The sequence below is a fragment of the Ascaphus truei genome, chromosome 17 (genome assembly GCF_040206685.1).
Source record: "Ascaphus truei isolate aAscTru1 chromosome 17, aAscTru1.hap1, whole genome shotgun sequence".
NCBI classification, from domain to species: domain Eukaryota; kingdom Metazoa; phylum Chordata; class Amphibia; order Anura; family Ascaphidae; genus Ascaphus; species Ascaphus truei.
This window is the reverse complement of record NC_134499.1, coordinates 27,428,449-27,572,627: the sequence shown is the minus strand read 5'-3', so window position 1 is coordinate 27,572,627 and position 144,179 is coordinate 27,428,449. Positions and strand designations below refer to the sequence as shown.

The window sequence follows — 144,179 nt, the reverse complement described above, 5'->3', positions numbered from 1 at the left end:
ACACATTGGATGCATCTCTGCCACTGACCAGGTCCGATAGCAGCACACAAACACAGTTATATGAAAGACGGACAGAAACAGGCACATCAGGAAATCTACGGGGGCTGTCCGTCTTCCCAATCACCACAAGCGTCAAAGAAGAATTTGTTTCATATAAAACAGAAAAAAAATGCTTTTAAAGAACAAAGTGGACTAAAGGAAAATATTTTAAAGTTACAGTAAGAGTTTTTTTTCTTCTTTAGAATGCAGTGAAAAATGAAAATCCCTCGTACTGGTTAATGTGAAATGAACATAAAAATGCTGACTGTTTATTGTATTTTACCATTATTGTTATTTGGAAAAAAAAAAAAAAAAACATGTAGGCACACTGCTGATACTACACAACCACAAAAAATACAAATATTGAAAAGCGACAAAAAAAAAGGAGTATTCTTACAAAACAAATTCTATTTCAAATCAAATGCGCAATAAAAAAAAATGTTTTAAATTGTACACTGAAAAGCAAGTGGATCCATTTCTACAGAAGTAAACAATATTGTTACAGAGGAAAATAGCTAATACTGCTGCTCTCTATAGTAGCAAATGAGGGAACAAAACTAGTCATTTGAATATTAGTCACAGTGTGTATTGAAATATCAGATGTACCGAATTGGTGGTCTTTAAATAAATAGTTAGAGGGGGATCTATTGTTCTTCTGAAAAACTATCAAGTGTGTACAAATTCAAGTTTAATGAAGCTCTTACAATTCTGTAAATTTGTCAGGGGGGCTGGGGGGGTAGAAATGGGGCAAAATTGAAAGGTAACCCCAGCAGATTAGTAGAGCATTTCGGTTGAGTTATTTTTTTTCTCTTCTTTAAATCTCCTTTAATTTAATCCCCAAAATTGCATACTACCGGCTTTCAAGCTTCTCCTCTGAGACCACCAGCCCCAGTAGTTAACAGGAAACACCAGAGCACTGCCACACGGGGTGCACACTAATAATAGCATGTAGAGTGGCTGCCTTGAAAACCTGGTCAGGCTCTTGGTCCGGAGGAGAGGTTTCTGAACCACAGAGAGCAATTACAAGAATTTATCATTTGTGAATGGTCAAGTCTTCAACAACGCCTAAAATAAGGCACCTTAAAAGTTCCTCCGCGAATCGCCTTCACTTACCCGAAGAGATTTACCATGCTAGCGGTACGTTTTTATGCTTGATATGTAGTTTGATCCATTATAAACATTGACTTTTGATAAACTTCTTCAGGAATCAAAACTTCAGTGCAAATTTAGAAATGTCACAAAATACCAACACACAGCAAACGCTCCATGTCTTTCTCAGCTCTGGTGTAACCGTCACTGAAGGCAAAGATGACAAGTGAACTCAGAACCAACAGTGAATTATTTGCACAATCGAATTGCCAATTAAACAGCTCAGCAGTGTCGTATAAAACATCTTACCCTGGAAATGTTATGCTGGAAATCAAGGTTATAATAAAAAATGATCATGTTTAGTTTAAATAAACAAAACATTTCTGGACTTCTTTGCATTTAGACGTTCGCTATAAGCTACTGTCAATTACGTACGCTGCTGTAAAGTCAGTCTTAATCAATGTATAAAATAAAAACAAATGTAAATTACTGCAATTCTGCCAAAGTTTAATTTTCCATCAAACACTCCACATTTTTGGGCTCCAGCATCATTATAACTTAAATAGAAAAAGTTTCATTTGAAATGCTATATTGTACAGCAGAGTGCGACAAAACTGCAAATGTAATTAAAAAAAGGGTAGGAATACACTTATTCAGTAATTTCCCAACGAGCACATTTTATTTTTAACTTAAAATATTTTTTGTTCTACTGAAATATGTAATCCTTCAAAAAAAACAAAAAAAAAAACACCAATGAGTGTGTGTAGAGAAGCCAGTTTTACATACATTTGTTAAAACTTTCATGCATCTAAAAATGCAACTTACTCAGAAATATTTGTAATACTTTTTACTTCCTGGGAAATGTATCAATACTTTTAGTGCATTATAACAAGGTTTACTAAAAGCTGAAATCCCACATAGTTAGCCAGTTGAATTTCTTAGGCGTCACTGAATGGGGAAGCATTTGTCAATCAAGTGTTTTCTTTCCCTTTATCCCACCCCGTCCTCATCAGAGATCCAATAAAGATAAGGGGAAGTTGGATTACATTTTTTTTTTATATATAATAATAGATGAGACCCCTTACACGTCACTGGAAACAGTTCACTTTGGTTCTAGGATGGATTGCACCTTTAAAAACAGTTACACAACTTTCATTTCTTCTCTATTCTCTGTCAATGCAAAATAATCTGTGTATCTACAACAACAAAAAACATGAATTGGACGATATACATAGGGAATGTACCAGGTGGTGCCTTGATTCCCAATCTTCTGTGATGCCCAAAAAGCCATTGCATTTTGGTTAAATGATCATTTTCTTTCTTTTTTTTTATCTTCGCCTCTACTACCAAAGTGAAGAATGTTTCTACATTTTTGGCATTAGGAAACAAGAACTTCAAGGCTGGTGGTATTTTGCATAAAACACAATACTCAAAAAGCTGACCATTTACACAAGATGAATGAATTCTCATGATCGGGGCAAAGCTCATCAATACATTAAAAAAAAAAATTGGGGGCACAGAAGGTGTCCACTTTAAGGAATGCCGGTTTCAGGTCTTCAAGGGATAGCATTATATATCCAGCAGTGATCATATGCTATTGCTGTCATATGTGACATCTTAGCAGCTTACACAAATAGAGAGAAACCAAGGCTGCGCTTATAGTGCCGGCGACAGCGACACGACGCTGACGGCACAGGCGCTGGAAAAATCAAATTGAAGTGACTTCCAGCGATCACGACCAAGCCGTCAAGCCCACTATAAGCGCACGCGACAGCGTCAATACATTGGTTTTGACGCGGCGTTGCTGTCGCTAGCACTATAAGTGCAGCCTTAGGCTAATTGAATATGCTCTGAAGACATCTTCCAAGTGCTGGAGAAGACTTTAGCCCCATCAAGTTGAATTAAACTGAACTTTTCTCTAACACAAGGACGATATCTTCCACCTATATGAATTTTCAAGCGAGTACATTTAAAAGTAGAGATTTTTTGAGGGCATCAAAATGGTGAAACAGTTTGCATGTGAAACTCATGGTGAATGTTTTTTTGGGGAGAAGGTGGGGGAAGGGGAATAGAAAAACTTAAATTATGGTAATGAAATATCTTAAAATACTTGGTAGCAAAAGAAGATAGAAAAAATGTAATACGTTCTATATTTACAGAAGGTAGCTTTTTTCATAAGAATGGCATTGAGGTGGCTCTACAAACTGCATTACTAGGAGAGAATGCTCTGCCTTTTTTCTCCACTGAAGAGACACAGAAGTAAAAATCACGACTGCAAAAAAGGAAATAAAGTGCCTATAACAGTTCTTAGGTCATGGACACATTGAATAAGACCCCCCCCCCCTCCCAAAAAAAAAAAAGATATGAGCAAATTTACAATTCAGAAGTAGGAGCAATATATCACAGTGCATATACCTTATGAAAGTGTTCTCAACTATTGCACAAAATATACATATTGCCATGTATCAAAGAGCACAATTTACGACTTCCAAAATATTCCGGTCACCAGTTGCCTACTTTCCTCAAACACATGGCTGTGCGTTCTTCAGGTTTATGTGCAGATACTGTTAAATAATGACACAGTGGCCACAGAATGAGCTCGCATTCCAAATATTGTTCGTCCAAGGTCATCACGTGTTACATCCAACCACTCTGCTGCGCTCCGAAACGTGAAAGAGTGCAGTAATTCATCCTCGGAATAAAGCAAACCACATTTAAGGAACGTTGTGTGGCAAGGGTCGGATCCTGATTACCGGCGATAGATTGACTTGAAGGATCTTTTGTGCTCTTCGCCTGACTTCGTCGTCGGAAGAGAAGTTGTCCACCTTGATGACGACAAATTTCAGCAGATTGTATTTATTTTTACTCGGGATTGACTTGTCCTGCTGCGGAACGAAACTTTTCATTTGTTTTTCCGGTGGAGTTTCCTTAACATCGTCCATTCTTTTTCGTTTCTTACTGGTGTCACCTTGTTGGCTTTTCCCATCTTTACTTTGGACTTTACCAACCACATCTTTCTTTATAGTCGAGTTGTTATGCTTTGTCTGGATTATGCCATTGCAGTTCTGGGAGGAGTTATCCAAAAAACGCCCATTCAAGATCCCGGAGGCTTTGCAAGCATTGTTCTCTTTTAAAATCCTGCCATTAGGCCCCTTAAGGACTATCCCATTTAGAGTTTTTATATGATTGCCAGGCGTCGAATGTGTCTTTTTAATTAAACACTTGTACGTGTTGGCCTCTACATGTCCCGATGAACATTTGGTGCTCTTTCCCTTTGAAGATTGTCTTTTTGATGCAACTACTACAGGACGTTTAAGTTTCGCTCGCAAAGATGATGCAGTTGCTTTAAATGGAACCAATGCTTCTAGAACAACAGACAGTCTCATGGCAGGGTAAACACCGGGATACATATTAGATGGGAAGCCTACTGCTGAAACCTTTGATTTTTGTGATCCAGTCTGTTTCAAAGAGCTCAACAACAGGTTTGTGGAACCTCTCGGCAAATGTTTGGATGGAACTCTAGTTGAATTTACAGAGATAGCCATTGATGGACTGGACACTTTGCTAGTTGCGTTTTTTGATTGTGTTTTAGAGGCTACCGATACAGTGGCAGTCATTTTTGGAGTACATTTTAAACCACATGGTGTTTGAGGAGGAGCATCTGCGGTTGTGGAATTGTAGCCATAGACATCTTTGCTGCTAAGGATGGTTGGCTGGTAGCCTTCCTCTCTAAGTCCCTGCAGAAAAGTCACCAGCTGTGTCTCTGTGTCTGTAAGGTCTTTAGACATTGGATTGAAGACCCTCAGGGCTTCCTCCAGGGCCCTCTGCCCTGCAGACGAGATTCTTGACCAAGAATGGACAGCCTTTTCTTCCATATGATCCACTTCAACATTCATGGCATTAAGTTGCAAGAAGCTTTTGCAAGTTTCAAAACAGTGAAAACCCTGCGTTGGAAACCTCAAAAGAAATGTGAAAACACAATTAGCAAATATCAAACTTCAGGCTAGCACACTTTACTAGGGTTAGAACATACAATGGCAGTCACAAGATTGTAAGTCAGTAGAGCCTGGTCCATATGCCAGGCTTAGTGTGACCTCTATCCTTTTCTGGGACTCAGATTCCAGTTTTGTATGCTCTTCTAAGAAAGGGGATTTGTTTAATATGATGTTTGGAAGTTGTAGTTTCATGTGTAGACACAAATTGAATTAAATATCAAAAAATGTGGGGATTATTTTTCTAACGACAAGTATATTAAACGTCACTCAGACTTTAGGCACTGCAAGGACAAAGTCAGACTGTTTTCTTTGTATATCATATTTTTATATCGTCTTTAAATTATTATAATTTAATATGGCTAAATGTTGTAAGGACCGAAATAGCATGTTCTGTTCAGGAGTACATAATGCATACATTAATACCTTTTTGTTCATGTTCCAGAAAAATGGTTATCTCAAACTTTATATTTATCAAATGTAATTACCTTAAAGCTGCAGTTCAGTCTTTTTTTTTTTTAAATTTATTTTTTTACTTCAATAGTTTCCTGTGTGCAATCTCTAATTACCTAAAGAACTGTATTGCTGCAGGTCAATTCGTTCTCCATGTATTGATAGGCGAAATTTGGTGACATAATTAGTGAAGGGATCTGTTTTTCTTCTGCTTCAATCTCTCAGTGGAAGCTCATGAATATTCACGAGCAATCCTGCATTGACATGTGCTAGAGGGAGGGCAGGGCTGACAAAGGGGTGTGCCAGAGCTTGTGACAGGACATGAAGGGGCAGTGCCTTAGCAAATGGCTGTTAAAATAGAATACAAGAAAATTGGTCTTTCAAAGTTGTTTTTTTAAAAACAGAAAATGCTAAAAGTATTTTTAAAAACAGAAAATGCTAAAAGTATTTTTAAAAACAGAAAATGCTAAAAGTATTTTTAAAAACAGAAAATGCTAAAAGTATTTTTTCTTACTACAGAACTGATTTATTAAAAAAAAACACACATGCAGGATATTGATTGAACTGCAGCTTTAAACAGCACTCACTTGAGTGATAAGTTAAACCTTTGAGGCGGCTGTGCACCAACTAACTCCGTGATTTCAAGGTAACAGTTGAGGAAAATACCTTTCATCACTGTTACAGTGCAATGAAAAAACTCAATACAAATAATTTATAGAAAGTTTACTTGTCAAACTTATGCAAATTATATTTTATCGTCAAAATTTTCCAGCAGCAAGTATCAGCTAAGGGATATCTGCAGTGCAGACTGCTCTGTTACATAAATTGTTCAATTAAAATCCCAAAAAGTAGCAAACATTTTTTTGGGCCATATCGGACAGTGACAATAAGAAAGTGCCACTCCCCATACTAAACTAATACAAATTGCATTGCCTATTTATTGTTCACAAAATACAGTTAACAAAATATTTGTTCTACAGGTAATTCACAAAAAAAGCATTCTGAATTGTCTGTGATTAAGTTTCTTTTCACTACAGCTTGCCAAACAAATGTAAACAAACCTAGGGATATCCACTAAACCAACACATGTAAAAAAAACTTCCTTCCCATTCATTAACAAGTGTGTTTTTCAGCAGGGATGGCATGAGCCAGACAAATTGCATAAAATTTCATCACACCACTTCCACTGCGGCCTAGGACCTGTCACTTCTGCCGTTTAGCAGCCTGGGACATTTAGGTGCCAGCCACCACAGATAACCTCAACTACTTACCCTATCCCCCCCTTCCCTCCCCCCCCCCCCCCCCCGATGCTAATCTTTACCCTAAAAACCTTAACCCCTTACCATAACACCACTAACCATACCCTAAAAAGGGTAACATTAATCGATTACCCTAACCCCCTACCCTAAAAAGCATAACCCCATACCCTAAAACACCTCCAGTTAACCCACTTACCTTAGGGGCCAAATGGCTGGCGGCTGACTGATTGGTGCTAAGAGGAACTACATCTTTATTGTGATCATGGTCATTTTTTTCTAGGATGCAGGAGCCCTAATAAAAGAAATGCATGGATTGGCTGGAATTGGGCAACATAGCACCTTTCTGGTAATAAGCCGATAAACTGTTCAAGAAAAACAAAAAACAGCTCAACGTGTTAAACTCTTTAGCTTGTTGTTTTTTTAACTGATATACAAAGCACAAGCATGACATTAATTTGGTTGGCTGCCTTGGGAGATTATTTGCATGTAAACACAGGACTCCGTCATACAGACCCCAATATAAAATGGAGATCCTGCGCAAGAATATTAGCATCTCCAATTAGATGGAAAAATACACCTATCCATGGATTTTTAGCATTATCCATGTGTAAAAAAACTCAACATTTTTATATATAAAAACACAGAAATACAAAATTGCAGGCTACCGTGTTTATTTTTTTAAATAGTGTCTATTTCAGTGTTTTTCCACAGGGGTTACACGGTCATCCCTAAAGGGTTGAAACAAATCTTCACAGACAAAGAAGAGAAAAAACTGGCGCACAGCCAAGAATGGGTCCCAAAGATAAAATAAAATCTTCTTCTTTATTGAACCAGCTAAAAAATGGAGGTGAACAGCCTCCTACGCGTTTCGTGTGAAAACACTATCAAGGAGCATGTACAGTGACAAACATTAATGGTTTATATACACAAATCTAAATACCCGTTTTCGTGCCAAAAGGTAATGACGTGGACACGCCCACAATTCGTGATGATGTCACTCGCCCACTAAAAACACGATGGCCAATGGGAGCACGCCTCAAGGGGCAAACACGCCCCGCGTCATCACCTGTTGCTGGGTAGAAAACCTTGTGGCGTGCTCCCATTGGCCATCGTGTTTTTAGTGGGAGTTTACTTTCCCCGTCCCTCACCGGGTCCCAGAGCTGGGGGGAGGTCTAGCCTAGGACCTGCCGGGGAGCCGCCTATGGCAATGACGCAGCGAACGGAATCCTCCGTTTCCGCGCTCGCCGTAGGTTCGACGGGCAGGACCTGGACAGTGTTATACTCCCGCCATGAGCTTTGCGTGCCGCGGAGGGGGCGGGGACTATTCTCCGGCTTCTAGACGCTGTGGGATAGGTGGGGGCCGTCCCGACGGGTGAGTGACGTCATCACGCATTGTGGGCGTGTCCACGTCATTACCTTTTGGCGCGAAAACGGGTATTTAGATTTGTGTATATAAACCATTAATGTTTGTCACTGTACATGCTCCTTGATAAAGTGTTTTCACACGAAACGCGTAGGAGGCTGTTCACCTCCCATTTTTTAGATGGTTCAATAAAGAAGAAGATTTTATTATATCTTTGGGACCCATTCTTGGCTGTGCGCCAGTTTTTTCTCTTGTTTGTCTGTGAAGATTTGTTTCATCTCATCCCACTTGGCTGCACGCTCATCAGGATTTGGGACTAAAGGGGCATCTGTGAGTATCATTCATTATTCTCTTCAGTTAGTTATTATTATTGTGAGTCCAGGATCTATCCCAATGAGGGTTTGACTGGGTTTCACAGCCCTTGTCTTGCCCTTCAGGGAGTATTGGTCTGTCTGGGGACTTTACTACAAACATCAATCAGAATATCCCCCTGTCCCATCCTGTTTATTTGTATATTACTTATACCACCATATTGAAAGGATCCAGCGTTGAGCGCCTTTGTCACTTTTATCTCTGGATCCCTAAAGGGTTCCCTGCTATTTCCAGGTCATTTGAAAATTGTACCAAATACAGATGAATTGACAATGCATCTGATCTCAGACGCGCTATTAGAGTGGGTTGGGGTTCCTACAATACATCTGATCTCAGACGCGCTTTTAGAGAGGGTTGGGGTTCCTTACAATGTATCTGATCTCAGACGCGCTATTAGAGAGGGTTGGGAGAGAGGGAGAAATTCACAACATAACTATAGGGCTCTATAACCAAAGAAAAAGGTTGAAAACCACTGGTCTATTTAACCGGCAGCCAGCTGTCCATGACCTCCTCCATTTTCGTTTTTTTATCCGTTAATGATTTTCTCCCAGATTATCATGGCATATACGGGTCAGGATAAGATTTAGGCTGAACAAGTCCGTTATTTATCCTGCTGCCTCTAAATCAATGCTGCAAAAGCGGCTTATTTACCCTGCCGGCCAGGTGAATAGCCTCTTTAATAATAGAAAACAGTTTGTCCAAATGTGTCATGTGTATGCTAATGTAAGTTACTTTTAATGGTTCTCCACAAGTAAAAAAAAAAAAAAAAAGCTGCTTCGGTACCTAAAACTCTCCAATTTCAGAAGCGGAAGGACTTAGAATTAGCAGCCCAAGATGCTCACTCGGTTTTTTAAAGCTTCCCTTAACACATATGTATATATGGTTTAAGGACCACGGAGTGTATGTATAAAGGGGGGTTACAATAAATAAATAAATGTTTTAGGAGCATTGTGTGTATGTATTAACTGTAGGTGGAAAGATATTTACACATACATATACATTTTTTTTTTTTTAGGTTATGGTGGGTGAAATGGTGACTAAAAACCCTCCACCGTATAGCATATAAAAATATTACTTATGAGCACATTCACGTCTTAGATCAGCAGTGTGCAAAGTGAGGGCACGCCCCCAGGATTTTTTAGGGGGGCGCGGGCAGTTGCAGTGGCCCCGCACTCTTCCCTAATGTATTTAAATTAAATGCCGGGGGATCGCATGACGCCTTTGCAACTCACTTACCGGGCGGGGTTCAGACGCGTTGCTCTGACGCGTCGCCATGCAACGCGGCGTCAAATGACGCCGTGGTGTAATGCGGAGTGACATCACATGTCCACCTCCATGGCAACGGGTTCACGTGATGCCGCAAAACCAGGTAGGGGGGCTCGAGAGCGAGCAGGCGGGGGCGCGGGTCAAAGTTTGCGCTCCCATCTTAGGCGGGTCTGCAACCCTGCTTTTCACTATTATCACCTAGCATGCAGTGCTTCCACTGCAGCAAGGGATTCTGGGAAATGACATGCAAATGGGCACTGTGCCCCTTTTGTCTTAAATCCATTATTACATGGAACCCCTAAGTCAATGCTAAGCTGTGTTTAAAACAGCGAGCATTGGCTTAAGGGTTTCATATAACATATAAATGTAGGAGGTATCTGTACCGTGTTAGCCGAGTTTAATACTCAAAAACGAATAGAGAATACCGTTCTGTGGCTAACAAAATGCTTTTATTTGCAGGAGCTTTTGAGATACTCTGATCAGTGTAACCCGAAAGCTCGCACAAATAAAAGCATTTTGTTAGCCACAGAACTGTATTGTCTATTCGTTTTGAGTGTGTGTGTTTCAAATGAAAATTTTCTGTATGCTCATTTGCATGTCTTAGACAGGTCTGCAACCCCGCCTTTCACCATTATCACCCAGCACTTCCACTGCAGCAAGGGATTCTGGGAAATGACATGCAAATGAGCACACAGTGTCACCTTTTGCTTCAAAACCATTTTTAACATGGTTCCCTATATGCTTAAGCTTGCTGCATGGTCACAGCTTTAAGCACAGCCAGGGTTAAGATGCATAGCCAGAAAACCCACCCACAGACAGCCGTTTCGACCTTATATATACATATACATACACACACACACACCGTACTGGCCTGAATAGAGTGCTATGTTTTTTCCTAAAAATGTCCTTCCAAAAACTGTACTCTTATTATAACACGCAGCCTAACACCTTTTATTTTTCATGTAGAACACCTTCAAAACTTTAGGGTCGTATTATGTGCGAGGCTATACTATATTCGGGCCAATACGGGGTGTATATATCATGCACAAATGTGTGTGCATATATACACACAAATAATATATTATGTGTACGAGATCTATATATCTCTCATACACAAATGTGTGCGCACATGCGCACATACACATATACATATATACATATATATACATATATACACACACACACACACACACACACACACACACACACACACACACACACACATATATATATAATATACATATAACACATTCATATAACACATACATATAACACATAAACAGTCTGTATATGTATCTATCAGCTATATCTATATATGTTACTGGCTCCCACGTGTCTGATTAAATGTTTCATTCAGGGGGCATATCCCAGGGCGGGGTAATTCCTAATATACATCCGCCCCTCCCCCCCCTCAGAGCCCCGGAGGGAGGAGGCGGAGAGACTGGTAAGGAAGGCGGGGATTCCCGGAGAGGTGGCAGGGTCTTCCTACCTGCACGGGAGCGCTTCCCAGGCTCTCACACACACCACCCGCTGCCTGGCACTGCCCCTCCTGTACCCGCCAGGGAGAGAGAGTTACCCGCCGGGCGTCCGCTGCTCCACGGGTCTCACTCCCCCCAAACTCGGCCTCCGCTGCTCTAAAAAATGGCCGCCCCGCCGAGCGCCGGAAGTGCCGCCCCGCTTCCGGCCGGGGATGCTCGCGCCGCTGCCGCCCCCTGTCGGACGTCACGGGTCACGACGCCCCAGCTGTTTGTTTGGTTTTTTTTTACAAACGTTTCACTGCCCCCTAGCGGGCGGCCAGAGTCTGCCACCTCACCCACATTTCCTTTGTTATGTAGGACCCCCCCCCCCCAAAAAAAGTGTGGGAGTTTAGGGGTACTGGTCCAAAACATACTTAACCCCCCCCCACACAAGAATAAGGCTGCGTCCCCGCTGGCGCTGACCGCGCTCATGCTTGAGAGCGGTGATGTCACCAACTGTCCAAGCATGAGCGCCGGGTGTCCTGCGAGTGGGGGGGGGGGGGGGGGGGGGGGCGTGATGAGTGTTTTTATGTCTCCCCAAATGCCAAGCTTGAGCTGGGACGGGACAGTTTAAATTGCAGGAACTAAACTCAGCATGCGCCGCGCGCTCAGCGCTAGCATGGACGCAGCCTAAGGCTAAATCGGATAACACCTTGTCCGTGTGTATGGTAGTAATGGTGCTCACATCACAGGGTTGCCACCACTCCGGTTTTCGGCCACGCATCTGCGGGGCTACAGGTTAACCAGTGAAATCTCCGGGCCGTCGGCATCGCATCTCCCCCCTGCACGGTCCTGTCAAGATGGCTCCGCGACGTCAAATGGCATTGCGTTGCCAGGGCGGCTTGGCATCACACGGCGTCATGTTGCCATAACAACGGGACATCACATGACGTTTCTGCGCCATAAGTTGTGCCGTTGTTATGGCAACTTGACCCCGTGACGTCATAGCAACGCGGCACCATTTGACATCACGGAGCCATGTTGACTGGACCTTGTAGGAGGAGATGCCGCAGCCGTTGAAGGTAAGAGTAGGGTGACCAGATATGTCCCGGCAAAAACCGTGACAAAAAATTCACGCATGCGCGATCGGCATGTTCTGACTGCGCATGCGCACGAGCAGCTGGGTAGTGCCGATCACGCATGCGCGGTCAGCAGGCGCTCTTCGCGCATGCGCAGTCGCCGATTGCCAGAAACCGGGACAGGGTCCGAAAAAGTCAGAACTGTTCCCGCTAAACCAGGACATCCGGTCACCCTAGGTAAGTGAAATAAATACCAATAAAATAAATACATTTCAAAAATGTTGTATTTAATTGCAAAAAGTCTCCGGTTTAGCCTTCAATAGAAGCTGGTAACCCTGTGTACATAGACTAAGTCTCAATGAATCGCTGCTCCAAAGAGATTACAATTTAATAGCGGAGGCACAGGGTGATAAAAGGTCTTATCTACTAAGCAGCGCTACACCATAACACACTTTCCATCACCGCTCAGTGACAATGGCACCCTTACAGTCAATTTAAATGGGGTGTCTTCCAGCACTGGAAGGTGTCATAGAGTAGCGCTGCTTAGTACATATGGGCCCAAATTATATCCTAAGGCAGGGGGGCGCAAACTTTTTTCCCTCGCCCCCCTGCCGGCAGTTCCCTCACCTCCGCACCCCCTCACCGGCGTCATGACGTCACGTTGCCATAGCAACGTGACATCACATGACCTCGCGGCGTCATTTGATGCCGCGTTGCCATGCCGACCCATGTGAGAAGCTGCCGGAGCCAAGGTAAGTTAGGTTTGCAGAGGCCCTGCAGCTCCCCCGAAGAAGCGCGGGGCTGGGCTCTAAACCCAGCGCCCCCATGCTCTCAGTCTCCCCCCCCCCCCTTGGGGTCACGCCCCCCAGTTTGCACACCGCTGTCCTAAGGTCACAAGCCAACACTGGGATTCTAACTGTTGTTGACTTTATCAAAGGCAGCATTTCAACACTTACACCTTCAGTCTGAGCCAAGGATGTGAGAAACTAGAGGAATTTCCCAATGACTGAGATTTGGGGAGTCTAGGTCAACCGAAATTATATTTGTTACGGTGTTTGTCAGGCGTGGCTGGCCACGGGAAACACAGGGGTTGGGATTTAATGACCAAAACAAGCGGTTTAGTGTTCTGGAGTTAGGACTATATCTCTGGTGGAGAACACTTTACAATGGGCACTGGTTGAGTTTCCTTTCCAGGCGAGTTTTGTAGTTGAGAGGTGTTGCCTGCTGGAATTGTTCCTCTCAAAATCATGGACTCTTAAGGCCCTTGTTAAAGGGGCTGCACTTTAGCACGATCAAACAATTGGGATGCGCTAAAGTTTAGCATTTTAATGAATATGGGGCTAGGGTGTTTGAATATTTCTTCTATCCTTCTTTAAGTAGTTACAGATGTGCTTGCATAGTTGCTGCAATTATTATGTAAAAACGGATATGGCTTCTTAACGAGGACCTAAAAAAATCGGCAGGTTTTGGCAAGTGGTCATTTTCGGCTCAACTCTAGTCCTCAAGCCCCCAAACAGGTCAGGTGTTCAGGATATCTCAGCTTCAGCACAGATGGCTCAATCAGTCCCTGCTTCAGCACAGGTGGCTGAATCAGTTCATGAGGACTGGAGTTGAGCACCCTATGCTAGTTCATAGGGCAACAAAACAACCCATTACCAGTCTTGCTGATTTGATGCGAGTCATTGGGTTGGACTGAGTCACACTGATTTTTAGCGTGAGTGGCCTTTTAGATTTTAAAGGTGAGCCTCACTATTAAGAATCAGCACTTTTGTGAAAAATGAGCATTTCCCCCTTTGGGCACCCTTTTTAAAAAAAAATCATTTTAAAAGATAGGAAACAGCGAGTCTCCAGAACTGAACTGCGTTGTGAAGGCCATTCCAGGAGTGAAGGGGTTAGCACACTACAATTGCTCCTTCCAACTCCGTGACTGACATCTTTTTGCCGTGACATATTAGAAACGCGTGCAGCGCTTTGCATCTCGTTTTATGAAACTGAAATGTTCGCAGGTGGGCAGATTTTTAAGAAATTAGTCACATAAAACACACAAAAGAGGTGAAAACTCAGAATGTAATTTTAAATGTCTTGTTTATGACAACCTGACCTTTTCACAAGGCGTTGTGGAGTACTTCTCCGTGGCGGTTTTATGTAACGCGGCACTGCCCTTTTTTTTTTTAAAAGCCCTTTGGGGGATTGTAGTAAGGGCCCCCACACCGTTACTGTACTTTATGGGGTTATGTGGGAATCCCTTTAAGTGCTTTGTGGGTAAAATGAGAAGCGTCTCCATTTTTTTTATCAGCTCCACAAGAAGAATCATTGCTGTCTGGCGGGTTCACCTTTCGCTCTGACTAACTTTAGAATATACAGTTTTCATGAATCGGTTTTAATTATTATATTTCCAAAAAGATGCACGATTTTTGTTTTTTTTAATAGCGATTGCTGCTCTCACAGATTACATATTTTAATTCTTGAATGGCATCCTTACTTTTATCAGTAATATGGTTCATTCCTTTTGTTAATAAAAAAAAAAAACATACAGTACATTCTTTTCACTGATTAACCAAACAATGCTGTTTCTCTGTGTGCACACGTCACACTTTTTGGACAAGAAATATTTTATTATGCCCATTTTATTAGGTGTTAATGTCTAAATGGTAACATATAATTTGTTTCCTTTATCACTTCTTAACACTGCTACACTTTGTTCTTTCCTTTAAACTGGTTTTACAATGGTGCTTAAGGATCCTAAACTCAGTATGTTAATGAATAAATATTGGATACGTTCCCAATACTGGGAACAATTGGGTCCTTTCAAAGGGCATGTATAGGTCTCCCACAGAATCTGCGGTTCCTATTTGGAAATTAGCCCAGGGCTCAGCACTGGATGTGTCACATTGTAGAAGAAAGGATACTAATTCATATTACATTATCACCCAGCCATTCACGTTTTCCTTCGATTTATGTAAACTTGTAACACCTCTTGGGTGTCATCTTAATTGTCTACGCTTGTGACAAATTTTCAATGCAAACTTGTACGGTATATTCTGAAAACAAACACCCATCACATACCAGTGGCAGGGTGTGTGAATCAACCCAAAGCAAGAAGTCTCATTTGCAAGTCTTCTCTGTCCAAAGGAATACAGCAGCATGTTGTATTGTCAGGAGAATGGGCTGTAAAAGGATGTTATTTTATCTTCTAGGGATATACAATTATAGTCTCGTTTCTGGCCTTGCAGAATTTGCACTGGAAAGGAACCAAAGTTATAAAGCAAATAGTTTAGAGCATAAGAACCTGGCATTTAAATACTGCTGATCCCATTATGCATGCCTAATAACCAGCTTGCTCCCAGCCCGATACTGCTGTCAAGGAGATGAACAGCGCTGTTGTAGGCAGCATGGTTTTTCTTTGATGCTTCTATTTCCAGGATATATATATACACAATAAATAAAAATACTCGTTGTGGTGCATTTGCATATCTCAGACAGATCTACAACCTGTCTTTCTCCATTATCGCATAGCACAGGGGTGCTCAACTCCAGCCCTCAAGCCCCCCCCCCCCCACCCCCCAACAGGTCAGGTTTTTAGGATATATCTGCTTCAGCACAGGTAGTCTTTGACCAGTGATGAAGCAGGGACTGATTGAGCAATATGTGCTGAAGCAGTGATATCCTGAAAAACTGACCTGTTGGGGGGCTAGCGGACTGGAGTTAAGCACCCCTGGCTTAGCATACAGCCAGGGATTCTGGGTAATGAATATATATATTCATATACAGTATATATATATATATATATATATATATATATATATATATATCATGTCTAAACAGCTGTCTGTGGGTACGTTTACTGGCTATGCATCTTAACCCAGGTTGTGCTCAAAAGCTGTGCAATGCAGCAAGCATAAGCTTATAAGGGACCATGCCATATGGTTTTGACGCAAAAGATGGCACTGTGTGCTCATTTGCATGTAATTTCCCAGAATCCCTTGCTGCAGTGGAAGCACTGTATGCTGGGTGATAATGGTGAAAGGCAGGGGTGCAGACCTGTCTAAGACATGCAAATGAGCACACAGTAATATTTCCATTTGATATACATACATACATACATACATATGTATGTCTCCACAAAAGTGCTCCGAGATAAATATAACTAGCAAAGCGACAGATCATTTCTATTTCAACTTCTTGCCAAATGGTTTAAATAATATTAGAGGATTCAGCCCAGTAAGTGCGAGGTGATCAATGTACGATTGATAATTTTCATTGTGAAATCAAAGGGAGGATAAAATATGGCCAAGCTTTTTGCACTGTACTTATCGCATGTGTGGTCCTATCCGTGGGTAGCTGGTTGGCATGTCTGAGCTCCTTCTTTGCCTACATAAATGAGAGTAATCTTGACTGCCTGCCAACCAGCCAATCTCTGCTAAATATGCCTTTCATTTTGGTTGCATTGCACAAAATGAGATTTCAAAGAAATATACAGGCATACCCCGGTTTAAGGACATTCACTTTAAGGACACTCGCGAGTAAGGACATATTTTTTATAGCCCCATACCCGTGTCCATATGCTCGCTTCGCGAGTACGGACACTTATTCTGCCCTACAGACCGCCATAGTAGTAACGTGCTAATTCCCCTCGCCCAATAGGCAAACGGCAGCTCGCGCATGCGCCTGTCAGTACGTCCTGAACAGCAATACCGACTCCCTACCTGTACTGAAGCATCGATAAGTGGGAAAAAGTTAGTTCTTCACTTTAAGTACATTTTCGCTTTACATAAATGCTCTGGACCCATTGCGTACGTTAATGCGGGATATGTATGTATATATGCGTACGTTAATGCGGGGTATGTATGTATATATGCGTACGTTAATGCGGGGTATGTATGTATATATGCGTACGTTAATGCGGGGTATGTATGTATATATGCGTACGTTAATGCGGGGTATGTATGTATATATGCGTACGTTAATGCGGGGTATGTATGTATATATGCGTACGTTAATGCGGGGTATGTATGTATATATGCGTACGTTAATGCGGGGTATGTATGTATATATGCGTACGTTAATGCGGGGTATGTATGTATATATGCGTACGTTAATGCGGGGTATGTATGTATATATGCGTACGTTAATGCGGGGTATGTATGTATATATGCGTGCGTTAATGCGGGATATGCCTGTACTGCATGCACTTCCCACCTTATCAACTGGTGATGCTCAGACTCATAGTAGCCATGTTTGCTAAGCAGTGTCAAGCTATAAAGCACCTTATGGCCCCTTATGGCCATGTCCCCAGTGGGCGCTGCAGCGCGCTACAGGGTGCGCGCCACAGCACATCCCTCTATTAGGGCAGGCCCCAGTGGCTGTGCGTGTGTGGGCGCGCAAAGCGCTGTGACGCGTACGCTGGCAGGGAAGACAAGAATTTTGCCTTCCCGTGCTGTGTTCACGTGGTCGGCGCGCATCAATGGCAGGGCAGATATGCCCCCTATCATGGCCCCTTTCCCCCAACCCCGCGCTCCCCTACAGACCGCCGATCGCGGCTTTAAATTGTGCACGAGCCAGGCGGGCGTGCTGCAGGCAAGACTGGGGCCGTAGCCTAAGGGTGAGGTTCACGGTTAGAATAAACTAGTTTGCTTTTTAGCCTGGCACACCAGTTGGCATTTTGGCCCTACAAGCACTGATGTGTTAATTCTGCGTCCTTTTTACATGACAGCACTAATCAATCTTGCCTTAGTAACCACAAGAAAACGTAGCGTTGCATTAGAGTTGCTAAGAGACGTTCAGCAAAGCAAAATCTTTTGGTCCATTCCAAACGTGTATTCAGATCTGAGCGGATTAATCACCGTTTATTAGTACAGTTGGGTCCCTTAGAAATTGCCATTGGGGTGTTGAAGCTTCCCCCTGTAATTGTATTAAAGCAGCAGTTTCGCCTAAATAGTAAAAACTCCCCCCCAAAAATGAAGTTTATGACTGATAAAAGTGAGGGTGACCCCCGCAAGAATCAAAGGATTTATTTTGTTATTAGGAGCTACAATCGCTATATAAAAGTTGCCCTTTTTTGGTAATGACTACAGATGAGCGAATCTGCCCAAATCCGTTTCCTCTGACTTTTTCACACTTTCGCCCCAAAATCCATTTTGCGGTGTAAAATCCGCGGGTGGATTTGGTCGGTTTTAATTTCCGCGGGTTCATCAAAATCCGCCACTGGATATAATCGGTTGACTCTGATTGGTAGAATCCAACCCGCGGACCCAGCCATCCGCTGACAGATCCTGAAGGATCCGCCAGCGGATCGCTAAATCCGCGGATTGGATTCTCTAAATCCATTTACGGGTTGTGGAATCCAGAGTGTATTGGTAATAATTAAAAAATCCGCATAGCATGAATCACCCCTTTTTGAGATTGATCCGCTGAAATACGCAGACCAAAAGAACCGGGCGATCCCCTGCAGATTCAAATCTGCCCATCTTTAGTTATAACTTATTTTATTAATAATAATAATAATAATAATAACAACTTTATTTAATATAATGCTAAAGGAATGTTACAGACACAGTTGCTGCCCAGGTGAGCTTACACTCTATGTTTTTGGCGCCTGAGGCACAGGGAGATAAAGTGACTTGCCCAAGGAGCCGACCCCGGGAATTGAACCAGGTTCCCCTGCTTCACACTCAGTGTCAGTGTTTTCCAGATTCAGTGTCTGTACTCACTGAGCCACTAATACTCCCTATTAGAAGGACATGAAAAACGAATACTAGAAAGCTGGTCACAGCAAAAACGCGCCCTCCAGAAATGATTCTACTTGTGAACCTGGAGGGTCCCCTGAAGCTCCTCCATACTCCCCCGGATTAGGACAAGCCGAACTGGCTGTCCACTGGCAAGGCTGGACCATTCAGAATGGCACGGGGGTCAGGGCGTGCGCCAGTGGCCAATAGAAAAGCAGTGACATCATCAGATGACAACATCCCTGCTTTCTTTTGGCGACCCTACAGGCGGTGTTTGTAGTCCAGCATTTGTAGGTTTTTTTGGTGTCAAAACCAGCATAAAAAAAAAGAACTGGAAATATCTTGCTCCTGGATGTTGGGGTTCACCAATAAGCTCTGGGGACCCGCTGCTCCAGATAAGCTTAACACACACACACCCTCCACCGCCCCCTCGCCCCCCCCCCCCCAATAGCAGGAGTATCTGCTGCTTTAATAGTGTAACATGATCTGATGTTTATGTGGCGTCTAAATCTTGGTGAAGACAAGGGAAGCAGGCACACGGACTTATGCAAAGAATAAGCCACAAAGAAATCCAACGTTTCGGCAGTATACAGCTGCCTTTATCAAGGAGAGGGCTCTCTGGACCCGCCTGTGCACCGGCAGATGAGTACCCCCCCTCCAGCACCATATTATTGTGTGCATGTACCCCTCTCTATTAGTGTCTGAATCTTAAACAGCTTCATTTCAAAGACATTCATGCAGCCACCACTAGAGTGGAATGTAGCGCACGTACAGAGCTCCAGTTACAGCGGCAGCGGCCGAAGGGGAGGAAGGAGCAATGATATTATTATTAATACCAAGTTACAGGGTGATCAGCAGAGATACGGAGAGAAAAGCGTCTTCTTTTCCATCAGTGCTATGCCATACGGCACCTTTCGGCAGCTGGAAGACATCTTCCGATCCATTCAAGTGAACCGATTGTGTAACTTGGCAGTGTAATAACTGAAACTGAAACTACTTGTGGATTACCAACCAATACCTTAACTCTACAACTATCAGGACAAACACGAAAAGATTGAAGGCCCATATTTAGTAAGCAATGCGAAGCAATAAAGTGCCTTATGGTTTAGCACCATATAGGTCCTAAATTCCACTTGATATTCCAACTCCATAGCCATGTGAATGATAGTAGTGACCCCCCCGTCCGTTGTGTTAAACAGAAGACACAACGTTGTCCTCTTTTGTTCAGACCCTGCCCGCAACTCCCTAAAAGCCGCGGTCGTAATCGGCTGAAAGAACGACCCAAAAATGTAATCTCGCGGAGGCACCAATGGTTCTGTTTCTGGTGCCGTTTTCAGTACGGCGCAAGGAGCAGCATTGTGAACCATCTACATCAGCCATGGTCTACAGACATCGGGTACATAACTGGATGGGACACCAGTGGTAAGCAGCTCTCGGCTGCAAACAGAGCTAAAAGATGCTCAGGGGCCACATTTCCTTTTTTTTTAGCCAGTCATGCACACGAGAATTGCTCACCAAGTGGGCTACACCAGGATCTTTAATTGTATTACCTATGGAACACAGAAACTGATGGCCGGTTAGGGCTGTTAGGCCCACACAGTGTGCCCAATTGCCCTGCAACACTTTAGATCTTTACCCAATTTGTTGTTTTTTTTCAGGGTTCTGTGGTGTCTACCCCAACCAATTTCAAATTTCCCTTCGTATTTGTCCTTACCACCTCAGCAGTGTAGCTGTGGCATGGACCTACTACCCATTCAGTAAAGAAGTACGTTCTTAACACTCCTCACCACCTACCAGCTTCAGAGCACAATCCACATTGTGTGACAAAGGCTCCCCTCCTGCCCCCTATTTATACATATGGGATATTTGAAAATCTCAATCATACCTCCTCTGCTTTCCAGCGGGGCGAAGGGTACCAGTGCTGAATGGTAATGTGCTGTCAGTTGGGGAATGTATCAAAGGCATAGCCACAGTTTCCGGTGTGCCTGGATAATACTCGCTCCCCTCCCCCACACATACTGCAGTCTTCCCTCCTCCTCCCCCACACACTAAGCTGTATCCACACTGCCTGGAGCAGATTTGCAGTGTGCTGTTGATTGGTCGCTGGGTTCTTCGGCTTAGCACACACTTTCATTTCTTAAGGAACACAGCAGGAGGGATAAAGGAACCGCAGTGACCAGCAGGACACTGACGATGAACCGTGGGTTGCCACACAGCTCTAAGAGCGCAGAATCCTGCAGCATTTTGTAATGCGCCAATTATACACAACATACCCATTGTAACCCTTTTCCGCGAGACTGGACCAGGTGGTCACTGGTGCAGCCATGGCCGCAACCCACCCCCCAACGGCAGAGAACGTTGCCCTGGTCCATTTCGATTGCGGTTCTGACACTCAGGTGGTTGCGGTCATGACCGCCCCTACACACGGGCGTTTGAGCACGAGGTTCACGGAGGGCCACTGGCCTGGCATTCCTCGTGACATCCAGTCAACCTCATAAGGCCGCTGAACAGGTTAAAAAGGTGAATTCCCTCTTGGCTAACGGTAACATTTCCCAACATGTTTACTAAAGACCTGTCCATTCATCGTAATGAATAAGTAGATTGCAGAACTGGGGAGAAAAGGCCAAGAAAATACACATACTGTGGCCTTTTTTGTGGTTGGGGAACCTTTAAGATGGCTGCCTCAATGATATTTGTATTCTCTCCATCATAAACTCCCACTGTTTCGGGTCATTAGTCTGGCTGCAGCTCATTAGAATAGAAGCTTCCGAACTTAGCACCAGAGGAGGACTAGATATTGGGAGAGCGATTTGCCCCCCCCCACCCCTTTTTATTTTACATAGGAAGAAGGCATGTGGTCTCCAGAACCCAACGTGTTTAGGTCCGGGGACCCCTACTTCCCGAGATATATATACTTATAAATGTAGCACCTGTACCTTCCCATCCAGGGGAAACAAAATGGCGGTTGAAATCCCCTGTGTCACATGGGCCAATAGGAAGCAGCAACGTCATGTGTGGCGTCTTCCTATTGGCGCGTGTGATGGGGATTTAAAACAACCAGGAAGCAGCGCCGCTGCCGGCATGTGTCTCGGGGACCAGGTGGTCACCGGAGCCGAAATTGACTCAGGTGACCCCCGCTTCCCACCTATTTAAAAAAAAAAAGGGGGCGGGGAGAAATGGTCCTTTGTTTTAAAGTAACTTTGGCCATTACCATGCAGTAAGGACACATTTTAGAAGAAAAATTCCTGCCTATGTCCCTCCTAATATGTTCTCGCCTAAAATGAATCATAAGCATAATATTGTCAGAATAGTTATCATCATGGTGTATTTAAAGAGTACCCTTCATTTCCAAAGTGGTTTAAGAACGTTTTGGTGACATCCATGCAGCCATCTCTGGGTTGGAATCCAACATATTCATGGTGCTCTGGTCTGCAGGGAAACCTCTCACCCCCCCCCCCCTTCACCCCCCAAAAAGGAGGTGAGAAATAAACAAGGCTGGTGTTATAATCACATATGTGAATGCCTTCGATATCCATTAACCTACACTGCACAATATCCATTAACCTACCCTGCACACATTTATGTATAGCAAATGTGTGTGCTTGGCCTAACTGAGTATATACCATGCACAGACTGACACCGGTTATATATTCCCATAAATATAGAAAAAATAAGTTATAAATACCTTCCACAAGGTCTTCCAGGATTACAGGGGATGCGTATGCAGGTATGTTTATGTTGTATAGGTCACCATATTGGCTTTTTTTCAGTATGGAGAAGGTTAAGCCTGGTCTGTAGAATGTGGTTTAAAAAAAAAAAATGATCTTCTTTGGTGTGGGTGATAGTGACAAAAATGTACAAGTTTTTAATATGTTTTTGGAGAAAAAAACTCCCCTGTATTAATAAGATGCAGTGCTGTTTAGGGAGAGGCCTTGCTAAATCCTGGTAGGGAAATGGTGGCCTCACACAGCTTGCTCAGTGGATCTAAAGGGGAGTATTCATGGTTTCTCTGGAGAGTGTAATCTGGAGTCTGCAGAGCAGCTGGTGAGAAAACCCACTGCATGTGTCAGGTCTTGATTGAAAGCTCAGCTGTCCATTGCCAGGGTGGCTTTGTTCTCCTGGCACCGTGTGATTGGCTCTCAGATCTGGGGGGGTGGTATTTTATAAATTTGCAGTTTGGTTGTTCAACATGCAGAAAGATCACGTTGGCCCAATCAGCATGCAAGGTATTCAGCCCAGCCAAAACCAGTGGCATTGGGAATGATTGGGCTTTAATGGATTGTAGGGCAATTACTGAAGTATTACTGTAGTTCTACACAACGACATAATCGCGGTGTCGTTTATCTGCAAAATTACGACCGTAATAATATAGCGAAAAGACACAAAACTGGAGCTGTTTGATCGGTGGACTTGATTACATATCCTCCTATGTGTCTAAGAAGTAAATTGACAGTATCAACTGATACTCGTCTAGAAGAAGAAATGTAAAGCAGCACATCCAACAGATGATAGGCTGGGTATTTCTGTAGACGATCACCCGAGTTCAATCCAACAGTAGGTCGAGTCGGAAATACAGTCTGGGGGGAAAAAAATGGCTACTTTGTCTGACTTTTCAATAGGGGGGTTACTTCGTGCCTGCCTTTTGGTACATTAGTCTGTCTGAGAAGAGATGGTGACCAATGGGGGCACAAAGGCATAGGCAAACTAAGCAATAACATAGGGCCTCAACAAGCTCAGGGAGCCCGTGTTCATTCTGAAGGCAGATTTAATATATTAACATTTAAGGCCAAACTTGTATTGGTCTATACTATAGTGTATGCCTTTCTGTCAGCAAAGAGGTTATGTTTGGCCAGAATTCTCAAATCTCACTCATTGGGATCCAGGGACAAAGACAGTTTTGAGGTATTCTGAGGGGCCGTGATGGTGGCTGGAGTTGGACAAACTAAAACAATGCAAGAAATAGCTCAGAATTACAGTGGGAATGGGCAAAAAATAAATTGTGTGTAAAATAGTGGGTAATATGAATGAATGATTGGTGGGGAGCCCTCAACATTCTCCTGCCTTGGTCCCCCAAAAACCAAAACACCAGCACTGTGGCAAACAAACATTGTAGCCTCGCCGGTACACCGGTTTTCATGTGCCACAATGTGAGTGTTCTTCTGAAGCTTTGCCTGGTTACCCAACTATCTAACCTTGCTGTGGTTCATTGTATGTTGCATTGTGGCCCTAAATTACATGAGCATATGAGAAACTGTCACGTAATATCAGGCAGCCGGCACACGGGTCACCCTGGCTACGGCAAAAGGTGCCCAACTTCTAAAGATTATAGCCTAAACCTAGGGTGGCCAACGTCACTCCTCAAGGGCCACCAACAGGTCAGATCTTCAGGTTACCCCTGTCGCAGTACAGGTGGCTGAATCAATCAATGGAGTTGGCCACCCCTGGCTCAACCCACTAGGATGGTAGCAGGCCACTAACTTGGAACCCTATGGTAGCACCCAAGAGCTCAACTCTTTTACACTGGGTACTGCTCCCAGTACATCCTGCCCTTCCCATGTGACACAGGCTCTCCGGGGAGCTAAAATGACTTTAACACTAACTGGTGGTTTCTAGGAGCGGTGGGGCCATGGCCAACTAAAAGGCCAAAGGGCTCCCATGGAAAGTACCCAAAACCTCACTAAAATAACCCGGGTGGGCAGAAGCCCAGAATCAACAGACCAAAAATAAAGGGGAACGTAGTCCCTCTCAGAACTGCCAGTGAAGTTACCCCAGAGCACCGCCCAGACCTCTGCTGTCTGCTGAAACGCCTGCTCTGTACATAGGGTACTCAGGAAATAAGGATCCAACGCTCTACGGATTTATATTAAAGCTAATTTATTTGTGCCACACAACGTTTCGACCTTGATAGGTCTTTATCAAGTGACTAGTCACTTGACGAAGATCTATCTAGGTCGAAATGTTGTGTGGCACAAATAAATTAGCTTTAATATAAATCCGTAGAGCGTTGGATCCTTTTTTCCTGAGTGTAGACGTGGAATAATCCCGACAGGTACTCCTTGAACCACCAGCACCGGAAAAACTGTATGTATCTATTTTTCTTTATTTTTGTGTGCCGCATATCCTTCTGTGTACTGTACATAGGGTACCCCACATAAATGGAAAAATGTGCACAAGTGAAGCTTGTAACAAGATCAGCTATTTCCCTGGGCAAAACTACTGGCAACTGGCCAAGCAGGGACCTTTAAACCTTCTCCAATTGAGAAGCATTGGTGTTTGATGGGCCCATCTGGGATGCTGGGAGGTTTCCCACTTTGGGCCGATCACAGGGCTTGCCCGACCAAGCCGGGCCAGGTTGTCTGCCACTCAAGAAGGGGGCTTGTAGGGTCAAAAGCCTGCTGCATCAGGGGGCACAGGACTCATGGCAGAAGCAATGCAGTGAATACTACACAGGGCATACAAAATACAACATGCACATAACCAGGGCCCACGCACGTCCCACGGAAAAGGAAGCTTCCTAATGGAAAATAAAAACGGAGACTGACAGCAGAGGGGGCAGGCTTGGGATTGACCCTTTTTTTGTCCCAAGCAGCTGCATTCCTTTTCTATAAATTAATTCGTTCATGCTGTATACAAATAGTTGCTGTTGTTTTAAAAAAAAAAAATAGAGTGCTGCTTATTACATAGGGCAAGTGATCAAGTAAGGTCTATCATTGTCTGAACCACAGCAAGGTTAAAGTTTGGGATTTACATGGAGCAGAGGTACAAATATTAGTTGCAACCACAAGCCATGGGATGGAAGCCTGCCGGAATCCCGCATTGTCAAGCAGGTTCTCCAAACCAGGGGCTTGTACTAGTCAATGTATACTCCAAGATTTGTCAGCACTGATCCCGGAGGTAAGCCAACCGGTTACACTGCAATCTGATGACAAATATGTTCCATTAATAGCTCTTCTCTGCTTCCTTGGTGTCAAGCTATTTTGTATCAATTTATAATAGTTCACATTAAAGCCAGTATATCTCTTCACATTGTATATCCAATTAGCATGAGAAAGAACGCCAGGCAGCAAATAAATAAGCAGCTAGACAGGGAAGTCTGCAGAGATCTGTTTTAGGAGTTAGTTCAACCAGGGGTGGGCAACTCCAGTTCTCAAGACCCCCTCCCCCAACAGGTCAGGTTTTAAGGATATCCCAGCTTCAGCACACATGGAACCACTGATTGAGCCACCTGTGCTGAAGCTGGGATATCCTTAAAACCTGTTGGGGGGGGGGGGGGTGTCTTGAGAACTGGAGTTGAGCACCAATTAAATCTTTCAGACAGTGTAACTCAGCAGCTACAATGTATTCTTATATTACGAAGGTAACATTATCCATTGTTATAGTTTACAGCTCAAACTGCTGGGAATATTGGTAACAAATTATCACAAACAAGAAAGTGTTACAAAGACCTTGCACTGCTGCGGAGTTAGGCTAAAGCCTGCTATAGAAATCAAAGGATGATCAGTATATTACAATTCATAAAAATGGCATTGAGTTGAATTTAAAAAAAAAAAGATAGTAAGTATTATCTAATACTACAGAATTGATTTTTTTTTAAATAATTTTTTTTAAACACACCTAGGATATTGCTTGGATTGCTCCATTAAATAAACATCCTACAAATAAAACACAAAAAGCACATCTATATGTGCACATTTTAAGCCTTTATAACCCAAGTAGCCAACTAGTCGTACGGTGATCATGAATAGCTGTCCACTTGGGTTTCTAAGGGGTTAACATGATGAATGAAACATTCATATTTTGGCTCTTTTTCAGCCATTCTAGGTTGGCTGGTTGATCTTGTCTATGTTTGTCGTGGCCATTACATACATAGGCAGGGTGGATCAAATTCCAGCCAGCGGAAAAATAAACCCGCAGTATCTTTTAGCGCTAGCCCAATATCGCCGGGGAGTTTCGTGAAGAGAAGGGAATAGGCAATTAGCTGTTAATTCTTCATGTACATACATATATAATTAGGTGATGCATACTCATTTGCATTCTTATTAGCAATCCGGGTGTGAAATTGTGCCCACACCTATCACTGCGTTATTTAAAGGAGCAGTTCCTCCCGGCTCACCCCTCCCCCCTTCTTTTTAACATGTACGGGAAAAAACAGGATCCCTTTTATTTCTAGTCATATCTTGCCGAAAAATCCCTAGATTTTACTGATAATTTGAGCAATTGTAGGTCTGTCACAGTAGATTATTATGAATGTCAGTATTATTTGATAATCTAATAAATATTCTTTGTAATTGGTGACGGCGTGATGACCTCACCAAGTGCGTAGTTACAACATGGCGTTTAGCGAAGAAGATAAGCGCGTTATAAAGAGCTTGAGCCAGAGCAAGAATTATGGTCCAAAACGCCGACACGAAATGTGTCCTCATAAAGGACGGTCGCTAGGAGGACTGAAAAAAATAATTAATAAAACGACGTATCGCTCAGGCGTGGGAGCCGCTGGATCAGCGCGTTATTGATTATGCAATCAGACGGCGGCGTTCTCGTCTTCGAGCGTGTATTTCAGCAGAAGGATTCTTTGCTTGCTATGTGTTTTTCGTCAGCCCCAACATATGGAATGTTTCCTTCCCTGAACAAAGCACTTTCAGAGCCCAGCTGAATTCATTCAGAAGCCCTTCAGCCTACATCTGCGTCGCCCCAAAGGAAGCAGCCAGCGGGTGTCAGCCGTTTGTTGCCGTTTGTTAATGTTACTGCTGCTCTGTTAGAATCCATAACACACCAACTGTCTCATCCCCTGTACTTCACCTTACCCTTCCTTATAGATTGTAAGATCCTTGGGATAGGGCCTCTTCTAACACAACACATTGCAGACATAGCCTACCTCTTCTAACACAATTTTAACCTTGTCTGTAACTGTTACATACGCCCCATAATCATACATTATCTCTAACTGTCCATGCAATGTCTGTAAATTGAATGTATAACCTCTGTTCATTTAATGTGACCATGTATTATCATAACTCTGTGCCCATGACATACTTGAAAACGTGAGGTATTATTTCCGGGTAAAACATTTTTTGTAAATAAATCATTTTGAGTACACACTTTGAACTCAAACTTTATACTAATCTTAGTGTTTCAAATTAGATTACAATAGTTTAACACATTAACGAGCTACGAAGGAAAAACTCCTGTAATCCCCCTTTGAATTACCATATGGGTGGGTATTACGAAGGGGTTGAAGGGTTTGAAGGAGCTCGATTTTGAACACCTGCCCCCTCAGATAGTATCCTGCAAAGTAACCAGGCAGGGGCCGGTTACAGGGCCGAAGACACATTTTTCCCTCATCACACAAAATACAACACCCCACCACAAAATGTAACACCCCCACCACACACACATAAAATACAACACACACCTACCTTTGGGGTAGTCTGATGCCTCTGGTGCCCCGCCTCTCCACAGCTGCCGCATGGCCTCCCTCCCTCCCTGCGAGACCGGGCCTCTCACCAGCCAGACGATTGGTCTCCCGGAAGTCACACTCAGCTTCTGGCATGAGACCGGTGGGAGAGTGTCCCTGCATGGCAGAGAGGAACCGAGCCAGGACAAGTGAGGGGCCCGGTGGCTGGACAAAGCAGTTGGGCCCGACCACTGTCCGGGCCTGGCTGCCGGTCCACCCGTTGACGACGGGCCCCGGCTCTCCACCACCTGCGGGCCACCAACCCCGAGCTTCTAACGCTTGTGTGCGCCGGGCCTCTCTGACGTCAGCGCGCGCCGGAAGCAAGCTGGGTTCAGCCTCCCGCACGCATTAGCATGAGAGAGAGGCCCGGTGCACCGGCGTCAGAGGCTCGGCATGAAACGGTCAGTGAGGGTGGCCCACAGCTAGGGGAGAGCAGGGGCCCGACGGCAACGAGAGGACCAGTAATGTTGGGATCACACAGCGCTGTTGCCTGGGGGGGGGGGGTGCATGGTGGGGGGGGTTAATGTTGGGATCACACAGCGCTGTTGCCTCGGTTAATACCCCCCTCCCCACATGCCCCCCTCTCCGCACATGCCCCTCCTCCCCGGCGGGGGAACAGGCAGTGGCCAGGCAGGCAGCCTCGCGGCGCTGAGTGGCCAAGATGGCGGCGGGCTGAAGGACCCCCTTCCTCCCTCGCGGCGTCAAGTGGCTAAGATGGCGGCGGCCGGAAGTAGAGGTAGGGGGGAAGGTGTCAGTGGCACGGAGTTGCGCTGTCCCCGGGGGGGGACGGATGATGTGTCCCCCTTGTGGCCGATCACGGTGGCTGCCTCCCTGCACCTCACAGACCTCAGCTGCGGCCACGTGCGGTGTCCGTTGGTGATGTGAGTATCACACAGCGCTGTTGCCGGGGGGATGTGTGTGGGGGGGGTTTTGGGGGTGTGGGGGTGGGGGGGATCAGACAGCGCTGCTGCCTCGGGGGGGGGGGGTGCGGTGTCCGTTGGAGAGGTGAGAATGAGACAGTGCGGTGAGGTGAAGGGGAGGTGTGTTGGCAGTGTAGGCCGTAAGAGGCGTGTGAGCGTGCGGTGTGTGTGGTGTTGTGTGAGCGTGCGGTGTGTGTGGTGTTGTGTGAGCGTGCGGTGTGTGTGGTGTTGTGTGAGGGTGTGGAATGTTGCAGTGCTGAAACCAATAAGACTGTGTACCTGATTGTGCAGTTCTGTCGTGGTAGCAGGAGGTCAGGGTTTTCTGGGTTGAGAGCAGTGAGGGTTAGGTGGAAATCTCTCAGAGCCGCGAGGGTTAGGTGCTGGCAAGTGTTCCCAAAGCTCAGTGAGTGAGTGGTGGGAGAGTGTGTCAGTGGTGTAGGTCAGTGAGGGGTGGGACAGTGTGGCAGTGGTGTTGGCCGCAGACCAATGAGAGGTGTGCGGGGGCGGACCGCAGACCAATGAGAGTTGTGCGGGGGCGGGCATGGCCTGAGGCGGAGTGACAGGCCAAAGGTGCAATCAGATTGTCCGTAGGGACACAGGAAGATGCAGACAGGCATACAGTGCTTTCACTAATATATATATATATTTTGTAAGGCTGGTTCCAGCACTTCAGGGACCAGGGGTTAATTCTGTGCCCAGGAGAAATGTTGCAAAGTTGCCTGTGCCCCTTTCCATGTTACAGTTTCCATGTAACTTTCTGAATGTTGCAGTTAAACCCAGCAATCAGGGGCCGGGTCACATTGAAGGCACCTGGCCTTATCCCTCCCCTAATGTTTCCATGCTGTTGCATGAGGTATAAAGGTGGGAAGGGAGACCCTGTTCTACTTTCCAGCCAGAGCCAGAGCCAGAGTTACAGGTCTCAGAGTTCTGGGCATCTGTGAGGCAGTTGGGGTCTCGGAAGCGGTGCTAACTATACAGGGAAAACGTCTTCTTCCCGGGGGTCCCCACACCTAGGTCTATAGGATGCTCCCAGTTACCCCAGTTAAGAGTGTATGTGTTTTATGTAGTGACAGTTGTGGATACTTTTTTTCCAATAAATTCATTTTATCAACTCTTGTTCTGTCTGGCTAATTGATCCCTGGTGTGTTAGTCCTGGTCTCCTGTGACAGGGGTTTAAGGCCTGGGACATAGTGCCTTTAAAACGTGCTGAGGCGCGCTGAGGCCCAAGCCTTACGCAGTGCGCCATCAGGGGGCGGGCCAGTGACGTCACGGAGCTGGTTCGCCCTCATTGGGCGAACCGCTCACGTGACCGGCCCTGCGCTCCGGCAAGAGGGGAAATGTCAAAACGCCGTCAGACGCACGCTTCCCCAAGCGTGCCGACGCGTGCGCGAGACCCTGCTAAAGCCGCTCTCTTTGCGGCTGCAGGCGCTCAGTGCTGAGCAGCAGCGCGGCTCAGCACGTGTCCCAGGCCTTATATGTATTTGGGGCTGAGTGGGTTTTTATATCTATGTGGGGTGGGGGGGATCTGTATATGTATTTGGGGCTGGGTGGGGTGTATATGTATGTGGGGTGGGGGGGATCTGTATATGTATTTGGGGCTGGGTGGGGTGTATATGTATGTGGGGTGGGGGGGATCTGTATATGTATTTGGGACTGGGTGGGGTGTATATATTTGCGGTGTTGGGATTTCTTTTGTATGTATTTGGGGATGGGAAGGGTTTTTTTTTTGTATTTTGTGGGGGGGGGGGGGATTGTGTGTGTAGGGGGAGGGGTGGAGGGAATTAGTGTGAGGAGTGGGTAATTGATGGGGGTGAGAGGGAGTAAGAGTGAGACGGAGGGGAGAGAAATATGTGCAAGGCCTGGGGAAAAGGAATTGAGTGAGAGGAGAGATGGGCAGTGAGACAGAGGGGAGAGAAATATATGGGAAGAGGGGGGGGGGGGAAGCTGGTGCTCGCAAGGTGTGAAATGGGGGGGCTTGCAAGGTGTGAAATGGGGGGGCTTGCAAGACTGCCGACACGGTGGTGGCCCCGGTCGTTACTAGGCTCGGGCCTGGGAAATCTGTCTGCGGCCCTGCCTGCAGCAGCTGGGGAGAGGTGAGGCCCGCTGGCAACCAGAGGCCTGGAAGCCGGACGCAGAAGTTGGGCCCAACTTCCAGCGATGGGTGGGGGGGGGTGAGGAGTTATTGGGGGGGGATGAGGAGGTGATGAATAGTATGGGCCGGGGGGAGGGGAGAAAGTATAGGCCTGAGTGGTGAGATGTTATGGGCAGGGAGCAGGAGGGGAGTAGGTATGGGCCGAGAAATATATAAGATATAATGAAAAATGAAAGGGGTCTCTTTTTTCTGAACATCGTGTTTAAGATGCAGGGAGTCTCCAGAGATGAACCACCGTAATTTTAGCTCCAGGGACCCATGCTTCCAGAGATACTTACCGCGGAAGAAGCTACCGGTATTTGAGGTTTAAATCCCCCGTGTAACGTGGTCCAATAGGAAGCAGCTTTTGGCTCGCGTGATGCATGAGATTTAAACCTCCATTTTATATTCCCTGGAGCACAAGGGGACCAACTCCAGTCCTCAAGGGCCACCGTCAGCTTCAGCACAGTCAATAACTGAGCCACCTGTGCTGAAGCAGGGATGTCCTTAAAACCTGACCTGTTGGCGGCCCTTGAGGACTGGAGTTGGCCACTCCTGATTTAGACCGAATCAGCCAGAAAGCCCTCCCCCCACCCTAGAGAGTAAGACAGTGTACAATCTCTGCGTTTCCTCCTTTGAATATCTGCCAAAGAGACCACAAATGCTCTTTAAATCACACTTCCTTGTCCTCTCACGATTTCCACAGGTCAAAATAACACCGCGGGTTAAATGTGCATTCTAAAGGTCTGGGTATTTGAAGCAGATACCTGTATCCATGTGGCTTGTGGTTGAGGCAGCTAATGTGCGGCTCACTAGCCTACAAGTGAAAGGGTTACCCCAATCTCGGAGATTTCCCAGTGGTGTGACAGAGGAAATGTGATTCAACAGTATCAACAACTATACTACATTTTAATGGCTTCCAGCACAGCTATGTTCCCACCCAGGGCTGCTCTTCTCATAGTTATTCCTCACGTGTAATTATCACCTTCTTCATTCCCTGTGAGCTGCCTCATTAGAGCAGAAATTCCATTTACCAGAGATTAAAGCCAGCCTAGAGTGGAGGCGTCATTACTCTCAATTCTGTCGTATCAATACATGGGAGGGCACATAAGGGTTGATTGACACTCCCAAAATCACAAGCTGATGAACATGCTGCAAAAACTGGAGGAAAGACCGTGTGTGTGTGTGTGTCTTTTTTTATGCAGAACTCACAGTGTACTCGACACTTTACAAGAGAGACAATACCGTACAGGGAATTATAATACAATAAGCGCAACAAGTAAATCAGACAGTAGGAAAGGAAATTCCTGCCCCGGAGAGCTTACAATCTAAGTGGTACGTTGGGAGACTTACAGAGACAGCAGGTGAGGGAATAAGTGCAGTTGTTGGTAGGAGTGACTGGGTGTGGGATAGAAGCCATGAGTCTAGGCCAGGGGGGGCGCAAACTTTTTTCCCTGCGCCCCCCTGCCCACGATCCCCTCACTCCTGCGCCCCCCACTCCCCCACCCCCACTTACCTCCGCTCCGGCGTCATGACGTCACGTTGCCATAGTAACGTGACATGACCTCGCGGCGTCATTTGATGCCGCGTTGCCATGGCGACGCGGGAAGGAAGCCGCCGGAGCCAAGGTAAGTAAAGGTTTACAGTGGCCCTGCAGCTCCCCCGGCACTTAATTTAAGTGCCTTCGGGAAGCACGCGGGACCTCTGCAAACCCTGCGCCCCCTGCAGGCAGTCTCGCGCCCCCCAGTTTGCGCACCGCTGGTCTAGGCTATTGGAGCGCTTTATTTTAGAGGTGAGTTTTAAGGTTAATCTTAAAGGTGGGGAGAGAAGGTGTGTGGGGTCTACTGAGTTTCACACACACACACACACACCATCCATGCATCGTGTATATATACATATACACCAGAGATAGTCCTGTCGGCGAACATTTCTCTGACTCGGACCACAAGATGAACGATCTGAGGGTGGCCATACTCAAAGGTAATCTCAGAACACCGAAAGAGAGACGGTTGCATGAATACAAATTTATGCAACTGTTCGGGACATTTAGCGGTGGCCTAAACCGAGAAGAAATTACTGACATGAGAACTCTCTTCCCATGAGGGCTAAGGCCATGTCCATACATACTGCGCTATATATATATATATATGCACACACAGCTGTTTCTTACACATACACTCCATGTAATTCCATCCCTATATATCAATAGGGACCACATAGTTTCCACACACTATTGTAGTTATGCCACAGCCTCTTACACTTCCACACCTACCCACAACATTGATACACCCCCCCCACTCCACACACACATTTTGTAAAGCGCTGTGTACACTGTGGGCTCTTTACCTATTTATATTCACATACACACACACACACACACACACACACACACACACACACACACACACACACACACACACACACACACACACACACACACACACACACACACACACACACACACTTTCACACTTTCACATCACTGACATTTTATCACCTCTAGCCATAAAACTGCACGGGGAGGGATTGTCTTCCATCACAGATCACATTCCAGTATGCACTGTTTTTAAGTTTTAACACCCTTTTTAGCTTCATTCATTGTAACATCGCCGGAAGAAGAGATCAGTGTATCTCGAAACCTCGCACAAATAAAAGCATTTCGGTAGCCACAGAACGGTATCGTCTATTCTTTTTTGATACATATACACATATATATATATATATATATATATATATATATATATATATATATATATACACACGCACGCACACACGCACACACGCACATGCACACCCATACCATCTATGCATCATATATATATATTTATATACACACACCCCATCTATGCATCATATATACACACACCATCCATGCAGTACCGGATTAAGAAGCGGGCTGGCCGGGCACTTGCCTGTGGCACCAACTGGAAAACTCTGACCCCGGCGCCATCTTTAAATGTCCGAATCCTGCGCAGCCTCGTCAATGACGAAGGACATTTAAAGATGGTGCATGGGAGCGGCGGGTGCGCAAGGGACTTGGAGCAACAGCAGCAATGGACATTGACAAGGGCGCTCGGCCACGCTGAGCGTTGAAGGAGCGGCACGGGACAGGGCGCGGCGCGCAGGACCTGTCTGACACCACTGCGCCCGTCAATGTCCCGCGTAGTCGAGCTCCCTTGTCAATGTCTCTTACTGCCGCCGCAGCTCCGGGTCCCGCGCCTGCTGCTCCGATGCGCCATCTTTAAGTGTCCCTCCATGCGTCATAATACACACCATCCATTTCACATATAGCAAGTGAAAATATCACTTGTGAGCACATTCACATCTCAGACAAGTCTGCAACCCTGCTTTTCACCATGATCTCCTAGCATACAGTGCTTCTCCTGCAGCAAAGGATTCTGGGAAATGACATGCAAATGAGCACACCTGATTTCACATATACACACTTACCATTGCCAGCAGCACACTGCAGAGAGGTGACAGCCAGGGGAAGAGGAAGTGCTGAGCTTTGCAGCGCCACCTGCTGGCCAGAATCTAAAGTAAGCCAGCCCACATTATTTAAATCTGACTGGCCAGGGGGTGCAATTCCCCCCCCGCCCCCCTTCTTCCCCCAGGCCAGCCCGCCCCTGACATCAGCCAAGATTGAACGCTCTCTACTGACAATCGAATCAGACATACTTCATAAAATCGAATTTGATTATGTTATTTGTGAAATAAAATAAAAAAAACAGCGTCACATATAAATAAAATGTTTGTTGGTAGTAATATTTACAGAATCTCTATAAAAGTTTTGAATGTTGCTCAATAATAACATACTGTATTTGTATTTAAATGTGATATTTGTGGGTGTGTTCCCCAATTTACATTTGGCCCGGGGCACCAACAAGTCTTCAGACGGCTCTGCATGGACTGTCTTTATCACAGGCTTTCTTCCAAGCACATTTATGGAAGTGCAGGAATGAAGTATTAATGGCTGTGTTAGTTCAGTTGCGATAGTGCAGAGTAAGGCCGCGTCCATGTTTAGTGCTTGCGGGCGGAGGCGCGCTTCCGCTCGGCACTGAGCCCCTACAGCCGCAATGAGAGCGGCTTTAGTAGGGGCTCGCCTACGCTTCCGCGCGCTTGCGGAAGCGTAGGTCGTAGGGAAATTTTACATTTTCCCGCTTGCCGGAGCGCAGGGCAAGTCACGTGAGCGGTTCGCCCAATGAGGGCGAACCAGCTCCGTGACGTCACTGGCCCGCCCGCCGACACGCCCCCGGACGGCGCGCTGTCTAAGGCCAGGGAAAGCACCCGCTTTCCCTGAGCCTTAGCGCGCCTCCGCCCGCCCGCCAGAACCATTGCCGAGGCCTAACTGAGGACTGCAGTATTAGGCGATACTTGGACTAACAATAGATATTATAAGACAGGCTTTGGAGAGTTCTGTCTCTTCCTCAGGTCAGCGATGCTGATTTACAGGGATTCCACGAGCTTAACACAGATGTAAAAAACAAGATCCAAGAAACGAGATGTGGGGAATTCGTGGTAAATAAACAGACAGGATAATACATGGATGAAAGGGATACTGAGAAATGGGGAGAGTATGTAGGACCATATATCCGTCAGCGTTGTGCAGGGGGGGAGGGGGAGGGTTTGAAATTAAAATGATGACCGTGTGTAAGAAACCCCATATCTGCATTAAGTCCTCTTGGATGCTACATTGGTGAAACCAGCCCAAAACTTCAAACCAGAATGAGCCTACACAGACACAATAGCACACCATGAAGAAGGAAGATACTGCTCCCCAGTGGGACACCGCTTCTCACAGCCAGATCATTCCATAAATGATTTAAAAATCAAAATCCTCAAAGGAATGTTTGAAGGCCTTCAAGAACGGAAAAACGTTTGAACTCAAAATGATAATGCGCTTTGACACTAAAACAAGAGGACTTAATGCAGAAATGGGGATTTCTTACACACTATCATCATTTTTGTAATGTTTCTCCCTACCTCTTTGTTAATTTTAATTTCAAACCCTTCTCCCCGCTGCACCCCCCCCCTCCCCCCCACACTGCTGACGGATATATGGTCCTACATACTCTCCCCATTTCCCAGGATCCCATTCATCCATTTATTGCCCCGTCGGTTTATTTACCACAAAGTCCCCACATCTCATTTCTTAGATCGTTATCTTGTTTTTTTTTTACATCTGTGTTAAGCTCGTGGAATCTCTGTAAATCAGCATCGCTGACCTGAGGAAGAGAGATAAGTCTCAAAATGTTGTCTTATAATATCTATTGTTATTCCAAAATAAGAAAAAAGGTACTCATTTACTAAAGGTCCAATGGTTGGTAAAAGGCCTCGTCTGATGGGCATCTCTGATTCATTGTTCAGATGAAAAGAGGACGCAAAGAGGAACCTATTTCTAAAATACATGGTGAGTAAGAGGTGCAGGGGATCAACATGCGAGATCTGTACAAGCAGTCACAAAATTACACTAGGTAAGGCAGAACTGTGGGTCCTGGTGTTCAAAAAATGTTTGGGACCCCATTTCCCTCCAGCCCCCTACCACCATAGCACCTTGCCTCATCGGTGGGGATTTTGGGGCACAATTTTTTGCTGTCCGTCTGTGATTGAGAGCCACCCGAGCTGTGTAAAGTCATGCCCCAGAATTCTTAGTGGCCGTGCTTGCACTGCAGCATGGAGACCAGCAGGGGAAATATATATATTTTTTAAAATTAATAAGAGGGGGGCTACGGCCATAGGACCCTTAAGACTGTGGGCACGGTGCCTTGCACAGGCTATAGTTATGGCCCCTGGCTCAGGGATGTATTGCCCTACATATAATGCACATATAAGATTGAATTATCCTTGTGCGGTTCTTCCCATGAACTCTTATCAAAGTGGTCTATATACTGTGTATACTGTATATGCTCATATGTATCTGGTATTCTCATATTACATTATGTCAACAGCAAATGAAAATACCACTTGTGAGCATATTCACACATATGAGACAGGTCTGCAACCTTACCTTTCCCCATGATCTCTTAGCATGCAATGCTTCCACTGCCGCCAAGGATTCTGGGTACTGAAAGATGTCCAGATGAGCCATGCCTTTTTTAATGATGTAGCTCTTACCCTCTTGTTGACATTGTATTTTATATGCAGCAGCGTACGTCGTATACTAACATGCTTGGTGACAGAGCGAATGAGTCGTGTTTGAAAATATCCCTCGGCTTCTTATATCGTCGCTTATGTTCATCTACTGAAAAGCGAGTGCTTGTATACAAATAGTACAAATGGAACTTCAGACACAATGAAAAATAAATCATCCCTTTTATTAATTAATGATGCTACAATGATTTTAAAGCATCAGTCCATCTTGTATTCATTTTTATCATTAAATAGTTTCCAGATGATTTTCTATTTTTTTTTTCCCACTAAATAAAAATATACTTATAATGGAAGATTCTCCTAGTGTTATTTTGGTAACAAACGTCCAACAGATTTGCTGTTCTTCATCAGATAAAAATATCACTTGTAAGCACAGACAGGTCTGCAACCCTGATTTTCACCATTATCTCCTAGAATACAATGCTTCCACTGCAGCGAAGGATTCTGGGAAATGACATGCAAATGAGCATATCTGATGCAGCCTTAAAACCCCAGTGTCACTTGAACAATGAGCAAGCTGGATGCTGCTGTACCAGAGCCCCTGCTTTTGGTAGTTGGGTTAAAGTGCAACCATGTTCATCCTGAGAATTGTAGATTAATTGGAGGTTGTGATGCATTTCAATGAAACAACATCAGTGTTCAAAGATATAGCAGTATATGAGCTTGTAATATACATGGTGCCTCTCGAGTGCAACCCCTTGCTACATACTAACTGGGTGAGTTACTCATATTGTAAATGTATTTATATTGACCCAAAGATCGGAAAACAAAACCTGCAGTGCCACATTTGTTCATTCTGTTCCGAACTCCAGAAAATAACAATCAGATTGTTTCCTGGTTCAATGTTCTGCCTACGTTTTAACTTATCTTATCGCTGTATACCTTTTCCTTTCCATTGCATCTCACTGTTTTTAAATGCTCATGTTGGCCCAGTAAAGGTTCTCATATGTAGCAGGGGATGGCCAACTCCAGCCCTCAAGGGCCAACCAACAGCTCAGGTTTTTAGGATATCCCTGCTTCAGCACAGTTGGCTCAGTCAAGGACTCAGTCACCTGTGCAGAGGCAGGGATATCCTTAAAACCTGGCCTGGTGGTTGGCCCATGAGGACTGGCGTTGGCCATCACTGACATATAGCAACACGTATGGAGGGGGTGAGGAAGCACAAGGTTATTGTACTTTCTGTTACAAGTTAAGCTCCATGTAAGTTTACGAACATGTATGGCAGGTAGATTTCTACGTCTCCACCGTCGTCATCAGGAAAATGTCAACTGACTTAGAATTTCCAGAGTCCAGGTTTCTTCAAAGCTTCCCGGTGTTCAGCGCCTTCCAAAGACTGGTGTGAATCGTGGTCCTCCCTTAAAAATGTTGGTTTATCCCACAGTTCTGTACCAAAGGAGCTTTGGTCTACACCATGGTGAGTCTCGGGGGAGTTGTTGTTGTTTGCATTCGAATTGCTCGGCTTAAACTTTCCTCTTCAGCAAACCCAGCTTCTGCAGGGCTTCTTGCCGGGGAGATTTCTGGTTATGGGAAATCGGAGGCAGCTGTTTGGAAGCCCCCGATAATTCCGATTCCTTGGAAGGATCTTCAAAGAATGAATGGTCTTGGTGGTGAATGAAACGAGCCCTTAGTTCTTGCACGTTGACACCCGATCTCATGATGGTGTCGAACTTCCTCAGGTGGCTTGGGTGAGTGCTCGCTGACCTGGGTGTTACCTCGGGAGTCACTGTGGAGGTGCGACCTGGGCAGTCTTCTGAGAAACACTTCGTTATTTTCATCTTTGACGATGACGACTCGTGTTCAGTTTTATCCACAACCTTGGCACCTTCACTCAAACCCTTTAGGTTTTTATCAAAACTCCCTTCTCTGTGTGCGTCCATTGAGTTGCTAAAATCTCCCCTGCTATCTGTAGGGAAAGAAGGGGTGGAAACCAGTGGTAGAATGGAAGCAGAGAATGGAACATGTCATTTTACTAGTTTAAGAAGTACTTACAATCCCTAGTAGTCTTGAGTTAGGGTGATGTATATATTGGAACCTGATTTTTTGTGCCTTTGTACTATTGTTCAAATTCTATATAACTGGTATATGAATCAATGGGGAAACCAGTATTCAATATTCTGATATAGTTTTAACAGTATGCAGTAGAGCAGGGGTGCGCAAACTTTTCAGTCTGTGCCCCCCCGCCTGCTCTCCCCCGCTGCTTGCGCCCCCCCCCCCCTTTACCTGGTGTCCGACATCTTCGGACATCACAATGTCATTTGACACTGCGTTAACATGGCGACTCATTGCTGGAAGCCGGCGGAGACCAGGCAAGCGAAATTACAGAGGCCTCGCACGTGCTCCCCGGCATTTAATTAGAATGCAGTGGGGAAGAACGCGGCACCTCTGTAACCGTCACGACCCCCCCAGAAAATATCACGCCCCCCCCCACACCCCCAGCTTGCGCATCCCAGAAGTAGAGTGCAGAGCAGAACTTACAAGCATAATGAATTCCTGCTCTATGGAGCTGACACTCTGCAATTTGAGTGTGGCTACACAAACATTTCCCATGTGACCTCATTTTGGGGATTGCATCATCCCTTAGCCCTTGCAAAAAACCTGTGTGCTGCTGTGCGTCCAACACCTGTTCCAAAGGAAGAAGGTGGTTGGGTTAATTATCATGAGCTCTAAAAACACTCCAAGTGAGTATTCAAATTGTCAAGCAATACCTCTACCATCTGCTGCCCTGTGAGGGTTGTCTCGTATTACCTGTGTAAAAGCCACAGCTCTTGCCGGTATAAAGGCTCGCATTAAACCTAGTATGTTTTACTGGCTTTCTTCAAGCGCCGGCACAATGAAGGATGCCACATTAGTCAAGTGATAATCTTGCTGCTTGGGACATTAGGTTAAAATCTTTTGCAATGCTCCAGTAACAGCCTTTTCTGTTGGCAACTCCATCTGTTCTGCAAACTCTCCTTGAGGCATTGGTTTCTATGGCATTTGGCAGAAGGTATATCAGAACAAAAGGCTTTGTGAAGGTCAGAAAGTGAGTGGAAAGGAAGATCAGATAGTTTAGCAGTAATCGTGATGTTGACCTTATAGTTAGACTACTTTTTTTGCTGTCTTACTTTAAACCCCTTCACAGCCAGAAGGACAAGTAATTGCAAAGGGCTTTATGAATATTATTGCTGATTACATGATAGCAAGAATGTAAAGAGAAGCCTAGTTGTAAAGGTACTGGTCTTTGAAACTAGTTTGTGACCCACTAGCAACTTTTTGTGACATTGGGACACCGCTTTTATCAACTTGTGCTGCCGGCTCTAAATAGATTATAAACTGTGTGACGCAGGGAGTCACTATGTGTCGCAGGGAGTCACTGTGTGACGCAGGGAGTCACTATGCCTGTAAACTCTGCACAACACCGTGTGCTGTGATCTCTGTACAAGAATACGTTATTACATTATTCATTGGTTGCATTTATTCATAATCCCCAGAGAACGCCTGAAAATTACATGTATACTAGAAGTAAAACACTAGGAGGGGAGGGGTTTGGTTCAACTCCAGTCCTCAAGACCCCCCCCAACAGGTCAGGGTTTCAGGATATCCCTGCTTCAGCACAGGTGGCTCCGTTGACTGAGCCACTGATTGAGATACCTATGCTGAAGCAGGCTCTCAGATTGAGGCGCCGATTGGGCCATCTCTGCGGAAACAGAGATATCCTTGAAACCTGACCTGTTGGGGGCTCTTGAAGACGGGAGTTGAGCACCCCTGGGTTACGACACATCAGGCTTTGTAGTTTCCATGTCTGATTAATAATATTTACGGGACATAAACAAGCACTTTTTATGTATGTTCTGCTTACGTGGAACACCCTCCGTCCAAAAGGAAATGAATCTGCACCTTCTCTGCTCTTCACAGCAGGTACCAGAGGTGGGGGGGGGGGGGAGGGGGAGAAAGCATGTGTTTAATTACCTTGTTCAGTATCGACATTATCATCATCATCTTGGTTCTCAGCATCCAGTGAATTAATGGTCTCTAGCAGATATTGCAGACATTCCTTCTCCTCTGCAGTCAGCCGGCAGAGCAGGTCTTCACCCTGCTGCGCAGGAAGTTAATAATATCAGAGCCAGGTACAAGGTCACCCTTCTTGACCCTATGGAATAAGGCCAACCTTTTCCTAAAAGTCCACATACTGCAAATTCATGTTGGAATTTCCCTACCCCAAGTCACCCACATAGCTCCAGTCTGTCCAGGTTTCAGCCGACTTGAACTCCCACTATCCATCTTTTTTTGTGGGTAAAGATTTAGGCCCATGTTTACTAAGCAGCATTCTGCCATAAGATGTTTTCCGAAGCTGGAAAACACCTTGACTTGAATGGACTGCAAGATGTCTTTCAGCACCAAAAGGTGCCTCACGGCAGAAGGCTTAGTAGAAACATTTGGCCCTTAATTAACCCACTGATGTTGCACTGTGTATTGATAGTTAGAGATGTGCGAAAGAGATGGAGAGATACTATAAACACACCTAAGACACCTGGGAAATAAGCCTATTTGCATATTTAAATTAGCTTATTTCCCAGGTATTTCAGGTGTGCTCACACATATCTCTCCGCGTGTTGCATAGATGATTGTTTCTCTCTCCAGCAATGCTAAATGTAGAGAGTTTGCAGAAAGTTACGGAAAAGGGTCAAACCTCTTTTTGACATATTTGCACATCTCTGTACATAGTAGGGGTGAGATTCACAAAGCGCCCGATATATTGAAGCTCGATCTACGTTAATTGCCATTCAAGTCAATGGCAGATAACGAGCTACCATATCCTTTAGTTGGGCTTCGTGAACCTCCCCCCTAAGTGTCCTTATACTCTTCAAGTCCCACACAACTTTTAAGAGACTATAGATTGGAGAGCAGGGCTAATCTGTGGGCTTCCGCCATGCAAGAATGGGTGACATTGTGCCTTGCCTGCTCTCGCAAGCAAATAATCCATATCAATAACAAACAGGAGAGTCCTTTTCTACGGTAAATGCTTGAGGTTTAAAGCCAATTAGGTATTGGCAGTCCAAAGTAAACTTGAGATCATTGGCATTGTTCCCCTGTATTCTTTATTGCACAGTGCACCTTACTCAACTATGTTGAAGGATGTTACATTTTTCAGGGAGCAATAGGGGTTTTTTCACCCACACAGGCAATTCACCTTTACCATGTTGGCTAAAGAAGAAGTACTCTACCTCTAGATCACTGCCCCCGCCCGAAGCTTCTTTCTTTTCTATAGCTCCGTCCATAGTAGTTTGTTTCGGGGGGGTGAGGAAGCCACGGGGAGCTTATATCACGCTGTGGGCTGTTCTTTCCCTTTTAACCGGTTGCTGCTACTGGCACCTGCAAAAGAGACGGTGCGTTATTTGGAAAGTATCAACATTTCTGTTGATGTGCATTGTTACTCAGCCCATTGTCATTTCTTCTTGTACAGACAGTATTATCTGGCACCAAAACAATAGCACTTTCAGCTGACCTGTTTATACGGCCAACAGTGTTTTAGTATGGGTGCTCAAGTTCACTGAGGAGGAAATAGGATTCACATTGGAAAAGCTAGTATGGTGGCCCCACTCTCTTGTAGTGGGTGAAATACACACTATATATATTCCTATATATATATTATAGGAATATTTTGGTCCCTTACTTTTTTCTTTATGGTGATCAGTGGGGTATAGCGGTGAGAACTCCTGCCAGATCCTCTGCCCTACAGCCTCAAGTACTGGTTCCAATATATATTTCTTCAGTAAGGCACCCTCCCACATGAAAAACATAATTTGGCTCACTTTTACATCTTCTTCCCCACCCACTGAGCGGGTATGCGGACTGCGTGATCAGCCGCCGGTAATGGAAATTACAAGGCCGCACACAGCGAAAAGGAGACGGGATCCTGATCAGCACAAAAATCTCTTTATTCTTCCATGGATACAAAGGAGGCACAGAAACTCTCCTGTGCATTTCGCACCACACGGGGCATTAGCAAGGTGATGATGCAAAACGCATAGGAGAGTTTCTGTGCCTCCTTTTTATCCATGGAGGAATAAAGAGATGTTTGTATTGATCAGTATCCTGTCTCCTCTGAACTGTGTGCTGCCTTGATGCTTCTAACATTTACCTTTTTATATGTGTTCTGTTCAGAGACATGGAAATGCCCCACCAGGGGTATTGTTATTTACTGTAAGGTGGCGGGGTTTGTCAGTATTTTTTTCCCACCATAACTCTTTTAATGTCTGGTTATAGCAGTAACAGTAATTGTATAGAGGCTGCCTGGCGCAGGTACAGTTCAGCGCGAGTTGCGACACAAAACGACGACTTAGCTCATACATTTTGCCTTTGATACATAGGCCGCGAGTCATCAGAGCCGACGCGCCGGAATCAGCGATATCTGATATTGGCTTTAATGGCAGGGATTGTCCTGTAATAACTCCTGGCCCTAGGACCCTTCGCCTGGAGGGAGGCGGCCTGAGGAAACTCTGCTGGACTGATTATAGACCTAGTGAGGGGTGATGTGTATCGTGAGTAAGAGATCTGACCGCATTAGGCGGGACGTGTAAGACGAGAACCAGCTGCATGGCTTTTATCTGAAGATTTTATGATTTCTATGTATATGTTTGTGCTGTAATAAAGGCTGCTGCATTGAAGTCTCTGCCTATGTAAGTATCTGCATTTACAACACAACCCTGAATACACCCTGTCACACCCTGTGTCCTTTTGACTGACCCTTATCAACATCTTAATGCCTTTCCTTTCTCAGGGAAGCCGTGACACTCATGGAATTATTCTTACAAATCCTACAGTACACCAAGGTTCTTTTATTCCCAACAGACTGTGAAGACAAGGAAGCAAAAGATAAATAATTGTACAAATGTGGTCTGGAAAACCAGACATAAGGAAGGTAGCGCTGGGTAAGGAGAACTTGCCAAGGGATTATTCACTGGCTGTATTATTATTATTATTTTTAATAACAATAATAATAATAATAACAACGTTATTTATATAGTGCTTTTCTCCCAATGGGACTCAAAGCGTTTCACAGTTACGAAAAGGAAATAGAAGAAAACATTTAAGGTTATTAAAGAGACCAAACACAAGGAAAGTTGCAATACAGGATGGGACGGTACTGTAGCTATTAAATGCCGGACAGCTTGTGGTACATTAATTAAATGCCTCGGTAGGCAGGTAGGTCATGAACCTGTTTTTATAGATTCCTCAAACTGTATTCAGACTGTTTCATAGCATAGGAGCAGCGCGGCTAAAAGCTCGGGCCCCAAAGGAAGTCACAGAGGTTCTGGGAACTGTTAGGAGCCCTTCACCTGCAGATCGCAGTGAGTGGGTGGGAGTGTAGGGAACTAGAAGCACTCTCAGATAGCTGGGTCATGTAGGGCTTTAAATGTCAGCAAGCCAATCTTAAAATAATTATTCCTGGTGATATGGGATTACATTTAGTGAGCCTACTGTTTGATGCTGCTGCGGCTCCGGTCCATTTTCCTACCTTCTGTAGAACCACAGATCCAGATTCAATCCTTATGATTTGTTCCAAATTTTTTTTTACATCCCATCTTTTTAATTTTTACTTTTCTTACATCAATCTCTCCCAGTATTTGTGCCGGGAGAAGGCGCGCACACTGTCCAGGAGTCGGTTCGCACTCTTTTTCTTTTGCAAAATTTGTGGAACTTCCACAATTTCGCAGGGGGTGGTTTTTTTTTCCCCAATGAGAGCCCAATACCTCCCCCTTTTTTTTTTTTTTTTTACCCATATTTACTGAAATGACAATTTTACAATTTTTTTTCTGAAAAAAAAAAAAAAAAAAACATTATTAATCTGACCTGCATTCAGTATAAGGGTTACTGATCACATGACCCTGCCAATTTTTTGTGGGACGAACGTAGCCTTTTTTGGGTAAAAAATGTTTTGATGGGGAAACGACAAACACATTTGCAAATGTCTTTCTATGGAAATGTTCCTTCTATCGTGACATTTTTGCAAAAGCTCTAAAAACAGGGGGAGATTTGTCATTGTAACAAAAATGTAACGAATTTCTGGTGAAATGGCAAATAAGTGACAATTCCGTAGAATGTTGATGGTTTTTGCCAGATTGTCCTGTTAATTTACCCAACGTGCGAGATCGTGTGACCTCTGACGAAGAAGGTATTTTCTAAAGTAGCTAATAGAAAATGTACATTGGTCAGCATCCATGTACTGTACACTTTGTTTTGTGCTGTACGTTTATTCATATAGTGCCAACAGTGCACACAGATAATAAACAGGACAGAATACAAGGAAACAATGATACAAACAGGGAAATGTTCATATCACATAAACACTGTGGGAAATTAATCCCTGCCCCGTACACATTACCATCTAACATAGTTTTTTTTGCCAAAGTACAAAATCACTGGATGGTTTCCCAATCGGTTGACCAGGGTCATGTGTGACCAGGGTCCCCAGTATTTGTGCAGCCCACGGGTACCTGGAATGCATGTACATAATCCCCCCCCCCCCTCCCCAAGTGTGTGACTTTTCAGAAACAAGTGGGCAGTGCGGATTTCTCCATTAAGGCTTTGGTTTGAGATGAAAAATCAAGTCATAGAGGTGACCCGCAGGGTAGAAAGAATGTGCTGTGGTCATAAGATTATGCTTATTTTGTCAACAAGGCTAAAAGATTAAAATACTATTGCCTAGGTTACAGCTTACAGGTTTTAACACAGACGTCAGGCTAAATCTTAAAGTTTTAAAGGTGTAGACGTGCTAGAGAAGAAAAAAGGAAATCATAGCACTATGATAAATATTCAGCACTCTCTTTAGAGCAGTGTTCATCAACAGGGGATCCGCGGACATCCCAAAAGGGGTCCCTGCACTTTTTATTTGAAAATTCTACCAAATACAGAGGAATTTACAATGCATTTGATCTCAGATGCGCTATTAGAGAGGGTTGGGGTTCCTTACAATACATCTGATCTCAGACGCGCTATTAGAGAGGGTTGGGGTTCCTTACAATGCATCTGATCTCAGACACGCTATTAGAGAGGGTTGGGGTTCCTTACAATGCATCTGATCTCAGACGCGCTATTAGAGAGGGTTGGGGTTCCTTACAATGCATCTGATCTCAGACGCGCTATTAGAGAGGGTTGGGGTTCCTTACAATGCATCTGATCTCAGACGCGCTATTAGGGAGGGTTGGGGCTCCTCATAATTATATTGGGAAATTCAAAGGTTCCTTAACCAAAAAAAGGTTGAAAACCACAACATACAAGCAGATATAAAAGGAGGAAGTAATTAGTATAAATCATAAAAACCTAAATAAAAGGGCCACATCAAGGGGAACCCTTTGCCCGTTAAAGTAAGGCATTGTGAATGACACTTTACCTTTAGTGTTCCTGTCCTTCCCAGCTGTTCTGTGTTTCACATACTTCCGTCTCTGAGCTTTTCTCCTCTGTTCTTCTTTTGACTCCAGCTCATATACCACACTTCTGTTGTCACAGGTCTCCAGAGGACATCCGCAGAGAGTTGAATGGTCCCTTTCATGTAGGTTCTGTATCGAAACACGTTACCTGTTCCTGCTTTTGGAAGGCAAATCGCTAAATGTCCTGGTGAGCCTGTCCCACGAAGGGCAGAGATTCCCCTCTAGCTCATGAAATTGGTGAACTCCCCTCGGGATCATGTATGTACTTCAACTTGCATGCAAAAAAAAAAAAAAAACTATTTTCATAGAGACGGCGTAAAACTGTGCAAACAAAGGCGCTCCTTTCACAAACACCGCTGCTCAGCAAGGAAGACTGTGGAACGGTCCGGGGAATACACTGGATGCTCTGTGATCAAGCAACCTGTTCCTGCAGTTATGAGAAAGGAGAGTTGGATGAGTCACAAAAATACCTGTTTTAGTGCACATATTGTCTTTGTCAGTAGTGACGTTACTTTGTAGTCAAACAGGCGGAATCTTGTTATAAACCAGATTTGTGTGTTAAAGTTCCTTAGAGCAAAGGTTCTCAACTCCGGACCTCAAAATACAGGTCAGGTTTAAGGGATATCCCAACTTCAGCACAGGTAGCTGAGCTACTGATTGAGTCACCTGTGCTGAAGCCGGGATATCCTTAAAACCTGGCCTGTTGAGTGGGGGCTGGGGGGAGGGTTTTGAGGACTGCAGTTGAGGACCACTTCCTTGGAGTATATTGGGCAATAAATGTAACCATTTGCTCCAGGATGGGTCCAAAGCACAAACTCTCCCCAGGATCATAAAATAGAAAAAAATAGACATGGTGCAAACTTGCTACCAGTGTTCCCAAAAAGGGTCTCACAAAGTACTTTAAATTGCCAGACAAATAAAGTGTGAAGGGATAACACATATGGAGTCTTTGGTCTTTTCTAGGGTGATATATTCATATTTAGTTGTTTGTCACATTTTCATTTTACTTTATGGATTTCACTCTCAAATACACACGAGTCTTATCACGCATTAAAATCACTATTTTATCCACTGGTCTAACAGTGACTATCAGGCTTATCCTTTTACTATATACTGTGTTAGCACTTGAATATCACTATTAGTGGTTCTGTTTGCGCTTGTTTTTCTGTTCTACATTTGCCCCAGGATGCAGGGCAAAACATTTCTTAGGCGAGTTTCTAATATTTGAGGCCAATCTCTTGAGCGCGGAGATTAATGCCATCCCAGATCTCAATGATTGAATTTACACAACGAGAAAGAAAAATAGTTAGATATTTACATTTTGGCACATCTCGCTGTAATATTTCAGCGAGCAGCTCCTCGCCTGAGCTGTTTTGATGCTGAGGATGCAAACGGAGCCAAGCTGATGCAAAACACCCTTTTACATTAATGCAAATGGATGCAACCTGAAATTGCTGCTCTTAATTTCAACCTGACATCATAGTGCTTGCATGCAGCATGGCAAACTGTGTGGTAGACTTGTGTTTGAAAGATCAAGAGCAATGGTCTCCTCCCATTTATATCTACTGCTCTCTGAAGTGGGAAACATCTTCACATTGAGATATGAGCGATTGTTCTTTGCAGATTTGGACCCGCCTCGGATCGTCTGGTTCCTTTGGTCCTCGGATCAGTCTCAAAAAGGCAAATTCGCACTTTCGGAGTTTCTATTTTATTTTAGAAAGCCATCCAAAATCCGTGGCCCAGGAGGTGGACGGGGATCTCTCTCCCTCTCCGTGGATAAATCCTTAAAAATCCGTCCAGATTGTATCCAATGGTGGACGTGGATTTCATCTGCACGGATTTTTTAGTGTCCAATCCGCTGGCGGATTTTGCTTATCTCTATTTACACTAACTCTTCTCTTCCTCTAGAGCGGTGGTTTCCAACCTTTTTTTTTTGGTTAAGGAACTCCAAGTGAAATTCTGAGGAACCCCCAACCTGCTCTAATAGCGCCTCTGAGAACATATGCAGTGTAAGGAGCCCCAACCCCCTCTAATAGCGCGTCTGAGATCAGATGCATTGTAAGGAACCCCAACCCTCTCTAATAGCGCCTCTGAGAACATATGCAGTGTAAGGAGCCCCAACCCTCTCTAATAGCGCGTCTGAGATCAGATGCATTGTAAGGAACCCCAACCCTCTCTAATAGCGCGTCTGAGATCAGATGCATTGTAAGGAACCCCAACCCTCTCTAATAGCGCGTCTGAGATCAGATGCATTGTAAGGAACCCCAACCCTCTCTAATAGCGCGTCTGAGATCAGCTGTAAGAGTGGGGCTCGGTGCGATGGCATCGCCATCAAGCCGGCCCGGAAAAGCACGGTATGCGGAGTGATTATGGGAAAGGCAGGTTTGTGGACCTGCCTGAGACATGTTAATATGCTCACAAGTGGTATTTTTATTTGCTGGTATCTCTCCACCAATTTATCACTGCTCTTCTGCTCACTTGTTACCTCGAAGTAACACAAACAGACCATTGTATGGCCACAGCAGTGTTATAACTTGGCAAAAGTAACCAGTAGATGGATATCCTATTCCATACCCAGCTTAACCCTAATGTAGTCCTTCTTGTCAACCTAGACCCAACACCAACTATCATAGATCCTGAGGGCTTTGGTTGCGTCTCCTATCACTGTCCAACTACTGGATATCAGCCTCTACTTTCCTAAATAAACGTTAGCTAATCTGCTACTGTAACAATTACCACAACATACTGTAGTATCTGCCTTCCTCACAAGAATACCATTTGTTACAGTATACCAAGTTTGTATTCTTCTGCTCTGTCAGCATCCGCACACTCATTTCCCCTGTAGAGTATATATATTTAGCATTTCCTTCCCTATTCAACTTCTCTCTAACGTCCTCATTTCCTCCACGCCTTAACCCTTCATCGTCTGACTCTACTGACAACACTGGTAAGAAGAAGACATATAAGAATGGGCATCCTGTCCCACAGCCGCTCTCTCAGTTTCTGCTTTCTTACCCGCGGTCCTACCCGCTGCATCCTCCTGACTCGTGTACATTTAATCTTACTATATCTGCTGCATGCTAACAAATATACCACACATTAAATCATGTTACAATAATAATTATTCGTTTACATCAAAGCCTTTCTTCATACCAATGACATTGATGACGACTATTGTTATAACAATATATTTATATTGATATACATTCCTGTATGAAAAAAAAATATATATATATATCTATCTATCTCCTGGTTTTCTATGAAATCCTTTATTACACTCTTCTGCCCCACCTTACATCTCAGCCCTAATTTCTCACTATACTCCTGCCCGACTTGCGTTCTGCCCAAATATATCTTCTGTCTACCCCTTTTGTATCTAAAGCCCATCTCCCCGCCTTAAACCTCTCTCACTCACTGTCCCACATGGCCTTCCCCTCAATATCCGACCAACACCCTCTCTATCCACCTTTAAGACCCACCTTAAAATACACCTCTTTAATGAAGCATATGGGTAGCATCGACCCTGGACCCCTACAGACGCACTTACCAGAACACCCTCCTATTGTCTCTATATGTTTTTCTTAATTATCATTTAGATTGTAAGGTCTTCGGGTCAAAAAACTTTAAGGGCTTCAATCGAAAGAGTTGCTAAATATAATTTTGTCGTAAAAGTAGAAAATTAAGGACATGAATTATGACATCATGTGCCGCTAATGGTTTAAGGTAACACATCGTTTTGTGATGCAATACGCCCTATCAATTAAAAAAACAAACAATTATTTATACAGCTAGTGCCTTCCCCTGTATGGTGTCGTTCGGTATGTGACCTGCACGAGGGTATGAGGGAGGACCCCCTGGGTGTGGCTATGATTCACTAGGAGAGGAGCGCAGCTGATGCAGCCCGGACTAGGTCTCCCCTCACAAGGTAGAACTGGGGTCACTGGTCAGTAGTATATATATATATATATGGCCAATAAAGAATATCACTTGTGAGCACATTCACATGTCTTAGACAGGTCTGCACCCCTGCCTTTCAACCATTATCACCTAGCATACAGTGCCCCCACTGCAGCAAGGGATTCTGGGAAATGACATGCAAATGAACACACAATGTGTCACCTTTTGCCTGGAATATCCATTCACATGGAGCCCATTTAAGCTGATGCACCCGACCTCCCTACCTGGGCGTATGTCTTCAGCCATTCCCTGACAGCCACTGTCCCTGTCAGGTGCGAACCTGGGCGCCCCTCTGTCAGGAGAAGTTATTGTAACTTGTCCCTATTACAACAATAAACAGCCCCTGTGCCCGCAGCTATCCCCCATGGTACTGCAAATCGGCTAGTGACCACATCCCAAGGTTGAAACATGTCTGTGAGGGGTTTGTACTTGCTTTGCTAGACCCATGCTGTGCTTAAAAGCTGTGTAAACGGCGATGCATCTGCTTAAATGGGCTCCATGTGAATGGATATTCCAGGCAAAAGGTGACACATTGTGTGTTCATTTGTATGTCATTTCCCAGAATCCCTTGCTGCAGTGGGAGCACTGTATGCTAGGTGATAATGGTTGAAAGGCAGGGGTGCAGACCTGTCTAAGACATGTGAATGTGCTCACAAGTGCTATTCTTTATTGGCTATATATATATATATATATATATATATATATATATATATGCTACGTATATTAATATATATGATTTTTGACGCTGAGCCATTTTAACCTCTACACGGTCAGGTCATTTCAATGAATCGCAGGTCCCTCTGGCAGTGAAGGAGTTAACAGCCCTAAGCACAAGCAAAAGATAAGTACAAGATATCACTGTACACCGAGCTAGTTTCAATAAAGTTTGTTGACAGAAAAAAAAAAAAAGAAGAAATGTTACTCCTACACTGCCTGTGATCTGCGGGATACCAGGAAGCAGGCGGGCGGAAGTGAGAAGAAGCCGGCAGATGTAACATAGTAACAAAGGCAGCAGCCGGATCACACGTCTCTGCACCGCGGGAAGAGGGACAAGCTGTAAGGGACAAGGTCAGAGAGGACTCGCCTTCCTGCGGGGCGGGGGAGACATTACGCCTAGGGCTGCGCTTATACGTCGCGGCAAAACAAATGCATTGCCGCCGTTCGCGTGCGCTTATAGTAAGTGCAACGGAGCGACAGCTTGGTCGCGATCGCTGGAAGTCATCCCTATTTGATTTTTCCAGCGACCGTAGCCTGGTGTCACCGTCGCCGGCACTATAAGCGCAGCCTATGGCTGCGGTCCCAGTCAGCACTGTAGCACGCGCGCCCGGCAGGGGGGGGTGGAGGGGGGCGGCGCATGCACAGCGCTGCACCGCGATCTGCGGTCCTGGGAGATAGGGAGCGTTTGTGGAGGAGGCGTAGCAGGGGGTTTGCAGGGGCGTGGCCATGACCTCACGCGGCTGGTTCGCCCTCATTGGCTGAACCGCCGGCGGGGGCGTTGCCACGCCTCCGTCGCAAACTCTGAGCTCAAATTTCCGTCTCGCTGAAAACCTGTCGCACACCGCTGGGGAAATGTGCGCGACAAGGTAGTAACTGGGACCAGACTGACTGGGGGGCCGGAGCTTCAACGCACAGCGCACGCCAAGGCGTGCGCTGTAGAAGGTAGTGGGGCCACGACCTATGGCTGCCAGAGGGGCAAGCAGAGTGAGCAGTCGAATGTTAAAAATAAAGTAGTGGTGCTGTTACAGATTTGAAGGATAATTGCACAGCACAGCACCCTGTAGAGTTTACAATCTAGGATATTGGTGCTGGGAGATAAAGCAACTTCTCCAAGGTCACAAGGAGCTGACACTGGCAGTGAACCAGGCCCCCCTGCTTCAAACTCCGTATAGAGCCAGTGTCTGTACTCGCTGAGCCGCTCCTTCTCACGTTAACCCTGCATAGGAACATTGCTTTAACCCCTTCCTTGGTTGCTAACATGGTTCCCCTCTCCACTGTCCTCTCTTGATACTTCACTGCGGACCAGAGCAGTAAGAATGTGCTTTCCCTAGGCTTGGGTTTTCAGGATTCCACCCCAGAGGTGGTTGCATAAATGTCCCAGTGCTATTGTTCTCAGTGTCACGAGGCACTCATTCTGCAGGGATATACAGTATTTAGGAGTGGCGCAGTAAGTAAAGACACTGACTCTGTCAACAAGGACAATGAGTTTGTGTCAGACGAGCCTGGTTTCATTCTTGGTTTTAGTTCCTTATGACCTTGGGCAAGTCACTTTATCTCCGCACCAAAAACATGGATTGTAAGCTCATCTGGGCAGGGACTGTGTGTGTAACAATCCTATGTGCTGCGTACCGCGCGCTATACTGTAATTGTGACGCGCTTTGTGTCCCATTGGGAGAAAAGCGCTATATGACAAAGTTGGGTTTTTAAATTTTTTTTTATTAAATCCCCTTTTCTTAAAGTGGGAGCGGTAAATAAAATTAAAAAAAAATAGTGGTGCTGGAGATTTATAAATCAAAAAGTAGCGGTACTCTGAACACACTAGTACCCTGAACACACTAGTACCCTCACATGCCCGCTCAATGGGCAGCCAGGTGTCTTACAGAATAACTGCTTACTAGTCATGGGCCTTACTGCTACCCATTAGGTTCTTATCTACCAAAAGGCAAGCAGGTCCAGTTAAATGTATATTTTGTTAGCAAATACATTTTGATTAATATTTCTATTCAAATGAAGCAGCAGCAGCCCGGGGATCTGATTGCTCTGTTATTAAAACACAATCTTAAAGAGCTTTTCTCACCTTCTATTTCAGATGCTGCAAAACAATCCAAGATTCAAATTTGGCATCCACTGCCTGGCGTTTCCCATTCTCGCTCGCTCCCTCTTGCCCTAATATTAAAAGCTCTGATCTGAAAAGCAGTGTCATCTGAAATTTGCAGCCCTGTGTATCTGTTCAGGGGGAACAGGTGCTGCCTCCAATTCAAAGAGCCTAAGGTCCACAAATAAGACCGCTAGCGGGGTGCAGAATATACAGTGCATCGAGCAAACATACTGTATCCATAGCACCAGTGGCTTTCTGCCAAGTCACCGACAATATTAACAAACTCTGGCCCAGATTGTCTGTCTCTAGGACACAAGATGTGTGTTTAGAAAGGATTTGTCATTTCTAAACATCGCAGTTCGCATTACCTAGATTCCCAACACAGACAGAAAATTAATATAGGGCTAGATACATCGGTATATTTTTATCACTAACACATCAGTTGCTTTTAAAAAAAAAATGTGTTAGTAACATATTACAAAACAGTCCAGATAGAGCATAGGGCCAAGTGGCTTAAGTAACCGTTTGATATATATTACACCAGTTAAAGGTCCGTGTTAATTATTGCAATTGTTTTTTTTTTAAAAAGAGTGCAGAGTAAACCAGTGTACCCTTTTTGTGTGTTCCATAGGAATTAATTCTCTTCTGAGAATATCCAATTTTGCTGTTTTTTGTTTTCTTTTGGTTTTACTGGATGACTAGTTTAATAAAAAAACGAAGTTTTAATGTATTAAACCATTAGCAGTTTCACTGTTCATTTCTAATGCCCCGTCAGTTTTCTTCTGCTTAAAAAAAACTAGTGTACCTGTATTAATCCATATAAAATAAATAGCAAAAGACCATATATTGTAGTGATCTAAGAGTATAGGCTGTTCAAGACACATCCATCAATTTCACCCTTTTGATTAATGGAACTGCCGTAGAGAACAAATTTGTAACGTAAAGACGTCTCAAATAAGCTACGTATCTGTTCTTTTGTCTCTATAACATCATAAAATCAAAACTTGTTACATTAGAAACCAATGGACAATAGCTTAAACTTGCCCCAGCCAGCTGTGAATTCCGAAGGTAAAAGGACAGCAGAATTGACAATGATATTTCTATACAAAGAGTGATCCACTGGCCTTGCAGAAGAATTGGATGCTTATAAAGTGATCTCAGTTTTCACACTGAACATTAAGAAGACAGAGGACGAAAGATATCGTTTGTCAACTATCCCATCATGAATATGTTCAATGGTCACTTGGCTGTGACGGCAGAAGAGGTTGACCAGGGGTCAGAGAGTATTCACCAGTCAAACCTTGCAGTGTTTCTACAGCCAAAGAAGCGGAAGCTGGTTCTACACCTGGATTTGAATAATACCATCTTGGTGTCGGATGCTGTCACTAATCAAGGACCCCGGGCAGCATTGAACTCCTATTTGAGCACCGTTACCTGGGGACAGTTAAGTGAAACAGGTAAGAAGGCGAGGAGTTAATTGTCATCTTACCATAGGAGTGTAGTCCTGTAAGAGACACGGTCTATGTATCAAAGAGAAAACATCGCTGTGACTTAAAGGGTTAGGTTACGGCCCCAGTGTCCGCTCAAGCACGCGCGCCTGGCTGCACGTGCATGGGTGGAAGCTGCGATCTGTGGTCAGTGCTTGAGCTGCAGGGGGAAAGACAAGATAGCGACGGGGGTGAGGAGGGGGATGGCGGGGGCCTGGTCATGATGTCACACGGCTGTTTTGCCCTCATTGGCTGAACCGCCGCCGTGACGTGGCCAATGCTCGGCCGCCCGCGCCAAAAGACACAAATCTTGTCTTTTGGCCAAAGCAGTCTCGCATTATGTCTTGTATGCGCGCGCACACGCCGACTGGGGCCTGCCCCATAGAGGGCTGTGCCTTGTGTGCGGTGCAAGCGCCACAGCGGCCACTGGGGACCTGACCTTAGTCTCTCCCATCAGTGTACTAATGACAGTGATGAGGGGTTTCATATGGGTGAATTATTCCTGAATCTGACTATTTTTAAAAGCTAGTTTGCAAATATGGTGGGCATAGACATGGGAGAGGGTTCTTCTGGTGACTAGCTATTTTGTGATGTCACTGCTGTGTTTTTCTTCCAGGTGAATGGCAGTGGTTAAGTGACCTCTCCGTCGCACCGCCATGCAAGGATGCTATCAACTACTATTCTAAGTTTGGTCGTAGCTTGGACTTCACCAACACCCCAATGGGGCAACGTTTCAAGGAGGTCCACTCTCATCATATGCAGCTCTTGGAGTGGCATGGAGAACCGGACAAGGTGTTCACTATAACTGGAGAGGATGGCAAGAGATACAACTGGATCCTTCCATCCTTCTTCCACCTGCTAGAGAGTCTCCACCAGCAAGAGAGGCAGTTCTCTGTGGTGCTGCGGACGTTTGGGACGGACCTCCCCCTTGTGCTCCATGCTGTCCGTTCTGCTTTGATGGGACAGCACCCGGATTTCCCTCAACTGCAGACAGTGCCGGTAAGTGTATGTTGTGTTCGTGTTGGAGAAGCTAAAAGGGAAGGTGCTTAACCTTACTCTTTGAGACTAATGTACTATAATTATATGGGACAATTCTGCATAGCAGGTAAAGAGTTTTTTGTTGTTTACACTTCTCAATGTTCTTGGGACATAAAAAGACAAACTTAGGGGTCACTAGAGATAAACAAAAACAAAATGGAGTAGGGGGGTTTCTGCTTTAAGCTGCTGGTCTTGATTACACTTAATAATAATAATAATAACTTTATTTCACATAGCACTTTTCTCCCAATGGGACACACAGCGCATCACAATTACAGGGTAGTGCCCATAAGGCTGCGGCCACGCTAGCGCTGGGCACACAGCGCTTGCCGAGTTTAGTTTGTGCAATTTAAATTGTCCCGCTCACGCGGTGCTCGGGCACGCACGCTCTCCCAGGCTTGGCGCTTGGGGAGACAAAAAAAAGTGATTTTTGAAGCACGCTCAACACGCCCCCACGTGCGCGCTTGCAAAATAGCCAGGAAACCCGGCGCTCATGCTTGGAGAGCTGGTGATGTCACCGCTCTCAAGCATGAGCGCGGTCTGCGCCAGCGGGGGACGCAGCCTAAGGTTGATAGACACAGTCCCTGTCCAGATTTTTGGGTCAATCAAACACATAAGATTTGTACCCTGTATATATGCATTTGTTCTGAGCGCTGTTGCGTGGACTTGTACCAGTTCTCTATCCTGCCCAGAAGAGCTTACATTCCATGTTTATGGTGCCTGAGGCACAGGGAGATAAAGTGACTTGCACAAGGTCACAAGGAGCTGACACTGGGAATTGAACCAGACTCCCCTGATTCAAACTGAGTGTCGTTTATATACTTGGCGACTCTACTCAATGAGCCGCTCCTTCTCCCTTTAACCCTTCCTTTGGTAATAATATTGTTCCACTCTCCACTCTCTTCTCTTGACACTTCACTGCCGACCGGAGCAGTAAGAACGTGCCTTTTCCTAGGCTTAGGTTTTCAGGATTCCATCCCAGAGGTAGTTGCATGAATTCTCCAGTCTGTTGTATCATTGTAAAGGAACTGTAGAGAAATACAAGTTGTTATAAAACCGTGTCATCACCCCGTCCAGTGCCACAATTGACTGCAACTTGTTGCAGATTCTCCTGGCACTGAAAGATGCGAGATTCTAAAGAACCATTGTTCTGAAAAGTTGACAAAACAGAAAACCGGACCAGAGAATCTGTTTGTGCGGTGACCTTCTTACTGCTTGCGACAGATAAGACAGATATATAGATATATATATATATATCTATATATCTGTAGCAGCTGCAATTTCTCAGATTCAGGCCTTTATCAAGCAGCATTGGTATATTTATTAATAAATACTTTAGCAGGAAAGATACATTGTTCTCAGGGATTTCCTGTAGTAAATGCTCTGTGTGTGTGTAAAGCCTTCTCTGATTGATGCTGTTTTCTGTAGAACATTGCTGAAAAGCTGATGCACAAAAGCTATGTAATCACAGTAGATACTGGGACAGGCTGTTTGCATTACAGATAGAATCATTGCTGCAACATCAGTCCCTATGATGCAGTATGTACAGTATGTATGTCTTTATATAGAGCCATTAATGTACATAGCTCTTCACAGAAGTAATACACACGATATTCATATAAATAACAAATAATACAAATAACAGATCATGGGAATAAGTGCTTCAGATATAAAAGTAACATTTAGGAAAAGGAGTCCCTGCTCCCAAGAGCTTACAATCTAATTGGTTGGTAGGAAGAACGTACAGAGACTGTAGGAGGGCGTTCTGGTAAGTGCGTCTGATAAGAGGGGTTCACAATTCACTCCTCACCATTAGTTAACCAAGCAATTTGACATCTGTCTTGCCCTAAATAGTCTAACACTGGAGGATTTCAAAACCATAGTATACGACCAAAAAGTTAGTGTCGCCATGTTAATTAATTCCAGAAAAAATATGTTCATTGGAATAGATGTCATTATAAACTAGAACATGGGTGTCCAACTCCAGTTCTCAAGGACCATCAACAGGTCAGGGTTTATGGATATCCCTGCTTCAGCACAGGTGGCTCAATCAGTGGCTCAGTTGTTGACTGGCCAATTCCAGTCTTCATGGACCACCAACAGGTCAGGGTTTACGGATATCTCTGCTTCAGCACAGGTGGCTCAATCAGTGGTGATTGAGCCACCTGTGCTGAAGCTGTGATATCCTTGAAACTTGACCTGTTGGTGGCCATTGAGAACTGAAGTTGGCTACCCCTGCTATAGAACATGATGATTTGTAGAAAAATATTTGAGTGAAAATAAATTGAAATAAGACAAGCTGTTGAAACGATATTTGTTTAACGAGATGTACAGAAAAGTGCTGTCTACGGGAAGCATTACAGTTCTAACTGTGTAGCATTAGCAGTATAAGGAGTATTCCAATATTTATTACAAATATGTAAATTAGATACAGATAAGATAAATAATGCCTCAGTAGAGTAAATGCTGGATTGCACCCACTATCAGTGTGACCTTATGATTTGGAAGAAGGAGAAGGCAATTCATATCCACGTCTGTAATTGCTGTATGATTTCTCGTTCACAGATCACAGTGGATCTTACTCCCGGTCAGATCCGTTGCAGTAAACGAGAGGCAGTGCTCACTCGTGGTTCTGAACGCATTTCCACCAAAGCAAAGGGGGGGAATATTTACGATTACTTCAGTACCATGGAGGGGATAGGGGGCTTTCAAGACAACTTTGACTGGTAAGAAACAGTAATATGTTCTTACCCTGTGAAAAGTGTTCAATGTAATGCACATCCTTCTATATGAACCAAGCTCAAGGATCAATCAAAACACTGATCTGCATAGATGTCCCGTTATCAGGACGTATGGCATCCGTGGAAACCGACATAAGAGAGGAGACAAAAATACGTAAAAAAAATGACGGGGTTTATTGTTACACTAAAGGAAAAAATACCTGGGAAAACAAAATGGAGAGTGCAAAGCATGCAACAGGCTATGGTAGCGAAGGGAACAAACAAGACGTACCAAGGTTAGCTGCAAGCATTGCAGTGCTACATGCAAAGAGCAAAAGTAGCAGGGGACAAATAATGTAGAGGGGGCAAATAATGAGCAGGGGGCAAATAATACAAACGGGAATACTACAACAAACAAGAAGGTTCCTGAAAATCAGTAGAACTGGGAGCCTGATAAATAGGAACAGGGAAAGTCGCAGCGCTAGGGAAAAGGAATAACCTGACCCCTGACCTGTAAACGGAAAGTTCGACAAGCAAAGAACTAACAGACTGGGTGGGGTTTTATACCCAAACTAAGATGGCAGTTGGCCTCATGGACTGTTCTAGTTCTAGGCCTTAACTTGACTCCTCGGTGCGCCCCTACAGGTCTATGAGGTGTACTGCAGGAGGGAATCATGACACCTGTGTTGAGTGTTTGAGATGTAAAAAGTCTCCTGTTCTTCTGACAAGGTTCAGACTTGTTATTGCTGTATTGGTCCTAGACACAGAATATCTGAACAAGAGACTGGTGAGAACTCAAGATCTCGTGTACGACTGAGGAAGAACTCTCATGTCGGCCTATGTAAAAGTTTTGCAGCCTGCAATGAGCTTAACCTTTCTTTAGTAAAGAGAGACTTGTACCATATTGCATTTTGTGGGAGCGCAAACTGGGGGGGGGGAGAAACATTTTCTGTTGGGGGGCGCTGAACCAAGACCCGCGCTTACAGAAGCCCCCACAACATTTAAACCGATTGCCGGGGGATACCGCGGGGCCTCTGTAACTGTCTGCCTCTTACCTTCTATCCGGGTTCTCCTGATAGCGACGGCGCCTCGCGATGATTACGCAACGTCGCAGGAGGAGGCGATGCCGGAAACCAGATAAGAGGATGGGGCGCGGCTTAAAAAGTGTGGCATAAAGCACCTTTCAGGCCTAGAAAACACACACAGCCTATTCAGTAAAGTGGGCCGTAAGGCCTCTTCCGGAGCCAGAAGGTGGCTCTACACAGTGGAACCTCGTAGTGACTCTGTCCCTTCATGTTGATCCACTTTAGTTTTGTGCATGGGAAAGACAAATGCTAAAACTCAGTCCATTATTAAATCCTAATCAAGGACTGACATGCATGCATGTACGTACGTACGTACGTACGTATGTATGTATGTATGTATGTATGTATGTATGTACGTACGTATGTACGTATGTACGTATGTATGTATTCACTAATTTAGACTGACCCCATTGTTGCTTCTGTTGTAATCCAATACAAAGCTATTCTGTTGTACCCTAGGTGGGCTAGAAACCATTTTTCCAGCAGGGGCGGGAAGCCATTTTGGATTGCGCCCAACGACTGCGACATTCAGCATATCTTCATAGATGACAACATTCGTTTAAATGAAGAGGATACCATCATCAACTGTCAGGTGGGCTTCTTGTGCCGGGGTCTGTGCATGGCAGAGCGATGCGTTAGTGACCTCTTCACATACCACCGCTATATGGCACCATTTATTATGCATTCCCAGTGCTTGTGGTTTATTTAGCTCCCTTGTTGGGTGAAGCAAATGGATAGTTTATACCAGGGATGGCCAACTCCAGTCCTCAAGAGCTACCAACAGGTCATGGTTTTCTGGATATACCTGCTTCAGCACAGGTGGCCTCAGTCTTTGACATGAAGATTGCAGAGATAACGGTCATAGTTTTCCTCGCAAACTCTCACGCAGTCCAGAAAATAATCCTTCTCTGCAATGGCCCGGAGCAAGTCTGTCTGCACCAAACAGACATCATACAGCTCGGACGTGGGAGCGCTGCGCTCACTCTTTGACTAAGCCACCTGTGCTGAAGCAGGGACTGATTGAGCCACCTGTGCTGAAGTAGGGATATCCTGAGCACCTGGTCTGTTGGTGACCCTTGAGGACTGGAGTTACCCCACCCCCCCCCCAGGTTTATACCTAGTGGTGTGTCCAGGGCCTGCGTAACTCATGGTATAATATGCCTCACTATAAAGGCTTAGCCCGGGGGCCTTATTTCAATTAATCTCATGTCTGTATAATTGAACCTACTTCCCACATTATCCCGTATGCATATTTATGAATTACGAATCAGTAGAGATGGGATTGCAACGGCAGCAAATTGTAACAATAACATTTAGGCTGAAATTGCATTTTAATGGTGTAAATGATGTTTACAATTCAAGCTCTAAAGAAACATTGATTTGCTGCCTAAGATAGGCTCTGCGTTTGCTTACAATAGTTTATCAGACGCGTGGCAGAAGCGAGGGCAGGAAGAGCTCTTCAGACATCCAAAGCTTTCTCTCTCTCATGCAGTATGTTGCATATATTACAAGGGTGGCCAGCTCCAATCCTCAAGGGCCCACCAAAAGGTCAGATTTGAAGTATGTCCCTGCTTCAGCGCAGGTGGCTCACTGAACGACTGCAGGCATTTCCTTAAAAGCTGACCGATCGGTGGCCCTTGAGGACTAGGGTTGGCCATCCCTGATATATTCTAAAATGTGGATCCTTGGCATGACATTACCCAGACTTCTTGGCTGCAGCTTAACCGCTAGTGACATGTGACACAATGAGGCTAAGGAAGCCAATTTTGGGGCCTGCGAAAGACATGCAGAAACACACATGGGTATTGTATCTTTGCTATCCAATCAATATAAAATAAAAAAACACTGGTTAAAATGCCATTGAAAAAGACCTATTTGAAAGTGTTTTACAACACTGGGGCAAGTATCCCAGGGCACATTTGAAAAACAGATTTATGTCTCAATGTATCTTTACTGGTAAAAACATGTTATTAATAAATTTTTTATATATCATTTTTTTTAATGGGGTATGGAAGGAAAGGTTATTTTTTAAAGCAAATGACATTTAGGTTTGTACGTAAGCCAGTATGTTATCGGTATCCCTTTCTACCAAATAATTTTTCATTATCTTTTATCTATTTCATCATCACACTGGATTGTCTTCTTCCAAGGAAAGAGAACCCATATTATCAACGGATATTTGAATAAAAATAACTTTATTTCATATAGCGCTTTTCTCCCAACGGGACACAAAGCGCGTCACAATTACAGTATAGCGCGCGGTACGCAGCACATAGGATTGTAACACACACAGTCCCTGCCCAGATGAGCTTACACTCTATGGTTTTGGTGCCTGCGGCACAGGGAGATAAAGTGACTCGCCCAAGGTCACAAGGAGTTGACACCGGGAAGTGAACCAGGCTCCCCTGCTTCTAACTCACAGTCATTGTTTACAGTCAGTGTCTGTACTCAGAGCCACTCCTTTTACATAAGCCATATGGCGCAGTTTGTGTTTGGTATGTAGGCATTGCACAGTTGGTATTAAGCCCCCTGTCTTGATGTTTCCCTGTTGTTTCATCTATTCTAGGTGCTTCTGGACCAGGAGAGTGGCGGGAGGTCCCGCAGCGCTCCCACGTCCGAGCTGTATGATGTCTGTTTGGTGCAGACAGACTTGCTCCGGGCCATTGCAGAGAAGGATTATTTTCTGGACTGCGTGAGAGTTTGCGAGGAAAACTATGACCGTTATCTCTGCAATCTTCATGTCGAATAGACAGAGTCGCTGTTACAAAAAGTTTTATTTTGCACTTCTATTAACAGTACTGTATTTGTTATTTATACTGCTGACAGTATATCACTGTACATTGCACAAGAGATTATCATCTATTTTTCAGTTTTTAAGGCTCAAGGAACCATTTCTGGGTTCTAATCTGTAATCCGAGGATATCTTTGCCACCTCCTCTCTTCCTCCGTGATATTTAGTTTTGTTTAATGAATGATGAATATTCTATTACAGAGATTCCAAACTCCAGTCCTCAAAGACCACGGACAGTGCAGGTTTTACGTACAGGGAGTCCTCGCTATCCAACGTTTCACTTTACGACGAATGGCATATCCAACGCTTTACAATGCAACCCTATGGGCCGTTTTCCGACACCGGAATGCGTTATCCAACGCTCACCGCTGCTGATTAACATGGAACTCGCTTTACAACGGTTTCACTGTCCAACGCTACTTCCAGAACGGGTTCCGTTGGATAACCGAGGACTGCCTGTATACCCCTGCTTGAGCACAGGTGGTTCAGTTAAAATGATTGGGCCACCTGTGCCAATGAGAGGTTATCCTTAAAACCTGCACGGCTAGTGACCCTTGGGGACTGGCGTTGGAAACCTGTCGATGCTGTAGCTGGACTTTCCAGCCTGCGACTTCTGCACTGGAGCTTAATGAATTTCATTAAAGCTTTTATTTATTTATTTTGAAAGTGCGTTGAATCGAACACAAGAGCCTGCAATTCTTTTAGATGTTTTGTCCTTCTGTGAATCTTCCCTGACATTCCCCCATTTCTGATTCTGCACGGTGAGGCGCGGTGTGATTTCTACACGCAGCATTATGCGCCAGAGTACATGTCAGTTAGAGCCACTCGCAGCGAGAACGGCAGATGAGCTGTGATTGCAATCAGCATTAAAACGGATATGTGACTATCGCCAAAGGGCTCTCTACCATTAGGAACCCAAATGTATTCATAGGGAGCAGCTGCTGCAGGCTGAAAGGCCTCAAAATAGGGCACAACCATAATATATTTTGTGGAAAAACCTGATTTTACAATGATGACTTTATTATAACGAATATGACATAATATAGCCTCTGCTTTATAAGGGATATCATTTGAGTCTGAATCATATTTACAGCAGCTTGAACCAAGGCAGTTTCTATGAACGTACAAAGCAGGGAAGGACAAGTGGCCCGAAAATGCAGAAACGGTTACATTTATTGTCATGTGTGCAAAATAACAGCTGCACTGATTACTGCTATTAATCTATAGAAGGTCCCCAAGTTGCTTATTGACGTATGGGGGACAAAAGTAGAACAAAGAGCGTTGATGTTTGGCTGCCAACAGTAGTGTGGTAACCAGTGCCAATATTAAAGCCAAAACCGACATTTGTGGAATATGATACACAGATTCTTAAGTGTTTAAAAGTGTTGGGTTCTTCATTTTCCCAATGCACGACGCACCCACGGCATTCACAAAGCCACAGAACGGCAAGCCCTGGATTGCATTAATCCCCATGTCATCAGAATGTTTTGGTATTGAACCAGATCATCCCACTTCAGAGGCCAATGACGGAACAGCACAGCTGCTCGTTGTCACTGTATCCAGTTGAGCAAAGATAAAAGGGGTGATCTTTTACCTCTCAAGAATGATTCAGACATCACGCGGCTTAGCTTTCAATTCTCTGGGTCTCTTGAGTTTGGCTCTGCAATACGCCGTCTTCTGAGCCGAAGGATCTGCTGCTGGGAAGATGAGATGTTTCTTTCTGTAGTTATCGTGGCTCACAGATTAATAGATATTAGGATAGCAGATGGTGTACAGGCCCCGGCGCGGAGCTTCCAAAAACTATTTTGACAGGGTTCAGAAAAATCACTGCTCCAGTAAAATTAGGCGCGAAGAGATGCACATTACATTCTAGTAGAGAAGGCGATAGAGATGCACGTTACATTCTAGTAGAGAGGGCGATAGAGATGCACGTTACATTCTAGTAGAGAAGGCGATAGAGATGCACGTTACATTCTAGTAGAGAAGGCGATAGAGATGCATGTTACATTCTAGTAGAGAGGGCGATAGAGATGCACGTTACATTCTAGTAGAGAAGGCGATAGAGATGCACGTTACATTCTAGTAGAGAAGGCGATAGAGATGCACAGTGTTCGACAAACCTATACATTTGCTCGCCCCGGGCGAGTGGATTTAACCCCCAGGCGAGTAAATATTGGCCCAAGCAGCACACATTTGGTACTAGGTGGCGAGTAGATTGTTTTGTGTGGCGAGTAGATTTTTTGGTGATTTGTCAACCACTGGAGATGCACGTTACATTCTAGTAGAGAAGGCGATAGAGATGCACGTTACATTCTAGTAGAGAAGGCGATAGAGATGCACGTTACATTCTAGTAGAGAAGGCGATAGAGACGCACGTTACATTCTAGTAGAGAAGGCGATAGAGATGCACGTTACATTCTAGTAGAGAAGGCGATAGAGATGCACGTTACATTCTAGTAGAGAAGGCGATAGAGATGCACGTTACATTCTAGTAGAGAAGGCGATAGAGATGCACGTTACATTCTAGTAGAGAAGGCGATAGAGATGCACGTTACATTCTAGTAGAGAAGGCGATAGAGATGCACGTTACATTCTAGCAGAGAAGGCGATAGAGATGCACGTTACATTCTAGTAAAGAAGGCGATAGAGATGCACGTTACATTCTAGTAGAGAAGGCGATAGAGATGCATAACTTTACCGAATAGAGATCCCACTAAAAGAGAGAAATTACTACTGTGAATGTTTTCTATTTTTTTTCTTCTGGCAGCAAAGGGTTACCGTCTTTAGAATCTCCTATAATTGCCGTGGGTATTTTATACGCCAGACTTAGGCTGGGCACATGGTGCCGCAGACCGTGCGGAGGTGTCGGCACGCCGAGTGATCAGACTGCTTAAGGCTGTGTTCGCGTCCTTGCGGCGGGAGGGGGTGCACGTTGCGCAAGAAATCAGTTGAAACTGATTTCTTAGCGCGATAGGCCGGTCACGTAGCTTCGTGACGCCACTAGGCACGCCCTCCACGGCGCATCTCCACTGGCCACAAAACGCACCCGCCCAGGGTGCCCAATACCCTTGCACCGGCCCTGGATAAGGGTATAACACCCTCTCCAAACCTGGCGTTGCAGTGTTTACAAACACAATAAACATTGACAAAGGATTTAAAGAACTTGTACTAAGCCAAAAACAACCTGGTTATCTCCAGCTAAACAAATAACCACTAAATACATTCTTGTTTGCCCCAGGTTATATGGGACGGCCCCTTAATCCTCCAGTCGGGGAACATGTCACAGGCGTTTAAACTGCAGAATTTCAGACTATGAAACGTTTGATTTCAGGGGCTCATTATCCCAAGTGCCAAATGGGTTAAAAAAGCAGCCGCAGAATAATTAGAAGGTACAAATCTAATTGAAGGAAATGGGGTCTGGTGCTATCATTTAGCACCAGTGACATGGACAAATAACTCCTGTGACTCAATTGTTCTATGTGCATTCCCCCAGTTTCCCCCCATCAGACCCCCCATTTTTACATGGGTGGGAAGCAAGACATCTCGAAACTGGAATGTGCTATTTCCTGCTCTGACGACCCCCGATTCCTGAGATAATTGCCGGTAAATGTATTTAGGTAGGTTTTTTAAAAATCGGTATAGGTACTTTATGTAGGTTTTTTTAAATCCCCCACACCATGCGAGCCAATTTGAAGCCACCACGTGGACCAATAGGAAGCCGATACGTGAGTTAATAGGAAGCCACCAAGTGAGCCAATAGGAAGTCGCCACACAAGCCAATAGGAAGCCACCACAGAAGCCAATAGGAAGCCGCCGCACGGGCCAGTAGGAAGCCACTACGCGGACCAATAGGAAGCGGTGACGTATGCATTTTATTTCCACCGGAGAAGACTGGAACGTGCTACTTTTACTGGTAAGTATCTTGGGATCCAGAAGTCCCCGGAGATGGACATAACATGTTTCATCCCTGAAGACCACCTGCTTCCTAACCTGGTAAAGAAAAGGGGGGAAGCTACAGGAGTCATTCTGTTTTAATTTATGAGGATAGAAGTGTCATAATAACATATGCCACTAGAGGACGTCACAGTGCTAAATGTATAACGGGGGGATCTTGCTTCCCTGGACTGTGAAAGATCTGTTGGGCGATGTTGTTTGATGCCTGAACGTCATGTGCTCACGTAACAGAGTCCTGGTAAAGCAGAGCCGCCAACATTTGGCCCATAACAATAGGTAGACTTTGTTTGCTATGCAAGGGCTTGACCCCGCTGCCTACTACAGCGTCCGCCGGACGAGAGCCCTCCCCTCAATGGCGCCGGGCCCGCTGCGAGGGGGGGCCGCAGCGCTGAGGCGAGAGCTGCTCCTGCTCTCCTTAGAATTGAGAGCAGGACTCGCGTCGAGCGATACGGCACGCCCCCCCGGCGGTTCAGCCAATGAGGGCGCACCTGCCGGGTGACGTCATGGCCGCGCCCCGTCACTCCCCCGCCACGCCCCCCCCCCCGGTCTCTCTTCCTGCAGACCAGGTAATCGGCTGCATGCGTCACCAATCTCGCGGGCGCGCGTTACAGCTGAGTTACCGGGGCCTTAGCCTAAGTGTGGGATATAGGAGCATCCAGACACGTGACCACACCAACAGAGGCAAAATAACGCGTAATATTCACTGTATGCAATGACCATATTGTCAACAAAAGAGTTGTATTCATGGATTTATTAGTATATATTAAATCCCCGCCCCTAACCAGATGATCATCATCAATCCGCCAGCAGCTTTAACTGGCAGCTGCTGTCATACGCAAGTACAACATGTACAGCTAGGGTTTCCAGGTGTCCAGTATTGAACCTGTCCTGTATTTGGACACTGTCCAGCAAAAATAAAGAGGTAATACTGGACATGTATGTGTCTGGTATTACCTCTCTGGACAGTGAGCTGACCGGCCTGGGGGGCCGGTGGATTTCCCTGAGCAGGGAGAGAGCAGGGCTTCTGCTAGGAGGCTGGTTAGCTTCCACCATCCTGATTGGCTGCATTACCAGCAGAAGCCAATCAGGAAGAGGTGTCAGGAGCCTGAGGTTGGGGTCAGGGAGAGGAGGAAACAGCATGGAGTGGAGAGAGGTGTGTGTCTGCGCATGCGCAGATGCCAAAAAACACCGGCGACTTTCACTTTACGACGGGACCATAGAATGGAACCCGCCGCATTACCGGGGCCCGCCTGTACAGAATAAGAATTATGCATATATATCATTGAAGGCATTCTGGATTTTACATCATTTATAATGCTAGGCTTACTTTTGAGTCTCTTGTGATCTGAGCACTATTCAACACTGGACTCTGTTATACAATCTGAAGAGGCAGCAGAAATGAAGGTTAAGTGTATTAGCAGTATCAGTTTAACACTGTAAATAAGTGTGTTAGGCAAGAACTATAATATTAAGTATAATGATAATACAATATATCAGTAGTGCAGGAAACAAGTGAAGGCCGGGTCCCAGTGTTAAACGTGTTCTGGGTCTCACGTGCCTCTCCAGATCCCTTAATGCGCCACTGCAGCGGTATAGATTCTGGAGATTCTGGGACACGATACAGATGTAGCAAGACTTACACTCCCTGTGACCGCGAGATGACGGCCACGTGAACACTTTGTAGTCCGTGGCTCGTCTGCGGCTTGTCTATGGTCAGCCGGAGTCATTATATGTTAATGCAGTTCAGTACGTGCGGCCGGCAGATGGCGCCCGGAATATCTTCGCCTATGATGCTCGGTAGCCGGAAGGGAACCGCAGATTGCAAATAAATGCCCGGAGATTTACACTTGTTTTGCGGCAACGAGGACAGTAAATCTGGCTACATCTGCGGTGATGGATAGGTAAATATGGGCGCATTTTGGGGGCGCATTTGGATCCGCGGCGGATCGGGCGGTTCCTTGGGTCCGCGGATTTATCTCAAAAAAGGGGCGATTGGTGTTTTGTGGATTTTTTATTATTACCAATACACTCCGCGGATTCCGCAGCTGTGGCCGGATTTGTAGGATCCAATCCGTGGATTCAGCACTCCGTTGGCGGATTCTTAAGAATGCACCGTCGGATTGCCGAATCCGCGGATTGGATCCAGTAAATCCGTCCACAGGTTCAAAACGATCAAATCCGTTGGCGGATTTTACACCGCGTGATGGATTTTGAAGGGAGGGGGAGGGGAAGAAATGCGAGAAAATCCAGGAAACGGATTTGGGCTGATTCGCCCATCACCATGGACAGCACCGCGAGGTGACATGGAACCGTGATGACCACCAGGGGTGGCTGGCTGAACCAGCTGTACTAGTGTTTTATAAAGAATGGATAAAACACAAGAAGCATCCTTTCTGATTAAGCGATTTGACAGTACCAATAGTTAGATCTGAGTTCTTTGGGATATGTTTTATTTCTACCGGCGCTATAACAGAATGCAGTATAATTGCATGAATGCCTGCGGTTCTTCCATGAAACCATTTGTTTACAATTAAAACTTGAAGGCGTGCAGGGAGGGTACCCTTGCGATAGGGATTACCCGGTGTATAGAATACTCTTTAAGGATGGGGCTCTCAACTCCAGTCCTCAAGATCCCCCAACAGGTCAGGTTTTAAGGATATCCCTGCATCAGCACAGGTGGCTCAATCAGAGGCACTGATTGATCCACCTGTGCTGAAGCAGAAATTGATTGAGTCACATGTGCGGAAGCAGGTATGCCCTGATACCTTAATCTTTGGGGGGGGGAGGACTGGAGTTGAGAACCCCTGCTTTAAGGTTTGAAGGTAAATTGGGTGATAACATAATGATAAACTCCAAAATCTGTTCTTGTGCGGTGTACGTAGATGGCTCGCCCAGAAGAAGAAGAAGAAAAAAAGAGAGAGAGTGACACACGTGGGAGTTTTATTTATTTATTTTCCCCCTCTAATTCTGAGCTACCAAAAAAAAGCAAAGCAGAGACTGGTGAGAGAGAGAGAGCGAGAGGAGGGGAAAAGAGGGGGGAGAAGTAGGAGGGACGGAGAGCTAGATGAAATGTTAAAGGCAAGAGAAAGCAGAGCATGCAGGAGTCTCCAATGCCTTTCATGGGGTCGGTTTACAGGGCTGGCACTTTCCTGACAAGCACCGGAGCATCTTCTCTGGGATTTAAACTGAAGCCATCAGGACATCGTGGTCCCTTCTGGTGTTAGAAGAAGTTCCCTTTCTCCAACTGAAGACACAAAGTCCTAGGAAGCAGAAGCTGGATACTCCTCAAGGTGATTATTTTATATATATATATATAAATTATTATATATATTATTTTTTTGTAATGGCGAAGCACACACAATCATTTATCTGCGTCTTGTCATTTGGATTACACCAGCAATGTACTCAGAGCTTTGCAGAAATAGCATGCAGGTAAGAGCGCCAGGCATAGAAAATAGACATGGGCAGCTCGAAATTCCTGTCCTAAAGAGCTTACAATCTAAGTTTATTCTTATAGTGTCTGCTATAACAGGGCTGCACAAACTTTTCTATTTGCGCCCCCCCCTGCCTGCTCTCCCCCCCCCCCCCCCGCTCTGTTTGCGCCCCACTCCCTTACCTTTTCTCTGGCATTGGCGGCGTCATTTGACGTCACAACGCCATGTGATATTGCGTTGCCATGGCAATGCGTTGCCCTTTGACCCCACAACATCATTTGACCACGCATTGTCATGGCGATGTGTCGCCAGAAGCAGCCGGAGAAAAAGTAAGAGACATACAGAGGCCTCGCGCACTCCCCCGGCATTTTTTTGAAATGTTGTGGGGAAGAGCGTGGGGCCTCTGTAATGGCTGCCCCCCAGAAAATGTTGCACCCCCCAGTTTGCGCACACCCTGTGCTAGAAGGCTGCACAGGCAGAAAGTATCCAGGTTCCAAAGAACTTACAATGTATTTGCTGTATTTGATACAAAGAGTTAACAGGACTTGCCCAAGGTCACATGAGGTTGGCACTGGGTTTTGGACTGAGTTCTTCCACTTCAGAGCTCAGTGTCCTAACCAAAAGGCCATTCCTTTACCCCCATCTTGGGGGAGAGGGGGGCAGTGTAAAGGCATGTGAGTGCACAGACAGTGTAACACCAAAGCAAAAGTCTGCTTTGGTTATATACAATAGGTGACCTTGAAAATCTATAACATAGAAGTACATAGCTAGGGAAACCCCCCGCAGTTAGTGCTGTAAGTGTACACACTAATGGCTGGGGAAGCTTAATGAATGCAGACAGGGTACATTGTATCAAAACTGCAGATAGATATATCAAAATGAATCCAGCTCCCCCATTTATGTAGGAGAATTCATTTTTAGACTTGCTGCCTGGAAGAAGTTCCCTTGCATGTCTGCGGAAGGTAACGAGATGCGTCCGATCTGTATGTGCTACTGTAACTCCGCTTTTGGACACCTTGTAAGGCCAGACCCGTCATACTTTTCTGTAAGATGAGTGTCACTTAACTCCTCCTAAATTTCTGCTAAAACCTCGCACCAACGCCAAAGCTGACGCAAACAGGTGGACAATCCCTAGGTATATTGGATTTAGAATGCACAGGTGGAAAATGCATCTTTAATTCTTTTGAGCTGTCCTGCAGTTTCCTCTGGCAACATAGGGGTTCAAGCGGCAATACAAGAGCATGATTGTTTTTATTAAACGTAGGATTGAAGCAGGGGGTCTCTGGAGCCTAAACCTATTCATTTCAGCTCTGGGGATCCCCTGCTTCTCGTGATACTTAACTCCGCAGTGGGTGTCTGTAGCTGCTCTGGCGGTGCTAACAGGGATCACACAATTGCCGCTGTTCAAAGCTACCGCGCTCTGCGGGCCAATAGGAAGCCGTGACATCATCAGGTTTCTATTCGCCCGTGTGACGCGCGAGCTTTAAACTTTGCAGAGATACCGGCATCCCCTTTGGAGGTTTGTATCTCTGGAAGCAGGGGGTCCCCGGAGCTGAAATTAACGGGGTTCAGCTCTAGAGACCCCCTGCTTCAACCCTATATTAAAAATGAAGAAAATAAAAAAAATGGCTTGGATTGCTCCTTTAAGAAAGCAATTCAATACAAACACACACACACACACACACACACACAACCACCCCCTCCCCCCCTAGTTTAGGCCCGGAAACTTCTAGTCCCAAATGTTGCGGCGTTATGGCAAGGCTGCTGTATCGAAAAACTCCTTCAGCCACATGTAAGCTAAGCTTATCTAAATGGTAAAAGTGAGGTGTTACATCAGGGGTTGGCCAACTCCAGTCCTTAAGAGCTAGCAACGGGTTAGATTTTCAGGATATCCCTGCTTCAGCACAGGTGGCTCAATCAATGGCTCAATCAATGGCTCAATCTGAGCCCCCTGTGCTGAAGCAGAGATATCCTGAAAAGCTGACCTGTTGCTAGCTCTTGAGGACTGAGTTGGCCTCCCCTGTGTTCTCTCACTTATAGCAGTATCATTTAGCACGAGTAGGTTTTAAGATGTATCCAGAGTGCGCAGAGAAGTTTGTTTACACGCATTGCTTTATTTTCTGCTTGCGTGTGCGTCCAATGTAAGAAAGGGTTTCTACATGTTACGCACATTGTTAGCCAGAAAGGTTAACACCGTTTGGGCGCAAATACACAGACACAATAAAAAAAGTGATGCACAAAGACGCAGAGTTTATTACAGCTCATTATAATCTGTGCGTCATGTAATGCCTCCTATTGCCACTCCCCAAATCACAACGTTAACCCCGTTAGCACTAAAGAAGGAGCACAGACCTAGGTACATTGACGCAATGCTTACACTTGCCTTGCTACATCCATTTTCTTTTATAGCATAGAGCGTTAACAGCTATATTTGCATAGTTTTTAAAAGAAAAGGAGACCCCTGAAGGAGTTAAAAATACATTTTCACACCACAGTAAAACAACGTTTGCACTATATCCAGACTATAAGGAGCTAAATTACATTTACGTTCTGTGTAGGCTTGTCTATCAAATGTCAAAAACTAAACTATTTTGTACTAAATTAACTCAATGTAAAAAGTAGTGTTGATTTTACCTTCCTTAATGCTTATTGTATGTATGTATGTCTTTATTCGTATAGCGCCATTAATGTACACAGCGCTTCACAGCAGTCATAGTTACAGTCATATAAATAATAAGATATAAATAGCACAAAGGGAAGAAGTGCTTCAGACTTAAAAGTAACATTTAGGAAAAGGAGTCCCTGCTCCGAAGAGCTTACAATCTAATTATTGCCTTGTGTCAAAAGACAAGGATTGTTATATTGAGAAATAGGGGAAATTACTTTATCATTACGGTATCATTCTTAGTGGTTCTTGCTATTACTTCTGTTCATATTTGATAACATCCCCACAATAACTCGTAAGGTGGTATCTATTCTGTCTATTGTTAATGGTGAAACTGAAACAATTTGAAACAAGTGGAATATTAGGTGACCCTTTTGCTGAGCGGCTTTGCACTGGGTTATAGGCACTTCTGGCAGTGAAGATGGTGGATCAATAGGCTTCATATTGTTAACGGAACTTGTCTAATACAGAGGTCCCCGTGTCTCCCTGGATAAAGAGCCCTGGCAAACACTGCTTGGAAAATGAGTCTTGTTCATAGTGGCATGTGCTGCTCATAATGAACATCAGGAGGCAAGTAGAGAGTCCTGGGCTGATGTATGAGACAAGGCAAGTGCAGAGGCAGGTGTGGCAGGAATGCTGAATGTGTCACTGGTGTATAGTGGCTCCTCAAAAATGATTGACAAGGGTCACCTGATGGTGTCTAGTGCATTAAGCCGCTGGCATCTCACAGCTGCCAATCAGCTCCCGCCAGGAAATTTAGCCACCGGATATTTATCCGCAAAAGTAATCCCCTAACCTTACCCCTTGCCCTAAAACCCTTACCGTAAAACCCCTAATCGGACCCCTTACCCTAAAAGCCGTAATCGTATCCCATACCCTAAAACCCCTAATCTTAACCCCTAACCCTAATCGGACCCCATACCCTAAAACCCCTAACCGGACACTTACCCTAGACCCCCTAATCTGACCCCTTACCCTAAACCCCCTAATCTGACCCCTTACCCTAAACCCCCTAATCTGACCCCTTACCCTAAACCCCCTAATCTGACCCCTTACCCTAAACCCCCTAATCTGACCCCTTACCCTAAACCCCTAATCTTAACCCTTTAGCCTAAAACCCCTAATCGGACCCCTTACCCTAAAAAGCTTAGGTTTGGTATACATTATTTTGGTGACATCTGTTATTTGTTCATATTGCCTTCTTTTTTCTTCAGCCACAGCACACTGCATGAGATATTTCTCCTCTCTCCGCAGCCACTCTCGCTCGGCACGTGGAAGTGTGGGGGGAATTTAGCTCCGCTCCTATGTGTCTTTATGATATTACATGTTCGCCAGTCGGGAGGGAAGAGTTATTATGAATCCAGGATTTAGTCATTGGAGTAAAATCAGGGCTGCATTTGCTGTTCCCATTTACTTGTGATATTGAAGAGATGAAGCTTTGTTAGTAGTTCGGATAAAAAGTAACATTCTTAAAAGAATAGAAAATGTGCATCTCTGATGATAACTTTATTGTGTCTGGTTTGCAGCCTGCAGCATTACAATACAGAGCAAGCAAGCAACCAAACTGAAAAGTGCTTGGGTGTGTGCCGGCCCTGTATTTCCTGGCTCGGGTTTAGCTGCATGATGTGCTGTACAGCAGTGGTGGTTAACTCTAGTCCTCAAGAACCCCCAACAGGTCAGATTTTAAGGATATCCCTGCTTCAGCACAGGTGGCTCAATCATTGGCTCAGTCAAAGACTGAGCCACCTGTGCTGAAGCAGGAACGGATTGAGCCACCTTTGCTGAAGCAGGGCTATTCTGGAAACCCGACCTGTTGGGGGGTCTCGAGGACTGGAGTTGAGCCCCCCCAGCTGCAGGTGTAGCCTTGAAGGCAATCTCTGAAATAGGAGAAACTGAAGGTGACACTTAGGGGGTTAGTCGCTATCACAAGGGAACGCCCATTTAACTCAACAGGAGTTTCTGCGCAGTAGCACCCCACTTCCAGTGCGCTAGTGACCCACTATTGCAATTTAAGGAGTAACCTCTCAAGAACGTTGCAGTTGCATGATGTCTAAGGCCACGTCCATGCTTAGCGCGACCGGTGCGAACAAATGGCCGTGCCTCAATCAGGACGGCCGTAGAGAGTGGGGGCGGGTGACAATTCGCGCAACAAAATAATTTGATTTTGTCGCGCGACGGCCGGGTCACGTGAGCGGTTCCGCCAATGAGGGCGAACCGGCTCCGTGATGTCACGGCCATGCCACCCCACTGGGTCTTCCCCCTAGGCAACAAATCGCCACTGCTGCAGGTGCGCGCCTAGCATGGCCTCGGCCTAAAAGGCTGGAGCAGCCTTAGGCCTGGGACATGGTGCAGGGAGCGGCGCTGGGCAGCGCTGACGCTCATGCTCTCCTGCTCAAGCAGGAGATTTTTCGTGTCCCTGCATGAGCGTCAGCGAGCGCGTGTGTGCCGGGTGGGAGCCGGGCGGGAGGCGGACCTGGAGGCGGGCCGGGGGATGCGGGGCTAGGGCGCCACCGACGTCACGGACTGCCATTGGCTTCTGGCAGTCACGTGACCGGCCCTGCGCTTCCCTCAGCGGCAAAATTTAAACTTGCCTGTCTCCTGCATTTCCACACGCCTCCGCACGCCTGCGGAAGCATGCGGAAGCGCCGTCTAAAGCCGCGCTGATAGGGATAATGTTTCCTCTCAGCGCGGCTCTGCACGGTCTTTTTGACCATGTCCGAGGTCTAAGGAACATGTGTGCAAAGTCACATCGAGAAAGAAGGTACAGTAAAGTAGAGACAGGTTATGTCACTTATGCTCATAAATTAATTGATATTAATAGTCAAACTATACAGATCCCTCACTATTAACCGATTGTATATGTTGACTAAGAGATTATCAAATGGAATTATGTGCTACTTGAAAAGTTATAACTTTAAATAGTGAGACACCGCTCGTTGTGGTCTCAGACCATTAAAAATTCATGCAGCTGACTTCAAATGAGTGAAACTGACTTCTAGTGAGTGAGAATGACTTCCAATGAGTGAGAATGACTTCCAGTGAGTGAGACTGACTTCCAGTGAGTGAGACTGACTTCCAGTGAGTGAGACTGTCTTCCAGTGAGTGAGACTGGAGTGAGAATGACTTCCAATGAGTGAGAATGACTTCAATTTAGTGAGACAGCCTTCCAATAAGCGTGATTGACTTTCAGTGAATGAGAATGACTTCCAATGTGTAAGAATGACTTCCAGTAAGTGAGGATGACTTTTAGTGAGTGAGGATGACTTCTAGTGAGTGTGAATGACTTCCAATGAGTGAGAATTACTTCCAATGAGTAACAATGACTTCCAATAAGTGAGAATGACTTCCAGTGAGTGAGAATGACTTCCAGTGAGTGCGACTGGCTTCCAGTGAGTGCGACTGGCTTCCAATGAGTGAGAATTACTTCAATTTAGTGAGACAGACTTCCAATAAGCGTGACTGACTTCTAGTGAGGGAAACGGCCTTCCAATAAACGTGACTGCCTTTCAATGAGTGAGACTGCCTTACAATGAGAAAGATGAGCCTTATACATAGTATTGGGGAAATCCTCACTTGTCACCCGTTTAGCCTCTTTAAAATAAGTAGGAAGCTTTACAGGTGCAGATACAAATGATGGAATCCAAGATATGGGTGTGGGAGACAATTTTAACCCGAAAACCTGAGGATACAACAATTCCAGATTCCTTGAACTCCGCAGCCTGAGAAAGATCTAGGAACCCCCAAACGGTTGATGGAAAAGACCAGAATTGGCGCCTAACTGCTGAAGGTTGGGGTTGATATCCGACCCTATGGGTTCAACAGAATTGTACCTATTCAACAACTTAGAGTGTGTGGCACTGCCTCGTCAATAGTGTGACTTCGGTGCTGCCTGCACCTTCTCTACCTACTTCCCAGTGAGGATGCTGTGCGGAGGTATTTCGGCAATAAAGAGGAATAGAACATTTGCTTAATACGATATTCAGCCAACTGGAAATGTGACAGGAAAGAGCTGTCAAAGAACGCTGTCCGGGACTCGCAAAATCACTTCACGCTCGCCGCGGCTGAATCTACAGCGGTATCATTTTGACAGCTTGCTTATCTCTGCACAGCGTTCCTGTAAGATTAAACCACACCAGCTTTTTTCGCTCCTTGCACACATTTAAAAAAAAAAAGAATAACATTTAAAAAAGCACATTGTTAGGTCTTCTAAATGACATTTGCAGAGCCCAGAAACACACTGCACAGGAGACATTGATGTCTTTGATTGAGCCAGTGATCAAGCCACATGTGCTGAAGCAGGGATATCCTGGAAAAAAAGGCAGTTGGTTACCCCTGAGATACACACATTCAGAATTGTTACCGCCATAACCTTACTGTATCTGGTTGGCAAACTGCCTCCGAATTCACAGTGTTCACACGCGAGCTCAGGAGGATTCCTGCCCTTCGCACTGTCAAGGTGTCACCATGAAGCACTGTGACAATGTGAGTGCTCATTTGCATGTCATTACCCAGAATCCCTGGCTGCAGTGGAAGCACTGTATGCTAAGCGATAATGGTGAAAAGCAAGGGTTGCAGACCTGTCTGAGACATACGAATGTGCTCACAAGTGAGATTTGTATTTGTATCACCCTGTACGGTGAAGGGTTTTTGTCCCTTTTTTTACCCACCATAACTTATATAATGTGCGGCTGGTCACTCTGGAACTGTGAGTGCTGAGGTGCAGGACCACTTGCTCCTGCCGGCTAAGCACCTTAAATATTATTTAGAAGGTGTTACATACCTGAGTGCTTTCACTTGATTTCACCTGAAACACACAGTTTTGAATGCATTAGGTTTGTGTTATTGTTAGCAGTGTTTGTTGTGCCATCTGAAACAATAGTAACCCCCCCCCCCCCCCCCAGTGAGGACATTGAGGCATCATTGGCATCAGACACTAAATAGCGGCTCTGGGTGATAAAGCTTTAATTACCTCACAGAAACTTGATACGGGACCCTCACCTCTCCCACACACACACGGCTCGCCGCTGTAAGCACGCTGCCATTTGAGAAGGCCAGTGCTCCGGTTTCAGCCTGGCCAGGAGCAGGTTCGTGACACATTCATGGGAACGTCCAGCGTTAGACAAAAACGAATGATTTTGTCTGCTGGAAACGCTGTCGCGACGTCACACTTCATTGCGCACGCTCGGGGGCCTGCCTCATAGGGGTGCGGCCTGTTGTTCGCGCACAGTATGGATGCGGCCTTATCTAGAACAGGGGTGCTCAACTTCCAGTTCTCAAGACCCCCCACCAGCCCCAACAAGTCAGGTTTTCAGGAGATCCCAGCTTCAGCACAGGTGGCTCAATCAGTTCACCTGTGCCGAAGCAGGGATCTCCTGAAAACCTGACCTGTTGGAGGGTCCTGAGAACTGGAGTTGAGCACTACGGAGCTAGAATACCAGTTTTTATCTGCTAGGAGCTTAGTGGAGATTTCACAGAGGAGCTAAAGCCTGTGGCATGGGGAGGGAGCACCAAAGTCTTCCTCTGAAACACACACACAAACACACATCACGAGCAGAAAGCCCTAAATACACCCTGAGGATCTATAATCCTCTTTGCAACTGAAAGCATCCTGTGCATTTTATTCTGTTTTAATTGATTACCTAAACTCCTCTCCTTTGATACACTGCCAGGAAACATCTGACAGAATGGCCCAGCTCTTAAACATTGCTATTGATATCAATACCGTTCCGGTCCAATGGGACTGAATTCTTTTTACTTTTTAATTTGCCTTTTAACTGAGCTGCTTTAAGATTCCTAATGGAGGTAAGAAGGAGATGGAAAGAAATCAACTCATCGTGTGCTGAAAACATGGTCCCACAGAGATAATTGGAAGCAATTTCCTCCCAGCCTAATGTCATTGTGCACAGCCTCAGCATGCTATGGTCTCCGTTCCCATTTCGCCTCTTTGCGCTGTGGGGTCTTCTGAAGGCTGTCAGCACTGACTTGCACCTCACAGACAGCTGGCCCTGGGGTCAGTGTTCCACTCAAGCAGCTATTCAAACGCTACGATTGAACTGTGATATAGAATCATAGCTGTAGCCACAGTGAGAGCCTCTGTGTCTTTACACATCACTACACTGGATTGTGCAGGACTTTGGGGTAAGGCTGTGTGTGTTACTTCTAGCTTTCACTCTTCCTGTGTCTTTCTTATCAGCCTGTGATTGCAGGCGGAGTTCCTATGTATTAAGGGTCACACACAGGCATTATAACTCTAAGCTGACACTGAAAGCCCACGTTTTATATGGTGTCTCTTTTGGTAAATATATGATATGTACCAGTGGTCTTGTGTAATTAAGCCAGCGGTTATAGGATCAGTTAGGGGAGGAGTTAGAGGAGCAGTTAGGGGAGGAGTAAGGCTGAGTCCCCAGTCTTCACTGTGGCACGCGCCCGGCAGGGGGGGGGGGGGGCGCGTGCACAGCGCTACACCGCGATCTGCGGTCTGGGGGGAGAGGGAAGGTTTGCGACGGGAGGAGGCGTGGCTGTGGGTTTGCAGGGGCGTGGCCATGACGTCCCGCGGCTGGTTCGCCCTTATTGGCTGAACCGCCGGCGGGGGCGTGGCCACGCCCCCGTCGCAGATGTCGAGGTCAAATTCTCCTGCCTCCCTGAAAACCTGTCGCGCACCGCTGGGGAAAGGTGCGCGACAAGGTAGGGACTGGGACCGGTCGGACTGGGGGGGGGGGCGGGGCTTGATAGCACAGCGCACGACGAGCCGTGCGCTGTGGCGGTGACTGGGACCGCAGCCTTATTGGGAGTAGTTATAAGATCAGTTAGGGGAGGAGTTATAGGAGCAGTTAGGGGAGGGGTTATTGGGAGTGGTTATAGGATCAGTTAGGGGAGGGGTTATAAGGTCAGTTAGGGGAGGAGTTATTGAGATTATCAGGATCAGTTAGGGGGAGAGTTATAGGGAGTAGTTATAGGATCAGTTAGGGGAGGGGTTATTGGGAGTGGTTATAGGAGGGGTTATTAGGAAGGGTTATTAGGAAAGGTTATAGGGTCAGATAGACGAGGGATTATAGGAGCAGTTAGGGGAGGCGTTATTGTGATTATTAGGATCAGTTAAGGGGACAGTTATTGGGAGTGGTTATAGGATCGGTTAGGGGGAGAGTTATAGGGAGTGGTTATCGGAGCAGTTAGGGGAGGGGTTATTAGGAGTAGTTACAGGATCATTTAGTGGGATTGTTGTAGGAGTGGTTATAAGGAGATTTTACTCCTGTTGCCGTTTTCCTTACCCCTTGTATCAGTTAAATTCACCAGGTCTTTGGTGTTGTAACCTCTGTCCTGAAGAGATCAGCGTCAGATGTAAGAAATGTAAGATTGGACATAGAGCCATAACCTTACACACGACACCTTGTTACACACTACACCTTGTTACACACTACACCTTGTTACATACTACACCTTGTTACACACTACACCTTGTTACACACTTCAGTACAAGCAACTAGGCAGCAGGCTCTTGTACTTATTACCAACATCGGAGCCAGCAGACTGGTGGGTATATCTGGCATAATATCGCCCTTGTATTTAGAATGGTTACATACCTTAATCAGAGACACCCACTACCGCTGCTATTTTTGCAATACTGAAGCCGCAGGGATCTGCAACCCAATTACGTATTGGACATTGAGTAATTACCCTGTTACACACTATAGGCAACCGGCTCTTGCACTTATTATTAGTATTACAGACCAAACCGGTCTAACTGGCTTAAGGGTTTATTACAGACCACTGAGCCACATTGAAGCAGGTCAGCCGATATCTCTGGTACAAATACTGCCTTCATACTAAGACCTTATAACAATATGTCCAAATTAGAGACCTCCATTTTCCTAATCTTAGGCAATTTTCTGCCAGTGCCAACCACTGCCGTCTGCTATGTCAGCGGTGCGCAAACTGGGGGGCGGGAGATTTTTCTGGAGGGGGGCACGGGCGGTTGCAGACGTCCCGCACTCTCCCCCGATGCATTTAAATGAAATAGCGTGGGACCGCGCAAGGCCTCTGCAACCTCTACTTACCGAGGTTCAGCCGGCCTCAGGAAGCGCGACCATGGCAACGCAGCGGGGTCATGTGATGCCGCAGAACGTGGCGTCAAATGACCCTCGCGGGTGACGTGACACGAACCCGCACGAGCTAAGGGGGGGGGGGGGTGTGGGGCGCACCATAGTGTCTTACCCTTCTCCTGGAGGATTGAGACATTTTTGCTTTTCAACTTCCTAGGTGAGAAGAGTACAGGAGAAGGAGGAGACCGTGGTGGTGTTACTTCAAGCACACAATTAAGCAATGTTAAGTTAATTAGAAGAGGTGACCATGGTGAAGGAAGATGAGTCACTGAGCCTGACCCTCAAATATCAAAAAATACAGAACAAAAACAATGCAACAAACAATAAAAGTCACCAACAAATACAAATTTTGCTCAGTTGAACGGGAGGGGATATGAAAGTGAACCTCATCAAGAAAGAAATAAGGGGACTGCAGGGTACAGTGTAGCTGAGCCTCTCAATTAACTCCAGGTTCCTAAATAACCTATAGGAGGGAAGCAATACAATGGGTTTGTAATGGGATTAAAATGATCCTTGGCAAATCTGTTCACCAATATGAACTCGTTTACTTTCAGCAGCTTGTTTTGCAGACTGATGTTGAACTCAAGTAGAGTTCCAGGAAGTTTTCTTCCCTTTTTTTGGCACAGCTTTCTCCAGCTGTTTACTGAAAGCATTTCACTGGGTAGGGGCCTTGTGATCTCTAATTCCTCATTTATATTTGATGGACTCCTCTTGTAAATAATATATCTCCGGGCTTTTAAGCTGTTATAGCTCCTAATTTGGAGTTCCTCAAGACAAATGAGATGGAAAAGCCTTACCACGTCCAATTATCCATGATTTGTATTGATGCTTTATCACATGCAAAGTGCTGGCTCCTTTCCTTAAAACGCTCTTATCCAAAGAGACTCCCAACTGCTTGTCGGTTCCTGAGATGAGTGTTGCTGGGGAACTTTAAAAGGTGGTCTTTTTCCAGCCCTGCCACTCCCCCCTCCCCCCTCTCCTACCCCCCTAACCCTCTACCCCCAGTGATGTCTCCCTCCCTGCTACATAATTTACCTGTATAAAATTGCAATGTACTAAGATGACTATTATACCTATTCCCTTTTTTTTCCTGCACCCCACGAAATATGCTGAAAAATAAACCGTTATATAAAAAAAAAAGGTGATCTTTTTAACCCATTTTAACCCAAAGAGGCCAACCGCAATGTGTTGAAGGTTCATCTGGCACCGAAGGGGTTACGAGCAGGAAAGAAAAGAAATGCTCCCAGTGACAAACGTGATGTGATAAAGTGACTTTTGTGAACTAAAGAAAAAGATGGATTTTGCAGCTCCAACCTTCACATAGCCTCTGTGCTTAGTCTCTTCAAAAGAAACGACGAGTGAAGGGGTCAAGAACGTTATTTGTACATGTATGCGGTTGCTGACGTGTGATAATATTGGGAGGTACAGAATGCCACCCCCCTTTCTTTTTATTCACTAACTCAGAGTATTGTTCCTTTTCTTATTTGCAGAGCTGCCGCTCGTTTATTGTAAATAGAGGGGCATTTATTTTCAATAAGACTTCCTAACGTTCTGCTGTTCGAGCAAACAGAACGTAGAACTTTCTAAAATGGTCAAAGCATTTATTTAAATTATTTTTTTCGATTTTCACAAAAAAATTTTTTTTTTAACATAGGATTGAACCATTAATTACAGCTCCGAGGACCCCCCCGCTCCCGGAGATACTTATCTCCATAGGGGATACCGGTAGCTGCTCTACTTGGCAACCAGGTTTCACGTAATGGCGGAGTTTAGAGCACTGGGAACATGCAAGGGAATGAGACACCGTAGCAGCATTCCATATTCAGATGACCAGTTCACTGCAAAATGGTATCTGCTTGTACAAGGGAACATGTGTACCTGGTACCGAAGCTTAATATTCACACCAGCAGACAGAAGGTGGTGTGCAGGAAGAGAGCGAGCCCCCCAGGGTGCAAGAGCAACGCGTGACAAAAAGGTGTGTACAGAAAAGCCAGGAGTCATCAAAAAACGATGTAGGCGGGGGTAGCCAACTGCAGTCCTCAAGAGCCACCAACAGGTCAGGTTTTAAGGATATCCCTGCTTCAGCACAGGTGGCTCAATCTTCGACTGAGCCACTGATTGATCCACCTGTGCTGAAGCTGGGCTAGCCTTAATACCTGACCTGTTGGTGGCTTTGGAGGACTGGAGTTGGCCGCTCCTGACAGACTATTGAACATATTATTGTCTTCCACCAATAATTACAGATGCCAATGCTCTCTGACCTAGCCAAACATTAACAGAGGAATCAATACTGAGCGAAACAGCACCTTTGTTGATGATTGCTGTGGTTAAGGGTTACAGTGTTACAGACAGGCACTAGAAATCAATATGGTAGGCATGGAGTAGTATAAAAGTGCTCATCATACCTGTAGCATTATCAATTATTGATGCGGTGGTAGGATATTCTGTATAACAATATGAAATGACAGTAGAATGCATAATTATAACTATGGATCAGTAAAAGTATCCTATCACATACAGATACACTAGATAAGGAGCTACCTGCTTACAGAAACTTGCAATGTACTCTACACGGGGAGAGGAGTAAGCTAAAGCACAAGGAATGGGTTGCATTATGTTGAATAAGTGGTACAGTAGTTCACTGATAGCATTGTCTTTTTTGTGTATAGAGGGTGTAGGGCAACACGTGTGGTGGGACAAGGTGAAATGGACAGTGTATAGATGGAGAAGTCTAAATGTATGTCAAGTGTATATGTCTAAACTACAGACTAGCATGAAAGAACTACTTTAAGTTGTCTGTTGTTTTTTAGGAGAATGTGCTTTGAGGATTAGCGATGTATAAACATACTCAGAATTCCACTGCATTATCAGCTTCACCAAGCTCTCCCAATTCCATCTCCACTTACCCTGCACTTTTGGATTTTCTTGTGTCGTTCTCAAAGCAGCCAGATGGTTGGGTTCAGTTCACGCGCTTTGGAACACATCAATATCTCTGTCTGTCTCAGTCCCAAGTTAGTCACAGTCACTCTGAAACCAGGTAGATCATAGGCTGAGAGTCAGCAAGGAGCATGGCAGGTATTTAATAATTCATCAAGAAACCAGGGCTAGAGAAGCAGAGACATTTGTGTCATTTGAATTATGCACCATGAAAACAATTTAGGCTAAACGCTCCAGTAAAACCCAGCAACAAATTTGAACGGCATCAGCTCACATGTGCAAGTTCTACATGAAACCAAATAAAGCACTTAAACCTCATGACAGGAAGGAACCACCTTGAAGGCCACCGACTGATGGCTCAAAGAGATCAGAGTATAATGTTTACAGCTTGATCGTTTTGTAGTGGTGTATTTCACATCGAGAGTAAATGGGGCATCTGGTCCCTGTCTCTCCACGGCTGGTAGAGAATATAGACACTGTACTTCTGTTAGTAATCCTCAGATGGCCGCCATAGAGAGTGCAAATGAGGAGGACGGACTAAAACAAGTGCAAAACAAAAGTTATTTACTGGCCTTTATTTGCATGAATTATCATATGTAGATATCCATAGTCTTTGTGTGAGCTCTTTACCGGACAGAAAGCCCACAAAGAAGTTTAAAAAGCCAGGACAAAGAATTCACAAAACCTTTCAATCACACTGCAAACTAGGCAAAAGAATTTGACATTTTTGGTAAATTTTCCTGTATGTAAATGTATTAAATCTTTTAAATGTATCGTGTTATTATCATTTAATCTCTTTTATTATGAGGAACCCAAAACTATACACTCAATATGCTTTTTTACCATCTAAGTGTGTCTATTTAATCACCCTTCTATGGTGCTCATGATTTGATGTTATTCTGAAGATCCTTACTTGTCAACCTGTTCCTTTCTTTGTATCTCCAGGGAAAACGTGGACTGACTAGAGCAGGTATTGCCACCTATACAGCACAACAGCCCAGCCAAGCTGAATGGAAATGATACTCTATGACCTGCAAAATGCTTCTGTCCCTGCTTTGTCCATGTACAGTTCTTTGTGAATGATGCTTTCTACAGCCGAAGGATTCAAATGGAGACAGAAAACGAAGCAGATGCTAAAAACAGGTCTATTTGTTACCTTGAGGTTTTGTTGAATGAAACAGATGTTGAGAACCATTCTTAGCTCCCTGGGAACTACAGCTGGTCATAGCTGGGAGCTTTGCCTCTGCTCGGATCATCCAAGTCATTTGTCTCTCCAGATATACCATGCCTATTTCTATAATGGCCTCCAGTGGCATCATGTCCCTCTACTGGGAGGTCTTTCCTTCAATGCCCACCTGTCGGGTTTACTGCACCCCAGCCTACCAGGAAGGGCACCTGTTTGTTATGGGAGGGTGTAGCAAGACAGGCCATCCCTTGGACACAGTAGAAATGCTAGATGTGGTCTCACAGACGTGGGCAGTGTTACCCACTTTGCCGACTGCCAGGGCAGGAGCCGCCGCAGTTACTCTTGGAAAACAGATCCTGGTGATTGGCGGTATGAATTCGGAGCAGTGCCCCTTGGCATCGGTTGAAATATACAATACTGATGAGGGAAAGTGGGAGAAGAAAACACCACTGTGCCAGTCATCAATGGGCATCAGTGCCATTGAGAAAGGTAAGACTTTGCCACCACTAGTGGTTTTCCTGGTTACATGATCTGTCATGTCATTTGGTGAAAATCTCATGCATTGGGAATCAGCCTCACTTATTTTTAATATTAATAATCCCATTAGGATGTAATTTTGGCTCCAGAATCCTTTAAATAACTCATTAAGTCCTTAAACCTTGACACCCATGCAGAGAACGCATTACAACAGCCATAGGTGGCTAGGGCCCAGATTGACTAAACAATGAGAAATCAGAAGGCACCCTATAACCCATTAAAATTAATCATATATAAGGTGTCTGAAGGCTCAGCACTAGAGATGGGCGAATCCGCCGAAATCCATTCCCGGATTTTCACTGATGTTACCCGCAAAATCCGCTTCGCTGTGCAACATAAATTTGGGCGGTTTCAATCCGCGGGGATTCATCAAAATCCACCATTGGATACAACCCACGGACGGATTTGTAACATCCAATTCGCCAACTGGTTGCTGAATCCGCGGATTGGGTTCTGCAAATCCGTCCACGGGTTGCGGATTCCACGGAGTGTATTGGTAGTAATAATAAAAAAAATCTGTGAAACGCGAATCTCCCTTTTTGACACTGACCCGCTGAAATCCGTGGACCAAAGGAACCAGACAACCCAATGCGGATCCGAATCCATCCCCAAAAAATTGTCCATCTCTACTGAGCGCCATTAATGGTCCTGAATTGTAACCGTCACTGTCGCTTCCGGCGGATAATTTTTCAAAAGAATAACAACAAGAGAATACAATAAATACTGGTAGGAGTTGTTTTTCATGGGGGGGGGGGACTGCTTCTTTCAACTTCTCACAATTAATTATTAAGTTATCAAGTTGCCAGTAACAAGAGAATCAAATGATAACATAAGCAAAGTGAAGGGTACCAAATTAATATGGAAGATAAACAGGATCGCATTGTCTCCGTGGCAACAGAATGGATAGTTGCTATGGAGGCTCCCAAGACATACATTAGGCTGACCCCGACTCTTTCACTGGCAGAATAATTCGGCTGGAAGCCATGTGTCTTATTAACCTTCCAAGAGGATGAGACTGGGTCAACTACGCAGACTCTAACCTCTTCGCTGTTGGGTGGAATGAAACACAATGCTCATTAATTCATTGCAACATTGCGACACATTTAGCCAAACAGAATGAGTTGAGCTCAGATGTACCCCTATACTGTAGCACAATGTATCAGTAACACTACGTCTTACAATCCCCTATGGAGTGCTGCGAGGGAAAGGGAATTGGCCACGCGTTTATGGCAAACCCATACAGAATCCCTGCGCCACTTTCCAAACTGGTTTGCCATTTATTAGTGAAAGGTTACAGTTTTGTTCCTAGATCTTTGAACAAAGGTGTCATTTAGTTGTATCTTTTGATTAAAAAATGATTTGAGCCGACTAACCCTTTTCCAAGAGAAGGTAACGGGCTGGGACTGAGCAACAAGGGAACGTGGAATATGTAATAGTAACTTTTGAGTAGAGACGGGTGAATCTGCCCCAAAACTGTTTCCTGGATTTTCGCTGATATTACCCCCAAAAATCCGTTTTGTGGTGTAAAATCCGCAAATGGATTTGGGCGGTTTCAATCCACGCGGATTAATCAAATTAATCTGCCATTGGATGGATTTGTAGAATCCAGTCCACCAATGGATTGCTGAATCTGTGGATTGAATTCCACAAATCCGTCCTCGGGCTGCGGAATCCGTGGAGTGTATTGGTAATATAATAATGTAAAAACCCGCAAACCGCGAATCGCCCTTTTTGACATTGATCCGCTGAAATCCGTGGACCAAAAGTACCGGCCGATCTGCTGCGGGTCCAAATTCGTCCCAAAAATTCACCCCCCATCTCTACTTTTGGGTTAAATGAATTAGGCATTTCTGGCATTCTCTCACAAATATAAAGGAAGAAATTGTGTGTGCACAAGTTCCTTAGTGATAAGTAATATTTATAAACACGTCTTCTGTTTATGTCACGTACAGACACCCCCTATAGAGAAGGAACTTCAGACTACCACATTGTAGAAGTGTTTTTATACATATTCGCTAATTGGAGAATTATGAATGAGCACAGAACCTGAAAGGAGGGATCAAACACCGCCCCCCAAAAAAAACATTTGACCACTTCCAGTGAGGATGTCACCAGTAATTTGGAACAGCCCCACTAAATCCGGGACAGTTGTCAACCCTAATTTGCAAATATCAGTATGTTTAACTAATCCTCCTTTTGCAGACAATAAGCATTGAGATTAAGACACTTCTGTACATATTTCTATACTTGAGTCTTCCCAGTCACTAAGTCAATTGGTCGTTTTCATGTCGAAGAAGATATGGGACACAACCTCAAGATTGAATTTCTCCAAGCAAATGTCAGAATGAATTAGAACACGCTGGGTGGGCAGGCCAGTGGGAATGAGTAATCAGTGTCGTGCCCTGATATACACGCACTCCTGCCTTGGTGTCTAGCGCTGTCCTTTGTGATATCTGTCGGCAATTTTACATAGATGAGGGACTCGGGACTGCACACTCACACTGAAATGCCAGCGCCTGCCACAGTAAAATCAACATACTGTACGTTGAAAATGTTATCAAAACAAATGCCTTGAGAAGGATCAAATAACCCAAAGATATGGTGAGAGGCAGATGGCATACGCTAATGACTGTGCTAATGAAATTGTTCTGCATTCTTATTATTGATAGCATAAATATCCCTTATAGTACCACAGTGACAGGAGAAGAGAGATAATGAAGCTTAACCACTTTTGTCCTGTTTTTTTTTTAAGCAGAAATTAGGGGGGGGGGGGGGGGAGGAAGTCACAATTTATGAAGACTCCAAAAATGATCACCTGTAGATGTCTCTAAACGCGTGATCTGTGTCAGTGCTGAATTAGGTCTAACACTAAATTCTCTGAAACCCTCCATTTTCTAAGTATAGGCTTTCGGTTTGCTGAATTATGTGTGTGAACGCTAAGGCTGAGTCCCCGCTGGCACTGAGCGCGCTAAGCGCTCTGCGCTTGGCACGCTTACCTTAGTCAAAGTGGATCGTCACATCCACGCTCACGCTGTGCGCGCGCGCTCATGCGCGGACACACGCTCACCCACGCCTGGAGCTTGGGTAAACAATTTTTTTTAAACTTTAGAGCGTGCTCAATTTGCCCGCAATGCACCCCTCCGCGCGCGCTTCCTAAATAGCGAGGACACCCGGCGCTCATGTTTGGAGAGCTGACGACGTCACCGCTCTCAAAAATGAGCGCGGTCAGCGCCAGCGGATACACAGCCTAATAGTATTTGTTATTTAACTCAGTCCGCTTCAGTAAAATGTGTGCAGGGTCACGTGTTGCTTTCCTTATCTCTGCATCACATCTATCGCGAGGCCATATGGCCAGGTGCTTTTCAATAGGGGGCTAAGTGCAATGAAGCTCTTTCGGTCTCAGCTGGAATCCCCAAATCAGGTTCTTTATGATCGCTTCATTACCTGGAGCAGGAAAGCAAATCATCCCAGGGCTGGCTAATTATCATAGAGTTCGACGCTGCTCCAGCAGGCGCTTTCACTGTTTTATCTGCGCGAGACTTTTTTTTTTATTTAGCAGTGACTGCAGAATGAAATAGATGTTGTAAACCCTGGCTGGACCGATCTGGACCCCAGCGGGAAAGATTCATGATCCACGAATAGGCATGAACCTTTTCCAAACGCTCCGCATTCCAGGTAGCAAGAGTTGCCAGATGCAATCCTTACACCGTTTGTACAAATTGAAATTAAGGCAGATAAATCAAACATGCAAAGCCGTCTTTTACATTTTTTTTTAAACACGTTTTTAATAAATTTAATAGACACTTGTGGCCCACCAGGACCAGGGGACATAGGTGATGAAGGTCACTCTAAAGGGGTTTCTAGCAGATAGGCTTCTTATAGTGAGGAGTTTTCTCAGGGAAGGTGGTAAAGTTGCTACAGGGTCACTCAATTATCCTCCTCACTTTTAAAGCTTTACACTCTTCTGCCCCTCCTTACATCTCAGCCCTAATTTCTCGTTATGCAACATCCCGACTCTTGCGTTCCGCACAAGGATGTCTTCTCTCTACCCCCTTTGTATCTAAAGCCCTCTCCCGCCTTAAACCTCTCTCACTGACTGCCCCGCACCTCTGGAATGCCCTTCCCCTCAATACCCGACTAGCACCCTCTCTATCCACCTTTTAAGACCAACCTTAAAACACACTTGCTTAACGAAGCATATGAGTAGCTCCGCAGCGAATACTAAACAACTGATACATAAAGCTTAGCCCCCTGCAGACACACTTACCAGAACGCCCTCCTACTGTCTCTGTACGTTCTTCCTACCTACCAATTAGATTGTAAGCTCTTCAGAGCAGGGACTCCGCTTCCTAAATGTAAATTTTTATGTCTGAAGCACTTATTCCCATGTGTTATTTGTATTATTTGTTATTTATATGATTGTCACGTGTATTACTGCTGTGAAGCGCTATGCACATTAATGGTGCTATATAAATAAAGACATACTTACATACATACAGGGTCTGGAGCAGCGAGTGGATGAGGATGAAGAATGGACACCGCAAAAGTGTTCATTGGAGAATCTTCAACAGGAACAAAGATTTCTTACTGCAATAATAACTTCGTCCAATAGGTGATTCCTGGGCGTGAATCTGAAGGAGGCACTGGCTTCAGGAGTTTAGGAAGGCTATCCCAGAGGAGATGCCTACTAGGCTAGAACCAGGGCGGACATTATTCAAGTGAGATAATGGTGACCTCTCTAAGGACCCACAAATACTCACAGTACCACTGCAGTCTGAGCCTCCGGATACTCTAGTACTATTCTTCCCACTTGCCCTGAGCGAACCCACTGGGGCAATTCTCTAGCTATTCCGGTTTTTCTGATTTACCTCCTAAATCTTTAAGAATCCCCAGAAATTCTTAAAGTACTGTACCTTGGATAACGAGGAGATGAGAAGAGAGAACATAGGACTGAAATCAATCAGAGCAGCACCACTTTTTTTCAATTTTACTCCGACATTTGAGGGACGTAACATCGGTGGTCAACAAAATGTGATTCATCCTGTTGGCATAACATGTTTTAGATGCTCACCAAATGCTTCTTATCAAATCAGGACAACACCTATCTCTGAGACAGAGATACACGGTAGTTTTCATTTGGATCCTAATTAGGGTTACCATATATGTCCCGGGAAAAAACGGGCCAAATTTCGCACATGTGTTAATGGCTAGCACCGATCACGCATGCGCACGAGCGACCGTCAAGTGCTGGTCGCGCATGTGTGGCCAACGTCAATAAAAACAGTGACAGTGGCCAAAGAAGTCAGGACAATGGCCTAAATACTGGGACTGTCCTGGCTAAACCGGGACGTCTGGTCACTAATCATAGGGAGTGTTACTGTATAGAATATCAGCTACTGTATAACTGCTACAAGGATGCAAGAACACGAGCAGTATTCATGGGAATACCATGTGAATGCATGGTCATGTTGCTATAGCGTCTCCCGGGAGACCAGGGAGGGAAATGATTAAAATTAGATCCAATCTTCTTCCGTTTGTAGTATTTACATGGGGGGGCGAGAGGGAGAAGAGGTTAGGAAGAAGAACCATAAGCTCGGAAGGGTTTAATGAAAACAGCTCTGTCTGTAATTAGACAAATTTCTAATATATATATGTATTAGGATTAAGTGTGCTTTGTATTTTTAAATACAGGTTTTCTTTGCATTATCTATTGAGTGCTGTTTCTTGTTTGCTCTTTGGGGGAAACAGTTTTGTTCTAATAGATATGTAACCAAATATATTGTAAAGAATGAAAAATGAAATGTAAAACAAATATTACTTACTGTAGCATAGTAATTTGGGTAAAAAATTAAAATAAAAAAGACGTACAGTATATCCTTTTGGTTTATCCAAACTCTAAATTCACGCTGAGCTTCCAGCTAATGTAAAATTGGAGTGTTGGGGTTTAAAAATGGCCGTTCATAGATATAGAGTACACCGAAAAACCAATCGTTTTTTTTTTTTCAGTATCAGAAACATCTTTCCATACACATTAGATGGCATAGAATGGGTTAACATGAACTGATCGCATCCAGCACACGCCCGAGCGGCACTCCTTGTTTTGACGCTCCCTTCTATGCCTTTCGCGTGTGCACGAAACCGTCAGCGCTCACTGATTTGGACTCAATCTCACCGATTTTTTTTTTTAGCATCAGCAGATCCCAAACACTTCAACAGAGTCTCACTGTTTGCTGGCAGAACTTTGTCTTTCAAGTGCTGTTTTCTTCGTCCAGTACCCTCAAACCTCCCTGATTCGGGACCTGCGAGGTTAGCATCTCTCTGTGTACATGGAGGATAAAAACTGTGAGTCTACAGAGCAGGGGTGGTCAATTCCAGTCCTCAAGGGCCACCGACAGATCAGGTTTTACAGATGTCCCTGCTTCAGCACAGATGACTCAATCAGTGGCTCAGTCTTTGACTGAGCCACTGATTGAGCCACCTGAGCTGAAGCAAGGATATCCTGAAAACCAGACCTGTAGGTAGGTGGCCCTTGAGGACTGGAGTTGGACCTCCCTGCAATAGATTAAGAGACTGAAAACATCTATGAATTTCACGTGAGTTTATCTGTGTACTAAAACAATGACATACTTACGGTGATACTTTTCTTTTACAAAATATCACAATGGACCAAGGAGTCTTAGGCTTGGTCCCTACTGGCTGCTGCGGGGACAAGAGCTGCCTCTCAATGGGGCCGGGCGTGCTGCAAGGGGTGGCCGCCGGCGAGTTTTTCTTGCAGACCCGAAAATTGAGATTAACACGGGGCGGCGGAGCGCTAGGCCACGCCCCCCCGGCGGTTCAGCCAATGAGGGTGAACCTGCCGGGTGACGTCATGGCCGTGCTCCCGTCACTCCCTCCCCCGTCTTTCCCCCTGCAGCTCACTGCAGACTGGGGAACTCGGCTGCACGCGCCGCCTGCCTGGTAGGCGCGCTTGCAGCGCAGACAGCGGGGCCGTAGCCATACGCTGCACAGCGTGTTTCACCGCAGAGCAGGGCGAAAAAAACAAACATTTGGAAGTTCTTCCATTACAGCGTAGTCAATTATATTGGCAAAATCAACATCATGCTGCCTGATTCGAGCTCCCGCTGGGAAAAAATATATAACGTCTGCTGCGAATAGGTTGCTTACAATCTATTATTAATTCTCTCGGAATTTGCCTGTTTGCTAATTTCTTCATCTATAATAACTTTATTTATATAGAACTTTTCTCCCAAAACTCAAAGCGTTTCACAGTTACAAAAACGAAAAAAGAAGAAAACATTTTAAGGTTATAAAAGAGACCAAACACAAGGAAAGGTACAATACAGGATGGGACGGTGCTGTAGCTATTAAATGCCGGACAGGCTGTGGTTCATTATTTAAATGCCTGTGTAACAGGTACTGTAGGTGTTGGGTCTGTTTTTCTAGATTCCCTGAGAGGGGGCCTCTCGAGGCTCGGGCCCGTAAGAAAGTCATGGAGGTTCTAAGAACTGTTAGGAGTCCTTCATCTGCAGATCGCAGTGGGGAGTGTAGGGAACTAGAAGCTCTCTCGGATAGCTGGGGCCTTGGCCATGTAGTGCTTTGAATTTTACAGGTAACCAGTGCAGAGAGCAGAGAACAGGTGTCTTGTAGCAAGAACAGATCTGGTTAGTTAACAACTGGGCTGCAGCATTCTGCGCCAGATCTTTTTTCCGGAAGACCCAGGTAGAGTGCATTGCAGTAGTCCAGGCGTGAGGACACAAAGGCATGGACAAGCGTAGTAAGACCCTCTGGGGGATCAAGTGCTTAATCCTGGCTATGTTCCTTAGGTGGAAGAATGAAGATTTGATCACGGCTGACACCTGATGTTTAAAGGGCCAAGTCACAATGAAGGACAACAGTAAGATTCCGCACACAGACAGAGTTTAGCAACTGGGAATCCCCAAACATAAGGCCAGTGTGTTGACCTAGCTGCAGTCTTGTTTTCTTCCGATGGTGAGCATCAACCAGGAGCACTTCTGTCTTATCAGGATTCAACCACAACCGACTGGCACTCATCCACACTAGGACCTCAGACAAATATCTATAATGATAATGGGTCCTTGGTACGTGGTGCAAAAACTCAGGCCACACAGTCTAATTATGTCACCTAGTGGCAACATGCACACTGTGAACAACTTAGGTCTTAGGAGATAGGATAGAACCCTGTGGCACTTCACATGACGGGTATGGGTGCAGAGGAGTACATTCCTGAAGATACTCTCTGTGACTTGCCGGTGGGAAAAGATCTGACCCAGCTGAGAACTGTACCACCCAGTCCACAGAATTCCTTCAGGCGCTCCATTAAGATCCCGTGGTCGACGGTATAAAATGCTGCAGAGAGGTCCATGAGTACTAAGATTGAACAGTCACCTCTGTCTCTCGTCACCAGGAGATCATTAAGCACACGAACCAGAGTTATTTCTGTATTATGCCGTCTTCTGAATCCTGAATGGAATGGGTCATAAAGATCACGGGTTGATAGTCGGGTTTCCAGTTGGGTTGCCACCATTTTTCAACAACCTTCCCTAGGACAGGAAGGTTTGATACAGACTTGTAATTAGGCATGCAATCCAGGTCTAGTGAAGGCTTTTTAGGTCTGATAACTGCTTCGTTCAGAGACTCTGGAAAGATCCCCATCTGCTGTTATTGCTTTGGTAGAACCCACCTTCAGTGCTGAAAGAACCGGCTGCACGGCATTTTTATTGCCGTTTCATGTTTACATCTACATTTCAATAACACGTGTTATACTTTTATTGTGAAACTAGCTGAGAGACCCGGCGTTGCCCGGGATGTAAATGCGTAATAGGTAGTATTATTTATAAATGGTGGAACAATAGGTGAGTATTTGTTGCAAAGGTTGGATAATAATATTGAAAAGAAAGATGGAATCAAATGTAATACGATGTTGTTTAAAAATGTTTTATTGTAAACACACCACAGTACAATGTATATTGTGGTGACATAACAGATCAAAGGTGCAATGCGATTGGCCCTAGGGACACAGGGCATGCAGACAAACATACAGACATTTCAGAAATATATAGTAGATACAGGCAGTCCTCGGTTTTCCAACAGAATCCATTCTGGAAGTAGCATTGGATAGTGAAACCGTTGTAAAGTGAGTCCCATGTTAATTAGTGGCGTTAATCAGTGTTAATTCAGGCGTCGGATAACGCATTCAGGCGTCGAAAAACAGCCTTTATGGTGGAATTGTAAAACGTTGGATATGCCATTCGTTGTAAAGTGAAACGTTGGATAACGAGGACTACCTGTATATGTGTGTGTGTGTAATATATATATATATATATATATATATATATATATATATATATATGTATATATATGTATATATATATACAGTGTTCGACAAACCTATACATTTGCTCGCCCCGGGCGAGTGGATTTAACATCGTGGCGAGCTCCTATTGGCCCAAGCAGCACACGTTTGGTACTAGGTGGCGAGTAGATTTTTTGGTGATTTGTCAACCACTGCATATATATATATATATATATATGCACCGAAAATGTGAAATATAATCGTAGAACATGACGCTATATTTGGAATGGAGGTACCGCTGATGTAATGAGGGCCAATAGAATACCCTGAGAAAAGCTTTAGCATTATCAAACCCTGGTTGAGAATATGCCGTGTATCAGCTCAGCACGTAACTGGCAGGGAATCAGGCAGCTGCTGCACACGACTGATGATCTAAAATGAACAGGGCGCCTTTTTTTTTTAAGCTTGTACAACAAACTTTCCTGTTGAGTCATCAGAGACAGGAGGCAAGAGATGAACTTCCATTTTCATGTCTCATTAACATGCTGATCCCTTGACCAAAATGAACACAAAGGAGCATATTTCTCAAGGCAAAAAAAATCTGCCCCCTACGTATCAAAGACAAAAATCTGCCCCCTATGTACCAAAGACAAAAATCTTATTGAAATGAATAGGATTTTTTCTGTGGTACAGATTATTTTGCTCCATATAAATGTACCAGTTGCTTGCTTGATTAATCGACCCCAGAAAGGCGTATGGACTGGTTACAAAACTGGACCATATATGGTGAAGAAATAGGAGCTGATGTGGTTACAAAAACAGGAGCAGACCTGATGGAAAAAAACAAGAGCAAATTTGGTGCAAAGAAGAGCAGACCTGGTGCAAAAAAAAAGAGCAAATTAGGTGTCCACCAAGCCAGGAGCAAATTTGGTGCACAACAAAAACAGGATCAAGAATGGTATTAATATCAATATATAAATATATTAATCAAAAAATAAATAGATGATACCGTTCTGTGGCTAACGAAATGCTTTTATTCTTGCGAGCTTTCGAGATACACAGATCTCTTCTTCCGGCGATGTTACAATGAATGAAGCAAAAGGTATACTTAAAAACAGTGTCTCTTGGAATGTTATCTGTGCTGTTCCTTCCCCCGGTGTGGATGTGTTTTATGGCTAGAGGTGTCAAAAGTTACTGAAAGCAAGTGAAGAAAGAGTGTGTATGTGTATCAGTGTGAATAAAAATGAATGGAGAGCCCACAGTATATACAGTGCTTTACACAAGGTGTGTGTGGAGTGGGAGTGGATATAAATGGTATGGGTGGGTGTGGAAATGTGAGAGTTTGTAGCACAACTAAAAGTGTGTGTGGATACTAAGTGTTCCCTATTGGTGTATAGGGATGGAAAAACAAGGAGTATTAGTATGTGTGAGAGACAGCTGTGTGTGCATACATATAGCACAGTATGTACAGACATGGCCTTTAGCGCTCATGGGACGAGAGTTTACTAGTGTCAGTAATGACTCATAAAATTTCGATCTCTGTTTAGGCCACTGCTAAGTGTCCCGAACAGTTGCATAAATTTGTATTCATGCAACCGTCTCTCTTTCGGGGTTTTAAGATTACCTTTGAGTATGGCAACCCTCAGATCGTTCATCTTACCGCACTCATATAAATATATTAATATATATTGAAGAGAAGGAGATGAATTCCACTCCCAAACAAACTCTGCTACATCAGATATGTCCAACTACCTTTTATTGCGGGAATTGACACGACAAGAAGTTTATTTGTGAAAGAATACACAGCTTTTATTCAAGAGGTCTCTCACCGACTCCGGAATAACATTAGAAGGTGGGTCGTACATAACTCTGGGAAACTTGCTTCCTTTTAAAGACCTGAAGAGTGTCTTTCTATCATTCCAGACATAGCAGCAGTGGCTCCAGCTTCATGTGGCTAGAAGAGTATTTAATACAGCAATTAAACTCTGAGATATGCAGCCAGGCGTATAAGGGCAGATGGAAAGCCGACAGAATTTACTACCCGACCCGATGATCTTAGTTATATACTGAGAAGCATTAAGAGGTGTTTTACATTCAAATAGTCAATGGAGTAACCCAATAAAACATCCTTATATAAGCTGTTGCAACTCAGCCTAAGCTGCCAAAGAAAACATTAGAAAGTATAGATCATAATACACATCACCGGTTATTATCTGCGGTATAATTAAAAGTTCAAAGAACGGAGATATTTCTACAGCAAATTAGGTGACGAAGCAGCGGCGCCATAAGTAATGGCGTACACGCCATGAATCGCAGACACCTCCGGCAGCAACGGGTTTATAGGTGCCGTACTTCCTGCGACATTGAAATGAAGTTCCATCGCTGGGACACTGGACACTTTGGACGTTTTGCCGAATGATTTGGTAAGCGGTGCACTGATTTTCAGATTTAGACCTGGCAGTGGCCAAGGACTCAGGAGGGCATCTGCCCGTCTCCCGTAGGTGCCCCAAACCTTCTTCATGCTCCCCATTGTCACGTCATATAGGGGATAAACTGTGACTGAGCGTGTTGAGAGTGTCACTTTTAGCGTTCTGTCAATGCTAAACATTAGGAGCCTTGCAGCAGCAATCAGCACTGACTGCTAGGTTTTTGCTTTTTCTTTGGGAGATCTTTTCTTGTCCTTTCCAATGCTGTTTTTATTTTTACTATCTTCTGCTCCGTTCAGGTGATATAAGCGGTTGAACTATTACGTGCCCAGGAGGTTAAAATGAAGCTCTCCCCAGCGCCCAGTGAAGTCTAAAGGTTACCATAGTAACCTCAGGAGCTGGAGATTTTTTTAAGCAGGACATGCTCAGGGGGCAAGATACTATCATTATATGCGTTAAACTCACATAGGCTTCTGGGGGGGATTGCTGCTTTAATGCGAGAGGCATATTGTATTATAATGAGAGCCTGTGCGTCTGTCTGTCTGTCAGAGCCATAGCTTCAAGACCATGAAACTAAGGCTGGGGCCATGGCGCCTTCTCCCGTGCGGAGGCGCGCAAAGGCTGTGGGAAAGCGGGTGCTTTCCCTGGCCATGGTAGACGGGCGTGGGGGGCGTTCCTAGTGACGTCACAGAGCTGGTTCGCCCTCATTGGGTGAACCGCTCACGTGACCTGTCTGTCGCACTGAGAAATCTGTTTGACTGATTTCTCCCGCAACGCGCGCCCCCTCCCGCTTCTGCACGCACGCCGCATGGACGCGAACACTGCCTTAACCGCACGGTCTGCAGCACCATGTCCGAGGCCTTAGACATCTGAAACTTTGTATGCATACTAAAGGGATCCTAAGGGTGTGCACCTGGGGGGTTGTAATGGAGGGAGTCTCAGTGAGTGGGGGTGGGGTGGGAGTCTCAGTGACTGGGGGTTGGGTGGGAGTCTCAGTGACTGGGAGTTTGGGGGGGGTCTCAGTGACTGGGGGTTGGGTGGGAGTCTCAGTGACTGGGGGTTTGGGGGGGTCTCAGTGACTGGGGGTTGGGGGGAGTCTCAGTGACTGGGGGTTGGGGTGGTAGTCTCAGTGGCTGGGGCTTTGGGGTGGGAGTCTCAGTGAGTGGGGGTTGGGGTGGGAGTCTCAGTAACTGGGGGTTGGGGTGGGAGTCTCAGTGAGTGGGGGTTCAGGTGGGAGTCTCAGTGAGTGGGGGTTGGGGTGGGAGTCTCAGTGAGTGGGGGTTGGGGTGGGAGTCTCAGTGAGTGGGGGTTGGGGTGGGAGTCTCAGTGAGTGGGGGTTGGGGTGGGAGTCTCAGTGAGTGGGGGTTGGGAAGGAGTCTCAGTGACTGGGGGTTGGGAAGGAGTCTCAGTGACTGGGGGTTGGGAAGGAGTCTCAGTGACTGGGGATTGGGGGGAGTCTCAGTGACTGGGGGTTGGGGGGGGAGTCTCAGTGACTGGGGGTTGGGGGGGGAGTCTCAGTGACTGGGGGTTGGGGGGGGAGTCTCAGTGACTGGGGGTTGGGGTGGGAGTCTCAGTGAGTGGGGGTTGGGGTGGGAGTCTCAGTGACTGGGGGTTGGGGTGGGAGTCTCAGTGACTGGGGGTTGGGGGGAGTCTCAGTGACTGGGGGTTGGGGGGAGTCTCAGTGACTGGTGGTTGGGGGGGGGAGTCTCAGTGCCTGGGGGTTGGGGGGGGAGTCTCAGTAACTGGGGGTTGGGGTGGGAGTCTCAGTAACTGGGGGTTGGGGTGGGAGTCTCAGTGACTGGGGGTTTGGGTGGGGGTCTCAGTGACTGGGGGGTTGGAGTCTCAGTGACTGGGTGTTGGGGGGAGTCTCAGTGACTGGGGGTTGGAGGGGGAATCTCAGTGGCTGGGGGTTGTGGAGTCTCAGTGACTGTGGGTTTGGGTGGGGGTCTCAGTGACTGGGGGGTTGGAGTCTCAGTGACTGGGGGTTGGGGCGGGAGTCTCAGTGACTGGGGGTTGGAGTCTCAGTGACTGGGGGTTGGGGCGGGAGTCTCAGTGACTGGGGTTGTGGCTGAGGTCTCAGTGACTCGGGGTTGTGGAGTCTCAGTGAGTGGGGGGTTGGGGTGGGAGTCTCAGTGACTGGGGGTTGAGGAGTCTCAGTGAGTGGGGGGTTGGGGTGGGAGTCTCAGTGAGTGGGGGGTTGGGGTGGGAGTCTCGGTGGCTGGGGTGGGGGTCTCAGTGACTGGGGGTTGAGGAGTCTCAGTGAGTGGGAGTTGAGGAGTCTCAGTGAGTGGGGGTTGAGGAGTCTCAGTGAGTGGGGGTTGGGGTGGGGAGTGTCAGTGACTGGGGGTTGGGAGTCCCAGTGACTGGGGGTTGGGGTGGGAGTCTCAGTGACTGGGGGTTGGGGGGGAGTCTCAGTGACTGGGGGTTGGGGGGGAGTCTCAGTGACTGGGGGTTGGGGTGGGAGTCCCAGTGACTGGGGGGGGGTTGGGGCGTGAGTCTCAGTGACTGGGGGTTGGGGTGGGAGTCTCAGTGACTGGGGGTTGGGGGGGAGTGTCAGTGACTGGGGGTTGGGAGTCTCAGTGGCTGGGGGTTGGGTTGGGAGTGTCAGTGACTGGGGGTTGGGGTGGGAGTGTCAGTGACTGGGGGTTGGGGTGGGATTGTCAGTGACTGGGGGTTGGGGTGGGAGTGTCAGTGACTGGGGCGGGAGTCTCAGTGGCTGGGGGTTGGTTTGGGAGTGTCAGTGACTGGGGGTTGGGGTGGGAGTGTCAGTGACTGGGAGTTGGGGTGGGAGTGTCAGTGACTGGGGGTTGGGGTGGGAGTGTCAGTGACTGGGGTTTGGGGTGGGAGTGTCAGTGACTGGGACGGGAGTCTCAGTGGCTGGGGGTTGGGGTGGGGGTCTCAGTGACTGGGGTGGGGGGTCTCAGTGACTGGGGGTTGAGGAGTCTCAGTGAGTGGGAGTTGAGGAGTCTCAGTGAGTGGGGGTTGAGGAGTCTCAGTGACTGGGGGTTGGGGGGGAGTGTCAGTGACTGGGGGTTGGGAGTCTCAGTGGCTGGGGGTTGGGTTGGGAGTGTCAGTGACTGGGGGTTGGGGTGGGAGTGTCAGTGACTGGGGGTTGGGGTGGGATTGTCAGTGACTGGGGGTTGGGGTGGGAGTGTCAGTGACTGGGGCGGGAGTCTCAGTGGCTGGGGGTTGGTTTGGGAGTGTCAGTGACTGGGGGTTGGGGTGGGAGTGTCAGTGACTGGGAGTTGGGGTGGGAGTGTCAGTGACTGGGGGTTGGGGTGGGAGTGTCAGTGACTGGGGTTTGGGGTGGGAGTGTCAGTGACTGGGATGGGAGTCTCAGTGGCTGGGGGTTGGGGTGGGGGTCTCAGTGACTGGGGCAGGAGTCTCAGTGGCTGGGGGTTGGGGTGGGGGTCTCAGTGACTGGGGGGTTGAGGGGAGTTTCAGTGACTGAGGGTTGGGGGTCTCAGTGACTGGGGTTTGGGGGGGGTCTCAGTGACTGGGGGGTTGGGGGGAGTTTCAGTGACTGAGGGTTGGGGGTCTCAGTGACTGGGAGTTGGAGGGGGAATCTCAGTGACTGGGGGGGGAGTCTCAGTGACTGGGGGTTGGGGCGGGAGTCTCAGTGACTGGGGTTGTGGCTGAGGTCTCAGTGACTCGGGGTTGTGGAGTCTCAGTGAGTGGGGGGTTGGGGTGGGAGTCTCAGTGACTGGGGGTTGAGGAGTCTCAGTGAGTGGGGGGTTGGGGTGGGAGTCTCAGTGAGTGGGGGGTTGGGGTGGGAGTCTCGGTGGCTGGGGTGGGGGTCTCAGTGACTGGGGGTTGAGGAGTCTCAGTGAGTGGGAGTTGAGGAGTCTCAGTGAGTGGGGGTTGAGGAGTCTCAGTGAGTGGGGGTTGGGGTGGGAGTGTCAGTGACTGGGGGTTGGGAGTCCCAGTGACTGGGGGTTGGGGTGGGAGTCTCAGTGACTGGGGGTTGGGGGGGAGTCTCAGTGACTGGGGGTTGGGGGGGAGTCTCAGTGACTGGGGGTTGGGGTGGGAGTCCCAGTGACTGGGGGGGGGTTGGGGCGTGAGTCTCAGTGACTGGGGGTTGGGGTGGGAGTCTCAGTGACTGGGGGTTGGGGGGGAGTGTCAGTGACTGGGGGTTGGGAGTCTCAGTGGCTGGGGGTTGGGTTGGGAGTGTCAGTGACTGGGGGTTGGGGTGGGAGTGTCAGTGACTGGGGGTTGGGGTGGGATTGTCAGTGACTGGGGGTTGGGGTGGGAGTGTCAGTGACTGGGGCGGGAGTCTCAGTGGCTGGGGGTTGGTTTGGGAGTGTCAGTGACTGGGGGTTGGGGTGGGAGTGTCAGTGACTGGGAGTTGGGGTGGGAGTGTCAGTGACTGGGGGTTGGGGTGGGAGTGTCAGTGACTGGGGTTTGGGGTGGGAGTGTCAGTGACTGGGACGGGAGTCTCAGTGGCTGGGGGTTGGGGTGGGGGTCTCAGTGACTGGGGTGGGGGTCTCAGTGACTGGGGGTTGAGGAGTCTCAGTGAGTGGGAGTTGAGGAGTCTCAGTGAGTGGGGGTTGAGGAGTCTCAGTGACTGGGGGTTGGGGGGGAGTGTCAGTGACTGGGGGTTGGGAGTCTCAGTGGCTGGGGGTTGGGTTGGGAGTGTCAGTGACTGGGGGTTGGGGTGGGAGTGTCAGTGACTGGGGGTTGGGGTGGGATTGTCAGTGACTGGGGGTTGGGGTGGGAGTGTCAGTGACTGGGGCGGGAGTCTCAGTGGCTGGGGGTTGGTTTGGGAGTGTCAGTGACTGGGGGTTGGGGTGGGAGTGTCAGTGACTGGGAGTTGGGGTGGGAGTGTCAGTGACTGGGGGTTGGGGTGGGAGTGTCAGTGACTGGGGTTTGGGGTGGGAGTGTCAGTGACTGGGATGGGAGTCTCAGTGGCTGGGGGTTGGGGTGGGGGTCTCAGTGACTGGGGCAGGAGTCTCAGTGGCTGGGGGTTGGGGTGGGGGTCTCAGTGACTGGGGGGTTGAGGGGAGTTTCAGTGACTGAGGGTTGGGGGTCTCAGTGACTGGGGTTTGGGGGGGGTCTCAGTGACTGGGGGGTTGGGGGGAGTTTCAGTGACTGAGGGTTGGGGGTCTCAGTGACTGGGAGTTGGAGGGGGAATCTCAGTGACTGGGGGGGGAGTCTCAGTGACTGGGAGTTGAGGAGTCTTAGTGACTGGGGGTTGGGGGGGAGTCTCAGTGACTGTGGTTTGGGGGGGAGTCTCAGTGACTGGGGGTTGAGGAGTCTCAGTGAGTGGGGGGTTGGGGTGGGAGTCTCAGTGAGTGGGGTGGGGTCTCAGTGACTGGGGGTTGGGGTGGGAGTCTCAGTGACTGGGGGTTGGGGGGAGTCTCAGTGACTGGGGGTTGGGGGGAGTCTCAGTGACTGGTGGTTGGGGGGGGGGGGAGTCTCAGTGCCTGGGGGTTGGGGGGGGAGTCTCAGTAACTGGGGGTTGGGGTGGGAGTCTCAGTAACTGGGGGTTGGGGTGGGAGTCTCAGTGACTGGGGGTTTGGGTGGGGGTCTCAGTGACTGGGGGGTTGGAGTCTCAGTGACTGGGTGTTGGGGGGAGTCTCAGTGACTGGGGGTTGGATTGGGAATCTCAGTGGCTGGGGGTTGTGGAGTCTCAGTGACTGTGGGTTTGGGTGGGGGTCTCAGTGACTGGGGGGTTGGAGTCTCAGTGACTGGGGGTTGGGGCGGGAGTCTCAGTGACTGGGGGTTGGAGTCTCAGTGACTGGGGGTTGGGGCGGGAGTCTCAGTGACTGGGGTTGTGGCTGAGGTCTCAGTGACTCGGGGTTGTGGAGTCTCAGTGAGTGGGGGGTTGGGGTGGGAGTCTCAGTGATTGGGGGTTGAGGAGTCTCAGTGAGTGGGGGGTTGGGGTGGGAGTCTCAGTGAGTGGGGGGTTGGGGTGGGAGTCTCAGTGAGTGGGGTGGGGTCTCAGTGACTGGGGGTTGGGGTGGGAGTCTCAGTGACTGGGGGTTGGGGGGAGTCTCAGTGACTGGGGGTTGGGGGGAGTCTCAGTGACTGGTGGTTGGGGGGGGGGAGTCTCAGTGCCTGGGGGTTGGGGGGGGGAGTCTCAGTAACTGGGGGTTGGGGTGGGAGTCTCAGTAACTGGGGGTTGGGGTGGGAGTCTCAGTGACTGGGGGTTTGGGTGGGGGTCTCAGTGACTGGGGGGTTGGAGTCTCAGTGACTGGGTGTTGGGGGGAGTCTCAGTGACTGGGGGTTGGATTGGGAATCTCAGTGGCTGGGGGTTGTGGAGTCTGAGTGACTGTGGGTTTGGGTGGGGGTCTCAGTGACTGGGGGGTTGGAGTCTCAGTGACTGGGGGTTGGGGCGGGAGTCTCAGTGACTGGGGGTTGGAGTCTCAGTGACTGGGGGTTGGGGCGGGAGTCTCAGTGACTGGGGTTGTGGCTGAGGTCTCAGTGACTCGGGGTTGTGGAGTCTCAGTGAGTGGGGGGTTGGGGTGGGAGTCTCAGTGACTGGGGGTTGAGGAGTCTCAGTGAGTGGGGGGTTGGGGTGGGAGTCTCAGTGAGTGGGGGGTTGGGGTGGGAGTCCTCAGTGGCTGGGGTGGGGGTCTCAGTGACTGGGGGTTGAGGAGTCTCAGTGAGTGGGAGTTGAGGAGTCTCAGTGAGTGGGGGTTGAGGAGTCTCAGTGAGTGGGGGTTGGGGTGGGAGTGTCAGTGACTGGGGGTTGGGAGTCCCAGTGACTGGGGGTTGGGGGTGGGAGTCTCAGTGACTGGGGGTTGGGGGGGAGTCTCAGTGACTGGGGGTTGGGGGGGGACGTCTCAGTGACTGGGGGTTGGGGGTGGGAGTCCCAGTGACTGGGGGGGGGGGTTGGGGCGTGAGTCTCAGTGACTGGGGGTTGGGGTGGGAGTCTCAGTGACTGGGGGTTGGGGGGGGAGTGTCAGTGGACTGGGGGTTGGGAGTCTCAGTGGCTGGGGGTTGGGTTGGGAGTGTCAGTGACTGGGGGGTTGGGGTGGGAGTGTCAGTGACTGGGGGTTGGGGTGGGATTGTCAGTGACTGGGGGTTGGGGTGGGAGTGTCAGTGACTGGGGCGGGAGTCCTCAGTGGCTGGGGGTTGGTTTGGGAGTGTCAGTGACTGGGGGTTGGGGTGGGAGTGTCAGTGACTGGGAGTTGGGGTGGGAGTGTCAGTGACTGGGGGTTGGGGTGGGAGTGTCAGTGACTGGGGTTTGGGGTGGGAGTGTCAGTGACTGGGACGGGAGTCTCAGTGGCTGGGGGTTGGGGTCTCAGTGACTGGGGTGGGGGTCTCAGTGACTGGGGGTTGAGGAGTCTCAGTGAGTGGGAGTTGAGGAGTCTCAGTGAGTGGGGGTTGAGGAGTCTCAGTGACTGGGGGTTGGGGGGGAGTGTCAGTGACTGGGGGTTGGGAGTCTCAGTGGCTGGGGGTTGGGTTGGGAGTGTCAGTGACTGGGGGTTGGGGTGGGAGTGTCAGTGACTGGGGGTTGGGGTGGGATTGTCAGTGACTGGGGGTTGGGGTGGGAATGTCAGTGACTGGGGCGGGAGTCTCAGTGGCTGGGGGTTGGTTTGGGAGTGTCAGTGACTGGGGGTTGGGGTGGGAGTGTCAGTGACTGGGAGTTGGGGTGGGAGTGTCAGTGACTGGGGGTTGTGGTGGGAGTGTCAGTGACTGGGGTTTGGGGTGGGAGTGTCAGTGACTGGGATGGGAGTCTCAGTGGCTGGGGGTTGGGGTGGGGGTCTCAGTGACTGGGGCGGGAGTCTCAGTGGCTGGGGGTTGGGGTGGGGGTCTCAGTGACTGGGGGGTTGAGGGGAGTTTCAGTGACTGAGGGTTGGGGGTCTCAGTGACTGGGGTTTGGGGGGGGTCTCAGTGACTGGGGGGTTGGGGGGAGTTTCAGTGACTGAGGGTTGGGGGTCTCAGTGACTGGGAGTTGGAGGGGGAATCTCAGTGACTGGGAGGGGAGTCTCAGTGACTGGGGGTTGAGGAGTCTTAGTGACTGGGGGTTGGGGGGGAGTCTCAGTGACTGTGGTTTGGGGGGGAGTCTCAGTGACTGGGGGTTGAGGAGTCTCAGTGAGTGGGGGGTTGGGGTGGGAGTCTCAGTGAGTGGGGTGGGGTCTCAGTGACTGGGGGTTGTGGCGGGAGTCTCAGTGAGTTGGGGTTGAGGAGTCTCAGTGAGTGGGGGTTGAGGAGTCTCTGAGTGGGGGGTTGGGGTGGGGGTCTCAGTGAGTGGGGGTTGAGGAGTCTGTGAGTGGAGGTTGAGGAGTCTCAGTGAGTGGGGATTGAGGAGTCTCAGTGAGTGGGGGGTTGGGGTGGGAGTCTCAGTGACTGGGGGTCACTGCAATGTGGAATTATTGACCGGCTTAAAGAGGGTGGGGGTCTCAGTGACTGGGGTGGGGGTTTCAGTGACTGGGGGTTATGGCGGGAGTCTCAGTGAGTGGGGGTTGAGGAGTCTCAGTGACTCGGGCTTGTGGAGTCTCTGAGTGGGGGGTTGGGGTGGGAGTCTCAGTGACTGGGGTTTGGGGTGGGAGTCTCGGTGACTGGGGGTTAAGGAGTCTCAGTGAATGGGGGGTTGGGGTGGGAGTCTCAGTGAGTGGGGGTTGGGGTGGGAGTCTCAGTGGCTGGGGTGGGGGTCCAGTGACTGGGGGTTGTGGTGGGAGTCTCAGTGAGTGGGGGTTTGAGGAGTCTCAGTGAGTGGGAGTTGAGGAGTCTCAGTGAGTGGGGGTTGAGGAGTCTCAGTGAGTGGGGGTTTGAGGAGTCTCAGTGAGTGGGGGTTGAGGAGTCCTCAGTGAGTGGGGGGTTGGGGTGGGAGTCTCAGTGACTGGGGATTTGGGGGGGGAGTCTCAGTGAGTGGGGGGTTGGGGTGGGAGTCTCAGTGACTGGGGGTTGTGGCGGGAGTCTCAGTGAGTGGGGGTTGAGGAGTCTCAGTGAGTGGGGGGGTTGGGGTGGGAGTCTCAGTGACTGGGGGTCACTGCAATGTGGAATTATTGACCGGGTTAAAGTGGGCGCCATTATCGATTAATTCTCAGTTTCAAGTCTGCAATTTAAAAAGATGACATCAGAGTCCTGCAACCCGTTGTGAAACCGGATACTATAGCTAGTCATAAATATTGTGAAATATACAATACGTGCAGTGTTTTGAGATTTTGAAAGGTTCTTTGGTGACATCAAATGTTACACAATCTTGGCCAGCATATCAGCATAAGAGGAAAATTGTATTGTGGCGTTGGCGTTATAATGTGGAACCGGATGCAGCGCCTGTCAGGTACCCAGCATGTCTCATGGGCAGAGAGACAGGAAAATCTCATCACTTTTTCCTTCTTCGACCTTACAAAGATCACATGCAGGCTTTGTCTGCTCCATATTTCCCCCGGGTAACTCGTTGACAGTAAGATAAAAGTTTTTCCTGCTTAATTAGTTTGAAAGATCTGCATACCTCCTGACACTGGCAGCGCTAGAATGATGGCAACGTACAATTCTAACCCTTCTCTAGCATTGTGTCGCAGGTTCCCTCTACCAGCCAGCTGATCCAGCTGATTATTGCATTATAAGTATCTAGGAAATGATAACATCCTATTACCCACAGTATTAGAAACAAATATGACGTATAGGAAATACATATGTTTTTGCTAGGAGCGTATACTGGTATTTTACTATTTTATTTTACTATTTTACTAGGAGAACTGGGGAAGTGGGTTTGTTATTCAAAGGATCTTATAATCACTTACCGGCAGTGTTGCCTAACACAAGCAGTGAGTGCCTCCTTGTTTGTAAAAGTATACTCTAAGGTAGGGGGTGGCAAACTGGGGGGGCACACCCGAGATTTTTCTGGGGGGATGCGGAGGTTGCAGAGGCCCCGTGTTCTTCCCCGAGGCTTTTAAATTAAATGCCGGGGGATCACGCGTGGCCTCTGCAACTCAATTTACCTTGGTTCTGCTGGCTTCAGGGCTCGTCTCCATGGCAACACGGTGTCAAATGACGCCGTGGGGCCATGTGACATGACATCACATGACCCCACGGCGTCATTTGATGCCGCACCAAGGCAAGGCAGGGGGGCACAGCAACAAAAGTTTGCCCTCCCTTGCTCTAAGGCAGTGGTTGTCAACATTTTTGTGGTTAAGGAACCCTATAATTTGTGAAATTCGGAGGAAACCCAAACCCTCTCTAATAGCGCGTCTGAGATCAGATGCATTGTACGGAACCCCAACCCTCTCTAATAGCGCGGCTGAGATCAGATGCATTGTACGGAACCCCAACCCTCTCTAATAGTGCGTCTGAGATTAGATGCATTGTAAGGAACCCCAACCCTCTCTAATAGCGCGTCTGAGATTAGATGCATTGTAAATTCTTCTTTCTTTGGTACAACTTTAAATGACCAGAAAATTGCCGGGCACCCTGGTTGAAAAACACTGCTCTAAGGGGCTTCAATTAAATCAATGGGAAATTTCAAAAGAGAGTGGCCCAATCATACGCGTTGTCTGGTATAGAATAAGCCCCTAAATGTACAGTAAATGCATTTAAACCTGCTCAACATTTTAATTCAGACCCTAGTTTTAAGGGGTCACGTTGATGTTCGTAGTAACAATTGAAATCCTCTGTTTTGATTTTGAAAAGCCTTGAAAACAAAATTTCACAGACAATTTACTAAAATGACACTGGGGGTAATATTTTAATTTTATAGAAAACATTTGTTTTGTTTTTTTATAACCGCTATCCTGTATGATCCAGTTAATATCCACTTTCATTTTCAGCTCTCTCAACCTATACAAACCAACTGAACCCAATATAAGTGCAATTACAGTTCTGAGTAAGTCAATTGGAGAGGGTCGGATGTAAAAAAAAAAAATCTATCAGTTCTGCTACAGTACCTGGGTCTATTCACACTTTCTGCAGATAAAATGAGGGATTAGCAGTGCAGAAAACACTACGCAGATCTGCATGCAGGGTTTTTGTAATTACATTTCAAATGTATTGTCCCAGTCAAGCTGATTGTAATATTGTTTCCCCGTGGGAAATGCCGAAGTCACCTGAACAATACCTGTTGGTAATAATCTTGAACTCCACACAAAAAAATGGTTCATTTATGTTACACCTCATTAGGAGCCGATGTGACATAGATTCTGTTGGTAATACAGCAGAGTTGAGAGTACGGAAGAAAATGATCAGAATGGGAGCATTTGACGCTGCCGTTTCGTCGCAGTCTTTCATCCGTTCAACTCCTGTTTACCTGCTTAGGTGTGTTCTCTTGCAGAAGGGAAGATTTATGCACTCGGAGGAATGGGTACAGACACCTCCCCTCAGGCTTTGGTTAGAGTCTATGAACCAACAAAGGATAACTGGCAACAGCTTCCCTCCATGCCCACCCCTCGTTACGGGGCATCAACTTTCCTACGTGGAAACAAAATCTATGTCTTAGGTAAGTCGGGGGCACATCTGTTCGAGGCAACAGGAAAAGGCATCACATGTCTGGAGCCTGAACACACCAGTGGAAGTGTCCAGTCTGGAGTCCCAGTTCTAGCTCCTAACGGCCTTGGGCAAATCACATCTTCTTGTTGTGCCCGAGGCACTAATAATTAAGCTCTTGCTGCCAACAAGACCATTAAGACAAGTGGGTTGAATGTTAAGTTCTTTGGGGAATATATCTCGCTTGCAAATTCTGTTACCTCAGCTGTGCTAACACAGCGGATGCAATCAGTGAGGGCAGATGGAAAATAAATAATAATATTTTTAAAGTCCTGTTTTAAACTTTCTATGGTATTTCTTTGCATATTGCTGAGTAGATCTCTGCTGTTTTGGTAGAAAGAAATGGCTTCCCGGTTGATTTAATGTGTATAATATAGTTACTAGCAGCCCATTGAAAAACCAAACACGCTGCATACAATTAGTAGTGATTATCTTGCTTTCTTGATGCTGTTAGCAATGTAAAAAATAAATAAATCTATATCTATCTTACTATATATAATTGAAAGCACTGTATGTTTGCCTGCCTGGATGTCCGGTGTCCCTAGGGGAAATCTCATTGTCCCTTGGCCGCCCGCCCCGCACACCTCTCATTGGCCTGAGGCGGAGTGACGGGCCAAAGGGGACGGACGGGGACACACACACAGACACACACACAGACAGACACAGACAGACAGACACACACACACACACACACACACACACACACACACACACACACACACACACACACACACACACACACACACACACACACACACACTCTCTCTCTCTCTCTCTCTCTCCCCCGTCAGTTGGACCGCAGCTCACCTTCCACACCCCCCCCCCCTCCTCTCCCGGTGCCCCTCACTCTCTCCCCCCTCACTCTCTCCCCCCTCCCCCTCACTCTCTCCCCCCTCCCCCTCACTCTCTCCCCCCTCCCCCTCACTCTCTCCCCCCTCCCCCTCACTCTCTCCCCCCCTCCCCCTCACTCTCTCCCCCTCCCCCCTCCCCCTCACTCTCTCCCCCCCTCCCCCTCACTCTCTCCCCCCTCCCCACCTCACCCAAATCCCCACGCTCCGCAACATCCCCAGCCGCACCATCACCCTCACCGTGCGCCGCGGAGGAAGCGCGGCCCTCCTGCTCAGCTGCAAACTACAGGCTCCTCCCCCCTCACGTGCGCCGATCCCGGAGAGGGAAGCGCGGCCCGGGCCTCCTGCCACTCTTGCCCCCCGGGGTCAAGGTAAGTCACCCACCGTCTCCCACCCACGCACTGTCACCCAGTCACCCACCCACACACCCACCCAGTCACCCACACACCCACCCAGTCACCCACTCACTCAGTCACCCACCCACTCAGTCACCCAAAAACTCACTTAGTCACTCAGTCACCCAGTCACCCACACTTAGTCACCCACCCACTCACTTAGTCACCCACCCACCCAGTCACCCACACAACCACCCAGTCACCCACACAACCACCCAGTCACCCACACAACCACCCACCCACTTTCACCCAGTCACCCACCCACCCACTCAGTCACCCACCCACTCAGTCACCCACCCACTCAGTCAACTCAGTCACCCACCCACCCACTCAGTCACCCACCCACTCAGTCACCCACCCACTCAGTCACCCACCCACCCACTCAGTCAACTCAGTCACCCACCCACCCACTCAGTCACCCACCCACCCACTCAGTCACCCACCCACTCAGTCACCCACCCACTCAGTCACCCACCCACTCAGCCACCCACTCAGTCACCCACTCACTCAGTCACCCACTCACTCAGTCACCCACTCACTCAGTCACCCACCCACTCAGTCACCCACCCACTCAGTCACCCACCCACTCAGTCACCCACCCACTCAGTCACCCACCCACTCAGTCAGTCACCCAGTCACCCACCCATTCAGTCAGTCAGTCAGTCACCCACTCACCCACCCATTCAGTCAGTCACCCAGTCAGTCACCCACTCACCCACCCAGTCAGTCTCCCACTCACCCACCCAGTCAGTCTCCCACTCACCCACCCAGTCAGTCTCCCACTCACCCACCCAGTCAGTCACCCAGTCAGTCACCCACTCACCCACCCAGTCAGTCTCCCACTCACCCACCCAGTCAGTCTCCCACTCACCCACCCAGTCAGTCTCCCACTCACCCACCCAGTCAGTCTCCCACTCACCCACCCAGTCACCCAGTCAGTCACCCACTCACCCACCCAGTCAGTCACCCACTCACCCACCCAGTCAGTCACCCAGTCAGTCACCCACTCACCCACCCAGTCAGTCACCCACCCACCCAGTCAGTCACCCACTCACCCACCCAGTCAGTCTCCCACTCACCCACCCAGTCAGTCTCCCACTCCCCCACCCAGTCAGTCTCCCACTCACCCACCCAGTCAGTCTCCCACTCACCCACCCAGTCAGTCTCCCACTCACCCACCCAGTCAGTCTCCCACTCACCCACCCAGTCAGTCTCCCACTCACCCACCCAGTCAGTCTCCCACTCACCCACCCAGTCAGTCTCCCACTCACCCACCCAGTCAGTCTCCCACTCACCCACCCAGTCAGTCTCCCACTCACCCACCCAGTCAGTCTCCCACTCACCCACCCAGTCAGTCTCCCACTCACCCACCCAGTCAGTCTCCCACTCACCCACCCAGTCAGTCTCCCACTCACCCACCCAGTCAGTCTCCCACCCAGTCAGTCTCCCACCCAGTCAGTCTCCCACCCAGTCAGTCTCCCACCCAGTCAGTCTCCCACTCACCCACCCATTCAGTTTCCCACTCACCCACCCATTCAGTTTCCCACTCACCCACCCATTCAGTTTCCCACTCACCCACCCATTCAGTTTCCCACTCACCCACCCATTCAGTTTCCCACTCACCCACCCATTCAGTTTCCCACTCACCCACCCATTCATTTTCCCACTCATCCACCCATTCAGTCTCCCAGTCACCCACCCATTCAGTCTCCCACTCACCCACCCATTCAGTCTCCCACTCACCCACCCAGTCTCACCCAAAACCACCCACCCAGTCACTGACCCCACCTACCCACTCACCGACCCTGAAAAAGTCACCCAGTCACCGACCCACCCACCGACCCAAAGTCACCCACCCACCCACCGACCCAAAGTCACCCACCGACCCACCCACCGACCCAAAGTCACCCACCCACCGACCCAAAGTCACCCACCCACCAACCCAAAGTCATCCACCCACCGACCCAAGTCACCCACCCACCGACCCAACTCACCCACCCAACCACCGACCCAAAGTCACCCACCGACCCAAAGTCACCCACCCACCGACCCAAAGTCAAACTGACCCAAAGTCACCCACCCACCGACCCAAAGTCATACACCCACCCACCGACCCAAAGTCATACACCCACCCACCGACCCAAAGTCACCCACCCACCGACCCAAAGTCACACACCCACCGACCCAAAGTCAAACCGACCCAATGTCACCCACCCACCGACCCAAAGTCAAACCGACCCAAAGTCACCCACCCAGTCACCCACCCACCGACCCAAAGTCAAACCGACCCAAAGTCACCCACCCAGTCACCGACCCACTCAGTCACCAACCCACCCACCCACTCAGTCAAGTGTCACCCACCCACCCACACACTCAGTCAACTCACTCACCCACCTAGCTGTCATGGGGGGGGGGGAAGCCCAACCCTGTCGTACGCCCCCCCAAAATTACATCCCGGGCAACGCCGGGTCTCTCAGCTAGTATACATATAAAGGATAGGAACTGTCACTGGTGTTTTGATTTTAAAATATGTTTGTGTTTTGGTTATGCCGGAACTCGACTTGGATTAGTAAAAATTTATGGAAAAATAAATAAAAATGCTTGTTTAAAATTTGGGGGAAATGTGAACATTTGTGCATAAGTTAGTGAGTTTTCCATACACCAACCCAAAAGTTTTCTCCGTTTATTAACAAACAAAAGAAATCCAAGTACGAGCCTTTCCCGATTTTTGGCGTATATTTTGCTTGGATTCGATCATTTGTTCCGGAATTTCCGTGGATCCGAAATAACGTAGAATCTGCAATGTTCAGATTTTGAACCCACAAACATGCTAATCCTTACTACATACATCATTTGTATTTGTATAGAGGATTGTGCTTTAATAAGCAGGTCAAAGCCCTAAAATGATTGCATTTCTTACAGTCCCCCCTTGTTTGCCAGAGGGGCCAGGAGGAATTCCTTACTTTTCAAATATGGTACTGGGATTCATTAATCATAAACACCTTATAGAGCTGAACTACAGAACAGCATGGAAATACACACAGCCTTAATACAAATATATCTAGAAACTAGGACCCCACTCTGTCTTAAGCACAGACACAACGCTGGATCACTTTTTACAGTCTCCTGATGTAGTTGCACGTCTTCTGATTCAATTCCTGAATCCTATTAACACGCTGGAGGCATTTCCACCCCCCGCGCCCCACAGAGAATTCAGGGCCGCACAGCGAAACTCCATCCAATTAAAGTGTGGGGTTTAAGTCAGAATTAAAGAGTCTCCTGAGTGCGTGTGTGTTAATCCGTGAACAGCAGGGGCTGCCAAAATGTCTACAAGGAGCAGGCTAAGAAAGAACTGGGATTGGCAGGGTTTCTACGAGAGTTTAGATCAGAACAAAATAAGCATTTTATGCTTTCCTTAACTCCTTTTTAGGGACCAATGAGTTGAGATATATAATCTATCCGATATCATATCAATGCGTAATAATAATAATAATAACAACTTTATTTCATATAGCGCTTTTCTCCCAGTGGGACTCAAAGCACGAAACAATTACACTATAGTGTGCGGTACGCAGCACATAGGGATGTTTGCAGACGCCTATAAACGTATGCCTGCCGTATTACACAGCATTTCAGCACAGCCTGGGTTAAAAAGTGCAGAGCCAGGAAACCTACTCACAGACAGCTATTCCGACTTTTTGTGTTACTGGCTATATAACGTGAATCTGGTATAACCAGACATTAAAAAAAGTAATGCAGCAGGCATAAGCTTATAGGGGTACATGTTAAAATGGATAAGAAGTAAAGACAGAGTGACACACTGTGCTCATTTGCATGTCACTACCCAGAGTTCCTGGCTGCAGTGGAAGCATTATTTGGGGAAAGACAGGGTTGCAGACCTGTCTGAGGCATGCACATGTACCACAAGGGCTATTTTTATTTGCTGTTTTTGATAAAGAAAAACATTTAGGGCCCACGTTTTTGACTGGCGCCAAACCGCAAGACCCCTTTCAATGACAGAAGACCCCTTCCAACATGTTCAAGTAAATGGGCAGCAAGGTGTCTTATGGAATGCCTGCGACGCGTTGCAGTCCCCTCTGGTAGCACAATGTTTAAGGAGAGCTTTAAATAAAAGAAGTGAATCTTGTAGGTTAACTAAAAAAACTTGCATTCCCCCATCTTCCCTCATCATCATCACTGCAGCGGTGGTTTCATTTGTAGGTACGTGTACATGTGAAGTTGTTGTGCAGCACAAGTTCTCGAAATAACATCGCAGCTCGTGTGGTAAGATTGCGTTACGATCGCTCCTTCTCTTGGCAGGGGGGCGGCAGGGTAAACTTCCTGTGACAGCGTTCGAAGCGTTGGATCTAGAGGTGAAGAGCTGGACGCGATATCCCAGCATCCCAAGCCGGCGTGCCTTTGCCAGCTGCGCCATGACTGAGAACTGGTTCTTTAGCCTCGGGGGTCTGCAGCAGCCGGGACCCCATAACTTCTACTCCCGGCCTCACTTTGTCAATACGGTGGAGATGTTTGAGCCTGAGCAGGGTAAGTTCCCGTAACTGTTATGATTTTTTTGAAGCTAGATACAGGCACAGCAACATTTTCTTAAGATCATTAGTGATAAGACTGTATTATTGTGTGTGTGTGTGTGTGTGTGTGTGTGTGTGTGTGTGTGTGTGTGTGTGTGTGTGTGTGTGTGTGTGTGTGTGTGTGTGTTTACTGGAAGGTGAAAATTGCTTTGAGTTCTATTTCATTCAGACCTATACAGCAATTTGGGCGTTTTGGGCTGTATTGCAAGAACTACTATTCTATATATTAGCCTGTAGTTTACAATATTAAAAGCCCATGTACTTTAAAAGTCCAACGTGATTTTTTTTTGCTCTGTATAATTCTATTTTCTCCCTGTATTTTTCCTATTGTTTGTTGGATAATGCCCGAGTTATTGCAATCGCATTCGTCACATCGCTTTTACATTGTTATTATTTTTTCGAAGCGTTATAGTGCAACCTTGTTTCTGTATTTCTCGAGGCGTCCGCCGGGCCAATAGGAAGCTGTGACATCACCCGGCGCGGCTTCCTATTGGCCCGCGTGACCGGGACGTTTAAACTGAAAAGATATACCGGCGCCGCTACAGGAGGTCTGTATCTCTGGAAGCAGGGGGTCCCCAGAGCTGCTATTACTGGGGTTCTGCTCCGGAGACCCCCTGCTTTAATCCTGTCATTTAAAACATTTATTTGATTTATTTCAAAATGAAACCCATATTGCTGCTTTAACCAATCCATACATTTGTCCTGTATCTTTCTAGTTTCTCCTGTGTGCTGCATGGTATCTTTAATAAACACTTTCTCCAGCACAGCTGTGGGATTGGCAGGATTTGATAGCACTGTGAAATGTTGATGCTGTTAATGCTTTATTATACAGTATTGTGAAAAAATATCAATTCTCCCTATATCTCATAGAACCCGAGTCTTCGTCTTGGGACACTTGCTGATTGGCATCACAACTCTATTCATAGAAACAGTCTTTCAGAATCAATGTGCAATCAACATCAACATAACAAATGATCAGAACAACAAAAGTAATTAATAAGGCAGAACACACATATTCCAGCCGCCATCAGCTGTAAAAATGCATTGTTTTTAGTTGGAAAGCAATTTGCAGTTCAACTTCAAATGTGCAGCCATCTCTGGGATAGAATCCTGAAGCACAGCTAAACTTACAGCGCACACACCACCTGGATGGATAGATATTGGATAGATATTTCAGCAGTCCACATGAATTCTCACACCACTGGTTATTTATTGCAAAGGTGGACAGTGCTAGGTACATATTTCACTGCTGGATATGTCATGGAAGATTTATTGCTGTTTCTCTGACATGACTACTGTAAATTTGTCTATTGAAAGAAATACAGGCGGAATGATCTATATACCCGATTCTGAGTTACTGTCTCTCGGATGTCACGAGGCTGCAGAATTTTCACTTCCCTTGGTTGCAAATCATACTTGTGAACATTTGAGGGATCCAGGCAGAATTGGCATAACATTGTGCTTTTTTTTTCTTTAAACTTGCATTGACTTGCACTGGGAAGACGATTATTTGCAGGGAGACAAAAACACAGTGATACATTTTTAGTGCAAATATAAAGGGTCTCCCTAATTATGGAGAGTTAGTAAGTATGGTAGCAAACAGGAAGGGCTTGGAAACAGTCATGTGAAGGCTGATAAATGCCATAATCCCCTGTTTTTCAGACTGGTTATCAGTGAGCCTTGGATATCTACTTTACATTTTGAAATACCGAAAGAGAAAGTAATTGAGGCTTGATATTTTAATTAAGGGTCAAGGATGAAGGTCAAAGTCACTCTATGCACAGCAAACACCGCGTCCTATCAGACAGACACACATCAAATAATTCCTTCTTGCACACCAGCTTTACCCCCATGTGTTCCACGCATCAGTCCCTGCTTCAGCACAAGTGGCTCGATCAATCCCTGCTTCAATACAGGGGCCTAAATCAGAGGTTCAGTCTTTGACTGAGCCACCTGTGCTGAAGCTGGGATATCCTGAAAACCTGGCCTGTTGTGGTGGCTTGAGGACTGGAGTTGATAACCCCTGGTCTGCAGCATGATGACAACCCCAGCAGCGACTGTGTATAATAAACAAAGGAAAACAAACTGCCGAGAGGCTAATATCTTAAATATAACGTACATTTGCGGCTGTACTATTTCAATGCGCAGCAATTCAATTATTGCAATGAAAAGACGTATTCTGGGTCTCGGTTTGAAAAGAACATTTTGTGACCACAAGGAAATTGTGAATCCTCCCCTCCTTTCATTGATCGTATTTTATCTGAGGATAAAACAGATTACAGTACAATGTCTCAGGTTTACTGCAGATTAATCATGTTGCTCCTGCAGAACTATGTACTTTCTCTTAGCAGCTAAATTCAGCTCAGATGTTCTAGGTGAGCATCGCTCAGAAATACACGGAAACCCATCAGTCAAGATGAGACATTGTTATCACCGTTTCTAGTATCCAATATACTTTCACAAGTAGAACGAGCCCAGGGAGGCAACTCCTGTACTATATTTCTGCTCCTTTTCTACCTGCTCCACTATTTAGAGTCATCAGAGACATGATCATTTATATTATAGGGTTGCCAGACGGCTTCTCCAAAAATACTGGACACAATCGTGAAAGGTGCGACACGCTCGAGACACACATGCCTCTCCCCTCTCCATACTGTTTCCTCCTCTCCTTGGCCCCACCCCCAGGCTCCTGGCACCTTCTCCTGATTGCTGCTGGGTAATGCAGCCAGCCAATCAGGATGGGGGAAGATTCCCAACAGCTGCCCTGCTCTGGGAAATCCTGGGGCCCCACCAAGCTGGTCAAGTCACTATGTCCAGAGAGGTAATACCGGACACATACATGTCCAGTATTACCTCTAATTTTTTTACTGGACAATGTCCAAATACAGGACAGTCCGGTTCAATACTGGACACCTGGCAACCCTATTTATATAGCACTGACAGTGCTGGTTATAGAATGTGAAAGTGGCCCTGATGGGTTTACAATCTTTTTTGTGTGTGCGTACCTGGAGGAGATGCCCAAGACGCTGCCACTGAGTTTTACACATGTACATTCCACTTCAAACACCACGCTATTATATCACTAGTCCAGACAGTTAAGTAGAGATGTGCGAACGTCTCGCAAAAAAAACATCAAGTGTTTGCAAAAATACATTTGCAAGGTCACATTAATCAGTCATCATACTCGTATTTTTATCGTAAAGTCTGATGAAGAAAAAAAATCGCAGCAAATATAAAAAAATGTTTACATTTGCAAGGCTGGTAAATCCTGAGCTTCATAAACAGACCGCAGAACGTCTGAGCACAATACAGATGGTAATTAGGAATATAATTAGTCTATATACAAACACAAGTCTTTCAACTTGTAACTTTGACCTTCCTACTGGCAGAACCTGCAATGTATTGAAGGGTTTAAAGGCTGGACATCTTTAGGTAGCCACTAACATGCAATTAAAAGTAAAAAGCTTTCCCCCCCAGCAATGTGTCAATAAGAGTGACGCATATTGTGGACAAAGATGTAATTATGATGAACTATTGGCCTCCTGTTTTCAGAGATGTTCATTAAATTCCGCGTTACTTTTTTATTGGTCCTCGGTAGAATTGGAGTTTTATTTTTTTTGAAGTTGCAAACGATATTTATATGATTATTGTTATTATGGGGCATTGATGTCACGTTTTTTAGTTAAAAAAAAATATATATATATATATATATATATTTATTTAGGTCACTGCTCTTTTTTGCCATAAAAATGAATAATTATTTTGTTTCTCGCGCTTACAGTGCTTCTCCCAAAGTGTACAGAAAATCAACATTTACCTAGAGGTTGTTTGAAAATGTTATAGCAGAGAAACATATTTTTTTTCTTATCTTGAGAAACACGCCGTCTCCTAATCACGCTCTTTGAACCAGTAGTAACAAAGGAGGGCGAGAGAGCACGGGGTGTGATACCTTTTATTGGACCAACACAAGTAGTTGATATGTTACAAGCTTTCCAACCTCTGGGGGTCCTTCATCGGGTATGGCATAAATACAAAAACAACATTCTTATATACAGTGTTTGTAAGAGGGATTTCTGGTTACAATGGGGGTGGAAAGGAAGTGAGAAATAAGATGAGGTAGAAACAGGTAGTCTAGTGGGAAAATTAACAGTAGGGACATAAAAGGCTTAACTATTGAAATGCAAAAGCAGCGTAGACAGTCAGGAGATGAGAGGAGGGGAGTGGAATGGGACAAGACAGTGTATGTATAAAAATCAATATATAAACTCACTATGAAGTAAACAAGGTAGTGTGGAGCACAGCAAAAATAGAAAAGAGAACTGGAGGCAGGACCAAAAGTGAAAAAAATATATATATATTAAAGTAACTAAAGTTCTAATGCAGGTTCAAAGTTTTGTTAACATTCTCCGTATACGGATACAGGCTGATGTAATTTAGGTTTGTTTACATTAGGAAAAAGGCGTCTAAGAGGAGATATGATAACTATATACAAATATATTTGGGGACAATACAAGGAGCTTTTAAAAGAACTATTCATGCCAAGGGCAGTACTAAGGACATCTCTCAAGGTTGGAGGAAAGGAGATTTCACCAGCAACAAAGGAAAGGGTTCTTTACAGTAAGGGCAGTTACAGTGTGGGACTTATTACCCATGAAGACTGTGATGGCAGATACAATAGATTTGTTCAAAAAAGTTTGCATATCATTTTGGAAAGCAATGGTATACAGGGATATACCAAATAAGTAAACATGGGAAGGATGTTGATCCAGGGAGTAATCTGATTGCCAATTCTTGGAATCAGGAAGGAATTTATTTTTACCCTTATGAGACAGCATTGGATGATGTTTCACTGGAGTTTTTTTTGTTTGCTTTACTCTGGATCAAAATACTGTAAACACAAATCTATGATAAGTATCTGTCGTTTAAATTTAGCATAGGTTGAACTTGGACATATGACTTTTTCAACCTCATCTACAATGCAACTATGTTCATTTTCACACCAGACTACCAGTTTCTACCTTATCTTATTTCCCACTTCCTCCCTACATGTATGTATGTGTGTATGTCTTTATTTATATAGTGCAATTAATGTACATAGCGCTTCACAGTAGTAATACACGTGACAATCATAAATAACAAATAATACAAATAACAGATCATGGGAATAAGTGCTTCAGACATAAAAGTAACATTTCGGAAGAGGAGTGCATTGTAACCAGAGATCTCTCTTACAAACACTGTGTATAATAATTTTGTTTCTGTATTTCCACCATACCCAATGAAGGTCCCAGAGAGGTTGGAAAGCTTGGAACATATCAACTACTTGTTGGTCCAATAAAAAGGTATCATACCCCCTACTCCCTCTCCCTCCTTTGTTACTACATGGAAGAAAGGACCAGCACGGCCCCCCACCCTTCTTTGCGTTCTTTGAACCACTGAACTTACATGTACTCCTCGTGTGTAATTCTCCCCCAAAAACTACTTAGATTGTAAACTCTTCAGGGCAGAGACTCCTTTCTCCCAGTGTTAACCTTTATACTTGATGCCCGTATTCCAGTTTTGTAGCATATCCAATCCATTAGGTCATAGACTGCGACCTACCGTCTTCTGAAGTTAATGCTAACTTCTTGAAGTTAATGCGGATAGCACCAGATTGACGCCATAACTCCTTATAGAATAAGGGCTGTAGTGTACATGCTTCGTCATAAGGCTCAGTCCAGGTCTCCGTCACGTATCTTCATTGATGTTACTGCTTCTGTTGCTTCTCTCTGGCGGCTGAAATTGGGGTTCTCACCCGTGACTCGTTCTGAAGAGCCCATTTCTTTACTGTAAGAAGTATTACAACAGTCTAGTGATAATAATCCCTGCAAACTACACTCGTACCATCCTTATCAACCCGAGATTCCTTACTCTGCCACTGAATGAAAAGGTTATCGTGCCTCTGAGTACATTTCGGCCACTGTTGGCTCCTAACCTTTCTGTGTCATTTTGTAGCCAACAGTAATTACCTTCTGCTACCGTTGCCTCCACTTTCCCATGAATGAATGTTACTGAACTCTAACAAATACATAGCTCGAATAGTAGGGAAAATAACAATATAAAAGAATAAAGGTCATGCAACTCCCAAAAGGGAGGTTTAAAAACAACCATTTTCTATAATTACTGGCTACTAGGTGCATTTGGGTGAAATGAGTAGGATACTTTGTAACACTCATAGAAGACCACAGCTCCTGCAATGTCTGGTTTTAAAACCGCACAACAGGAGCTATCCTAATTTGATACCAAATGAATGTAATGAAGAAGGTCATGCTAATGTTTGATGTGGCTGCTGAATTGTATACAATCCCAACCTAATGACTAAAGAGTGAAGCCTCTATATTTCTTAACAGAAGAGCATACACATGCAAGACAGATCTTCTGTATATTGCACAAGCCACCGTCGTCACTGTTTCTCTTACATTTTACTGGAACACAATTTCTTTTTGTTAAAAAAAAAATCTTTCTTAAAATGACCTGCTGCCAGAATTCAGGAGTTTGTCAACTTCAAGAGAAAAAGTAGTTGCTTAAATATCAATTTCATGGTTTTTAAACTCCCTCTTTCACTCCAGCTGCCAGCTTTCGGCTTCTTATCTATAAAAACAAAGTTGACGTGTGTGCCTTTATCATTAGAGCTCCATACTGGGTATTATAACTGTATAAAAAGGTTTCTTTAAGACGTGATGCAGACTTGACGGAGCAGAACCTAGTTTGAGATCTGCTGCCTCGTGACCTTGGGGAAGATTCTGCATCTCTCTATGCTTTGCGTGATTGTAAAGTATTTTGGATTAGGAATTCCATGCTGGCGTTATTTCAGAAGAAACATTTACATGACAGAAAGGATTACTATTAGTATTATTGCATTGCGTTTCTTCTTCCAGATAATGGGGGTCATTCGCCTTTCATTGTCTATGATTTCTGGAACATAAAATGGTGAAGATGCGTTGGCTTTGGCTTGAGACGTCCAGTTTCCCTCAGTTTGTGGATTGGAGCTGCCCACGTCTGCTACCCCGGTCTGCATTGCACTGTTGACTGCTCCAGCAAAGAGAGGGCTTATTGCTGGCTACTGTACACCGAGTCATTACAGAGAAAGGCTGATATAAAAGAATATCTCTTGTTCAAATACAGTTTTATCTTTGACAGCTGGCACCATATGACACATCACCTTTGCTGCATGAGTTCAGTTAATTAATGTTGCTCAGCTGAGGCCTGCTATCCAGGTGATAATAACAAAATAGCTAGGTGACAGTTACAGACATCCAGCGGAACAGATCCAATGTGCAGCCCAAATGGCCACGGTTTTTACTTCTTCCACGTTTCCTGTTCCAATATGCTGGCGGAGAGTCATCTAAAGCCTGAGGTTATGGAGGGCGAGGGAGATTAGTTCAGTGTTCGCAGCTGGTAAGCAGTGATTTCTTCAATCACCATGACAACGGACAGCAAGAGATCTGGGTCCAGGCGGCAATGCAGATGAATGAATTGGACTCACTCTAGACAGGATCACAGCTGCTTTCACACAGCATTTCCCGAGGGGATGTAAGAGATAAGCACACAGTGTTCCTCGTGTTCATTGAATATCTTTATCCTAGCTTGGTTTGTTGTTTGTCGGAGTTGAGCACTAACATGATTAAAGCAGTGTCCGATAATGGCAGGACACCCCATCTGGATTACAGTCCCAATGGAGGGTTAATAAACAAATAAATAGACACTAGTGTAGGTAACAATGTTAACGTTCTGTAGTTCGCAAGTTGTTTGGAGGTAGCCAGGCGGAGGGAAATAAGATGGCACAGGGTTTGTACCATCAGTTGGCAGATTTTTAAGAATCCGCCAACGGATTGCTGAATCCGCGGATTGGATTCCCCAAAAATCAGTCATTCGGATGGCATCCAGTGGCGGTTTTTGATGAACCCGCGCTAATTAAAATTGACCAAATCCGTTAGCCGATTTTACACCGTGAAACGGATTTTTGTGGGGAAAATCCGTGAAGCGGATTTGGGCCGATTCGCCCCCATCTCTAATGGCGAGTCTGGTAATGGAGTTAAAAAATGATTAGCGTATAAAATAGATTTTATTTCAGAAGAAGGAGTTTGTGGCAGTGCTCCAGTGAAGGAGTTGGTTGGCCAAGTAGCTATGATGTATGTATGTATGTATGTATGTATATCTTTATTTGTATTGGGCCATCCATGTACATCGTGTTTTACAGCAGTAAAAGATGCAACAAAATAACATGAGGTGTACTACATAATGGGAATAAGAGTCCCTACCCCAAAGAGTTTGCAATCTAAGTGATATGTAGAGAGCTTACAGAGACGGTAGGGAGGTGTTCTGGTACGTGAGTATGCACGGGGTGAGTACTTTGAAGCTACTGACATGCAAGAGGTGTAATTTGAGACAGGCCCTGAAGGAGGAGAGGGAAGGTAGATAGGCAGCTATTGACCGAAAGACCATTTCAGAAGTGCAGGCAGCAAGTGGGAAAGGTTGGAGGCTGGGGAGGGCTTTAGGCTGCGTCCATAGTGCGAGCGACGGTGCGAACAAAATGCAGTAGGTCTACAGGGCCGGCCATAGTGCGCAGAACCGCTTTTAACAGACAAATTATTTTGTTTTTTCGCGCAACGGCCGCATCACGTGCGTGGTTCAGCTAATGAGGGCGAACCAACCTGGTGACGTCATGGCCACGCCTCCATCACCCCGTCGCAAGCGATCTGAGTCCACAGATCACACAGGCGACAAGCGCACGCGACTCCATATGCTCAGTCGCGCACGGCTGAACTATGGACCATGTCTTTGATACAAAAGGGGTAGACAGAAGACATCCTTGAGTAAAACGCAGGCGTCGAGCATAGATATAGCGAGAATTAAGGATGAGATTCTATTATTGAGATGACATATTAAGGTTATCTATTTTAGCTGCTACTTAGTTATGTATAAGGTCTTTGTAGCAAGCGGGCCGAAGCATATGATTTAGTTAGTGATTCATGGATGATAATGTAGCACTGGGAGTAACTGGTAGAGAACAACTGACCAGGCACTCATGTTTTACCTCTAATTTAATCTTCTTGTCTCCTGGCCTCTCCGTAATAATCTCAGCTCTTTACTTGGCATATTTGTCACAGTCCTTTCTGCTCGTGCTTATGATGTTCTTGTGAACAAACGTTTCTGATACATATTTCTCAAAATGTAGGCAGGGACAGTAGCATGCAGTGGAGGCTCAGATACATTTACTTGTTCGATAACAAGGACTGTGGAATACACAGTACAGTTTTCATCTCTCTTTATGCCCCTTCTTGTCTCTTGCGCTCTACCCATAACGGTCTCCTCTCCACCCCTTTCACCTCTACTGCTCTCGCCTTAAATCACTTTCCCTCTCTGCAGAACACCCTCACACTCGGTTTACGCCAAGCACCTCTCCCCACCTTCGTCAAACCTTAAAACAAACCTCTTAAATGAAGCACAACAATAACCAGGGCTCATGGCTATTGTCCCACACCCACAGTCACCTACCAACCATTATGGCCAAGCACTGCCGTCTAATGCACTTATTCCCTCACCTGCTGTCTGTGTAAGTTCCTCAACATACCACTTAGATTGTAAGCTCTCCGGGTCAGGGATTTCCTTTCCTACTGTCTCATCTTGTTTATTGCACTTATTGTATTATAATTCCCGGTATTGTATTGTAAAGCTTTGAGTACACTGTGGGGCGCTATATAAAAAATGAAGATATACATACAGACATACCGTACTTTATTTGTCAAGGTTACATTTCTTTTTCAGGTAACTGGACTAAGCCAGGCCGTTCCACGCGGATGAGAGAAAAGAGAGCAGACTTTGTGACTGGGTACCTAGGTGGACGAGTGGTGGTGGCAGGAGGTCTAGGTACAGTGCATTTATTTATGTAAACATGAGCATATAACCTTATTTTCTTACAGTGCTGTTGCTATAGAGCAAGGGTGGGCAACACCTGCCCTCAAGGGCCACCAGCAGGTCAGGTTTTCAGGACATCCCTGCTTCAAGCACAGGTGGCTCAACAGTCCCTGCTTCAGCACAGGTGGCTCAATCCGAGCACGGATTGAGCCACCTGTGCTGAAGCAGGAATATCCTGAAAACCTGACCTGTTGGTGGCCCTTGAGGACAGGAGTTGCCCGCCCCTGCCACAGAGAGTGGGTGAGTGGGGGGGGGGGGGGGGGAGAGAAAGATCAAAAGAATACAAAGAAAAAAACAGAAAGTAGCAGCCGAGAGAAGCCTTCACTACACAATATCCCAAGCTGGTCAATGATTACAAACGAAATCGTACACTGTTTAATTACATGTTGCGTTTAGCTTGTTAATTGTCATTTTAAATACCTGTTTAGAAATAGAATCGCTTTTATAAAACACAGAGCAGAGGTTTAGGTTTTATAGCTCAAGAAGAGCTGTGTGTTGGTCTGATAAGAGCTATGACTACATAACAACGTAGGTACTGGACAGACCCCTGCGATTACAGGTGGTCACTTGTGCGGCCTGACGCTGGTTATTTGTGCCACTCTTTTACTATGCTTGAGTAAAAGTATTCTACTTTGCACCCTCACTGTGGAGCGGATCCGTTTTTATATGTTCGTCTGAAATTGCTAAGACCAGGATCGACTGCTCGTCGAGTTGGAGGGTTCGAGCGGTTATGATAACCCCCCCCCGTCCCCCACCCCCCCCCCCTCCCCCACCCCCCCCCTCCCCCACGCCCACCCCCCCCCCCCCCCATCCCCCTGTTTTTGCTGGGTGATTTGCTTATCTAGAGTTCTTTATTAGAACTCTTCACTAAAGGTTTACAAAGAAACAAAAAAGTGAAATCCTTTTGTTTTATCAAACTGATCGTACGGTTAACAACCGCTGGTTCCTGACTATGGAAGGAGCATATGTGTATTTTGGATAATTCTATAGGAGGCAAAAGACAAAGGGAGATACGTTTACTAAAGTAAAACTGGCTGCAAAATGATGATTGCCTCGGATTTTACAAAGGGAAAACTTCTATTCCCTTTCACATGTATTCACATTCTTGTTGCTGTTTTTTGCACTGGTTTCGCTCCAGGTGTGCAGGCTTTGAACTTTAGTGAAAAGAGTGCTAAGAGCTCAATGTTACCAATATAAACTCTTATATGCAGTAGCACCATTACATTGCATGGTACGGTACATAGTATGCACAATGACACACTGCTGGGAAGCAATGGCAAGTGTAAATTTGTATATGCTGTTGCAGGGAGAAAAAAGGGACATTTACTAAGCCGTGCTAAGCGGTAAACACCTTTATTCACTTGAATGGGACATACGGTGCCTTGTAGCTTAGCAAAAAAAATATGCACTATGTTTGCTTGCACTTTTAGCAGAGCTCCCCTCTTAGAGACCTGCAAAAAGTATATATATATATATATATATATATATTGTGTGTTTATATACATACAGTGCTCCCATGGCTCACTTGCTACACATATTTAGCTCTGAAACATACATTAAACACACTGCACCCAGCATATTATTCAGCAAAGCTGTATATTCTGGCAGACAGATAGCCCTGCGCTTACTAAATGGCATAATTAATGCTTGTCTCACAGATAGCAATAACAGTGTATAAGATTTAATATATGAGATTATCTCCTAATTTATCTTGGGACCAACATTTCCATTTTGATCTTGCTTGTTGCATTCCCCCCGCCCCCCTCCCCCCCCTTAATGACGTTCCCCAACTACAGTACATCTCTTCGGTCTTTGTTGCTTGGTTTTTAATCTTGATCAAGATTGTGTCTGCATTATATATGTCTTGCTGTCTTCCTGGTACTGTCACTGCAGAAGTGTTGTCCCTGCATACATAATGTAAGAAAACCTACGGATAATGCTACAAAATGTGATTGTGGTTTCATAATGAGTCAAAATGAACATGGTGGCGCTATGTATTATCATGCACAAATAATGCTGCTGCTTCTTGGAGAGCGGGCATCAGGGAATTCACAAATGAAAGATTTTCCGGGTGATTATTTTTTCTCCGTCTTTGATGTTTTTGTTTAAATATTGCTAGAGCTGACAATAGCTTCTCTGCAAAAAAATGAAGGCAAATGTGTCAAACAAGAGATTTTATGTGAAAACTAGAGTAGTAAAGACAGAATAATTGTTAGGATATATGGCATTGCTACAACTTCTTCACTGCCAGGGAAGTCGGCGATGACCTCTATGATAGCAGAAATGTTAAAGACCCCGCAGATATCATGTTCTTTTAACCAATCATAGTACAGAACTGATTTATTAAAACAAACACACATGTAGGATATTGCTTGGTCTGCAGCTTTAATACGGTTGCTCCTTACATCCCAGTTTTAGTTTCATGAATTGTTTTTGCTGGGTTACCTAAACCAGGGGAGCATAAACTTTTGGAGCTGCGCCCCCCTTGCTTTCGCGCCCCGCGTGAGGGGATCACCTCGCTCGGCAGCGTCACATGACGCCGCGGGGTCACGTGATGTCACTCGACCCCGTTACCATGGCGACGCCATGTGACGTCACTCCACAGGAGACCGCGGCGGCACTTGACGCGTCACACCAACGCGTCTGAACTCTGGTTTATTGCAGAGGCTTCACGCGATCCCCCGGCATTTAATTTGAATGCCTTGGGGAAAATCGCGGGGCCTATGCAAGCGCCCGCCAAAAAAATCCTGCGCCCCCCCCCCACTTTGCGCACCATGGGCGTCAAATTCAGAAAGTTACTCAGAACTCTGGAGACACTTTTAAAAACTCAGCCATTTCTTGACATTTTGTGAGCGATTACAAGCATTTCCCATCTTTCAATATTTCTGTGGCATTTTGAAAGATAGATATCATTTTTATCACTGGAGGTATGGGCAATGCTATAAACACAGCATGTTCATTTTCAGATTTAAGGACCAAAACACAAAACACAGAATAAATAAAGCACCATGAGAATTATATTATAATAGCCTCTCTCTGCTGGAGTAATATTGTGTGGACAGTATTATTGCTGTACATCGTTCTCAAAACCCAAGTGGAAAAATCACGCTAAAAAAGGCTGGGGACATTTCCAAATGAAAAAATGCTGCAAGTTCCAATGAATTAAATTCTCTCATTTAAAGCCTTTTTTCCTAATGACGACTGCTGGGATTTGTTAGCTGGGATTTATTAAAACGATGTCCCAATTTGTCACACCAGTCCATGCTCCAATAAGCATGCGTTCACTTTCTGTAATGTGATAAAAAAAAAATAATGCAAAGATAATTTACTTTTGTTTGAATCATTTCCCCCCAGCAGCAGAAAGCTGCTACTAAAGATTAATAAGACGAACTAATGGAAATGTAAGTGTGAGCTTACTGATCAGTAAACTGGACCCGACTTATGGAATGATTGAAACAATGTCTGGCCTGGATAGTACGTTTGCCAGTTCTTTTTAATATTGTCTCAACTGTTATTAAAACTATAAATAGAAAATGGTACTGTGTTAGCCCATTGAAAAAGACAAACAAGAATAAGGTAGATGAGATAATGTTAATAGCTAAATTGTGGTTAAAAAGAGGGCAAGTTCTCGGGACCACAAAGATCCCATCTTGAGGCCGTTTTTGTTTTCCACAAATGAGCCATTAGCTTCTTTTCCTAGTATTGTACAGGTTGTTAAGAATTTTAATCAGTGTTAGGCCCTGCTATGGTCATGCCTTGTAAGTGGCAGCAGGCTTAAGATGCTTTGGCCAAAGTATAAACTAAATGACCCTTTTTACAAGAGAATATATAGGTATTTCACTGTGTATTTTTGCCATTGGATGTAGCACTGGGCTCTGTTTGTGTTTGTTTATACATTATTATTAATTTTATTTGTACGCAGAGCCAACCACAAATGTTACTGTCCAGCTGAGGAACCCAATATATTACAAGCCACAAATCTCACCCACCCTATTAACACTTCCCGGCTGTACAACAAGAACCTCTGGAAATGAAGTGGTTAAAATAATAAATGTATTTAAAAAATACTAATATTAAAATACCATTCCATATGCCTGAGTCTACTGAGTTGGTTGAAACAGTATAAATGAAACAATTATAATTAAAAACAATATACATCTCTGTAAAAAGCCCTAGCATTCTCAGGGGCTGCTTCGGGGTTTACAGTCACAGCTTAGGCCGCGTCCAGACTGGTTGAGCGTGCGCTCACGCTCGTTCGCCGTGATGTCATGAGCTGATGAATCCTGACCTGTAAAAATGTCCTGTGCACGAGAGGGGAGAAGGGGGGGGGGGGGGTGGCCGCGACATCACGTGGCCCGGCGCAGATCAGTCTGGATGCGGCCTTAGTTTCCTTTTAGGCCGCTTCCAGACTGATTGAGCACGCGAGCAAACATTCGGGTAATGTGATCGTGTATAGTGTGTGCGTGCGTGCGCACGTGAGCGCTACCCGGAGACCAGCTTGCGGAGACAAATTATTTTGAATTGGCCGCCTGACGGCAGGGTCACCTCTGTGACATCACGGCCACGCCCCCGCCACCCTGGCGCGCAACAGCACATTTTGACAGGCCAGGAATCGCCCCAGCTACATCCGAGCGTGACGTCACGGCGCTCACACGCAATCAGCCTGGACGCGGCGGTTTAAACCAGCAGTACTAAGCATGTTCATGGAATGAAAATAGTATAAATTACTAGAGAATGCTGAAGCACACGTAAAAACGTTTAAACGCTGAACACAATGTTACACTGTAGTTACTCAGGTGTTGATTTACTCTCATGTAATATTATCCAGGTCAGTTTAAGACAAATAATACATGTTTACAAATACAGTTACATAAATGAACAGAGTATACATTATACATTATATACAAGACATTGCATGCACAGTTAAAGAAAATATTTATTATGGGCGTATGAAACAGTTACAGACCAGATTAAAGTGTGAGACAGCCTTAGATTTGAAAGAATTTAAGCTGGTGGTGGATATGAGAGTCTCTGGTAGGTTGTTCCAGTTTTGGGGTGCACGGTAAGAGAAGGAGGAACGTCCGGATACTTTGTTGAGCCTTGGGACCATGAACAATCTTTTGGAGTCTGATCTCAGGTGATAAGTGCTGCATGTGGTAGGGGTGAGGAGCTTGTTCAGATAGCTGGGTAGCTTGCCCATGAAGAATTTAAAGGCAAGACAGGAAAGGTGGACTTTGCGCCTAGACTCGAGTGATGACCAATCTAGTTCTTTGAGCATTTCGCTGTGATGTGTGTTGTAGTTGCATTGGAGAACAAAACGACAAATTGAATTGTAGAGGGTGTCAAGTTTGCTAATGTGGGTTTGAGGTGCCGAGCCGTATACTATGTCTCCATAGTCAATAATTGGCATTAGCATCTGCTGTGCGATACGCTTTCTGACCAGGAGACTTAGGGAGGATTTGTTCCTGTAAAGTACCCTTAGTTTGGCATAGGTCTTGGTTGTCAGGGTATCAATGTGCATCCCGAATGTTAAGTGGGAGTCAAACCATAAGCCCAGGTATTTAAAACTAGTGACAGGGGTTAGGGTGGTGTTAGCGTTGGTTCTAATCAGGAGCTCAGTCACTGGAAGCTTTAAAAATTTAGTCTTGGTCCCAAATACCATTGTTATAGTCTTGTCAGTGTTTAAAAACAGTTTGTTTTGGGAAATCCAGTTTTCGAGTCTCAAAAAAAGTCAGACTGAAGTATGTGTTGAAGGTCAGAGAGGCTATGGCTGTGTGCATATAGGATTGTGTCGTCTGCATACATGTGTATTGAGGCTTCCTTACAAGCTGTGGGAAGATCATTAATGAACACTGAGAAGAGTAGGGGCCCCAGAACAGAGCCTTGCGGGACACCACAGGTGATATCCAGGGGGTTGGAGTTAGAGCCTGAGATGGACACATGTTGGGATCTTCCTGATAGGTAGGACTGAAACCAGTTTAAAGCATGCTTCCCTATTCCAGAGCTCTGGAGTTTGTTAAGCAGGATAGCATGATCAACTGTATCAAAAGCCTTTGCAAAATCTAGGAATACTGCACCAGTGAGTTGTCCCCGTTCCATTCCACACTGGATCTCATTGCAAACTTTTAGCAGGGTAGTTACGGTGGAGTGTTTGGGACGAAACCCAGATTGGAATTGGCTAGGGAAATTTGTCTCGGTATAGAAATCGCTTAATTGGGAGTGGATACATTTTTCCATGACTTTGGATAGAATTGGGAGAAGTGAGATTGGCCTGTAGTTTGAGACAGTATTTTTGTCCCCACTTTTGAAGATTGGGACAATCTCCAAGTACTTTATTTCAGTGTTTTTCAACCTGTGTTCCACGGAAGCCTGGAATTCCACAGACAGTCACAAGCAATCCACAAACAGATACTATAATCCAAATTAGATTGCAAGCTCTTCGGATCAGGGACTCCTCCCCGAAATGTTACTTTTATGTCTGAAGTACTTATTCCCATGACCTGTTTGTATTATTTGTTATTTATATGATTGTCACGTGTATTACCACTGTGAAGCGCTATGTACATTAATGGCGCTATATAAATAATGACATACATACGTATAAATGGCAGATATTTTACTTATTTGTAGGTACTGTATATTTTAATTTCTATGTATGCAGTGCCGATTATGTTTGCAATCATTTAAAAAAACATGATTGAGTAATCTTACTAAATAAAATATAGCAATGTAATGTAACATTCTTGGCATGTTGCAATTAAATGTTATACTGTATGTTGTAGATTTAACTTAAAATGATGTGTTTGGGCTTCTATGGAGTCAGAAGTTTTTAAACGTTTATACGTTTCTTGCAATCTACACTAGGATTTCTAGCAAGTGGACACAAGCAACTTTAATGTGCCCAGTATTTATTTTATCAAACACAGCCACTGTGTGTAGTCCTGTATCTGATGGGAATAAACAGCCACAATGTATTCCTGCCACAAGGAGCTTACAATCTAATTACAAGTTAGAGGCACAGTATAAAGCACCTGGAATAAGGTTAATGAGCAGGTATTGAACCTAGGTGTCCTAGTTTGTAATCCAGTGCATTAAACACTCAGCATCTCTTCCTCTTCCCTCAAAAGACAATTGTGATATAACTGAACTTAAAAAAATAAATATGTATTTGGCTTCAGTTCATTTTGCATATTTATAGCCAGAACCTACATGAGATGATCAAGCTGTGACATGCACACTGACTAAGAAAATGAGATGTATATATTCAGTATCTGGAACAGCCGTGAGAAGGCTCCCTCTCCTGAAAGCAGCAGATGCTGTTGGTACAGGTGCTGAAGCAAATCTTCTCTCAATCAGAATCACTAAAAAGGTTATTGTTTTCAAAGTGAGAAGAAAGAATGGGGTTTTGAAGACAGATGGGATACAAAAAATTGATTCTGTTTAATTTCCTTTCTATTTCTGGAAAAAAAATCAATTACCTTTTGTAGATTTTTTTTTTTGCTGGTGAACAGATGAGGGTGTTTTAGATAAACCACATGGACTGAACCGTAAAGCAGTGTCCCCTCATGAGACTGCAATGCAAACCTTAGGCTCCGGCCTCAGTCACTGCGTGCATGCGCGCTTCAGAGCGCCTGGCGGAGCGTGCACCAGTTTCAGCCACGATCTATGGTCTGTGGTTGCGCGTCCCGAGAAGAGCAGGAGATCGCGACGGGGGGGAGGGGGGGATAGGGCATCTCAGGGACACAGCCATGACGTCACATGGTTGGTTCGCCCTCGTTGGCTGAACCGCTGCCATGACGTAGCCAGCGAAGCCGCCATGCCAAGAGACACATTTCTCATCTTATGGCAAAGGTGGTCGCACATCGCGCTTTCTGCAGGCGGGCGCAGGCAGTGACTTGGGCCGGCCCCATAGAGGGCCATATCTTGTTCACGCCGCGCACGTCGTAGCGCGCACAGCCGCGAGCAGTGGGGACGAGGCCCAAGACCTTACTAGTTACAGGCAACCAGAATCCATGAAGCAACTGATGCTCTTATATAAAGACATAATTAAGGCCCAACCGTCTGCAGATGTCTTACTTTTTCTAATAGTTAGTATTTTAACTTGTCACCTTACACAACATTGTAGAGCCGTAAAGATAGCAGTTTAAAAAAAAAAAAAAAAAAAGAAGAACTGAATTACAGTATGGAAGTGTCTTCTGTAAGCATTAAAAAGGTCAGGAATTGGCTAAGGACAATGTACAGTATGCATGTCTATTTATACAGCGCCATTAATGTACATAACGCTTTACAGTAGTAATACACATGACAATCATATAAATAACATAATACAAATAACAGGTCATGGGAATAAGTGCTTCAGACTTAAAAATGAACATTTAGGAAGAGGAGTCCCTGCTCCGAAGAGCTTACAATCTAATCGGTAGGTAAGAAGAACGTACAGAGACAGTAGGAGGGCATTCTGGTAAGTGTGTCTGCAAGGGGCCAAGCTTTATGTATAAGGTGTATAGTATTAATCTCGGAGCTACTGATATGCTTCGTCAAGCAGGTGTGTTTGAAGGTTGGACTTAAAAGGTGGATAGAGGGTGCTAGTCGGGTGTTGAGGGGAAGGGCATTCCAGAGGTGTGAGGAAGTCAGTGAGAAAGGTTTAAGGCGGGACAGGGCTTTAGATACAAAGGGGGTAGAGAGAAGACATCCTTGAGCGGAAAACAAGAGTCGGGATGGTGCATAGCGAGAAATTAGGGCAGAGATGTAAGGAGGGGCAGAAGAGTGTAAAGCTTTAAAAGTGAGGAGGAGAATTGAGTGTGAAATGCGGGATTTGACAGGAAGCCAGGAGAGTGATTTCAGCAGGGTAGGCGCCGAGACAGATTTAGGAAAGAGTAGAGTGATTCTGGCAGCAACAATGCTATCAAAGGGAATTTGTAAAGGCTTTTCGATGTGTTAGTGTAATGTTTGATGTCTGGGTATATTAGGGGTTATATGCTAAAGCGTACTGACTGCAAAATAGGCACAGAAACAATGCAAAAAAAAAAAATAGAATATCAAAGAACATAAATCCCATATAAAGCAATGGGTGTTTTTTTTGTATGTATATCTTTATTTATATAGCGCCATTAATGTACATAGCACTTTACACCAGTAATACACAACATAAATCATACAAATAACAAATACAAATAACACATAATGGGAAGATGCGCTTCAGACATAAAAGTTACATTAGGAAAAGGAGTCCCTGCCCCGTAGAGCTCACAATCTATTTGGATACATTAGATATTAGTTTTATAAATCTGTGCCACTCATTTTGCAGCTGGAAGACTGGGGTTGCAGCTGGAAGGGGTTTAGTAAGTAACCCCATCGTTTTCCATTTGTTCTACTAATACAAAGCTCCATGAAAATAAATATGCAACAATAAAAATATAAATAACATCACCTTATATAATCACAAATAGATTTTCACAAGCAACTTGTCGCTTGCGTATTTAGACCTCTCGTTTATTTTGTCCACATTAGCTGACCATAGCCGAATGTCTGAGGTTATAGCAGAATATACAAAGACCATAGTGAAAGAGAAGCACTGATTCATTTGTCTCCCCGTAGAGTGATTCCAAGAAGAATTGTTCTCAGTAAAGGTTACTTCTGTCACTCAATAGCAGGAGAGCAGGGCGAGCCTGGAGCAGATAGGCAGTAGGAGGGGACTTTATTAATGAGTGAAACGGCAGGTAGAAATCTGCAATAAAAAGGACAAATTATCTAGAATCTCTAGAAAATGGTTGCTGTGTAGTGTAAATATATTATTGAATAGCCCAGACGGCAGCAGAAATATATCTAAACTCTATTGCCTGAACAATCTCAGTGGAAAACATGGAATAAAAGGGGGGTTATTAAATTATAAGAGCTGCTCCTATAGATTTCCATAGCAACTGTGAATGTCTACAAAGCTGCAGGGGGGTTGAGCCAGCACTGCATCGGTGAAAAGGAGAGGGTCATATTTTTTGCTCTATAAGATGTGACCTTTTGTGTACAATGCAGATTTCCATAAAATATCAGGGCCACTGTTTTTTTTCAGTTCGATGTCATTGTATATGCGCGTTGCCAAAGTCTCTGAGTCTACAAATAGGAGTCTTTTGATTATTTGTGTCATTTTAATTCAAGAACTGTTGCTACAGTATAACAAGGAACACTCAGCGTGTTACTGCTACATAGTATATTGGAATAAGTGTGAATTTTTGTTTGGTAAACACAAGCGCATGATAAACATCCTAGTTGTGATCTTTATTTTACACAGTGCGCAGAATTAAGTGATATAATTGTGTCTGAGGGCTGATGAGTTTGTTTTCTTCCTGCAGGGAATCAGCCTTCTCCATTGAGTTCAGTGGAAGGTTTCAACATGGTGAAGAAGAGGTGGGAATCTCTGCCGTCCATGCCAACAGGCCGATGTTCATGCTCAAGTTTTCAGTCCAACAACATGCTTTTTGTGATTGGGGGGGTGGCACAAGGACCCTGCAGTGCTGTAGAGGCACTTTGTGTCCTGGAGGACGTTTGAGGGGCAGTGACTCAACTATGAATGGAACCAATGTCGTTGGCAGTGGAATAAGTGCCTGAGCACCTCGTGCTGAGCGAAACAAAGCTCAACTTGCAGGATACCTTCAACTAAGCAGACCATTTGTGCTTGTTTAATGTGTGTGAAGAAAGCACAGAAGCTGAACATTTGTGACTTTCAGCTACATTGCCTTTAGATGATAGCATCTACAACAAAGGTCATCTCATGCGCAGTGTTGAAGAGTTGCAATCTTCAGGTCTTAGGCTATAGAACCTGAGAATGACATCCGGCTGATGAATAGAAATAATATAGCCAAATACTCTTAAGGATGTGCAGTCTTGTGAGAGGCGTGTATGCCTAACGAATTTAAATAAAGCTTTAAGTTTCCAGATTAAGAAACCTAGCACCAAAACATGAAGTAGTTCCAAAAGATAACTCATCTGCCTACAGAACCGTCGTAAACACAACTCATGCCATGATTAGACTCTTGGTTCTCCACGTGTCTGTTTTCAATTAAAAAAAAACATGCAGGGCCAGAATTGGGCTTGGAATTCAGTAGGAGCAGAACTAGAAAGCAAGAACTGGATCAGCAAATAACCCGAATCGTCTTTACACTGATATATTCTCTACCAACACAAAGCTCTATGAAAATGAAAAATAAATATGTAACAAATATTTTAATGACATTATATAAAGTTGTATCAACTGACCTCATGATGAGATGGAGTCTGGATAACAACACTCATTTTAAAAAGTCTTAGGAACAGGCAGTCACAGTGTGCCTAGGAACTCCTGGCCAAAATGCGTGCTGCCGAGTGCTGACACGTGAGAAAAAGGATGAAGTTACCGTATTTGCATATGAAATGTATTACTTTTTGCAGATTGAAAGAAGTGCATAACACAAAATACCACTTACCGTACGTTAGGTGCTGAATCTGTACCGGGGGAGGGAGGTGGGGCATCGGTCTATTGGCTAAATTGCAATTCGTATGTGGATTTCTGGTCGCCGCGAGAAATAATGGCGGGAAAGGTCATTTCAGAACATCCGTGCAGATCTGCCATTCCTATAGCTATTCATTTTTTCTTTTTGAACAGAGGCATATTGGAAATACCAAGCCTCCTGCAGAGCAGACAAAAGGTGACATGCTGTCCTATATCATTGCCTGATATAAGCCATGTAAATTGCAGGCCCCTAATTGTTTTGAATACCTTTCACGTTCTGCCAGCGCGAGTCAGTGATTTAAGCATCACCTGGTCAAGTAACCGCTAGCAGTCGACTTGCGTGAACGTTTCACAAATATTTCCATAATTATAGCTACACCGGTTAAAATGTTCTGAAAAGTCTCGAGCTGTATCAAAAGCCAAGATTACATCCTCCTTTGTCAGATCAGCAGAAGGTATAATTGTATTTCTTTTGCATGCTCCCTTCCAGACTTTTCTGGTATGCTCCAACTTGGCCTGTTGCCATTTCATGCAGTTAATGTCGTTATTAATCTGGTTTTGAAATTGACTGAACACAATCATTTTGGGCCCCAAGTTAATACATAGAGCTGCTGTTCTGCAGTTTGTCGGTATGCCAGAACTACTTCATCTTCCTTAAGAAGTAATACCTGACAGAGCAATGCCTCCTCTCTTGGCATTTATTGACCAGACCAGGATACTTGAGTTCGAGGTGAGGTGAAGAGAAAGGCTCTAAGCATTCAATACTTGACTGGAACAGACTGCTCAGGATAATAGTATTGACAAACGCTGACAAATGTCAGTGACCAAAAAAAAACCTATTGAAAATGTTCAATAATGGACGAAATGGAGATGTCCCTGTGCTTTCACAAAGCATCTTTCCTTAGAACTATTGATTAGTGCACATTCTCTGCCCAATAAACAGTATATTATTCCCGTTGTAATCATTTGGATTTGGAGGATGTGTCTCAAGCTAAATGTGGGAGAAACAACAACATGTACAATATGTATCAAAGAAAAAAAAACACATTGAAACCAAGAGTATTTATTTTCTGTGATACATATGGTGTATTTATTTTGCCACAGATTTGCATCCCTTTTACCTTGATACACAGGTCCTCTTTATCTGCAAAGGACATTAGGGCCCCGATGTGTTATCGTGTTCTGGGTAATTCTTCAACAAGTTCTTGCATATAATAATGCATATTTTACTGCATGAGATCAATTTAAAAGCAAGCATGAAAATGAGTTTATAATGCCAACTTTCTTCTTCACATGCTTCTCACTAAACTTTTGATATCTGGAGATATTAGACTTCCACCCCCAAATAGCACCAATTTTATTATCTACCCGGGCTCGCGTTAAGCCTATTTTACCTATGTATATAATATCCACTATACACAATATATAGGCAAGCAGTTTTTAACTCCTGTTTATTGCTAGTTTTTAACTCACGTTTAAATCTCTCTTCCTTGCATCTCCAGCAAAAGCCTTGTATGTATATGTCTTTATTTATATAGTGCCATTAATGTACATAGCGCTTCACAGCAGTAATACACGGGACAATCATAAATAATATATATAACACATTAAGGGGAGAAGTGCTTCAGACATAAAAGTAACATTTAGGAAAAGGTGTCCCTTCTCCGAAGAGCTTACAATCTAATTTGTTGGTAGGAAGAACGTACAGAGACGGTAGGAGGGCGTTCTGGTAAGTGCGTCTGCAAGGGGCCAAGTTTAGTGTATGAGGTGTAAATTATCAGCCATTGAGCTACTCGTATGCTTCCTTAAACAGGTGTGTTTTAAGGTGGGTCTTAAATGTGGATAGAGAGGGTGCTCGTCTGATATTGACAGGGAAGGGCATTCCAGAGGTGTGGGGCCTTATCTTGCCTATGTGTATAATGGCCATTCTATACATAGGCAAGATAAGATTAGCCAACCTAGAGTATGTGATAACATAATATTAACACAATGCAGAACATATTAATATATTAAACCATTAGCGTCCCAAGTGACCAGTAGGTCATTGACTCGCCCATCACCCCAAGGGAACTCCAGTTTAGGTAAATCCTAACTTCTAATGAAATTACTTTTATAGAGAGAATCAGGAATGAATTTCCGGAGGTAATAATAATAATGGAATGAGAAGGTAGAATTTTCCTCACTTTGTGTTACCTTGGAGTGGTGGGCAAGTGGTGGGCAAGTAGATATATATATATGCAACTAAAACCCCAATTTAAATGAAATATTAGGCAATGTTAAAGGTGTGCAGGCTTTTATGCAGCATGATATAAGTAACAAGAAGGGGTTAATCATTATAAAATATTGGGTTACAATGAATTAGAATGCGCTTTTATCATGTGTTTGTTGCTCATGCATTATTTTGTGCCATACGGTTTTCAAAGGAATCTTATTACACACCCCATATGCGAGATTTTACCTCTATTTTAACTGAAGTGCTAAATTGCAGCATTATTGATCACACTTAAAGCCATTTTTGTAATGTTGCTCAGATTTTACGAAGACAGAAATGCTAGTGTTTGAAACAATATGTTGGGGCCTGTTCTAGTAACTGCACGTTGCAGCCAATCCATGTGGAAAAGATTTCCTGATTGGATTTGCCTATTTTGCTATTCCCTAAGCCCTTCTCGCATTTCCAAACCGTGAAGAAAAGGCCCAAGGTGTGTGTGTGTGTGTGTGTGTGTGTGTGTGTGTGTGTGTGTGTGTGTGTGTGTGTGTGTGTGTGTGTGTGTGTGTGTGTGTGTGTGTGTGTGTGTGTGTGTGTGTGTGTGTGTGTGTGTGTGTGTGTGTGTGTGTGTGTGTGTGTGTGTGTGTGTGTGTGTGTGTGTGTGTGTGTGTGTGTGTGTGTGTGTGTGCCCAAGGTGTGTGTGTGTGTGTGTATGTCTCTGAAAAAGGAGCACACCTGATGTACATGCTAATGAGACATGTAAAGTATATTTAAATGAGTCACACCTCCTAAAATATTTCCATAACATCAATACTGACAAGTCTAAGGGTCCCTGTAACTAAGGGAGTACGTGTGTCAGGCCTAACAGGGTCACAACACACAACCTCTGCTATTCAGGGTAGCAGCTCATTGAGCTAAACCAGACATTGGGCAGCTCACCTGTCACATAGCTCCCAGGTGTCTCGCGTGTTCTCCTTTATGTGCACAAGGCACATTGACCTGACAACCAGGAAGAGGAAATGGTCTGCTTTTAAAAGAAGTTAAGGGGAGGAGCTCAAAAGTATGTTGTGACAGCAGTTTCCTGGCATCTGGTTTAGTTCACTGCTAGAGCTGCTGCCCTGGATAGCGGAGGTTGTGTGTCCTGATCCTGTTGGGCCTGAGACCAGTACCCCCTTCAGCCCAATGGGCCCTTAAAGCTGTCAGAATTTGTCTTTTGGAAATATTTGAGGTGTGCGGCTGCGACTCATTTAAATATACATTGCATGTCTCATCAGTATATATACACGCTCCTTTTTGAGCCCAAGTGTCTCTCCCTATGTTATTTGGAGGGAGGTTTGAGGGGATATATAAATACCAGTTTCCCAACTCCACTCCTCAGGGAACCCCAACAGGTCAGGTCCTAAGGATATCCCTGCTCCAGCACAGGTGGGTCAATCAGCGGCTCAGTCATTTTGACCGAGCCACCTGTGCTGGAGCAGGGATACACCAAGACCTGACCCGCCGGGGCTCCCCGAGGACCGCAGCTAGGAAACACTGATATATACACAACGTGAGAAACTGCTAAATTTAACAGACCCTTCTCATTGAGACGATGTGATTATAATAGATTTTTGGCTAGTTTTAATCCGCAATTTATGACCACGTCAGACCGCACGATGTGACAAGGACAAACGTGCAGCTACTAGAATATCCCCCTTTGAATTAAAAATGTTTGTCTTTTTATACAGGGTGCAATATTAACTTGCGTTTATCAGAGTTTAGTGAATCCAAGCCTTTTACCTTTCTGTTTTGCTATTAATTGTGGTGCAAGATACCAAACACCTTATGGCCTCTTGACACCTAAATGGGGCATTGTCTACTAAACAAGGCACTTGTAGTTGTAATAACACGGAGCACTACACCTGTCATCTTCAATTCTCCTGAATGGCCAGATGTGTCGTAGCAAATAATGTAGCTATTAATGATCACAGACTTACATAAATGTATTTTCTTGGCCAGATCTTCTGCTTGTTATGTTATTGGAAGCTTCTGCTAAATCTACTATCTTGATAATTATGTTTTTATTTTTTTTTAAATACAAATTTCTGCGTATTTACTTGTGTTTAGCAGTGCTTGCTGTGAAAATAGCAACACGAAGGAAGGTCCTCGTTAATTAAACCGCAAGCAGTTTAAGAGACTTTAATGCATGAGGCCATAAGGGTCTGCAGTGCCTTCAAATACTTCAAATATTGTTTTATATTATACATATAAAAAGCTGCAGAGGGATGGGGGATGGCTGCTGAGTGTGACATGACCTCTTTCGATTAAAAGACAAACCTTTAAACAGCCCGCGGGGAGTGCTCTATGCTTCAAACCAGGTTTCTCAGCTCTGCGAGTTTTCAGAAGTCAAGTAGAGTGTTTTGACATGTCACTAATGTTTAAGGCCAAGCCGTGTGATGGATCACAATGGTTAGAAAGACTTACCTCTTATAAGCAGAAGTGCCAAAAATGAATGCTGGTGGTGCACCGATCCACTGCTTAACCCCTTCTGTACCAGAGGAGCTAGCAACACTGCAAAGCGAACTGTTGTTGGTCCCTCTGAGACTGAAGGGCTTAAACCAGGGGTGGCCAACGCAAGTACTCAAGGGCCACCAACAGGACAGGCGTTCAGGATATCCCGGCGTCAGCATAGGGGGCTCAGGTATTATGACATAGCCACTGATTGAACCACTTGCGCTGAAGCAGGGATATTCTGAAAACCTGACCTGCTGGTGGCCCTTGAGAACTGGAGTTGGCCAACCCCTGGATTAAACTTTACTGTATCGAAATGATAAATACTAATCACAGGAGGTTGAAGGGTATATGTCCCCAATAGCCTTACAGACTTTGGGGTACAAAACGGGTGTGTCACTGCTTTAACCTACAGTAAACATACAACCACGGGAGGAAAGGGGAATATTGCCACTCTGAGATAATAGATTTTTGAAAGGAGGAGAGATATGCCCCATGACGGGGGGGGGGGGGGGGGGTAACTATAGCCATTGCAGCTGGTGAGAGGCACTGGGCCCACAGCCTTCAAGAGCACATTGCCCAATGCCCACATTTTAGGGTGTTTTTTAATTGACATTTTTTCCTGGTGGTCCTCAGCCACATTTTGTAATTGGTAAAGCAGGAGAGGCGCTGGCGTGAGAACATGACAAAACTCACCTGCTGCCCTGCTTTGATTTTCCCAGTTCTTTTTTTTGGAAGTGTGATATAGTAGCGACAGACAATGCATTGCAAACCCCCCTCTGGCGCTCGAAGTGTGAAATGTCACTCTTCCTCTATTGCAGGGCTGGGTAAAATGCGGCCACATCCGGCCCGATGACATAGTCTCTTTCTTACGCGTTAGCGGCTGCAAGAGTCTACGGTATTACTTTTCAGAGGGGCTACTCCATGCCCTTGAAAGTCAAAGGGTTTGCAAGGCTGGGTTCCTGGCAATTGTGTGTGGATATACTGTGTGTACCGTGTACCTGTGCTCACTCGTAGCTGTACTCTGAATCTTACAGAGCAGTAGACGTGACAGTAGACGTGATACCAGTGGATACTGTATTGTAGGATGGTGCCCTGTAGCTCAGTGCCTATGAGGTTAACAAAATACCTCTTTCAACAATAAAAGTGTTTTATTCTCTTGCATGTGTGTGTGTTTGCCTAATCTGTGTTTAATTAGATCTGTACCTTGCTGCATTATGCTATATGAAGTCCCACGGGGCATAGACACTCTCTGTTTACCACCACAACCCTATTTTGTTACAGCACTGCCCATTCCTCATGCCTTCTCCCCAATCCATTCCCCTCTAAAACAAACCGTACAATCTTGCTGTGGCCTTCCCTGTTGGTTAATACTATGGATTGCAGAGTGCTGAGGCCGGGAACACACAATCAGCATTTCAGGCATGGAGAAACCCAGCAGATAATGGACGTTTTACATTCTCTTGATGTGGCCTCGTCCAGGGTGGGAACAGGAGCGCTGGCCCTCCAGCGCTGCGCCCTGCTCGGCCGTGCTTTTCCTGGTCGGCGAGGTGCGCGCACGTCTGGGGGCGCAGACCCGATGTCACAGAGCATGTTCGGCCTCAATGGGCGAACCGCTCACGTGACGCGCTTGCGAGCAGCAAAATCAATTTTGCTTGCTCGGCAAGCAGCTGAGCGCCAAGCAGGCGCGCCCGCCCGCCCGCTCATGCAGGCCACGTGCATTGTCGCAACGTGTCCAGCGTGAGTGCGCCCGCTCTGCACCACCCTGGACGAGGCCCAACACTGGCACAATATTCAACACAAGAGTTAAAGCAGCCCCATTGAATCAAACGGTACCGGTGCGATATTATTCCCTTACGCTATGGCATTATTTGTGCACTTCTAACGCATTAACGGGTATAATAACGCCTGCGACATAATCATTGCCTATTCATTTTCAAGAGAATTCCCCTCCCCCTACAACCGAGATGCTACATGAAAGGGTTAATTTCATTACAGCAAGCACTCAGCCTTCAAATACATTCGCAAATTCCCCTAGAAACAGATGGATTATCAGGCATTGCCGTTTTACGGGCAGGATTAACATAAAACATTGGGCGAGATTAAAAAAATTTATTTGTCAAGGGATTTCAGCCAAGAAAATCTAAGGAGGGGGTGAGAGGCATCTTTGGTTAAAGGAGTAGTTCCTTCTTTTTTGCCCCATGCCCCACTTTTTTTACATACTTTAGTTGAGGCAGGGGGTCTCTGGAGCAGCATTAATTTTAGATTCGGGGACCCCCGGCCTCCCATGATACTTACCGGGGAAAGGGCTGGTAGCATTTCTCCAGGGGAAACAAAATGTTATTTAAATCTCCTGTGTTATGCAAGCCAATAGGAAGCGTGATGCAAAGGGTTTAAAAGCGCAAACCAGGCGCATTTGTTTTTTTTATTTTTAATTTTCTTACACAGGATTGAAGCAAGCCGTCATCGGAGCTGAACCCCATTAATTTCAGGTTTTGGGGACCCCCGGCTTATTGAGATACAGACCTCAAAAGCGGGTGCCAGTATCTCTGCAAAGTTTAAAGCTAACGCCTCACGCGGGCCAATAGGAAGTCACACCTGATGACGTCACGGCTTCCTATTGGCCCGCTGGGCGTGGGAGCTATGAAATTCTGCCATTATGTGAACCCTGGTAGCCAGAACCCCCTACTGAGATCTGTATCTCCAGAAGCAGGGAGGCCCCCAGAGCTGAAATTAATGGGCTTAGATTGCCGATGTAAAATACCAGGAAGAAACCGCCGGCACCTTCTCCGGTATGTATCTCGGGAATGAGGGGGTCGTCGGAGCTTAAATGAAGGCGGTTCAGCTACAGATGACCCTCTGGTTCCAAAATGTATATTAAAAAAAAGAGTGGCAGCATATATTTTTTTTTACTACTATTGTATGTGGATTTGTAATGGCCTAAAAAACGATCTGAGTAAGTGCACTGGAGATACCTGGGAAATATGTTAATTTTAATCATTTGAATCATTCAAAGGAGCATGTTTCCCAGGTAATTCAGGTGTCTTCACAGGTATGTCTCCACGTGTTTTAGGGAACGTCACATTATGAGCCCTCATTTAATTGAGCTTCGTGCACCTAGCCCTTTGGTGGCAAATAAGCCAATGGTGTGCGTCTCTGCGCATGTTTCCATAGAGGTG

General features: G+C 45.7%; 4 protein-coding genes and 2 long non-coding RNA genes across 15 annotated transcripts; 2 read left to right on the top strand and 4 right to left on the bottom strand.

The window, feature by feature from the left end:
• Window positions 1-1,614: 1,614 nt before the first annotated feature.
• CCDC71 (coiled-coil domain containing 71) lies at window positions 1,615-23,101 on the bottom strand. Of its 7 annotated transcripts, none has more exons than XM_075574438.1 (3): window positions 22,780-23,101; window positions 7,029-7,124; window positions 1,615-5,085 (listed from the first exon to the last, which is right to left on the bottom strand). In XM_075574438.1, the coding sequence occupies exon 3, from the start codon at window positions 5,022-5,024 to the stop codon at window positions 3,843-3,845; it is 1,182 nt and encodes a 393-aa protein (XP_075430553.1). In that variant the 5' UTR covers window positions 5,025-5,085; window positions 7,029-7,124; window positions 22,780-23,101; the 3' UTR covers window positions 1,615-3,842. The 7 variants fall into 7 exon arrangements, with proteins under 7 accessions (XP_075430553.1, XP_075430554.1, XP_075430552.1 ...); XM_075574439.1 differs by lacking the exon at window positions 22,780-23,101 and adding an exon at window positions 20,980-20,998; XM_075574437.1 differs by lacking the exon at window positions 22,780-23,101 and adding an exon at window positions 11,323-11,516 and having other exon boundaries at window positions 7,029-7,194.
• Window positions 23,102-37,894: 14,793 nt separating this feature from the next.
• Window positions 37,895-54,127, bottom strand: LOC142468191 (uncharacterized). Of its 2 annotated transcripts, none has more exons than XM_075574434.1 (5): window positions 53,911-54,127; window positions 47,123-47,586; window positions 42,954-43,101; window positions 41,698-41,821; window positions 37,895-39,652 (listed from the first exon to the last, which is right to left on the bottom strand). In XM_075574434.1, the coding sequence occupies exons 3-5, from the start codon at window positions 43,005-43,007 to the stop codon at window positions 39,210-39,212; spliced, it is 621 nt and encodes a 206-aa protein (XP_075430549.1). In that variant the 5' UTR covers window positions 43,008-43,101; window positions 47,123-47,586; window positions 53,911-54,127; the 3' UTR covers window positions 37,895-39,209. The 2 variants fall into 2 exon arrangements, with proteins under 2 accessions (XP_075430549.1, XP_075430548.1); XM_075574433.1 differs by having other exon boundaries at window positions 41,698-41,824; window positions 53,911-54,125.
• On the top strand, window positions 52,023-63,712 carry LOC142468190 (uncharacterized). Its single transcript, XM_075574432.1, has 6 exons — window positions 52,023-52,184; window positions 53,923-55,388; window positions 56,035-56,417; window positions 59,022-59,182; window positions 60,721-60,853; window positions 62,828-63,712. The coding sequence occupies exons 2-6, from the start codon at window positions 55,154-55,156 to the stop codon at window positions 63,008-63,010; spliced, it is 1,095 nt and encodes a 364-aa protein (XP_075430547.1). The 5' UTR covers window positions 52,023-52,184; window positions 53,923-55,153; the 3' UTR covers window positions 63,011-63,712.
• On the bottom strand, window positions 56,705-59,765 carry LOC142468192 (uncharacterized). The gene is made up of 3 exons (XR_012788597.1): window positions 59,688-59,765; window positions 59,208-59,275; window positions 56,705-57,484 (listed from the first exon to the last, which is right to left on the bottom strand). It is a non-coding gene; the product is annotated as an uncharacterized LOC142468192 (long non-coding RNA).
• A 6,336-nt stretch (window positions 63,713-70,048) lies between the features above and the next one.
• KLHDC8B (kelch domain containing 8B) lies at window positions 70,049-139,096 on the top strand. Of its 2 annotated transcripts, none has more exons than XM_075574430.1 (6): window positions 70,049-70,296; window positions 85,087-85,816; window positions 108,822-108,986; window positions 114,597-114,821; window positions 124,673-124,774; window positions 135,169-139,096. In XM_075574430.1, exons 2-6 carry the CDS (start codon window positions 85,426-85,428, stop codon window positions 135,363-135,365), a joined length of 1,080 nt encoding a protein of 359 aa, XP_075430545.1. In that variant the 5' UTR covers window positions 70,049-70,296; window positions 85,087-85,425; the 3' UTR covers window positions 135,366-139,096. The 2 variants fall into 2 exon arrangements, with proteins under 2 accessions (XP_075430545.1, XP_075430546.1); XM_075574431.1 differs by lacking the exon at window positions 70,049-70,296 and adding an exon at window positions 79,107-79,243.
• Window positions 133,160-139,694, bottom strand: LOC142468189 (uncharacterized). 2 transcript variants are annotated; one of them, XR_012788596.1, is made up of 3 exons: window positions 139,450-139,694; window positions 136,073-136,361; window positions 133,160-134,549 (listed from the first exon to the last, which is right to left on the bottom strand). It is a non-coding gene; the product is annotated as an uncharacterized LOC142468189 (long non-coding RNA). The 2 variants fall into 2 exon arrangements; XR_012788595.1 differs by having other exon boundaries at window positions 136,073-136,180; window positions 139,450-139,664.
• Window positions 139,695-144,179: the final 4,485 nt, after the last annotated feature.

Bases quoted from the DNA above. Each gene is read 5' to 3' on its own strand.
- CCDC71 (XM_075574435.1), bottom strand. From the start codon at position 21,059: ATGCCTTTGATACATTCCCCAACTGACAGCACATTACCATTCAGCACT. The intron at 5,086-20,979 runs GTATGATTGAGA...ATTTCTTTTGAG, and splicing joins CCCGCTGGAAAGCAGAGGAG to GTTTCCAACGCAGGGTTTTC.
- LOC142468191 (XM_075574433.1), bottom strand. From the start codon at position 43,007: ATGGACGGAGCTATAGAAAAGAAAGAAGCTTCGGGCGGGGGCAGTGAT. The intron at 41,825-42,953 runs GTAGAGTACTTC...CTTCCTGCGCAG, and splicing joins GCGGGGGCAGTGATCTAGAG to CAGGGTGAAGACCTGCTCTG. The intron at 39,653-41,697 runs GTAATTAAACAC...CTTTCCCTACAG, and splicing joins TAATGTCGATACTGAACAAG to ATAGCAGGGGAGATTTTAGC.
- LOC142468190 (XM_075574432.1), top strand. From the start codon at position 55,154: ATGAATATGTTCAATGGTCACTTGGCTGTGACGGCAGAAGAGGTTGAC. The intron at 56,418-59,021 runs GTAAGTGTATGT...TCTCGTTCACAG, and splicing joins CTCAACTGCAGACAGTGCCG to ATCACAGTGGATCTTACTCC. The intron at 59,183-60,720 runs GTAAGAAACAGT...GTTGTACCCTAG, and splicing joins TTTCAAGACAACTTTGACTG to GTGGGCTAGAAACCATTTTT.
- KLHDC8B (XM_075574430.1), top strand. From the start codon at position 85,426: ATGCCTATTTCTATAATGGCCTCCAGTGGCATCATGTCCCTCTACTGG. The intron at 85,817-108,821 runs GTAAGACTTTGC...GTTCTCTTGCAG, and splicing joins CATCAGTGCCATTGAGAAAG to AAGGGAAGATTTATGCACTC. The intron at 124,775-135,168 runs GTACAGTGCATT...TTCTTCCTGCAG, and splicing joins GGTGGTGGCAGGAGGTCTAG to GGAATCAGCCTTCTCCATTG.